Source organism: Tamandua tetradactyla, chromosome 13 (assembly GCF_023851605.1).
Source record: "Tamandua tetradactyla isolate mTamTet1 chromosome 13, mTamTet1.pri, whole genome shotgun sequence".
Classification (NCBI taxonomy): domain Eukaryota; kingdom Metazoa; phylum Chordata; class Mammalia; order Pilosa; family Myrmecophagidae; genus Tamandua; species Tamandua tetradactyla.
Window position 1 is genome coordinate 85,169,415 of NC_135339.1, and position 125,367 is coordinate 85,294,781.

At 42.9% G+C, this 125,367-nt stretch overlaps 2 protein-coding genes and 1 long non-coding RNA gene across 7 annotated transcripts; all 3 read left to right on the forward strand.

The window, feature by feature from the left end:
• The first annotated feature begins 13,919 nt into the window (after positions 1–13,919).
• DMBT1 (deleted in malignant brain tumors 1) lies at positions 13,920–62,312 on the forward strand. 3 transcript variants are annotated; one of them, XM_077126303.1, is made up of 18 exons: positions 13,920–14,029; positions 21,277–21,333; positions 27,715–27,744; positions 32,258–32,581; positions 33,530–33,559; positions 34,426–34,467; positions 35,127–35,450; positions 40,009–40,162; positions 40,474–40,676; positions 41,090–41,410; positions 42,050–42,070; positions 43,172–43,198; positions 43,496–43,646; positions 45,209–45,417; positions 46,103–46,287; positions 50,821–51,209; positions 51,345–51,616; positions 61,649–62,312. In XM_077126303.1, exons 1-18 carry the CDS (start codon positions 13,969–13,971, stop codon positions 61,684–61,686), a joined length of 2,838 nt encoding a protein of 945 aa, XP_076982418.1. In that variant the 5' UTR covers positions 13,920–13,968; the 3' UTR covers positions 61,687–62,312. The 3 variants fall into 3 exon arrangements, with proteins under 3 accessions (XP_076982418.1, XP_076982417.1, XP_076982419.1); XM_077126302.1 differs by lacking the exon at positions 61,649–62,312 and adding an exon at positions 56,340–57,068; XM_077126304.1 differs by lacking the exons at positions 41,090–41,410; positions 61,649–62,312 and adding an exon at positions 56,340–57,066.
• A 9,773-nt stretch (positions 62,313–72,085) lies between these two features.
• Positions 72,086–75,352, forward strand: LOC143654399 (uncharacterized). The gene is made up of 3 exons (XR_013161794.1): positions 72,086–72,187; positions 74,914–74,943; positions 75,223–75,352. It is a non-coding gene; the product is annotated as an uncharacterized LOC143654399 (long non-coding RNA).
• A 2,234-nt stretch (positions 75,353–77,586) lies between these two features.
• Positions 77,587–98,089, forward strand: SPADH (spermadhesin family member). 3 transcript variants are annotated; one of them, XM_077126307.1, is made up of 11 exons: positions 77,587–77,768; positions 78,932–78,973; positions 80,264–80,399; positions 82,314–82,501; positions 85,497–85,526; positions 86,564–86,699; positions 94,023–94,210; positions 95,688–95,714; positions 96,711–96,755; positions 96,871–96,897; positions 97,802–98,089. In XM_077126307.1, exons 1-11 carry the CDS (start codon positions 77,675–77,677, stop codon positions 97,807–97,809), a joined length of 921 nt encoding a protein of 306 aa, XP_076982422.1. In that variant the 5' UTR covers positions 77,587–77,674; the 3' UTR covers positions 97,810–98,089. The 3 variants fall into 3 exon arrangements, with proteins under 3 accessions (XP_076982422.1, XP_076982424.1, XP_076982423.1); XM_077126309.1 differs by lacking the exon at positions 77,587–77,768 and adding an exon at positions 78,334–78,415 and having other exon boundaries at positions 96,871–96,912; XM_077126308.1 differs by lacking the exon at positions 77,587–77,768 and adding an exon at positions 78,350–78,520 and having other exon boundaries at positions 96,871–96,912.
• Positions 98,090–125,367: the final 27,278 nt, after the last annotated feature.

Below are 125,367 nucleotides of genomic sequence, written 5' to 3' on the forward strand. Positions count from 1 at the left end.
CTGCCATGGTCACTGTTCCACAAAGAGAGCTTAGATAAGCTGCCCCTTGTACGCCTGTCTCAGGGTTTCCGGCATGCACTGGGGGTGGGTGAGTATTCACTATAGACAGTTCACTCAGTCGTTCTTCCAGAATACAGTGACCTCCTGATGGCACCTGCACAGCTCATAAGCTGAGTAAGTGATGGCACCCCTTCCCCCGTCTCTGGCCTCTCCTCTCCGTACCTTCCCATCACAAGCATCCCCTGGCAGATGGTGTGGGTGCAAAGGAGATGCTGAGGATGTAGGTTTTGCCCTTGGCTTGATGATCAGCTCTTTGCCATGGCCTAAAGCAGTTTCTGCCCCAGAGAGCCCTTCCCAGAGGCTGGGTGATGGTGTGGGAGGCAGGAGAGGTTCTTGAAGGTGAGCATGTTGCTTGACCTTTCTGAAGTTCTGTATCTTCATCTACAAGATGGGGGAAAGGAGAGGAAGGATTGGATTGAAGTGCTCACTGTGGTCCTGCCTAGCCCCAGGATTCTGTGATTTAAAGGGCCAGTTTCCAAGTGAGAAGCAAAGGGGTATTGATAACTTGCATGAAAAGCTCACATCCTCTGTAAGGTTAAGACTGGATGGGTTGGCTTTTCAGTAATTAGGCCAACCAATTTGCCACTTTCATTTCCATTTTCTCATCAAAAGTGGAAAGAAAAGTTTAAATCTTTCTTTGAGTACCCTGAAGCTTAAGAAACCAGATTTAAGTCCCCCCCCAATAACTAAGAAATGATTTTTCAATATACAAAAAGAGTCCCAAAGGACTCCTTTAAATGGTGAGTTTCCGTAGTTCTCGTAAAATATATGTGTCTAGTCACACCATGATACACATGAAGTACCAGGAGCAATTCTGCTGTGTAAAGAAGAATGTGATTAAGAAATTTTCTGATGCTGGTTCGTGACTCACAAATCCTTTGGGAATAGGTGGGATCCTCTTTATCCTGGGAGGCCACTCATTTTATTATGCTGCAACTTAGTTAGAAATTGCATTTGCTATTTAGAAAGTTGCTAGTATAACTGATGCACCAAATAAATAAATGTGGTATAATCAAAGCACTTAAAAATTTAGTCAGTATGGCACAGAAAACAGTGCCCGAGTTTTCTTCCTGGAGCAAGAAGAAAGTTTGGACAGGTCCTTTATCAGTAAGAAAGGTCTGCCTGCCTGGGGATCAGTTTGAGAATCACCCATCATTAAAAGAGACACTCTGGCCTGGGCAGGGCACAGGTTTTGCAGGACCTGCTCTTCCAAGCTCCAGGGATGAGCAGAAAGTGGAGGGCCAGGACCCAACAGGGAGTCAGCCACCCCAGGGGGAAATGGCAGAGAATCCACACGTGACAGCCTTGGACTCGGGGAGGGTCCCTGGAGGGGACAATGACAGATATTGGCCTTCTCATCCTTGGGGAATAAGGGGCTTGGAGCAAGACTAGATTGAATTAATCAATATGGAATTTTCTTCCATCTGAACATTATGGCAATTCATCATTAAGTGTGATAAAGACACAGTGCATTATCCTTCTTAAAAACATTTATTTGGAAGGCATATCGGGCAACAAATACAGAGTGAAAGATATTTTATCTTGATATAGTTTGCCTTATTTAAAGAAGGGAAGCTTTGTATCTTTTAAAAATTGGACTTTTTATTCTATTATCAAATGAAAAACAACCCATAAATTAAATTTTGATCACTTGTGGCAGCAAGTTGTTGATGAGATCATTTTGAGTCTAAGCACTTATGGTAACCCATGACTCAAGTTAACTCACTCTGGCTGCTATTCTGTCAATATATTGGAATTTTAAAAAGTGGTTTGTGGCCAAACACTCACAAGCTCTGGGGATGTATTCCCAGACACATCAAGGATTCACAGCATCTGTGGAGGTGTGGGTGAAGCCCTGAACTGCTCTGTGATGACAGAACCCTTGAATCCAGGGAGTTCTGGCTTCTGCAGAGCCAACAATAGATACTTAGCCTGCACAGCCTGCTGTTAGTACTGCTAGTGATTTCATTCTTAGCTTTTAAATAAAAATATTTACATTAAAATTAAAAAATAATCCAGGAATTTATATTTGCAAAAAAAAAAATGATACATAGGGTAGGTGAAATTTTGAACTTATAAATATCTAGGCACTGTCAAGAATCATCTCAAAAATCTCCAGCTAGTATTGTTCTCTTATCTGTTCCCCATATCCAAGCATATAAAGGTCTTTGATTTAACCTGCCTTTTTTTTTCATTGTTAAAAAGTCTTCTGAGATCTCTAGTACATGTCCTAGCACCAGCTCTGATTCAGAGGTCTTGAAGTGGCAGAGTGGTTTCAGATGCATCAGTGACTTTTCTCCCAAACTGGTTTGTAAATTCCTTCAGGGAGGGATTGTTTTGTTCTTCCTAGTAGCTTTCCTGATCCCTGGCACACTGTGTTGGGTATAGCAGGTGCTCAATAAATTTGTGGGTAACCCCATCTACCCCAGGGCAGACATAGTCATTTCTTGTCCTACCTTTCTATATATAAAATCCAGCTCTCACCACTCTCCTCAAAAACCTGCCAGGGCTCCCCATTTCCCACTGAATTAAATACAGGCCCATGGGGAGATAGTTAAGACTGCCACCTGTCTTTCCTAGGGCTGCTGAAACAAAGCCACAAACGAGGCAGCCGACAAGAACAAAAACGTCTTGTCTCCCAGCTCTGGAGACAAATCCAGGTGTCAGGAGGGCCCTGCTCTCTCTGAAACCTGTAGACAGGCCTGTTCCCGAGCCCTCTCCTCCTTCTGGTGGTGACTGGCTATGCTTGGCTGATGGCAACATCAGTCCACTCTCTGCCTCCATCTTCCATGGCCGTCTTTCTTCTCTCTGTCTGATTCTCTCCTCACATGGCGTTCTCCCCACTTCTGTGTCCAGTTCTCCATTTCTTTTAAAGATACCAATAATAGTGGATCAGGACCCACCCTAATCCCGTCTGACCTCTCCAAAGTTCTTATTTCTAAATAGGGTCAGAGTCATAGGACTGGGGGTAGGGGTGGAACACAGCCCAACACATGACACAACCCAGACTTCCTTTTTGCAATTCCCAACTGTGTCTGATACTATACCAGTGGGAATTCCCTTCTGGGCTTGCAGCTGGGTGAGCACGCTCTGAGTCTGTATTTTTCCATTTCCACACCTGACCGTGAATTAAAATCATCTGGGAAGCTTAAAAAGAAAAAAATCACCAGGCCCAATACCAAACCAAAAACTCAGTGCTTCAGAACCTGGGATGCAGTCTCCAGCATCTGCATCGTGAACAGGTACCCTTGACCTTGCTTGATGTGCCAGCTCAGCACGACTCCAGGGGCCTCTGAATTTGGAATCAGTCCCAAGCCACCCTGTCAGCACTGTGGAAAACTGAAATGGAAATTTAATACGCTCCCAGCTCTGTGAGCTGCTGCTGTTCACTTAAGACAGCCTCCAGGAAGGCTCTCTCTGTCCCCAAGGAGGGCCTCCCAACCTTTGGGCCTCGGGGCAATGAAGCTAACTGATTCCCTATTCAACCAGGAAGCCAGTTGTGAAAAATCTGGCCTCTCTTTACTACTGCCTATCTTATCTCCACTTTCGTAGTTAACTTACACTTGCTACTGGAAGAGGTGGTGCTTTATTGAGGAACTGCACAGTGATAAACCATTAGAAACCTGTCAGGAGGTAGCAGGTGAAATGGGAAAACCTTTGACTCGGGGGATGGCAGACAGGGTCTCAGACTCTGGAGGTTTGGGGAAGATGCATAATTTTCTCTTTAGAAATAAGGGACACGGATTAGGTGATCTCTAAATTCTCTTCCTGTATTAGGAAGTAACATCAGAAAATAATCCTTTCTAATTCATTCATTTTGTTGATACTAATGTGCATTTTTTTGCTCCATTTTCAATGTTTCTGAAATTAGCAACTGTCTTACAATTGGCTTGTACTTTCAATGAGCCATTTCTCCCTTCTTTTCTTAAAGTGGTTATTAATCCAGTGGTGAGTCCTGTATGTATCGTCCATGTCCAATAATCAAGGACATTCAATAAATTTTGGGGAAGACAGAGTATTTCCCTCTGTCTTCCCCAAAAGTGCTTAGCTTTTCCCCTTTTTCCTTGCTTTCTGAAAAAACTACACTCCCAAGAGATTTCTTAACCCAGGTGATACTTGAAAGTGTTACCCAGGGCTGCTGGTGATGAGGAGGAGAAAGAGAAGAGAGGAGATGGGACCAAGAGTGAGGGCCTTCCTGTGTGTGATTGTGAGCTCTGCTGGCGTAGAAAACGGAAAGGCTCCAGGAGTTCTGGTGCTAGCAAAGAGGAGAGGATACAAGATTTTAATATCATCAAAGTTGAAGCTCCTGTTGGCTGTGAATTGAAAGGCAGCAGCTGCCTGGCCCTCAGCTGCACAGGTCACACAGCATTCCATGTGCTGTGCAGAGAAGAGGAACTGCTCTGCTGGAGCTAAGGTTGTGGGGGAGGCGCAGGACCAGAGCTAACCCTCTCCCAACCTTTTCATCACTTTCCATGGGGGCTTCAGGGATGAGGGACTGCAGCTTGAAAGCCACCATGCTTTGTCTGGGGACCCTTCTATGGGGTTACATGGGAGACATCTTTTCAAGCCTCAGGAACAGGGAAAGTAATGTTTCTAAGAATAACAGATGGGTTAACTCTCAGGAACACTGATCTTGTTTCCTTCTTTGCTTTGGCTGCTAGGAAGCCTAGAGCCACAATTTCAGTTAACCTCTAGCAGCTAAAAGTTAATGAAAAACCTTATGGTGTTTCTTAATGCTGTGTTCTAGCTTTACCCTGAGTTCATTTTCCTAGGCTACCATTATTTCCCCCTTTAGGTAGTCCTGCTCTCTGCTTCTTTCTTTGCTATCACGTTGTATGTGGTTTTGCAAATTGCATCGACTTGTTTTGGAACAAGGTAGGGTACAAACAAACAATGAGCAAAACATCACATCCAATTAGGGAATCTCAGCCAAGAAGATCAGTGAAGTATCAGGATGCATATAGGATTTGAGTCAGGCTGTCCTGGGTTTACATCCAGACTCCTCCTTCCTCTCCCCATTTATTAACCATGATCTTGGGGTAATCACTTCACCTCTGCGAGCCTCAGTTTTCTTCATCTGTAAAATGGGGATATCAATGATTATACTGCTATGAACTGAGTCTCACTTGAGAAGTGGGTATGGAATGTTGCTGTAAATTATAGGTGCCTACAGTGTGATTGCTTTGCCGTGCACCCCAGGTGCTGTTTGGAATGTTGCTGGATGTGCAGTGCTGGGGGATGTGCAAGGGGAGCGGAAGTTGTGGTCCCTGCCCTGGCAAGAAGGACCCAAGATGATGGTGCATAAAATGAGGGCCCAGCCCGCACCGCATGTGCCCTAGATGAAAAGCGAGGCTAAATGGAGCAGACTCCACATGTGGGCCAGCGGCCGGCAGACAGGAGGGAAGACCTCACAGCCGGGCGGCAAGAGGAGCTAGCCAGCTCTCCCAGCATCTGTGTGGCAGCCACGGAGATGAGAAAATAAATCTGAATAAGTCTCTTACGGTTGGGCAAGAAAGGGTTAAGCCCTCCGGAGGCCCCAGCACTGTGGGCAGGAGGAAGGGGCCAGTGGCTGGCTCTATGCCCAGTTCTGAGGGCCAAACCCCTCTGCAGGGCCCCAGCAGCCAAGGTCTCGGGAGTGACTCTGGACGTGGTTGGTGGAAGGCATGGCCGCCCCAACCTTGGATGAGGGCGGCTCCTTCCCCGCCTTGGCCCCCTCCTGGCTTGGCTCCAGCTCGCTGCTGGGCTGGACACCCCGGTGGGGACCTCTCAGTGATTGAAGCCACCAGCCAGGCATGCTGTAAGGCGATGGGAAAAAGCACATGTGCACACCAAGTACACACGCACTGGCTCTCTACCTGGGCCACGTGTAGCAACCAGGAAGAAGGAAATTTGAACCAAGCACTTCTCACTCAAGGAAGAGGCTTTGCGGAGCGATTTCCTTCCCCACTGGTCACACATAAGAGCCCCTTTCTGCTGATGTGCTCTGTAGCATTGTGTGACACGAGTGGCACTTTTGTTCTCTTTCTTTCTGGTTTGACTGACTGTTGGCTGCTTGTCATTACCCTGTGCGCGTTTCAAACTCTCCCTTTGTTCTGATTTCCTTGAGTTTGTAGTATTTGTTGCAAATCTCAACACCACTTGTCAAGCTGCAACATAAGCTGGCTTGGTCGCTGCCGATGCCCGGATCAGTGGGTTTGAACCTTCACATTAAACTCGATGTGAGCCAGCGTTTCAGAGCTGGGGTAGGGGGGGGTGACTGTGGCGCTGCTTCCAGGTCCCCAGGGCCACACCTCCAGCCTGAGTTCCTTCAGGGACAGGGTGGGTAACAGATGATGAGTCCTTGTTAAAAAAAAAAGTGTCTTTTGTCCTTCCCAACTTGGCCCACTTTTGTGGCAGTTCAGAGCTGCTACTTCCATGCTCAAAGGCGTAATGAGCGAACGTGCAGAGGCAGTATCTCTAAGATTATCAGGCAGGGGACTTGCCACCCCTTCCCCCCACCCCCACCCCGAGTTCCTGCAAAGGTCTTGGGCTCCCCTCAAGTCTTCCCTCCAATTCCAGCGCACAGTGAAGGGAGAAGATCTGCAGCTCTGGGCCCAGCAGACTGGGCTCGCATCCAGACTCCCCACTTGCTACCAGGGGGCTGTGTGTCTAGGTGACCCAGCTCTCCTGAGGCCCTGCCTGGGTCCTGCCATCCTCCCCAGCCTCAGCCACATCCCATGATGGCTTTCCTCTCTGCTCTGCCTTCCTTTTCCGCTCTGGCTTTCAAGGCCCACACTTCTTGAAGGTGGGAAAGGGAGGCAGGGCAGCTCTCCAGGCGCACGGGTAGCAGGCACAGACACTGCCCCTGGCAGGGAGTGTGTGTGGCCAAGGAAAGGAAGGAAGGCCAGCCTGGGCAGAGCTCAGATAGCCAGGGGACGGGGGGCAGGCCCACGTGTGGGGCGGGGTGATAACCGTGCCAGAGCACCCCAACCAGGATCCACGGCTGTCCCGGTGATCATTACACTGGAGGGAAATGAGGACCAGGACTGCCTCAGGCAGACTGGCCTTGGGGTCCCCTTACCCTATGGGGGCTCTGCAAAGGAGCTGGGTCTTTCTGCCAAGCACACTGGATTGGCGCCTGAAGGGTTTAAGCAGGAGAACAGAGGGATCCGTTTTGTGTTTTAAAAGATGGCTCTAGCTGCTACATGGTTAGAAGATTGGAGGGGGCAGAGGGGCTGCAGGGGCCAGAGCTGGGCCGGGGGTTGTGCAGGAGAGAGGTCACCCTCCACCCTGATCCCCGTTCCCAGGGCTTGCCCCCTTCAGCCCTTCACTGTCACTGCCTCTCAGACGCTGATTGTAGCAGAGGCAGTAAAATGAAGATCTACTGGCCTGTGACAAGATGAACAAACAAGCCCCCTTCTTGTGAATTCTTCGGGAATTGTGTCATTCCTGAGTTTTATCGTTTTAGCGGTTCATTAGTTCATAAAATGATAGTGATGAAAATTGGGCTGTAAAAAGCTACTTTACTTAGCCGATAAAAGATGGCAATCTTGTGTTGGTCTCAGAAATAAAATTGATTTGAAAACGTGTGGGTCCGTGAAGTCAACATGTTTGGAGACAGTCTATGCCGTGCCAGGAAGATGCTCCTTTGCCCCCTGTACGTGTCCTTCCTTCTGGGCTCCCTGTCTCAGTGGCGGCACTTCAGTTGATGGCCAGTGACTCAAACCAGAGATCTGAAGGTGGTTCTGGGCTTCATCTCTTTTGCCCTCACTCCCCTGATGACCCTTCGTTTCCCACGTTACTGTTTCCAGCTTCGGTTACTGTCATCTCTGAAATCTCCGCCCCCCACCCCCCGACCCCCCACTGCCTCTGCTTGGTTCTTGGGCTGGAGGAGCCACGTCTTGCTGACCTTTGTGTCCTGGATGTTCAGCGTGTCTGGCAGGCGCACGCTGGTCATCCCAGGCTTGTGCCCACCCGTACTCACATGCAGGGGTTGTTTGAATAGATTGCTGGGCCCCACCCCCAGCCTGAGAATTTGAAGGTCTATCAAGTGCCCAGGCTTTGCTGATGCTGGTGGTCCAGGGCCCCCACTTTGAGGACTTGTGGTTTAGTGGATGAACCTAAGCTGGGGCCTGAGGTGTGGTCTGACCCACGCGGCGGGGAGTGGGCAGTCCCTGCTCAGGACCTTGTGGGGCAGTAAGACGCTCTTTGGGTCCTTTGCTTTGGGTGGTGGCCTTACTGAACTGGTCTCCCATTGCGCTCCCAGTCAGTTCTAACCTGCAGTTGTTTCTGCAACATGCCTCAGTGAAACCCCATCGCCCCCATCATCCAGGGCATGTGCAGTGGGTCTGTTTTGGGCATGGTTAGTCATGCTTGGTTTGCCCAGTTGTTTCAGTCTTTCTGGATTGTCCTGCAACCTGGTGGTCTCTGGCTTCCTGTTCATCTGGCCCTCCATGTGCCTTCCAGTCTTGGGAAAAGGTGTCGAAGGAGTGGGCATGAAGGATGCCCTACGACCCTCCATTGGAGACACCCCCTGGGTAGATATTGACCCTTCAACAGCCCCCTTCGGACCATCAGACTTCTGCTAAAGGAACAGAGCCCTAATCGCAGTTTAGCAAAGAGACCAGCAAATGCCACCTCTTTGAAGCAACTTGAAATGAACATGCATAATTGTGAAATGAACCAAATTAAAGTTCAAGCTCATCCATGCTCTGGCTTAGAGGTGGCCTGTTTAAGAGACCTCACCCACCCCCTTGCCTCTTACATACCAGGGGTCACTTGGGAGGGCAGTCACAAGGACAAGAATTTAGAGGTGCCCAGAAGAGTTCATTAATCAGAAACTTCGCAAGAAAGGGCAAATGACAGGCAACATTATCTCAAAAACAGTTTCTTTTGGAGACCATCCAGTTTCCTTGTTCTCACTTTTTCCTCCCCAAACAAACTTAGTGTATAATTTGGTCTCTTGAGCAGACTAATTCTGGAGCCAAAGTATACTCCTATTGTAAATGAATGAATTGGCCTCCTGGCTCACCAGTTAGTGTCTGATGAGTATAATTAGTGTAAATGGATATCGCAGAACCTGAGCACCCTGGAGGTGAGTTGAACCTCAAAAGTTGATGGAACTCCACCATGCTGCCACCCTGTGATTCAGCCACCAACCCCCTCCCTGCCAGCCCCTCCCACCCCCTGCCCTCCCCCATGCTTCTTCACTTTGTCTTTGAAACTTCACTTGCTGAGTTTACCTGCTCAATCACAATAACCCCCTTTGAGCAGGAGCAGACTGGGCTTTACCACCCTTATGTACCTTAATGTTGTAAAATAATATTTGTAAATAAAGAGTTGTAATAAATGTGTATTTATTTGCATAAATTTGTAAATACAGAGTTGTATACTAACTTCTGGAGGACAGGTGATTGTTGGTGAAGGAGAAATGACACCACTTCTTCTCAGGGAGCAGGAGGCTCTTGGGTGACTGTGGCTGGAGGAAAAAAAAAGAAAATGAGAGAAGCAGAGCACTAGAAATTCACAGCTTCAATCTTTGTTCTGAGCCACCTCTGAATTGGAGACTCTAGATCTACTGTGCCTTTGACGAATATTGTCCCTCCATTCTTTGCGAGATAGGCTACTTGGTGTCTTTCATAGCACATATGTAAAAAAATAAATCACTCATTCTGATGATCTCCGACCCAGTTTTCTTTCTCTACTCATTCATTTCAGTGTTTCTAGATAGCAAGTTCTCCGTTGGTGGAGGGTTCTCAAATCTGAGGCCTACAGTTTGAATGGAAACATAGTTTGAGGGAAAAAGGAAGGCTTTGGAGTCTAGGCTTCAGAGTTTGTCTTCAGTTTAAGCCCTGGTTCTGCCACTTTCCAGCTGTGTGACTCTGAGTGAGTAACTTACCTCTCTGGGCCCCAGAGCCTGCACCCTGAGGTGGTTAACGTAAGGTTTAAACCACTCTATCCCAAGTAGCTCTTCCCACCACAGGTGCTCTCAGGTCTGTCAATGTGCTCATTTTTTTCGTGATTCCGATCACAATCTGCATTGCTGCTCCCTACTTTCTTATTTCTTATGTATTGCCGGTGTCCTCACTAGTTAGAGATTCTGCATCTTGATTATGCCTGTTTAGCCCTGGGATCTAGAGCAGGGTCTGGCATGCCACAGCTGCTCAGCACTTAATTGCCAAATGAATGGATGAAGGGACAGCATGACAATTAGCATGGGGTCGGTACCCAGGGGCTGTAAAACTCACTTAACCATCTCTGGAAAGGCATCTTAGTCCTTTTCTTTCCCATCTGCTTATACCCATTCATTCAATTCAGTCTGCAAGTATTTCTTGAGCATCTACTATGTGCCAAGGTTGTTCTAAGTTTGGGAATTCATCAGTGTACAATACAGACAAGCATCCCTGCCTGGTAGAGCTTACATTCTAGTGGTAGGGGCAGGCAAAAGGAGGAAGAAGTAAAATCTGAGGGAAGGGGCCAGGGCTTGCTGGGAGGGTAGATTGCAGAATCTTTGTAGTTGGAGGGGATGATGTATTAGAAAAAAAATCTGCAGGAGGGGAGGGAGCAAATACATAGCTATCTGGAGAAAGCAGGAGCAGCAAGTGCAAATGTCCTACAGCCCCAGTATCAGAGGAGAGAGTGAGGGGGAAAAGAAGCTATGGTGGAGGGGGGAAGCATTATGCCAGGCCTTGTAAGCCACAACGAGACCTTCACTGTTACTCTGAAGAGACCACAAGGATGGACTTAGGTTTTCCAAAGCTTGCTAACAGAGGGCCACGTTCGCTGCTGGGAAGTTTGTGCGGCTGGATTGCGTTCGGCGAGCACCAGCCCTTCTGCTCACCATCCCGGGATGCTTCTGACGATAGTGCTGTCCCGGACGCTGGCCCAGCTCTCTCAGCCTTAGTGTCCCCAGGTGGAGGCTGCATGTGGGACACCCTGGAAAGCCTGGGCAGGGGGTCCGCTCTTTGCTACCCGCTGTCCGCAGCCCATGCCTAGTGACACTGAGATGAAGGAGGAGCAGCAGGAAGTGGTGAGACAGACTGGTCCTCCACACTCGGCAGGGTCGGGTGGGTGGGGGGTCCCTGAGAACCTGGCTGGGAGGACCTGAGGGCAAAGCCAGTGACATTGTTGGCATCATAGTCACAGTGCCTGAAGGGTACTTACACTAGTAATGACGGCTAACATTCACGGTGAGCTTGGCTTGTTCAATGAGGGTAAGAGAGATCTGGGGGTTGAACTGACACCTGAAGTAGGAGCCGTGGCCAGTCTGACTCTTGGGCCCCCACGGCGACCACCTGCAGGTGCATCCGTTCCCCGCCCCTTCTCACACGACCCCAAGCCCACCTCTGCCTCCGTTCCAGGTCCCTTATCTGTCCCACATCCAAAACACAGGCAAAGAGGGACCCCAGGCTTGCCTGCTGGGCCTCGGCCTCCCTCCAGCTTCTCAGGGAAGGAGGCTGCGTTTATCTGCTTGTGGAGCCAACCCAGTGGCCCCTGGTAAAGGGGCTCAGGCACGAGGTAGAGGGCAAATGCCTGCCCAGGAGCTCAGCACTGGGATAGGCCTGGAAGGAAGGACTCATCTCCATCTGGCCCTTCCACCTCTGCCCACAGGTGCCCTGAAGAAGGAGAGCAAATGAGGGTATTAAGAAAGATGCTGAAGGTAGAAAGGAGGAATCGCTGGTCAAGTGGACAGGGAGCTTTGTCCCTTTATCCCCTTATTCCCCCAGATCTCTTCTACTGGTCTGCTTTTTATTTTGGAGCTTCCCCATGAATTTCGGTTTAGGAAAGGATTCTGCTGCTTAAAAAAAAGTAAGAGCCTTGCGTGATCCCTATAAGGAACTCTTCCCTTGGAAGGTAAGCGCCTTGACATGGGGATTCCAGGGTTTGGTCCGACATTCTGGCATTTGCTAGAACAGGTTGGACAGTCACTGGGATCCTATTTGCCTGGGGAAGGTCCTTGAAAAATGGGGCCTGCAGATGGGCTTTGCATGAACATTGCCCATTTCCCCACCTGGGGATCCCACCCTGCGCTGGCTCTGATATGACAGCTAGGCTTCTTCCACTTCCTCCTTCCCCGTCTCCTGAATAAAAAGCTCACAAGCCTTTTTTGTCTTAAGATCTTTATGGCTCACCACCCTGGGGAACGAACAGGGTAACCAAAACAATGAACATGGAGAAGTTGTGCAGTTTGAAAAATCTCACGTAATTCTCGAGAAGGCTGTTCCTGGTCCGAACCGAGGTATTGGTGGCACATACTCCGAGGTGCCATGACAGGGTGCCACCCTGGTCCGGCGCTCGCACAGGTCTGCCCACTCTTGGCTGACTCCTGCCTGATACATCAAGCTTCAATCTAGGGGTCACTGTCCCTGAGAACCCACCTCCACCGTCTGGTTTAGACTTCTTCTGTGTGTTCCATAGGACCTATATTAAAACTTACTGCCCATGTCACCATGCAGGCCTGTCTCTAAGACTAGGCAGTCTGCTTCTGCAGGGGAAGGGTACTTTCTACCCTCCTCTCCTTCTTCCATATTTAAGATGCTTGCCACCACTTCTCGCTGCTATGCTCAAGGCAGACATTACTAATCTATCACGGCACTCATTTTGATGACCTTGGTGTGGGTTCATGATCATGGTTAACCCAGCACTCCAGGAACCATAGAATCATAATTTCATGAGAGGAATCCCATATGGCCTTCTGGTCTTAGGGAATTCCCTAGTAGATAGGTCTGCCTGTTCTCTTTTTCCCCTTAATATTTATCAGTTGTTAGCCTGACAGTAGGAGAGGGGAAGACAATGACCTTAGCATCTGAAATGTGTCTGCCCTTTCAAAGGGAGAAGAGAAACGTGGGAACAATAGGATAAAAAGAAATCAAAGCTTCAGTGTCACTTTCATCTAGGTGAAGCCAAACGCAGAGGTCCAGCCCTAAATCCTGATTGGTGGCTGACACAAGGCCTGGGCTCTCACTTTCCTTCTAGAATGAATCACCAAGAGACCACAGATTAACAGTGCATGACAAGGGTGCTAAGGTGCCATCTGAAAGGTTCGGGGTCTCCACTGAGAGGCAGGAAGCTGCTCATCCAGGGCAGGATTGACAGTGGGGGGCTTATCAGAATCTGGTGATGAAGACGGAAGTCCCAGGGGACAGAGTGATACCCAATAACAAGTGCAAGGAGAGGGACTATGGGTGAGGATGAAGGGGTGGGGGGTGCTCAGTTTTGTGTGTTTGCGAAATGTTACACAATGGGAATGCCATGATCGAGAAATCAGAGCCGTGTGAAATGGGTAGAAGTGGTTCTGTTTGGATTCTCGTGTTTCTCAGTTGCCGTGTTGTGGGATTAGTGGGAGATCCAAAAGACAGAGGCCAAAACTAGTATCAACCCACGGTCTCCGTGGAATAGCCTTCCCACCTCTACTCTCCACTCGCGCCGGTCTGCATTGATGCCATCGCTGTCCCCCCAGGTCAAGGTGAAGTGCACGGGGCGAACAAGAGAATGCCCTGCCAGGACCAATCATCCCAAAGAGATGCCTTTTCCCTTTGGCACTGTCTTCTATTTGTCCAACAGCCCACATCCTGCTGTGCCCAGACCTTGGGGCAGACGTCCCACAGGTTATTTCAGATTGCCCAAGCTTAAAATCCAATCCGTGTGCAGCCACCACTTGCCAGTCTTCGAGGTTTACCCAGAAGGAAGTTGGAAATTGTATCACTAATGTCAGTGCCTTTGCAGTCGGGGAGTTGCCAGGTCTTTTGTACGACAAACACACCTATGTTGTTCCCACAGATTAACCACTGCCTTTGCAGAGTTTCTCACTTCCTTTTATTGATTTATTGCAGCAATAGAAATTTATTACCCCACAGGACACACCTCCTTTAGGCTGAAAACCTATAAATGTCAAGGTATTGTCATCCCAAATGACAAGAACCCAGCAAAATGGGGACCTTCCTGTTCATCCTTGAAATATGTCTTTTATGGAGTCCGGTTCTACCTGCAGGTATTATGTCTAACTTTAATATGCATTGACTTCATGCCTTGCAAACCCAAATCATGGTGAACTCTACTTATTTGTTCCTTGGTTCTAGATTTTTTCATCTTAAAGAGAGTTTTGTGTCAAGGGGAGGCAGTTCTTTGCTGATAATTGTAACTGTTTGCAAGTATTTAGAAGAAATGGCTCTACTTTGTTTTTTTCAGGCTGAGAAATACAAATGATTGCAATCAGAACAAGCCAATCATTATGTCAATATCTTCAGTAAGTTGTTAACATAATGATATGATTCATCGGACTTAGAAAATCTCTGTGGTTAAGGAAAATGTATTTATATTATTAAGAGGCCCTGAAATGTTGCCACACTTGGTTAACACAGTTTGTGAACTGTGAAGAAGAGCAGGAGAGCCTGCCCTGGGGAGGGTGGTTATTTGATTTCTCTGCAGGTGCATCTGGCTAAAATTTACTGAGCACAATCAGAGCAAGTCACTGGGCACAGGCAAGATAATTAAGATTCCAGGTTATATCTGTCCCCCGCTGCCTTAGACAAATGGCTTGAAGCTCAGAAGCTCAGCCATACCTCTCTGTTCTTTGAGCGTTAAGTGATAACTCAAGGGAGCCTTAGTCAAATCAGTGTGGCCACTGAGTGTTCCCATCGTTTTGCTGAGACACGAATTGAACAGATGGTCAGTCAGCTGGTTGCAACCCCCCCTTCTTCTTTCCTTCTTTTTTTCCATTTTTCCCCTACCTTTCTTCCTCCTTTGGTGCCACCTTTTGCTAGGTTTCAAGGGATAGGTGAACATTTCCTCCTTACCAGATGCTTCCAGAACTCTCACACCCCTCTGCCCGCTGCCCTGGCTCTGTTTCCCGCACATAAAGGTTCAATTTATGAAAAGCACCCCCTCAAGCCAAGCCCCTCAAGGTCCTGGGGATGGAGAATGACCCTGTGCCGGGCCAGGGGTAGTGTGTGTGTGACTGTGTTTGTGACCTCCACCTTCCCTTCTTGTCGGAAGGACTGGGGGCCTAGCAGGGGAAATGGTGTCAACCCATCAAAAGTAACTGGGAATGGAAGGTGATGACCTCAGCTCCAGCTTTTACCTACATCAGTACAAAGTCAGCCCCCGAGACTTTCTCTGGCTCTGAAAGGTGACGTGGGAATCAGGTCAGCCCCTAAAGAGCAGGAGTGAATTGCCCTGTGCCTTTGGATGCCTGGTTCTTGGAATGAAGGAAATGTGTAGGTATGTACATACATGTGCAGAGACACGCTCATACATGCACGTGTTTGCCTGCATTTATATTTGAGATGTGGGAATTAACTCTCCACGCAGCTGCTCACTCTGTACCAGGTACTCTGCCAGACGACTTATATTCTCTTACTTCAATCTGCTAACAACTCCAAAGGTAGGTACTATTACCTCCTCATTTCAGATGAGAAAGTGGTGGCTCACCAAGGTTATATGGCTTGGCCAAGGTCAGCAGCTGGTGAGTGGTAGGGCCAGGATTTGAACCTGGGTCCCTGTGATGTAGAGGTCCCAGCCTTCCCCACAATGTAGCTTTCAGTGGAAGATTCCCTCGGCTGTATCCGATGAGTGCTCAGGTGTCTGAGTCCAAGGGGAAGGAGCAAGGTCCGTGGGCATTCAGGAAGCAGTTTAGGTTGGTGGACACCCGCTGGTTTGGCTCAGTTCCTGAAGTCCAGGGAGTCACTGCAAGCTGGGAGAACCGCGCAGATAATCTCACATCTAGTCTCTGTGCAAATGCTTGAGGGAAGTTAGGGGTCCCATTTGCACTGGGTGGGACCCGGGTACCCAGTGTTGGTCTTAGCAATGTCCTCAGCTCTACAACTCACCAGCTGCAGGGGTTGAGGGTAGGGAGAAGGTGACGGCCTCAGTTTACTTATCTGTAACATGGACATTATATTCCAACCTAATGGGCTCAAGTACAAATGATACAATCCATGTAAAGGACTCGGGATTTTTATCAAAGCTTAACTTCCTGAATGCCATGTGGTATCTTGGATTGGATCCTGGAAAAGACGCAGGAAAAACTGGTGAAATTACAAAAATCTTGAAATGTACCAATGTTGGTTTGTCGGTGAACGGAATGTACCCCGGTATATATGGAAACTCTCTGTGCTATCTTTGCAACTTTCCCATAAATCTAAATTGATAGATTTAAATTTTTTTCTTTCATCCTTAACTTCCCTTGTTCTATTTCTTTATAGTTAATGGTTTTACAAAGTGACAAAGTAATAATTACTTGTAGCCTGATTGTTAACCCTTGTACTCATTGTACTATTCACAGTTTAACAGGGAGTTTGGCAACGATTGCTAAGGAAAAAAATATCGAATGAAGAGACCTTTAGGCATTGTGAGATATTTTTAACGTGGGTGGTATTGGATCAGGGTGGGAGTGAGGGCTCCTAGAACCACTCACACAAAGCCACACGGATGGTCGAATGACTCACGCAGTTCTCCTTTCTTTCACTTGACTTAATGCATGAACACTCCACCGGGTATTATGTAACCCAGACAGGCCTAGCTGCCGAATGTTCCGGAATGAGGAGAAAGTCCAGGGCCTTGCCTGGGACCTGAGTCCCAGCAGCAGTGATGTAGAGATTTTGTCCACCATGGTGTCCCCTCTTGGGCCATCTGCCCCAGCCTCGGTTTCTTCACTCCCAGCTTGGCAACATCAGCCTGCTTTTTAGTTCCTACAGGTTCCCTGCTCTTTTCCACCCTGTGATTTTTGGATTCTCCCTGCTTCCCAGGATGCTCACAGCTCATTGTCTTGTAATACAAAGCAACAGGCACTTCGCTGTCCACGGTGATGTCACTTTGCTGGCCCCTCCACCTCTCTCCTTTTTTCTCTTCTCCCCCAGCCTTCACCTGTCTAAATCCATGGCACTGTTTCTTGTTTCCAAATCCATGGGCACTGTCCCATGCAGGAATCACTTTCCTAACATACATGCCCAACACACACATGCACACACACAGACACACACAGATGCACACATACAGACACAGAGAAACACACTCACATAAACAGGCACAAACACACAGAGCTACACACTCACACACACACACAGTGTGTCAGTCTATGGTAACCACTTATATTCTCCATCAGAATCTTGTTCAGCACTTACCTCTTGTACTAAAATGATCTCTGCATGTTCCTAGGGGCCCTGCTATGCTGTAAGTTCCTGGAGGGCAGGGACCATGTCTTAGTACCGTGTGGCCCCTTGTACCCTCAAGAATCTAACAGGGCTTGGCTCACGGGGAACCTAAAGGAGAAGACAGAAAGATTCAGGTGCCAGACTCTGCAAAGGCAGGGAAGGGTGTGGCTGTGAGCTATCCCAGACTTTATGCCATTGTGCCAGGTTCTCAGCAGTCTATTTCTTTATGAGTATTTTAAGGGGGAGCGAAAACACTACCTAAAGGAGTAATATTGAACACATCCTCACCAGGACATGGTAGGACTATGTTAGAACACTTCGTTTCTTTGATACTTAAGATGGAACCTCACAGTTTGAACTTGCATTTTGGGAGGTAGCAGCGTAGAATCATAGAGCACACCTGTTCTGTGGTCACATTCTGAGTTCAGATGTTATTTGTACTACTTCTTAGCTGTGTGGACTTTGGCAAGTTACTTCACCTCTCTAAGCCTGACTTCTTATCTGTAAAATAGACGTGCACAAGAATTCTGCCACCCAGGATTTTGTGAGATAACACATGGAGAGCATTTAGTTCAATGCCTGGCTTTGGTAGTTGCTTCAAAAAATGTTGGTTCCTCTTTTCCTTCTTCTCACTTCACCCCTTTCCCTCCTCTTCCTCTTTCTCCTCCTATTCCTCCTTATCTAGCTTCCTTAGCTTCTCTGTCTTCAAGTTCTTGTTCAAACTCTGCTCTTTTCCTTCCCCATCTATGGCTTCCCCATCCGAAAGAATCTGTCTACTACATAAGCTGCCATGCCATCTCCCACCTTTGGCATCACGTGACAACTCATAATGCATAGTTAGTGTAGAAAATGTAGGAACTAGAGAAAAATATAGAGAAAGTTTAGAACCACCCAACATCCTATTATCTGAGATGGCCATTGTTAAAACATGGTGTATTTCTTTCAAGTTGTAAGTGTATGTAAGTGATATCAGTTAATACAAAGCTTTTCTATAATTTATCATTCTATCCATTTTAACATGCCATTCAAAGTTTTTGAACATTGAGATTGTTTCAGGCTGTTTGGATAGTGAATAATTTTGTGAATCTTGGCCCATTCATCTTTGTCTGCATTGCAGAAATTATTATTTCCTTCAGCTGCATTCTTAGAAGTGGAATTACTGAGTCAAAGGGGTTGATAATTTTTAAGGTTCTTAAAACATTGATAAATTATTTTCCAGAAAAGTACCAATTCTTACTCTTACAAGCAAAAAATAGAAGTGGCAATTTTCCATACCTTTACCAGTACTGGATATTGGTGTTCAAAAATATTGGCTGAATAGGATGAAAAACAGTGTGCAGTTGTTTTAACTTGCATTTCTTTGCCTACAGTGAGAATGAACTTTTTCAAGCCACTTGTATTTCTTTTCTATGAATTGTCTTTATTTATTTTGTCCAATTTTTATGGGAGTTAGTGTCTTCCTCACTGACTCTTTATATATTTATATTTTGTCCATTATATTGATGACAAACATTTCCCCAGTTTGTTGCTTGCTTTCTAATTTTGATTTTTTTTGTTTCACAATATTTTTTATTTTTATGTAATTAAATCTATTGTTTACCTTTGGAACTGCTATTGATTTTAAGTCTAGAAAAGTCTTACACAAATCAGATAAAAATTTAATTGGCTTCTTATTTTTGTGGGTTTTTTGAACTTTAATTCTTTGGTTCAGAAAATTATTTTGCTTTCTGGTGTGAAATAAAAATCTGTTTCAATTTTTTCTGCCTTTTAATTTTCTTGTTTTGCTGATATTTTTAATATTTTAGAGCTAAGAACAAGTTTTTGAATGCCAACTACATGGCAGACACTGTACTAAGCAGTTAGTATATTTTTTTCTGCTTCTGTCATCACAATAACTCTATGAAGCAGTCGGAGTAACACACTTTCACAGATGAGGAAACAAACTGTGTGAGGATAAATGACTTATTAGAGATTAAAGAACAAATGAACAGCAGAGCAATAATTTGAAGCCAAGTTCATAGGTTGGGCAAACTCCCCAAGCCTCCACCCTCGCCCCAAACCCTGCTCCATCAGCACTCTTTCTTTTTCAATAACTGATTAGTGATTTTTAGCTTATTCATTTTTCCTGATGAATGTTAAAATCATTTTGTTAAGATCCAACCAACCAAGTATACAAACCAACACCTTTTGATGGGAATCAAACCTGCGAATTACTTTAGAAATGATTAACATTTCTATATTTAGTCTCTCCATCTAGAAACCGGGTCTATCTCTTCATTTGCCGAGGGGCAGTGAAGAAGCTTTGCATAGAATTGTGTAAGCTGGTCCCACAAGGTTGTTTTGAAGGAGCCGCTTTTTGCCTTGTGCCCATTTGAACCCACATCTTCACCTCTGCCTGGCTCCCTTCTCTTTGTCCTTCCTGATGAAGCTCTGGGAAATCTCATGTGGTCCTCTACTGGACACCTGGACACCCCTCAAATGAAAGTTTTTAATGCATTGTGCTCTGAATGCTGACTGGCATGGCCCACCTACTAAAGCAAATTTCCAAAGAGCGGTGAAGGCATCCTGTAATCTCGGCATTCCCCTTCCCTGGTGGTGCCTAGCACCAGCAGTTCCTTCTAGCACCCAGAATTGATTGTTGAATGAATTGCTGCTTCCTGCTCGGTTGAAACTACTGCTACATTTCTTTTGCATAGGCTGTGGAAAAGTGGTTTTCAAATTTCAGTGTGCAGCAAAATTATCTGGAGTATTTGTTGAAACATACATTGTCGGGTAGCAACTCCAAAATTCCTGATTCAGTAAGTCTGGAGTGAGGCCTAAGAATTGGCGTTTTTAATACTTTCCTAGGCGCCAGCTGCTACTGTTGATCCAGAGAGACTGCGTTGACAGCCGATCTAGAATAACTCTTTTCTCATGTGACCAGGGTTAGTGGTTGGTTACTCAAAAAAGTTATTTATAAATGCGGGATCATAAAATATGATCTGTACACACCTTGAGGGCTTTATTTAAACTTAAAACATAAATATATAAATAAACATATAATTATAAATATACACAAATGCATTTTAATTCACCAATCTCCTTAGGCCTTTTTGGTTAGTAGAGATCCTCTGTAGTTCTGCAATATTTTTCTTGCATAAACTGAACCCATTATGCATCACCCACAATTTCTCATTTTAAGGTTTCTCCAAACTTTGGAGCACACAATTAAAGACATTTACAAAGCAATATGAGTGCAGAATTTCTCTTATAGTTTTACATATCTTTATCTACTTTTTGCCATTATCTTTCTTGCTCAATTTCTTTTTGGTAACTTTGCTCAGTCTTTCCAAAGCAGTCAGCCTTATCTTCATAGAAAGACACCTTTCTTTTTGTACCCATATTAATCAATTTACTTAATATTAAATTAAACAGGGCACACTTAGTTTACAGTAGCAGCTGGCATAAACAGGCTTGAGATTCACATCAGACTCCAGATGGCCGCACACTCCACTGGTTGATTGAAAGTTGCTAGGTGTGCTAGAAAGTACCTGACCAGCCCTGAATACTCAGTAGGTTTTACAGATAAGACGCAGGGCCTCAAATGATTTGGCTAGGCAGTCAATTAAGAGAGCTTCTTGTCTGCTATCACTTCAGGAATGCCTTTCACTCAGAGTCTACTGAGTTCACAAATAAAAGCACAAGCTGCCCAGTTAAACTTGAATCTCAGATTTAAAAAGTGTTTTTAGTATAAGTATGACCCATGTAGTATCTGAGATCTATTTACATTAAAGAAGTATTCCATGTTTATTTGAAATTAAAATTTAACTGGGTACCCTATATTTTATCTGACAATCCTAATTTCATCCCATTTTCTCTTGACATATGTCTATTTCTCCTTTCAATCCTAGTTTTCTGGACTTCTCCTGCCCTTTTCCCAAAACTTTTCCTAGTGAATCGCATCTTCAGAGGGTCTCTTCCCCCAGGCTGCCCTACTGGGTGCCCGGTGGGGGGTAAGGCCAGGCACCCAGGCAGCAGAGACACGACGGGACAGCGGGATCCACCGAGGCTCTCTGGATATATCATTTATTTTTCTCTTCTTTTCTAGGAGTTACAAGATTTGATGAACTACTGACTGTCTCTACCTCAGCCAACACTGCAGATGGTAATTGCTTCAACTCAGTATCCCTTCAGCTTGTTACTGTCCTGTGTGTGTTTGCGTGTGCCTGTTTGTGTAGAAGTGCAGATTGTGAATTGGGTCAATAGTTTAAATGTTAAAAAAAAAAATCAGCCAGGAGACAGAATAGTGAAATGGTTAAAAGCCAGCGTTGACCATAACCTGCCGCTGCACCCACTAGCCTGATGATTTTGGTAACCGCCGGGAGCCTCTGCCGCCCCGGCCTTTCCAGTAGGGTTGTGGATTAGCTAAGATAATGCATGGAAAGCTCTTGAATATGATCCGAGGTTCCTCGAGTTAAGAAGTGTTCAAATCACCTGCCATGCTTAAGCTTTAAAAAATGACATATTTGGATATGAGGATGGGAGAAGAGCTGCCGCAAGTGTGGACTTTTCCAGGGCAGAGTTGCGGACAGTATAGACGCTCGTTCGAGCTCTCCTGTAGACACCTGGAATATTGTCCCAGCTTTCCCAAAGTGGAGGCTGTGTGCAGCTCTCCCCATCCCAGTGCTGGGCACACATTGGGCACTTTAGCCATGGAGGGACAGTATACGCTCTTCATAATTTAAGTGACAGGATGCAAGTTTGGCCAAGTTCCATGGAAGAGGCAGGAAAGCATGGCCTGTTAACTTCAAATGCTAACACACGAGGAGGAGCCTGGGTTTCACTGTCATGCTTTCTCTGGTCCCTGCTCACAGCGAAGGGCCCTGGGATGTTGATCCCCAGGAGAGACAGATCAGTGAAATCCCTGTGTCCCGCTAGGTTTGGCCCTGAAGCTGGTGAATGGAGGGGACCGGTGTCAGGGCCGGGTGGAGGTCCTGTACCGAGGCTCCTGGGGCACCGTGTGTGATGACAGCTGGGACATCAATGATGCCAACGTGGTCTGCGGGCAGCTGGGCTGTGGCTGGGCCAAATCTGCCCCAGGAAGCGCCTGGTTTGGTCAGGGCTCAGGACAGATTGTTTTGGATGATGTGTACTGCTCGGGACACGAGTCCTACCTGTGGAGCTTTTCCCACAACGGCTGGCTCTCCCACAACTGTGGACACGGGAAGACGCAGGTGTCATCTGCTCAGAGGGGATGGAGGGAGGTAACGCAGGTTATTTAGCACAGGGCACAAGGTAATGACTGTAAATAAACACCTCTACCTCTCTAAACCTCAGTTTCTCCATCAGGAAAATGGAAATAATAGCTGTTCTTTGGGCAAGTTATTTTACCTCTAAGTTCCTCAGTTTACTTCTCTAAAGAATAAGAAAAAAATCCCTCTACCGTTATGGGTTGCCAAGAAAACCAAAGGAGATAATACATGTGGTAGTAATTCCACAAATCATTGTCATTGTCATAATTTTTATTACTATAGTAGCTAGCTTTTTTTAAATAGTAACTAACTTTTATTGCATGCTGATTATGTGCCAGTCACTCTGATAAACAGTTTATCTACATTTTCTCATTTAATTCTTCTTCTGACCTCATGAGGATTAGTAAGTCTCATAAATGATCATCTCTGTCATTTTATGGGGAAGTAAAGACATTTTCATCTCCCACAGTCTCTATGAACATAAAATCACCTGACTCATTGGTGACTAAGTAATTGCTACTCTATGCTTTTAGCACTTTCATTCAGTCAGTTAAGCATTGGTAAATTAAGTCAAAGCCCTCAGCCTCAACTCCACATGCCCATAAATATGGACTGAAAAGGTTAGATTTTCTCAATGAAATAAGAAAAGCAATGGGTCCATATTTTTGCAGAAGTTCAATTTGTTATTCAACAGTGATGAAATATTCATTTCTATTTTGATAGAATCAAGCTATTTCTGGCACAGGAGCTTTATGCAGAAACAAATGCATAATATATAAATTATAAAGAGAATTTCATTGAATTTAGTTTGAGATAGTGAGAGCTTTTTCTTTATCCCCCATCCCCTGGGGCTAGTTTAGCATTGTGTCTTGGACATATTAGAAACTTAAGAAGTCTTTATTAAGTGGAATGAAATTTCAAAAACAGATAACTGATTTGTTGGAGATGTTGATCCTACACCGTTGGCACCTTTCCATGTCAGAGTCAACTGCGTCGGTTCAAAGATGGGTTTCTTGGATCCCTGTGGGTGAAACATACACATGTCTGATTTTACTTTTACTCCTTTGCGGTTTCCGAATCAGATTTTCTCACAACACCAAGTACGTTCTTTGCTTTGAAAATAATATCTTGTATTGGTTTATAATTTATTTTTGAGCCTCACAAGTTATTTATATACTAAATTCTTAGTGTCTCTGAATTTTAATGAATGGTAGGAGGGCTTCATGATAATGTGATTTGTGTCCCATCTAGAAATACAAAGGCAGCAGAGTTTTCTCTTCAGTTACATAAATGGACCAGGTTATGTTATACAATTATGATCTTCTTTAATTTTATTTTGCCTTTTGCCTACAACTTTATTGCATATCAGAACCAACTAGGGTATTTGTTTAAATGCAGGTCCTTGAATCCACCTACCTTCCCTTCCAGAAACGCTGATTTGTAGAGGCTGGAGTGAGGTTCAGGACTTTGCATTTTTACTGAATTACAGAAAAAATGGTCTGCAGAGGACACTGAGAAACATGCCGCGTGGCACTGAACTGAATTAGACTTTGGTGTTTGCGATGCAATTATGGAAACATTACATTGCTAAGAGTTTCCAGAGAAAGAAAGTGGCAGGAGATATAAATATGTATATATAGTACTACCTATTTTTGCTTAATGCTAAGTGGGTTTATGTTTTTAAAACTTTTCCAAATGTTTTTGGCCATATCATGAGTCTGACATATCCATAGTAAAGGGTTTTCTGCAGCAGATTGCTTCTGTGAGCTTTTACAAGTCTCTCAAAATGTTCTCAACATCCTTGCCACCCCATTTGGTGAGAGCAAGTCCTACCAGGACCATCTGAGCAGGGAGAGACATGTAAAGGTCTTGGCTCTCTCTGTTTTATTTTCAAAGGAACATGTTTCCTGCCTTCAGGAGCTTATGACCTAATGGAATGATAAACATTAACCAATTGATCATACAGGTACAAGGTACAATGACAACTGTGGTAAGTGCTGGAAGGAGAGGTACGGGGCAAGAACAATTGATCAAGCCAACAGGGAGAGCAACCCTGAGCCAGTCACGGCTAAGCTGAGATCTAGAGCAGACGTAGGTGTTTGTCAGGCAGAGCAGGAAGGAGCGGCAATGTTCTTTTACTCACAGGTGTCTGCTGCCAGGGACTTGAAAGGAACAGAGGGAGTCTTAGTTTGGCTGTAGCCATCCCCACCTCGACCCCCACAGGCACATACTCTGCTCCTTCCCACTTAGCCTGCCTAATGGGGTGTCTGGTCAGTGCTAATAGGATAGTTCTTTATGGTAGGCTATCTCGAGATCCCATTTCCAAAACTTTCTCCTTAACATGGTTTTTGAAGTTCTGAGAAGAAAGACTTTTGATCAATGAAGTTTGAGAAGTGCTGTCTGCCATTGTTGGGCAAACTGTTTGTCTTTTGGGGGCAAATGGGTGAAGAACAAGTGTGTACAGCTGCACTCAGTGTCCATTCTCACTAGCTTTCTAGAAGCAGTACATGATGGTGGCTAAAGGCATGGACAGTGGAGTTGGAGTCTTTGTGTCCTTGGCTTATTTTATAATGTCTGTGCTTCAGTGCTTTTGTTGTAAGTGGGGATGACATTGTTGGGGGAGGATTGAATATGACACTTTCTGAAATTCGTATGGCATTGTGAGTCTTTAATAAATTTGCTTAAGTTCCCCTTCCAGAGTGTTCTCCCAGTCCCCATATTCCTACGTCTCCTTTGGCTTCTCTCCCAGTATAACTGGGGAGGCCCACCCAGGAGACATGGGTAGCCTTGATGATACTTTGCTTGTTTTTGTACTCAAGCTCCTCTTCAATTTCTCCCCTCCCTCCCATTAGAGCAAGAAATAGACAAAATGTACAGTTCCCAGTTTTGTGAGATTTGGGGTCAGATTGGAGGCCAGATGGAAAGGTACCAGCTCCCTTGGAAATTGCTGAGGTCTTTGGGTGGTATCTCAAGAGAGCTCTATGTGAGTCATTCTGATGACTTAACTATCTTAGTTACTAAACCCCAATGTAGAGACCAGCATGTCTCCATTTCCTGGAAAAAACAAAACAAAACAAAAACAAGTGGAAGCTTCCTTCTCCAGATGGTTTATCACCCTGCCCAAAATGGTACCTGGCATCATTTACAGCTAAGTAGTTGATTGTTGGAAGAATACAAGTCAGTCAAAAAAATCTATGAAAAGGGTGTAATCAGAACAGCAAGCAACAACTTCAATGCTTTGTTCAGTGCTACGGTCAAGATGCTGATGCTGAGTTTCTGAATTTGATGTAGACCCTGGCAGTGGAAATCATGTGGTGTCATCTGGATTGTGTTTAAATGCTATAGTGTTGAATAAGCAGGCTTTCTCTCTCCTGTCTGTCAGCTTGTTCTTGAGTGTGGGATCAGGGATGGTATGTTAGAAATGAGGTAGAGATGTTCTGGTGTAGACATTTCCTATGTTGGCTGTCCTGGTTGAAAGAATCCTTTGGCTGCCTACTTCTATGGCAAATTGTTTCTTCATTTTCAGGGATGTGTAGCCACCCTGCCTTGCTGATCTTCTTTCCTGCCCGGCTACAATATCAAGCAGGGTGGTTAGAAAAGTCCACTGTGGACTCTACACTCAAGGAGTTGAGACTAGAGTTGCAGTTTCCTGACATACCTAGAAGTCTCCTCACCAGCCTGTTGATTATGTTTGAGAAATTCAAATCTCTGAACCCTGACCACTGCTCCTGGCGAGAGGTGCAGTTAAAAAGAACCAGAGAAGTTTATCAAATGCCTTAACCCTCCATATACCAGAAAAGGAAGGAAAAAGAGATAGGTGAAACAATTTTATTAGACATTTTAACAAAAAGGTAAATATAGCAAACCTCTTTTTGTCAAGTAAATTTTGTTATATAAGCCTCATAAAAGATGAAAGAGTGCCATCACATGTCCTTTTAGTGAAATGAGATGGTTCGGGTTCTTGAATGACTAAGTGGATAAAAGCACCATATTTTCTTTTTGTCCTTAGACTTACATTACTGCCTATTTGATTCATCTAAACATCATTATGTGAAGACTTTTAGTTTGAAATTTCAATTGTACAGTGAAATTTGCCATTACAGTTAGAGTCTGTAGGGCTGCTCTCTGTCTCATTGCTTTCTTCTGATTCATCTAACAATTGTGAAACATCTTCCTTTGTCAGTTTTTCTCTTTGTCATAATGGCGGAAAGTTCCAAATTCCAAATTCTTAACTGCATTCAATGAAAGCTAAAAGCTGACTATAAAGACAGGGTCTTTATGTGTTTTCTTAGAATACATATATACCTCTTGAAAGAAGGTATCCTTTGGGTACTGCAGTAAGAAAACTGAAGGATGATGAATTATCTCATTCTTTCATCTTCCTCCTAGGCAATTTTACCATTGTTCCCTTTTCTTGTTATTTAAGTCTTTTCTAGAATAGTTAGTAATTGATGAGTAATGATGAGATAATTCCCCAATGGTGAAACAGGAAAACTGAGGTCTCTAAAGAGCCCATAAATTATCTTGGATTTGTAAAAGGAGCCATTGAATCCATATGATGGCTGTAAGATAGAGTGAGTTTTTTTCTTTTTTTAATGAATAGATAGATGCTGTCTTTCTTCTTTGGATGAATACTAGAAATACATAACATTTATAAAATGTCAACCCTCATAAATAGCTAGGTTTCTCAAAAAAGAAAACTCAGAAAGTAAAATTGAGCCCACTGGACTCTGACGGTATACTGAGGTGAAGTGAGAATGGAGAGTTTTTGTCTGGTTTCACTGATGATAAAGATCCAGTGTTCTCTAGATTTTCATTTGCTATAAGGTAGACTGTAAATTTCTCAGGATATGGATGGGAAGGAACATTATTTGACACCAAAGTAGTTGCTAATTAGGTGCACCCCTAGTGACTGTTCTCAGTGCTGATTCTTCTCAAATTTGGAGGATGAATTCAGCTGTCAGCCAGAACCTCTGACAACTAGTTTAAACTTCTTTTTGAGCCTAAAATTCTATCCTGTGACTATAGATTGTAACACCAAGGGGCCTGTGAGAGACATGTGCTTTAGCCCATCTAAAATAATTGAACACCCAATATCCAACACACTTGCTTTAATCTACAATGACAAAGACCCAGATACTTTTAGCAAGAATGATGGAGGCACACAAACCCAAGATTCAACCATACCGCCCCCTGACATGAGTATAAGATGAAGCTTAAGTCAATTGCTGTGCCTGTGGATCATTTATAAACAATGGAACCTATTTTCTAAGTTGAATTTTATTTGTTTCTAGGTCGCTGGATCCCACAGACTACATACTATGGTGAGACCTTCTGTTCTTTACTCATTTTCCCCAATTTTTGGTCATTAGCTGTGCCAGCCAGTAAGAGCGGCCTTGACCCCAGTGAAACGCCTGTCTTTTAGAACACAGGGATGGAGAGGGGTCAAGAGATGTGGGTGACGAGACCTTGGCATGTCCCAGGAATGCATCCAGCCAATCGCATCTGTCATTCTCCATCCTTCTTCTCTGTGTCTCAGCCATTCATTGGGTAAACTTTTCTACAGCTTGATGTTGAGGGAGAGACTACCACAGAAAAAGTCAGTTTCTCTTTTTCTACCAGTAATAACAGCCATCTTGAAATTATCCAACATTTACCAAGTACTTGTGATGTGCCCTGACACACATTATTTCTGTACACTAAAGACATTAATCTATAAAAGACATTTGGAATATATTCTGTCTGGCACATAATAAGTGCTCAACTAAGGCACATAATCAGTGCTATTGGTATGAAATCTTCCTAATGACACTGAGGTAAGTATTAACATCCCCATTTTGGAGATGAGAAGACCGAGGCACAGTTAGATAAATTGTCAGCAATTCTATGACTGAAGTCACAAGGTTTGTAGGTGGCAAGGCAGAGATTTGACTCCAGGATGGATTCCTCCAGGGCCTGTGTTCTTTCTGCCTTGCCCTAGTCTTTGACTTTTGCTGAATTTACCTATCTGCCCCCATTCTCCAGAGTGAGAGGGTGTGGATCTTTGCACCTAAATTTGGTATGTCAAGGCCATTTATGTGCGTACTTAGGACAACTGGCCCTGCCATTGAGCCCCTGTCCTGAGAGTCTTAGATGGGCCTGGGAAGGTATAAGGGGCGGTTTTCTGATTGACACCCAGCAAGGGCCAGACTGAAGCAGGGGGACTGAGAACTCTTCTGGCGAGACCATTTGCAGGAATGACCAGGAGGGGGCAGCAAGGAGAGCTGAGCAGTACCTTGGGAGAATCCTAGAAATGGTGCCTATTGGCTTTTCTTCTCTCTGCCCTTGACTGACATTCCTCCCCATCCCCAACAAGAACAACCTCACCTCCTACCCTATTCCAACTTGCATGTCACTCCCTGACCACAGCGTTCCCATAACCTTTGATGAACTACTGTAAAGCCACGGCCAGCGTTCTGCTCACACTGCCGGGAGGGTGGGCTGGATTCCTGCTGCCTGTTTTTCTTGCATGATCTCACTGGCAGAATGACCGAGCACTGCCATATCAGGCAGGAACATGGCACCCTCTGACCCCCAGCTGTGGTCACCTCCAAGGTGAGACTCAGGCCTGCTAAACCCCTCACAGGAGATGAGGCTTGAAAAGAGGGTTGAGGCCAGCTCGTAGGGTAATGCCACCTTAGAATTGATCCTGATGGGGTCTAGAGTATGTTGAGGTGTTCTGAGCAGTGACGTGACAGGAACACATCTGCACTTTATAAAGATAAATCTTGGAGGCATTAGATGGGAACAGATGAATCCTCTTAGCACAGGGCACAGGGTAAGCACCCCAGGAAAGCTTGTTGGAGCAATTGATGTAGGCGGACTAGAGAAAGGAGGGGTGGAGTTAGTGAGATCAACTGGGAGGCACCTGGGGCAGTCCAGGTTAGAGATGAAGGTCTGAGCTAGCACAATGCCATGGGAATAAAAGGAAAGAACAACCTTGGTGATAGACTAGATATAAGGGAGGAGGAGGAGGAGGAATCAGATATGATGCCCAAATTTCCAGTGCAGCTGTAGTGGAGCACGGTGAAGCCATTGATTGAAAAGGAGGACAGAGCATGTGCTGAGGTTGGGATGGTGGTGATGGGGTGCCCAGTAAGCCATTACAAGTTTCAGTCTAGAGGTCAGGGCTGGACTTTCAGGGTAGAATCTGGGCTGGAAAGATGTATTGAGGGGTCTTCCTTTATGTAGAAAGCTCTGAGAGCACATGAGGTCCTCCAGGGGGAAAAGATAGGGTGAGAAGAGGGCCAGACAACACTAGAAGGACATCAGTATTTAAGGTCCTGCAAGGAGAAGAATTGGCAAAGGAGATGGAGGCTGTCTTAGTTTGCCAGAGCTGCTGTTACAAAATACTCCAGACTGGTTGGCTTAAACAAGAGAATTTTACTATCTCTGAAGTGTGTAGTGTTCTGGTGGTGACTTGCTGTCAATCTATAGGTCAATCTCTGCCTCCATTTCCTCTTCTGAGTCCATTCCTTGGCTTATCAGGAGTCATATTGGATGAAGGTCACCCTCATTCAGCTTGGCTTCACTTTAATTAATAACACCCTCAAAGACCCTATTTACCTATGACTTTGCAGTCACAGGACCAGGGTTGGGACTTGGACCTGTCTTTGTGGGGGATATAATTTAATCCCTAACAGAGGCAGAGGTGGCAGAGGAAGGAGAACATGGGTCATGAGAGCCAAGTGGGGAGAGATGGAGTTGAGCACTTCCTACTTGTGTCCATAGCCGGTTTGTGCCTGAGACTGGTGGACAGAGGGAGCAGAGGCCAGGGCTGGGTGGAGGTCCTGGGGCAAGGCCCCTGAGGCATGGTGTGTGACAACAGCCAGGACATCCAGGACACAGATGTCGTCTGGCGACCACTCGGCTGTGGCCATTTGGTGTCAGCCCCAGGAGGAGTCCACTCTGGTCAGGGCTTGGGGAATATTCTCTTGGGTGCCCCCCTCCCCCACCCCCACTGGATGGTTCAGACATGAACGTGGCCACAGGGAAGATTCTGGAGTCTTGTGCTCAGGTAATGCAGATGCCATCTGGCGCTGTGTCGTGTACAACTCAGAGCAGGGCAGGATGGAGGTAGGAGGTGCTCCTGTGTCATGCATGCCATGGTTGTTTGGGTAGTGCTTTTCAGTTTACCTGCTTTACTGTAAGTCATGTCTTATTTGATGTTGTAAGTATTCCTGTCCCTATTTTACAGATAATTGAGGCTCAGGGAGGTGAAGTAATTGGATTAGGGCCAAAAAGCTAGTAAGTGGGGGAGGCAAGCTTCAGTCTCAGCCTTGTCCCCATAAGAGACATCGTAACCATCCAGGGCCAGGCTGACCAAATGTCTGCCTAAGTGGCAGGACCTCCCCACTGAAGGGCAGGGGAGCAGTTTTCTAGAGGTTCCCCACTGAGGCTGATACTGGCTTTAAATCCTTAAAGGAGGAACAAGTGCAAATTGAGCTCCAAGCTAACCCTAGAGCCCCAGACATATGTCAGAGCTCATCTAAGGACATCATGTTTCTCTTTAGCATGGCAAACCTATGGGACCCCGGCTGAGGGCATCAGGGCTTTTCTCAGAGAAGGATGATGTGAATGGTTTCTAGGTGCCTCCAGACAGCAAACTGGGAGGTGCAGGCTCTACCACCTGAAACTCTAGAAGATTGGATTTAGGCAGAGGGGACACTGCCTCCTTTTACTATGTAAAACTGTTAGTTTCAATGTCTGTGAAAGCCTTGCCCAGTTAGAGCGTCTGTTCTAGTTTGCTAGCTGCCATAATGCAATACACCAGAGATGGATTGGCTTTTAATAAAAGGGGATTTATTTAGTTAAAAATGTATAGTTCTTCAGAGGAAAGGCAGCTAACTTTCAACTGAGGTTCTTTCTTAATGCGGGAAGGCACAGGGCGATCTCTGATGGCCTTTTTTCCAGGCCTCTGGGTTCCAACAACTTTCCCTGGGGTGATTCCTTTCCTCATCTCCAAAGGCCTGGGCTGAGCTGTGAGTACTGAGAGGAGGTATGCTGAGCTGCTTGAACTGTGCTATGTTGAGCTCTCTCATTTAAACACCAGCCAAACCAATTAAATCAAACATCATTCATTGCAGCAGGCATGCCTCCTAGCCGATTGCAGATGTAATCAGCAACAGATGAGGCTCACATGCCATTGACTCTTGTCAATAGAACTAGGTAACTTCACCTGGCCAAGTTGATACCTGAACCTAACTATCGCAGCATGACTCAGGGACCCTTTGCCCAATGGGAAGCATACAGAATCCCCTATATGGCTTGAGACCTAGGAAAATAAAAGAGAAATTGTAAGAATTCGAGAATTCGAGAGTTTTGCCACGCAAAGGAGGACTCCAAGAGACATTCTCTCATGCAACATGCAAGGGGTTTATTTTCCACACATGTGTGGGGCTCACTGAACACACAGGAACAGAGAGGCCCCCGTCTGAGTTTGCAAAAGCCTTTTAAGGGGTAAGATGAGGGGGGGTGGGGGTTGAGCATGGGTCACAGGTGCTGTTTTGCAAAAAAGCAGATAAGAACAGTTTTATAATAAGCATTTCTTAACAGTTTTACAACAAGTAATCTTGGCGCCAGGATTGTTTATCTTCAGCCTGATGGGGCCCATAATTCTTTTCTTTATAATTCTTAACTCACACCAAATGCATAGTCGTGAATATAAAATGACACAAATGCTTTTGCTGGATATTTCAGAAGCTAAAATATATGTAAATAGCTAAATTAAGCAGGAAAAATTAGCTACTGTTAAGCTTTATAAAATTCCCTTTTACAAAATGTTTGTGTTTCCTCTAGAGACAGACGGGAGTTTGGCCCTGCGGCTGGTGAATGGAGGGGACCGGTGCCAGGGCCGGGTGGAGGTCCTGTACCGAGGCTCCTGGGGCACCGTGTGTGATGACAGCTGGGACATCAATGACGCCAACGTGGTCTGCAGACAGCTGGGCTGTGGCTGGGCTGTATCTGCCCCAGGAAGTGCCCGGTTTGGTCAGGGCTCAGGACAGATCGTCCTGGATGATGTGCGCTGCTCGGGATATGAGTCCTACCTGTGGAGCTGCCCCCACAACGGCTGGCTCTCCCACAACTGTGGACACCAGGAGGACACAGGTGTCATCTGCTCAGGTGGGCCTCCTTGATCTCTGGGCCCTTATGGGGTTGAACGCTGCACAGAATAATCACATTTTCCCTCCAGGTCCCCTTCCCAAAGACTGTCCAGAGTTTCTGGTGATTCCAGAGTTTCCCCAGGAATCACTGGCTGCTCAAGTCTGTGTCGGTCCCCATAACGGGAGAAACAGGATGATCAGTTGTGTTCTCCAATCTACAAAGCAGAACCCCAAGATTGCTGTGTAGGTGATTCTGCCACCATTGCTCTGACACAGGGCAGATCGTCCTTCAGGTCAGACACAATGGCCTTTCTATTATCCTTAGAAGCATCTGCTCAGCTCCACCCTCATTTTACCTCATGCTTCCCTCTCTCAGCCAGTGCTTGTTGATGTGGAAGGTAAATGTACCTCACCTCACCTGGTGAGTGCATTCTATTGGTCTACACAGACGTTGACTAACAGGCTCAGATTCAAATGTGACTCGTTATTGATGAGGTGGTGTAGGGAAGGGGATAGGGATGTAGGCAATTGCAGGTAGTCAACAACAGAATGCAAAAATGCCATCATGGGGCCTGGAGAGTAATCCCCTAGAAAATCTCTAGGAAGCCATGAAAAACTCAGAATTATCCCACTGGAGTATGGGACTGTTGGTGTGTTCATAGACAAAATTCTGAGGACCGGTCTTTCCTCCTCCCAAGGGTGCTTGTGCAATGGCATTTGTGGCCTGTTCCAAACTTCCCATAGTTCTGGAAATAAATACCTCAAGCACAGGGAGGCAGACACGGGCAGTTGGATGGAGGGTGGGGAAACTGTGATGCCTGTGGGTTTATCATGGGCACTGGCAGTGTCCATTCACAGAGTATATGACAAGTATCAGCTCCAGGGGCAAAGTTGCTGTTTCTTCAACTTTGATTCCAATGTGGGCACATTTGGTCAATGGCTCTGACTCTGCTTCTCTTCCTCACAGATGTTCTAACGCAGTCCACACTCAGCCCAGGTGAGTCCCTGCATCCCTGCTGAGGTTATCTCTTCACCTCAAGTTCCTGAAAATCCACCCTTACTCTATGGAACCCCTATCTCTTCTTTGCAGTAACTTCTAGAGTATATTATCCCCCTGACTCCCACCATTTGTAATTGAGAAATGAGCCTTGAGTCTCCATTAGACTTCACCAGCCTCTTGTCTTCCTGTCAACCTTTTTTTGTTTTCATCACATACTATTGATTTTGACCACATGGATAACTTCCTGAAGGTTGTGAGGAATGACCTCCAATTCAGTGGTCTTTAGTTCACTCACAATCAGTGCTGGCATGTCCAATGTGGCCCCGACATGCCCTGGCCCTGACACCCAGTGGCCCTGTATGGAAGGAAGACCTATGGTGCCGATTCCCTCTGTCCCTCCCTCTCTGCTTCATTTTGACACCAGCGAGGCCAGATAAATACCCTAAGGGGAGGTCTCAGGGCCCAGCAGAGGCAGGGATGATTAGTGTTTCTGTGGTCCCAGGACCCAGGGACTCTGGTGCTTCCCCAGCAAACCCTCTGCCTCCAGAACATTTTATCTCCAAGTGTGACATTCGGAGTCTTTCCCGGTGGGATCATGGCTCAGTGGTTAGAAGTATTCCAGGTTTCTAACTGAGAAGGAAGCACCCAGATAGAGAATGGAGAAAGCATCTCATATTCAGCAGCATCTTTGATCCATGACTAGTGAATCAAGCAGGACACTTGACAGCACCCCCAGGTCACAAGTGACAGCATTTATATGTGGAACATGCTTTCGTGACTTTTGCATGGTACAAGGGGTATTTATTCCTGGCCTTCCTCCCCCGAGCTCTAACTCTGGTCTATCTCTTCATTGCCTCTTACAGACCCATGGCCTGTGACAACCACAACTGAACCAACAACAACAGGTAATACCTCTATCCTGTGTTTTATATCCTCTCATTACCGGGATGCACTTCGGTTTGAAATGGGAGGGGGTAGCTAAGGATGGGGTCTTCTTTGTCTATTTTACTGTGTCTTGGATCTGAGATGCCAGGTGCTAAATCAGATCTAAGGTATAGCCAGATCATCTACCTCAGTGAGATCCTTTTCCAATTAGTTAAGAAAGTCCTACTCTATGTGCTCAGTTCAAGCTCTGGTGGCATTGAAAAGTGCCTATAACTGCCCATATCTGGGCCAAGAACTTCCCATCTTCTTTCCCTTGACTGGAAGAAGTCAGAGCCTTCAAGGTGCCAGCAAACTTGTGAAGTTGGGGAAGATATGTGCCTGTCGCCTGTCACTGTGGAAGTTTGCGTTGTGTGTTCTGGAGTGGGGTGGGTATGTACTTCCTGGTTATGGCCACTGAGGACCATGGGTGCATTCATTGTAAACTGTGTATCCTAAGTCCAGGGCTGGCCTATGTCTCACTGCTCCTATCCTTATGATAAAGACCCTGGAGGCCATAGAGGGTGTAGAGGCGCCTTCCTGACAAGCATTTTGGCCATTAGAAAGGCCTCTGAGACTCCACCATGCCCAAGGTTTTTGATGTCAAGATAGTCATGGATGAGGCCTTCTTGTGCCCCCTTAGGAACTCATTCCGGTTTGGCCCTGCGGCTGGTGAATGGAGGGAACCGGTGCCAGGGCCGGGTGGAGGTCCTGTACCGAGGCTCCTGGGGCACTGTGTGTGATGACGACTGGGACACCAACGATGCCAACGTGGTCTGCGGGCAGCTGGGCTGTGGCTGGGCCACTTCTGCCACAGGAAGCGCCCGGTTTGGTCAGGGCTCAGGACAGATTGTTCTGGACAACGTGCGCTGCTCGGGAAACGAGTCCTACCTGTGGAGCTGCCCCCACAATGGCTGGCTCTCTCACAACTGTGGACACCAGGAGGACGCAGGTGTCATCTGCACAGGTGGGCCTCCTTGATCACTGGGACCTGGGGCGGGGGGGGGGGGGGCGGGGCTGAAAACTCACATTTCCCTGCAGGGCCCCTACTCAGAGTCTGTCCAGACTGTGCAGTGCCTCCAGAGTTTCCCCAGGGGTCACTGGCTGCTCAGGTCCACACAGTCCCCACAGTGAGCGAAACAGTTGTGTCCTCTAGTCTGCAAAACAGAGCCCCAAGACTGCTCTGGAGGTGACTCTGCCACCATTGTTCTGACACAGGGCAGACCATCCTCAGCCAGAGACAATGGCATTTTTATTCTGGTAGCAGCATCTACTCTGCTCCACTCCCAGTGTACTTGGTGCTTCCTTCTCTCAGACAGCCCCTGGGGATGTGGAAGGTAAATGCATCCCAGTTCCCCTGGTCAGTGCATTCTATTGGTCCTCCCAGAAGCTGTGTCTGAGGTTCAGATTCATGTGTGAATGTTTTATTGGTGAGGTGCAGTGAGCAGCGGGAAGGACTGTGTTCAGGATACAGACAGTGTCATGGAGGTGCAGATGGTGTGCTAATGGGTCAGCATGGGCCTGGAGGGTACTCCCTTGAGAAATCCTAGGAGGCCACGCAAAGTCCCAGAATCATCCTCCTGGAGTTTGGGGGTGTTGGTGTGTTCATAGACTAGCTGCTGAGAAGTGGTGTTTCCTCCCCCTAAGTGATGCCTGGGCTATGGCATTTATGACTTCTTTCAATTTTCAGTACTTCTGGAAATAAACACCCCAAATACAGGGATACAGACATGGGCAGTTGGATGGAGGGTGGAGAATCTCTAATGCCTGTGGGTTTATGATGGGCACTGGAAGTGTCCATTTACAGGATACATGACAAGTATTAGCTCAAGGCAGAAAGATGCTGTGCTTTATCACCTTTGATGCCAACTGGGGCACATCTGGTCAATGAGTGTGACTCTCCTTCTCTTCCTTACAGCTGCTCTGTCTCAGTCCACACTCAACCCAGGTGAATGCCGTGTTCTGGCTCAGGATGTCTCTTTACTTCATGCCCACCTCAGAATCCTCCCCCGTCATGGGATCCCCTTCTCTTTGTTGCCATAACATACGGAGTATATTATGACCCTCCTTCCCCTAATTACAATTGAGGCATTGAGCCTTAAATCAGCATTAGAATTCACAAGTCTCCTATCAAACCATTTTGGTTTTCATTAAAAGCTATTAATTTTGACCATGTAGCTAGCATGCTGAAGTTGTGAAAAATGCAACCAATTTAATTGTCTCCTTTTATAGTCAGGGTTGGCATTCCCTGCATGGACCTGACACCCAGACATTGACACCCAGTGTTCTTGCATAGAAGGCATGCCTGTGGTGCCAATTCCATCTGTCCTTACCTCTGTTCTTGACATCAGTGAGGCCACATCTGCATCCAGAGTCGATGAGTGGAAGCTGAGGCAGGGGCAGGGGATCATTTCTGTGGACCCAGGACCCAGAAACTCTGATGCTTCCCTAGTCAATGCCCTGCTCACAGAACATTCTCCCTGCAAGTGTGATAATTGAGGCCTTACACAGGGGTACAGGACACCATGGATGGACATGTTTCAGACTTTCTAGATGAGAAGGAAACAGCTAGCTGAGAGAGTGGAGAGACTGTTCTGATAGTCAGCATTGTCCTTAACCCATAGATAAGTGAGCTGAGCAGGAGACTTGACCCCACAGCCAGGTAGAAGGTGACAGAATACAGATGTGGCATCAGTTTCCATGATAGTTGCCTTGTCCAGGGGATGTTTTATTCTTGGCCTCTTCCCCTGAGCTCTAACTCTGGCCTATATGTTTGTTGCCTCTTACAGACATATGGCCCATCACATCCACACCTGCACCAACAACGACAATATTTCTATCCTGTCCTTGTGCATCCTGTCCTTCCTAGGATACAGGATAGATTTGAAATGAGGGAAGTGGTGGCTAACGGTGGGGCTCCTTCTTTATGTCTTTCCCAGTATTTTTAGCAGGGCCCAAGTTAGAATCTCCCAAAATCCAGATGCTAAGTCAAGTCTAAGGTATGGGTTGATGACCCATCTCATGGCATCTTGTTCCAGATGTTCAAAAAGGTCCTCATCCAGGTAAGGGTATTGTCTTTGAAAAGCTAGGTACTAAGTGTGATCTAAGGTACAGGCTGGTGCCGTGTTGCAATGAGATCTTGTTGTGAATGCTCAAGAAGGTCTATTCCAGGTACTCAGTTCAAGCCCTGGTGGCCTTACCATACCTGCTCAGGTCCTTAAGCATTGGCTGCAGAGAGGGAAGTGTTGGTATAAAGTGCCTGTAACTGCATGTGCCTAGGCCAAGAACTGCTGGTCTTCCTGCATTCTTACAGAACACAGCCAGAACCTTCCAGGTGTCAAGGGGCTCCTGAACTCAGGGAAGGCATGTCTCTGTTGTCTGTCACTGTGGGAGTCTACACTGTGTGTGCTGGAGGGGGGGGTGGGAAGCTACCTTTCTGGTCATGTCCTCTGAGGGCCATGGGTGCTTTCTTTATAGCCTGAGCATCTTGAATCCAGGGCTTGCCTACTCCTACTGATCCTATCACTATGACAGAGACCCTGTGGTTATGTCAGGCATTTCTTGATAGGTGAATTAGGTCATTAGGAAGGCCTCCAAGTCTCTACCATGTCTAATGTGGTTGATGTCGAGATAGACATGGGCAAGGTATTCTTATGCCCCTTTTAGAAATTATTCTGGGTTGTCCCTGTGGCTGGTGAATGGAGGGGACTGGTGTCAGGGCCGGGTGGAGGTCCTGTACCGAGGCTCCTGGGGCACCGTGTGTGATGACAGCTGGGACATCAATGATGCCAACATGGTCTGCAGGCAGCTGGGCTATGGCTGGGCCACATCTGCCCCAGGAAGCACCCGATTTGGTCAGGGCTCAGGACAGATTGTGTTGGAAATGTGCGCTGCTCAGGACATGAGTCCTACCTGTGAAGCTGCCCCCACAATGGCTGGCTCTCCCATAACTGTGGACACCAGGAGGATGCAGGTGTCATCTGCTCAGGTTGGCTTCACAGACTTTGGACCTCTATTTTAGTGTGTGGTGTTCTCCAAGGAAGGGCTGTAAAGCACTGAGCATCTGTGGATAACAGGAGGTCTCCCTGATTCCTCCAAAGGGAAATGTCAGTATCTCAGACCCTGGCATCTTATGGGTGGGCCTCATTCCTCAGATAGGCCATGGAGCACCCAGGGGTTTAATCTACTTTAAGATGGCCAAAGTGAATTCCCCTAACACTTTTTTTGGCCAGTCCAAACCCCTGGGGTTTGTGTTTAATATCCGACTCTCCTGGGAGGCTCCTAGGAAGCATGTCGAAGTGGTATGAACAGGTCAGGCCTCAGCTTTTCTCTCACTCGAGGTCCTGAGCAGCTTGTTCCAACACATCCTGAACACTGAGAATGTGATGCATTTCTTTGACATAGTGATACATGCTACAACGTGAATGAATTTGGAAACTATTATGCTAAGTAAAAGAAGCCAGATACAAAGGGACATATATTGTACTGTTGCATTTACGTGAAACGTCCAGAATAGGCAAATCCGTAGAACAGAAAGTAGATTAGTGGTTGCCTGGGTGATGGTTGAAGGGAAAAGGGCTGTGACTGCTGAAGGGTGTGGGGTTTCTTTATGGGGTAATGAAATGTTCTAAAATTGATTTTGGTGTGGCTGCCTAACATTGAATAGTAGACTTGAGATAAATAATAAAATGAGAGTTGTGAACTAAAAAAGCAGAAACAATGTTTTAATGTATATCAACACCAAGTGTATAAATGTTTTTAAATGGTCTATAAGAATAGATCAACCAACAAAAAGTTTGAACACCTAGTATTTATCTCTCTCCAATGAATACAAAATAGCCAATATTTTTGAGTATTTATTTTGTGCCAGACACTGTTCTAAGGCTTTACATGTAATATCCCATTTAAGACCTGTAAGAATCTAATAAGGCAGATGCTATTTCTATCCTCATTTTTTCAGATGAGGAAACTGAGGCAGAAAAGTTAAATCACTAGCTCAAGACCACAGAGCTAGTAAAGGCTGGGCCAAGCTATAAACCCAGGCCTTCCCTTGGCAGATCCTGCTGTTGGTCCCACTTTGCGACAAGTGGCAGAATCCTGGGCTCCCAGGAGAGAGTAGGAAAAAGGTTACATTAAAGACCTGCCACTTCCCTCAACCAAGATTAATCTCCACGTCCCTCTCAGTGGTTGATTGAACCATGACAACACTCACTCTGTGGCTTTCTTGGCATTCTTACCCCAGGTGACACATGCTCCCTCTGAGCCTACTGTCACTTGCTTCTAGAGAATCACTGTTCTAGGCCAGATGGTGGAAGCAGAGAGCTGTCCACCAAGGGCCCTGAGGTTTGTCAGCTTAGAACCAAGCCTGAGAACCAAACCTTGTTTATAGGAAACCTTAAACTGTGTCATAAGGTGTGGTGGGTACATCTCAGAGGAATCCTACCCTAGAGAAGATTGTCTGTCTCAATGCATTGATGGCTACCCTGGAAATCACACTGTGGTGTCCCCCCACCCCTCTTTTGTAGGACCCTCTCCAAATTGTAGTCAATTCTTGTTCAATGCCAGTGGGACGTTTTCCAGTCCATCCTACCCTGGATACTACCCCAACAATGCAAACTGTGTCTGGGAAATAGAAGTGAATTCTGGTTCTCGCATAAACCTGGGCTTCAGTGATCTGCAGTAAGTAACACCCAGGCCATCTGATGAAGGGTGAGTCCTAAGCAGCAAGTTCAGTGATTCAGGTCTTGGCCTGGTCCTGGGGTCTTTTCACTCTCATGTTTCATAGATCAGATTGGGAGTTGCTTTGATCCCTTTCATGATGCATCAGGCACTAGTGGGAAATCCTTGGATTTGATCAAAATGAAGCATTAGAGGAAAAATGTAGATACAATGGCATCACACTTAAGCTCCAAACTATCTATAAAATATAGGAGTAACAGAAATTCCAACACTGACATGATAATTGTTATTATACATTTTTTTCCATATAGGTTGGAGTCGAACCGTAATTGCAGTTTTGATTATATTGAAATCTTTGATGGATCACTGAATAGTGGTAACTTGCTGGGGAAAATTTGTGGAAATACCAAGAAAATATTCACATCTTCTTACAATCGAATGACTGTTCAATTTCGAAGTGACGCCAGTTTCCAAAACACTGGCTTTTCTGCCTGGTATAACTCCTTTCCAAGTGGTAAGTGCAAACCAGACTGGACCAGTGAGGTTCATAGATGTATATAGCCCTCTCCTAATTTGCATCATGGTACTTCCATGAAATTAAAGAATGACATAAATGATGCATTGTCCATTCTCAGCAAACAGCTAACTGTAGTGACCCTCTGCAGAGGATGGCTGGGAGCTATGGGCATTAGGAGATACACCCTGGCCTTGGGTTTGCCACCAGCATGCTGGGGGAATTTGGATTAGCTAACTCTCCTTGCTGGGTCAACACCTTTCCAAGTTCTGGGATGTCTAGAGCTTTATCATGGAGAGGTCCAGTGTCTCTGACCCAATGGAAGCGCATTGCCATTAGGTAGCATTGGGGATTGGTAAAGGCCATGGATTATTTGGTCTTTGAGACTCATTTGGGACATGCATGTCTTTCAGATGCCAGCTTGAGATTGGTCAATTCAAACTCTTCCTATGGCAGATGTGCAGGGCGTGTGGAAATTTACCACAGAGGAAGCTGGGGGACAGTTTGTGATGATTCGTGGGATATTCAGGATGCCCAGGTGGTCTGCAATCAATTGCAGTGTGGCAGTGCGCTGTCAGCCCTGGGAAATGCCTACTTTGGCCCCGGTGCTGGCCCCATCATATTGGACAACGTGAACTGCTCAGGGACGGAATCTACCCTCTGGCAGTGCCAGAACCAAGGCTGGTTCTCCCATAACTGTAACCACCATGAAGACGCTGGTGTCATCTGCTCAAGTATGATGTACTTTCACATGAGCCTCATGTCCCTTCCCACTTGATACAGAACAAAAGTTTAGAACCGTGGCTGATGGTATCTGTGGCTAAAGCCTGGAGTTGGGGGTGGGCAGGAGCTTGCTGGCCTGTCCCCCTTGACATGCCTTCTCTGGAAGACCGTCTACAGGGCCACTTTATCTTTGACCAGTTTCTGCACCCCGGGGGACTATCGTGCTGGACACATAGCTGGTGTCCAGTGTGTGTTCTTACTCTTATCTTGCTCGATGACCTTGAACGGTGATTTAACCTAAGTTTGTTTCCTCATTTATGAATTGGGGGTGATAATGAACTCACTTCCAATTGATTTGGGAGGATTCAATGGGTAATGAGTGCAGTTAGAACAGTTTCAGGCAAATAGAAAGGGATGGTGGTTGCTCTGAACTCAGCTGGGAGGCTGGTGATCCCTGAATAATGATGGAGGTGGGGGGGGGGTGGGAAACCCACTTAGGCTCTCTCTTGACAACAATACTCATTGGTCCGGGGGCTGCCCTCACTGATGGGGTCATATGACCAGTCACATCGGTGTGTCTCTGCCCTCATTCAGGACTCTCTTCCCTGCCATTCTTTGTTGACCCATGCTTTTCTCTCTCTCTTTTTTAGGAAGCTACATAACAACACCTCGTAAGTACCCATAATTTCCATTGGACTTCTGGGCTGTTCTGCTCTCTCCCTAGAGCATTCCAGGCATGCCATGCCACCCCTGGCCAGTTGCATCCCTAGCAGCTGATATCTGAACCCAAGTAAGACTGGGCACCTCCTACTGGGATGGTTCAGTCCCTTTGACCTTTAGTGGCTGGGCCAGCCCAAGGATGTGATCTCTGGTCAGCCCTGGGAAGAAAGAGGCCTGCCACTGCATAGACCCTGCCTGTCCTTGTGGGCACCAGACTCCTGACCTGGTAACTAACTAGGTAACCGACTAGTTCCTGACTCATGGCCAAACTGCGTGTGTGGCAGCCATGACTCCTGACTGCCTGCTCCTGACCCTCCCCTAGCATTCCTCCTTGCTACCTTTCCACGCCAGGTCCTCCTCCTCCTCCTTATCACCTCCTGACTTCCTGCAGCAGCTGTGGTTGCTAGTCTGCACCATCGTCTCCATTCTCTAGGTTTGCAGCTTGTGTCCTCCTTACGCAGTGCAATGCCTGTCCTCGCCTCAGCACCCTTCCAGTTATTCCTCAGGGCTCCTGGGGAAGGGTCCTGTTCCTCAGCACTGTCTGGAGGGGCTCTCCTAATTCCACTCCCTTTGTCTGTTCAGTTCCATCTACTCCCCCTCTTGCCTTCTGTGCTCCATCCTCACTGAGGTCTTCAAACATGTAAGTGCGCTCAGATTTTGGTCCTTTTGCATGCACTCTTCCCTCCACCTGGAACATCCCATTGTACCTCTTTGCCTGACTGTCCCTCACCCCCGACCCTCTTCTCAACCCACACTGGGTTCAGAGCAAACTTCTGAGTTTCCGTGATCCCCAGGCTTTCCTCCACCCCAGCCTCATCCTATTGCACCAGGATTAGCTCTTTTCTGTCTTCTCCTCCAAACTGAGAGCTCCCTGAAATCAAGGCATGTATTCAACTCATCTCTATATACCAAAGATCGGCAGAGTGCCTGGCACAAAGCCAGCAAGTGCTCCATAATCGTGTCAAATTGATGACAGAAAATTGATCATTATTTTTTGTTCTTTTTGGTTTTTTTTCGTTTTTCTGATCATTATTTTTTATATTTGTCAACAGCTCCTGTTCACACCACTCACTTAGCAGGTGAGTCCTGAGCTCCTTGACACGTCTGTGGGAGGGGTCCCTGAGAATCCTCTTTCTGTTTCCTTCAATGACAATGACACTGTGGAGGGACAATAAGAATGAGGAGGAGATGGCTCCCCCGAGGATAGGCTCCTTGGAAAATTGTCCCACCGACCCTGGGAAAGACCGTCCAAGGCCCAGGTCCAGGAACCTCAGGTTCCCATGGGGGTGGCCTCCCGGGAATTGCTAAAAGACTTCCCCCAGCTGACTGTGCCGTCTGCTCTGGGACACATCGGCATTTCCATTTTGTTCTGACAGTAAATTATTCCTGCGGAGGCTTCCTTTCCCACCCATCAGGGAGCTTTTCCAGCCCATTCTATCCTGGGAACTATCCGAACTACGCCAAGTGTGTCTGGGACATTGAAGTCCAAAACAACTACCGTGTGACCATTATCTTCAGAGATGTCCAGTAAGTTTATGGGTGCAAAGCAGAAAATATCTTGGACATTCCAGACATTTTGAAATGCAATCAATAGTACTTAGAATTTTAGGAGAGATGTTTGCCCAGTTGGCATATTTCTTATTATGGATTCAGATTTTAACCTAGCACAGAGGCAGCTTATATGAGTGAGGTGGGAACAAGGGCTCTGGTCTCCAGTCCCAGCTCTATCACTAGTTTGCTGTGACCTCTGGAAGTCACTCAAATTCTCTGGGCCTTGGTCAAAAGAAGTAAAAAATGCCCGCTTTCCTCACCTCACCAGGTTACTGTGAGTATCACAAGATAAGTGTAGGTGAAAATACTTGGAAAACATTACCTGATGGGAGGGTGTGTTCTAGTTTTAGGAGTAATAGTAGCACAAATACTCCTACTAACAGCCATACCAGTATTGTTAAACCCTTTTCTCACCACTTCCTCCTTTCTTTAGTTGAGTTCCCTGGAAACCAGGCCCCTAGGGTAGAGAAATTGCTGCTGCAGAGGTTGGGTTATCAGTTCCTTATCCAATTAAAAAGTGGTAATCATTATTTTAAGCAGTGGAGACACCACCCAAAGTACATTAATGTGTGATGTATCCAGTGAAGAGGGTGGCCAAGCTGTTTACGAAGAGACTCCGGAATTTTCTAGCATCCAAACTGAAGCTCCAGAATTTTCTAGTGCCCAGGAAAAGGGGGTGCCATTGTTTCCTCTCTTTAGCAGCCATGGCTGAATAAAATGGTCTTTTCTCTTGATTTCTGGTGGCAGTACGCTTGGGAGTCTCTGACTTGGATATTCATATGGAATTTCACAAGATACAATATTATTTTAATCTCTTTATCATTTTGATTCATTTTGGATTTAGGGGACTGCATTATGGAATGCATCCAGTGGAAAAAGTTGACCACACCTGGTTCTTTAGATAGCATCTTACTAGCAACAGCTACCACTCTTCATGGCCCCTTCACCACCTACTTATAAAGCACCATCCAGACCTTATTTCATTTGGTCCTCCCAACAGCCCTTTTTAGTATGCATGGATGGGCTTATTTCACTTTTTTATTTTTTATTATTATTTTTTTAACATGGGCAGGCACTGGGAATCGAACCTGGGTCTCCGGCATGGCAGACGAGAACTCTGCCTGCTGAGCCACTGTGTAAATAAGTTCACTTCTGTAAATTTCACTTCTGTAAATAAGAAACATGAGCTTCAGAAAAGTTAGGTGAATTAAGCAATATTTGCTTAATTAATAACGTTCAATAATTGAGTCATTATTTATTTCTATCACTATGGACTCATGGATATTTATTTGATTTTATGGGGAACTGGGGACTTTGGATGAATATAAAGCGATTTAAGTTTCATGTGTGACCCTCAAAGGTAGGACTAAGACCTGGGTGGGAGGTCCAAGAAGCTGAAACTCTGCTCAACTTTAAGATGTTCCGTATCTTTAGTTATTAATTAACCAGAGTTGCCAGCAAAGAAGTGACTGAGATCTGACCCCTGCATCAAATCCTGATTAAACGTGAAGCCAAAACTATATGCTCTATCTCTGCAGGCTTGAAGGTGGCTGCAACTATGATTATATTGAAGTCTTCGATGGCCCTTACCATAGCTCCCCCCTCATTGCTCGGGTTTGTGATGGGGCACGGAGTTCCTTTACCTCGTCGTCAAACTTCATGTCTATTCGCTTTGTCAGTGACGGCAGCGTCACAAGGAGAGGGTTCCAGGCTGAGTACTACTCCATTCCTTCCAATGACAGCACCAGTAAGTCCCCCTTACAATTTCACAAGAATGCTCAGCTGGTCCTGGTGGACATCCCCAAGAGCTTCCTGCTACCTTAACTGCTTTGTGGTTGTAAAGTAAGAAATTAGAGTAGCCTTGTCAGGTCACTAAGACTTGATCTGGCACTAACAGGGGCCAGGAGCAGTGGGTCTTGGGACTCTCCTATTCTCTGTGGTTGGTTGCCCAGAGTCAATGTCCAGAACTGGTGGTGTTTTGGCCTAACTGTGGTCTGCAGAGACTGACTAGACGGTAAAAAAAAGATGATGCTTTCAGCACGTAGTGAGACGTAAGTACCAACGACAGAAGTGACCACCTAGCTTGAGAACTTATGACCCTCCCAGGGTATGGAACACTGTAGCCATATTCTAAAAATCTGAAACTCAATACATTTGGCTGCTCCAGAGACTTGAACTGTCCTAGGTCGGTCGCTTTTGAAGTCCTTGCCCATTGTTAGCTGTACCCACATTTCTGTAGGGGTGCTGGATGACCGGAGCCATTGGGGGAAGTGTGTGGTTGTGATGAGGTAGATACTGCTGGGTACATCCCAGTAATGACTATATTAGCTCGCCATCTTGATCTGCGATCATATAAATATAGGAAGAATGCCTAGTAGACTTGTGGGCTCTGAAGGTGCTAACTGAGTGCATTGTCTGCCCTCACCCATCAGAGCTGCTATGTCTGCCAAATTCTATGCAAGCTAGCGTGAGCAGGAGCTATCTCCAAGCCCTGGGCTATGCTGCCGGGGATCTCATCATCCCTAACTGGAGCGGGAACTACCAGTGTCGACCCCAGATAACACCGAGCCAGGTGATATTCACGATTCCATATTCAGGCTGTGGCACCATCAAGCAGGTAAGCATTTGCTTCTCACCCTATTTCTAGTTGAGCAAAGTTTCTTATTGTGATACATACCAGGTTTCTTGAATTTGAGGGAACCAGAAGATAAAATTCCTGTATAATCAGAATGATGAATGCAAAGTCAGCTGTAAATCTGTTCTTTGGTGCCGCAGCATCAAAGCTGTGGCCACTTCCAAACAAGAGGAAGGAAGAGCCATCTGCCCAGATCTAGAGGAAGGAATCTCAGCTGGCAGTGTTTCTCCAGCACTACGCAGCAGGGAGGGTGCCTGGAAGGCTGCGATCATAATAGCAGCTTCCAGAGGGAGCTTTAGGTTTTGTAGGGCCTGAAGCTTAGACAATATGGAATGGGTTTGAGTGATGTGGGATGGGGAGATGTTAATTAAAAGAATGCACATATCTTACTTTGATAAGTTTTTCAAAAATATATGCATTTGGATGCATTGCTAGGCCTTGTAGAGGTCCTGAAGCTTGAGCTTCATTAGTTTCACATTGAATTTTCCTCTGCAGCTACCATTTATTGAATTGTCACCATCTAGGGTGACCACCTGTCTTGGCTTGCCAGGGATTTGGAAAATTTTAGCATCAAAAAACTGCATCCAAGGAAACACCTCAGTCCTGGACAAACTGGGATAGCTGGTCACCCTATATGTGCCAGATGCTGGGATTAGCCTGTGCCATACTCCCCCATTCCCTAACATACTTACTGTCATTGCCATTCCCAGTTTCAAATAGGGGTAGCTGAGGCTTAGAGGGATTGAGCAACCTGCCAAGGTCATTCAGCCAGGAGGTGGTAGGGCTGACTTCAGAACCCGAGCATCTCAGAAACATTACGCTAAGTGCAAGAAGGCAGACACAAAGGAGTCCATAGCATATGATTCCTTTCATATAGATTTAGAAGTGGAGACCACGTCTATAATGATGGAAAGCAGGTCAGTGCCTACCTGCTGCCGTATTGGAAGAGACTGATGGCAAAGGGGCACAAAACAGCTGTTTGGTTGTTGGTTGATGGAAATGTCTGTATCTTATTGTGCTGATAATTACATTTGTCACACCTCATCGAACTGTTCACTTATGATGGCTGAATTTAATTCTATAACAATTTATTAAAGATTCACCATCTCAAGTTCTGAAGTTTTGTCTGACATCTAAACAATCATTTAAGCTTTTATGAGAGGGCAGAAATAGATAAAATATTTTTATTTGACTTATGCTTGTCATAAGTACATAGGGTGAAATGTTCAATAGATACAATGCATGGGGCACATACATATGCAGAGGAACTAAGTGTGCTGGGGTTGTATTCATTCACCAATGCTGGGGTTGTATTCATTCACCAAAGTTATATGGAGCATCTACCTCCACCTCATGCCAGACAGACTGCTAGATGCTAAGATGATACTGTTCGTTATGTGATAAAGGCATTCCAGCTCCTTGGACACACAAGAAACAGTGAGAGAGGAAGGCACACTCATTTACCCATCCAGATTGGCCTCTTGGCCACAGGTGCCTGTGCCATCACTTGGGTCACCCATCTCCCCTTCCTTGGACCTGCCATACACCAGAACTCCTTCCAAGATTCATATAGAGGGTCAAATAGACTTACTTGCAAAGAAGATGCCTTAGGGTTGCCAGGATAAATTACCACAAACTGGATACTTAAGTCATCAGAAATTTGTAGAAGTTCAAAATCAAGGTGTCATCACTGTTGGTTCCTTCCAGATGCTCTGAGGGATAAACCATGCTATTCCCTCCCTACCTGAGCCTCCAGTTTCCAATGGCTGTTGGCAATCCTTGATGTTTCTTGGCTTGTAGTTGCCTCTTTCCAACTTCTGCCTCCATCTTCATGTCTGAGGGTCTTAAATCTGTCTCTTGCTCATATAAGGCCACCTGTCATAGGATTTAGAGCCCACCTAAATCCTGAATGATCTCATCTTAAGATCATGGTTTGATTACATCTGCTACACATCCCTCATTTAGAGCCAAAGACCATATAATAGGAATGCTATAGCTGATACATATGTCAGGCACTGTCCAAGAATTTTATAGGACTATTTAAATTCTCAACTTTTATTTCCATTTTATCATGAGGAAACTGAGGTTTAGGGAAATGAAGCCACTCATCCAAAGCCACATTGTCAAGAAATTGTGGAGCCAGGATTCAAAGGAGTGTGCAATCTCTAGTGGGATTTTCCACAACTCCTCCAAGCTGCCCGGTTAGCAGATGGTTGACAAATGTTTGCTGATGTGGCTGAATCTATGATGTTTCTCCACCACATGAGAGGGTCCCCAAAGCAAGAAGACCCCAATCTCTATGGAAATACCAGCGTTTACTTCCTTTTCACTGAGCAGACTTAATCTAAAATTAGAACTGCTTCTTGTGGATCAAAAAATAAATCTGCACTCAATGTTCATTAGAGTGGATTTGGAATTTAGCTTGGCCACAAAATCATAGACGAATGTAGATTCTGTGAAGAATTTCATGTTAACGTACAGAGCTAAATTGAAAACATTTCAATTTGACTTTGAAGGAGTAAAAAATTCATGTGGTTTATTGTGACATTGGGCTTAAATACAAAACCAAAATTTTTAAAGAAAATATGTTATTTCTATGAGTAGATGGAGAGAATAGAGCCATTCGTGATTCATTTCTGAACAACCCACTGATGTTCCTTCATACCCATTAGAAGCTCCCAAAGCAACCAGCCAACCTTGTTTCTTCTAACTTGACTGGTTGTGGGACTCCCAACCAGGCTCCACAGCACTCTGATGCCCCCTGCAGGCCAGCCTGGCCCTGTCTCAGGGACTGTAGAGACCTCATGATGCCCTCTGGAGGCAGAAAAGGGAAACCAAGTGACCAGAGAGACAAGAAGGAAAGTGTCCACTTTAAGTTCTTGTTAAGCTTTTCTCTTTTCAAACTTTTTTTTTTTCTGGAAGGGCATATTCAGCGTAGAGTTCTGAAATTGTAGTGAGGAAGTGAAAATATCTGCAGTATATTCAATTCTGAAGAATACTTAGATTTAAAATATTTAATGCTGGCTTTAAAAGAGAACTTCTAGTGTACACGGGTAGTTCAGTGATTAGAACGTTTGCCTTCTGTGTGGGAGACCCAGCTTCGATTCCTGGACCGTGTACTCCCCCCTCCCCAACCAACTAAATAAATAAAAAAAAACTTCTGTACATTCCTAACGGGGCAGGAATGGAGTTTTGCACCTGACGGTATGCTTAAAGTGACAACTTTTTTTTCTGGAAAAGTAAAGTTGCCTTACATATTAAAACCTCTATTTAGTCTACTATGATGCTATTTCTGTGCTTATTCTTGCAAAATCACCCATGGCCTGCTGTGACTAGTACCTGCTTGGGAGATGTTTGCTTCGGACCATCATAGCATTTGAGAGGGGAAGAATCTCCAATTCTAACCCCTGAGCTCCCAGCCTGGTACATATTGGCCTTGCTTGTGCTCACTCAGTTTGCTTTCTTGACCTTACTTGGAGGCCAGGCCATCTTAACCATTGAACTTCTAGGAAGCCTCATTCACCACTTGGTCAGTCAGACAGATTCTTCCCAGCCCTGACCGGCACATATGAAAGTACTTTTGCTGGCTGTCAGCAAAAGCTGACAGGCCCATGCACCTTTCATTCATTCTACACACATGTATTGATGCTACTGCTTCCAGACCCTATGGAAAGCCCTGAGAAAAGAGAGATGTTCAGACATCATTGTTTCCTTGAGATGCTCACCACGTGTAAAGTTCTCATCCCAGGAGAGGTCCCTCATAAGAGTTGGTTGGACACATCCAATGCATGAGAGATTGACATTTTTATGAATTTGCTGCTTAGTGGAAGGCAATAAGGTAGGACATTGTCTGGGGTTCAGGGAGGTAAAAAAGCAAGGTGTGATAAGAAAGCTCTAGCGTTACCATGGCCCACCCAGTTGTCCAGAGAAGCCTCTGGGAAGTCCCGACTCTAGAGGGCGGAGACATATCACAGTGGTTGCTAATCTCGGCTGCTTCCAGCTCTGCAGCTTCAGGTGCCAAACTGCAATAGCCAACAATCACTCAGAGTCCTATTAAAGCTGATCCCACAAATTTCCTCCTCATAAGTATGGGACTGCCTCTCCCAGCCTCCCAAAGTGCCCTCAGCAACAATGCGAATGACAAAGAAGAAGCAAGAAAGGCCCGAGCCATGGGGTCCAAACTCAACTTAGCTCTACAGCCAAAGGGCCATCCATACCCACACATCTTGCCACAAGGAGCTCAAAGGGGGCACCAATAATTGACCTACGCTGTGGTCTGCCACTTTTTTGCAGAAGAGGTGGAAGTGTGAAACGAGGGAAGTCTCCCTGGTTAAGCTGGCATCCAGCCCAGTAATGGTAGCCATGGTAGTAGGCATATGCCATGTTTGTGTGGTTTGGGGAGGGATTTGGAAGTCTTGTAGAGTCACTTCCCTCTTGTTTTAACCAAAATCAGCAATGGAATCCCCTTAGCAGGTGACATTTGCCTGACTTTGCTCTCCTGCCTGCTCCTCCTAGGTGGACAATGATACCATCAACTATTCCAATTTCCTCAAAGCATCTGTTTCAAATAGCATCATCAAAAGGAAGAAGGACGTCCGCATCCACGTCAGCTGCAGAATGCTCAGGGACACTTGGGTTGAGACCATGTACATTGCTAATGACACCATTGAGGTCAAGGAAGTCCAGTATGGCAGTTTTGATGTGAACATTTCCTTTTATACATCCTCTTCATTCTTATATCCTGTGACCAGAACCCCATACTATGTGGACTTGAACCAGAATTTGTACCTTCAGGCTGAAATCTTCCATTCAGATGCCTCCTTGACCTTGTTTGTGGATACCTGTGTGGCATCACCATATTCCAATGACTTTACATCTTTGACTTATGACCTAATTCGAAGTGGGTAAGGAATGTCTTTATGGGATGAACTTAAACCCATATCTGATAACTCAAACATAACTAGACCTAAAGTTTGAGAGTCATGGAAAAGAATCTGGTCCATTGGTGAAGCTAACTGGTTGCTTTTCTCCTCTTCCAGGTGTGTGAAAGACAACACCTACCGATCCTACCACCAGCCATCACCCCATGTGGCCCGCTTCGCATTCAATTCCTTCCACTTCCTGAATCGTTTCCCCTCAGTATACCTGCAGTGTAAGATGGTGGTGTGCCGAGCCTATGACTACTCTTCCCGGTGCTACAGGGGCTGTGTGACACGATCTAAGAGGGACACGGGCTCTTACCAGGAGAAGGTGGACCTTGTTCTGGGACCTGTCCAGTTGCAGGCTCCCCACGAAGAGAAGAGGAGCCTTGGTATGTGACAGACTTCCAACTCCACTGCCCACCTGGGGCCAGGGACATGGGATTTTCCCTCTAGTTTCATACTCCAATTTGAATTGGGGCTCAGTACACTGTGCTAGATTCGACCATCTGGAGTTAAATGAGACATGGTCCTTATCTTCACTCGAGGGGCTCATGGTCTAAGGGGACCATGTGGGGGTACAGTCAAGAGAATTCTGAGCTAGGAGAGAGAAGGGCCCCATGCCCTTATCCTCTGTGTTCTGAATTTCTAGACTTCATACTCCTCATCTGTAAAGCAAAAATATTAAAACTCCTAGGACTGTTGAGTGGGTTACATAAAAGAATTTTAAACCAGCTAGCCTCATCCAAGTCATTGAATGCTCAATGGATGGCAGTTTTTATTACTATCAATTATGTCACTGATATTAACAACATTAATGAAAATATTTTAACTTAATATGATAATATCAGCAAACTATAAAGCCAAGGGTATTGATGTTGGAGTGTTGGTAGAGCTGTGGAAATACATACATGATCACTGCATTCTGACTGCTCTCAGGGTATGACTTTAGACAAGCTGTTTGCTTTTTCCTCATCTGTAGATGGCAGATCATAATTCTTACCGTGCCACTTTGTTGTACCTATGAATGATGTAGACACTGAAGAAGTCTACAGTGATTTCCAGGAAATCTAGCCCAGATAAGTGCCAAGCCAATAGATCTGGTGGCAGTGGTGGTGAAGTGTAGTGTGATGAGGGGTGTGATGATGGTGTGTTAGTTTGCTAGCTGCCAGAATGTGATATACCAAAACCTGAATGGCTTTTGAAAAGGGGAATTTAGGGTCCATTGGTGGTTCAGTTGTAGAATGCTCCCCTGCCAGGCTGAAGACTTGGGTTTGATTCTCAGACGATGCATTCAAAAAAAAAAAAAAAAAGAAGTTGGGGGAATTTAATAAATTACAAGTTTACAGTTCTAAGGAAGTGAAAGTGTCCAAATTAAGTATCAACAAGAGGCTACCTTTACTTAAGAAATGCCAGTAGGTCAGGAGCACCTCTGTCAGCTGGGTAGTTAGGTAGCTGGCATCTGCTGGTCCCTTGCTCCTGGACTCCATTGCTTTCAACCTCTGCTCTGTGGGGGTTTCTCACTTTACTTCTCCAGGACTGGCTTTCACCTCTTGGCTTCCCTTGGCCCCCTCCATTTACTGGCTTGCTCAACATCTCATAGCCACATCTGCTGGGCTCCAAGCATCTCCACACATCTGTGACTCTGTTTGCCATGTGGTTGTGTCTGTGTCAGCTCTGCTGTGAAGTTTCTGTCAGCTCTACAGCTTCTGTTATTTCCTTCAGCTCTATTATTTCTGACTCCAAAATGTTTCCTCTTTTAAAAGATTCTAGTAAACTAATCAAGACCTACCTGGAATGGGTTGAATCACATCTTCCTCTTATCAAAAGGTCACACTCAGAATTGGGTGTGCCACATCTCCGTGGAGATAATCTAATAAAAGGCTTCCAACCTAAGTATTGAATCAGGACTAAAAGAAGCGGTTGCTCCCACAAGATTGGATCAAGATTAAAACATGGCTTTTCTGGGGTACATAATATTTTCAAACTAGCATAAGTGGTGTGAAGAGTGGTGTGATGATGGTGAGTGGTGTGATAATGGTGAGTGGCATGATGGTGAGTGGTGTGAAGAGTGGTGTGATAATGGCAAGTAGTGTGAAGAGTGGTATGATGATGGTGAATGGTGTGAAGAGTGGTGTGGGAATGACAAATGGTGTGAAGAGTGGTACGGTGACAGTGAGTGGTGTGAAGAGTGGTGTGATGATGGTGAGTGCTGTGATGATGGTGTGTGGTGTGATGAGTGCTGTGAAGAGTGATGTCATGAGTGGTGTCATGAGTGAGCATGAGGATGGAGTTGTTACCAGCCTTCCCCTCATTTCCAGGGTTACTCCTTGGAGCATCCCTGACAGTGCCCTTCATCAAGCCCCCTACTCAGCCAGCCCCCATGGCCAGCTGATTCTAACCTTTCATCTCACAATGTTCACAAATGAACATTCATTTGATGCATTCTTATCAAAGCCTATTACATGCCGGGGGACAAATACATAAACAGAGAGAGATAAAAATCCCTTCCCCTGTGGAGCTACATTCCAGTGGGAGTGATGCAATTAAGAAGTAAGTGACATACATGGTATCAGATGGGGGTCGTATCTCTGGAGAGTTCATCAGAAAAGGGTGAGGGGAGTGGTGTGGGCAGATGGAGATAGTCTTCGCTTCTCTTTTCTCCTCTATTCCCAGCACCGTTGCAGTAGCTCAGGCCCAGGGAATGCTTGCCTGGGACTCTTGCAATAATTTCCCAAATGCCCCAAGTTCCCATTATCTGACACCTCAGACCAGGTTTATCCTCTCAAAGCCCAGCTCTGATTGCCTGCTAAAAAAATCTTCTGGCTTCCCTTGGCTGACATGTGAGCTTTCTCTAAGCCTTTCTCTCATCTGCTTCTCATGGCCGTTTGGGATCTGGCCTCTGCTTTCCTTCCAGAATTTCTCTCTTCCACTCCTTTTTTCCATAACCAGGCAAAAAGTTATGACTTTTTCCCCGCCAGCCCTGAGTGCTCCTGGCACAGTGGCTTGGGGTGTGCTGTTTCCTCTCCACAAATATCCCCTTCTCACTGGCAGTCACTCATGTCCCAATGCTGCACTGCCTCCTCCTTCTGGAAGCCTCCTTGATGCCCCCAACAGGATGACCCCTTCTCTTTTGAAACCTTCTGTTCTCTGCTCGGTGTCAGTTATTTGTGTGTATGGACATGGTCCTGCCTGGAGGCATGCCTGATGAAAATATTCAGAGTATCACAGGCCACAGGAGACAGGCTTTATTTCCCCCATTCTTATCAAAAACAAACAAGCCCTGTAATTTTATAGTCCTAAACAAATAGAGCCACAATTTGTGGTTCATCAATTTTCAGAGTAGATTTCATACCTTTGGACAGATCTATCACATTTCTCACAGTTTTCTGGAAAGTTGAGGGGAAAGTTGAGCAGAGATCCTGAGCTTAGGCCCACGGTGCTGCCTTTTGGTTTCCGGTTCCAGCCTGGGGATCACTGAGGGAGGGGCCTGTCCCAGTTTGCCAGAGCTGCTCTAATAAATAACACAGACAAGTTGTCTTAAAGAACAGGAATCCATTGTCTCACGGTGTTGGAGGCTAGACATGCAAAACCAAGGGAGCAGCAGGACCAAGCTTCCTCTGAAGTCTGGGGAGTTCTGCTGACAGTTTGTCCACACCCAATCTCTACCTCTGTCATGTGGCCATCTGTCTCCTCCGTCCCCTCCTCACTCTACTTAAATTTCTTTTGCTTATAAGGACTTCAGTTGTGTTGGGTTAAGGTCCACCGTTGTTCCATTTGGCTTCATCATAGACAATAGCATCTTCACAGATCCTATTTACAAAATAGTTCACATCCACAGGACTCGGGGTTAGGACTTGAACATGTCTTTGTGGGGATATGATACCATCAATAATGGAGCCTCTGTCTTTTTCTCCTCTCCCTCTGGGTCTTGGCATCAAGGCATGAATACAGTGGCACTTGGTAAATATTGATGAATGTGTCTGAAGGGTGCCAGGACTAGGAGACAGAAGGTCGGAATGAGTCTACAACCGAATTCTTCCCCTTGAAGAGGTTACATCTGCTGGGTCTCCAATGGGAAGGAGGGCTTTAAAGGTTTCTCCATTGTGCCCTGAGCCTTCCTTGCCCTTCTAACATGAGGCTGGGCAAGAAGTGGCTGCCCTAACCCACACCCGAGTGCTGCTGGGCCCCCAGTTCAGGGGGTAGAGCCAATAGCTGCCCCTAAATCAGGCAAACTGGAGGAGACAGAAGTCAATATCAGTTCTGTCACTGACTCACTATGACCTAGGACAAGTCCCCTCTTTTCTCTGAGTCTCAGTTTCCCAATCTATAGAATAATGCGTATGTCCAGTTATTTGGGAAGACCCTTTCATCTTGGAGATGCTCTGGCTCTGACAGCTTGCACAATCACCCACAAAGGAGTTACCAGGGGTGCTGGCCATGCCAGGAAACAGTCATTGTGGATGTGGCTAAGTGAGATCAGACAACTGTTCCTTTTTGGTTGCTTAAATCCCCATAGCAAGCCTCTGAGTATCTACGCTGACTGCCCCAGCGTCAAGTCTCTGTGGCCACCAGCCATTTCTGGAGAGGTTGGTTGATTTTTTTGCGTCCAATTACAAGTCTGAAGGACAATAAAAACCTGAGAAAGGGTCCAAGGGAATATCTCATGGTTCAGCTCAATATGATTTTAGAAATTCAGGCTGGATTCAGGCCCTTTATTCACCCTACAAGTGACACACAACAGCCAGTTATTGGATCATGGAGTTTTGGAGCAGGAAAGAACCTCAGAAGTCATTTATTCCAGTGTTTTCTGGTGCAGGTAGAGAACTAAGGCTCAAGGGTCAAGGGTCCAAATCAGTGGCTGAGATGAATAGTTAAACTCAGAGCAATCTGGTGTAAGTGTAAATTTTGTCTAGTTATTCACTTTGGAGGGGTCAGGCCTGGATCCTGAGGGCCAGAGAAGTGGCACCCATGCCATCCCTAGTCACGGAGATGCCTCTTGAGAGCCAGTAGGATGGCACTGGGCAGCCCATGCCCATCTTGTCTCCGCCTTCCTTGTCCTCTCGGCTCAGGTCCCATCCCAACTCTATTTTCGTGGTCTCCTCTCCTTCCCAGACCTTTCGGTGGGCGATGTGGAGGAGCAGGCTGGCTCCCAGGAGACCTACCACACTGCCACCCTCTCCGCTGGGGTCTTCCTGGTTGTGGTCCTGCTTGTGGCTGCCTTCATGCTGGGAAGGAGGACACGTGCTGCCAGTGGCCGGCCGCTGAGCTCTGGGATGTGAAGCCAGGAGGAACCTGCTCCAGTGCCCAGACATCAATCTCTGCCTGCTCAGATGCCTAGGTGATGGAGAAAGAAATGAGGGCACAGAACTTGGCACCCAGCAGGATCAAGCTCTGTTTAACTTGGTGCAGGCACAGGGTGGGGGTGAAGAAAGGTGAGGGTCAGGTTTTCCAAGACCCACAGTCCTTATCCTGGGGCAGAATGTCCAAGATAAGCAGGTGTCAGCATCTCAAATCCTAACATGCAACTGTGAGTCAAACCCTATTAGCAGCAGAGCTTTCTAGATGGAATTTCTAATCTGATTTTTTATAAACAAACTTCTTAGGTCTGTAGTGTACATCTTAGCCTTTCTTTATGATAGGGAAAGCTGAATAAAGAAGCTTTTTCAAAGCAAGTGGCGGTTTGGTCAATATATGGCTCACCTATACACTGGATAGATTCAAGTTAAGCAGATAGGTAGGGTGCCTATCGGAAGGAAAGGTAAGAGGCAGGGGAGGTAGGAGGCAGGGGCTTTGCCCTGTGGCTTCTGGAGCCTTACGGGGACTAGATAAAGGATCATCCTTACATCTTTGGCATGTTTTGTTCCTGCCCAAAGTAGGCTATGCCAGAAGAAAGTGCGAGAAAGAGAAGAATGCTGATTGCATGGGCTTGCAATTTAGGATTAATACTTGCCTCCATTCATCCAGAAATCTGTCTTCTAGTTTTTGATATCATTTACAAAATTGTGGGCTATTGGGGTGGCGGGGAGCTCCTGGAAAGGGAGCAAACTCACAGGGTCCCTAGGATCTCTGGTGCATCTGACCAGGTGGCCAGGAGTCCTATTTGCATAAGGTCTCCAGGGAGAAATGGAATGAGAGGTGCCCCCAGGAGCTCACTCAGAAGGAGTAGAGGGATGGGGATGAGTATGAGGAGGCAGTGAATTTGTCAGCACATAGGAGAGAATTCAGACCCTGGAGCCCTGGGTCAGGCTCAGTAGGAATGGACAGTTGCGTACTGCCCTGGCAAGGCTAATGCTAAGCTTACCCTCTGCCCTAGGAGGGGACTAGTAGGATGATATGTGGATAGAGCAGAGTGAGGCTCCAGCAGGGCAGCAGCAGTAGGAAACATCCTAGGATGAGGGTATAGAGAATGCCCAGGGACAGGCAACCAAAGCGCTGGCTCCAACTAGGGCTGACAAAGAGTGACCCCCAGCAACTGCTGCAGGAAGAAACCTTCAGCCTCCATGGAATGGGGGTTGAGCCCCTGAGCCCTGCCAGTAGAGAGAGGGAGGATCTGGGGTCTGTTCTCCCTGGCTGGGGTGGTCAAGGCAAGCCATGAGGGTTACCTAACATAGTGAGTCTGCCTGAAAAGCAATGACAATGCGATGAAATGTAAGCACTGGAACGAAGACTGGAGGTTTCAGAGCAAATTCAAGAAAACCAACAATCTGGAGCAGGCACCGGGGATTTGAAATAGATGTCAAAGGAAAACAAAACAGTGAGTTGGGTATCTAAGAACTGCAAAAAGGATCAGAGTCTGGGAACCTAACAAGTGATCCAGCTCCATTCATTCATTCATTCATTCATTCATTCATTCATTCAGGTGCCTGCTCCAAGTCAAACCCTGTACTTGGTCTGGCAGAGGCAGAAAGAAATCACAATTGTCTCAATCTTTATAAAGGGGAAAGGCACACACGCTGGACTCCTCCTGAAATCTCTTCTGTTGGGAATACCATCCTCCCCCCCTGAAACCCCAAACATCCCTGAGGACTGTCATTGCCACATTCACTCTTGACTGTGGGGTCGTGGCAGTCCCAAGGCCAGGGTCATGGTCGGTGCCCCATGACTGTGTATGTTCAATGAACAGATGTGGCCGTGACTCTCTGGGAACAAATCTCTCTTGGTCAGAGCTGGGGTTCTGCAGTAGATAGCTGGGCCAGGTGAGAGAGGCTGTGTGGGGTAGGGGTGGGCTGTGCATCTCAGGAAGAGAGTATGCCAGGAGGGTGCAGAGGACATGAGGTAGCAGGGGCAGCGTGGAGCTGCATGGAGCTGAGACCCACTGTCTACACCAGGCCCAGGTCAGGGGGGAGTTCGCACCAGGCTGCTGTGATTCCCAGAAGCTGACCTAGTGGTTCAGGGCAGGGGTGCTTAACCCTGCTGCACCTAAGAACGCCCTGGGTGCATTTAAACCTTCTAATGCCAGGTTGCATCCCAGACCAATTAGAGCAGAATCTCTGGGGGTAGGGCCTGGACATAGGTAATTCACAATTTCCAGGTGATTCCAATGTTCAGCCAGGGTTAAGAACCACTGCTTTCTGGTTCCTTCTATCCCTCTGAAAGAGACCATATGGGCCTGAGTGTACAGAGCAGAGGGGGCTACTGGGCCCAATGAAGGAGGGAAGGATTCCAGGGCACAAGGGCTGAGCAGGCTTACTGTGAGCAGTCCCCCCAAAATCCCACTTTCTTCTTTGAAGAGTTACTCAATCCAAGTTGCAAAAGACCATCTGTCTGCTAATGTGCATTGCCTCCACCTCTGTTAGTAGTGAGATTGTGTCTGGAGAAAAGGAGGATTAAGTATCTCTTAGAAGCTGAGCACTGAGCCAGTGTCTCCCGTTAGGATTGGTGGGGACCTGTTGACACCTATTGCAAAGGGAAGGCCATAGGGCCACTAAAATCTCTGTCCCCACCTCCTCTGGTCACTGGATTGTAAAGTACATTACCCCAGCATTCTGGCAGCAGGACTGACTCGTCTGTTTGCCTGGGACTTTGCTGGTTTCATCAATGAAAGTTGTTCTGGAAAGCCCTTCAAACCAGGATGGCTGGTCACCCTAGACTCTGGAGACCAAGGGACAAGGGAGAAGGGTCACAGGGTCCTATAACAACCACCAAACAAGCAGATTGGATGGAAACTGAGGCCAACAGTAGGGTCAAATCTTCAACACCCAAAGGTGGTTTCTGACCTGCCTTCATTACCCAAGACGGGACATTTGGATTCTGCCCTGGGCTCAAGTTGGTATTTGGGTCATTTCATTGATTTAGGCCCACAGGGGCAGAGACCCAGATGGGTGACAAGATTACAGTTCATTCAGGAGTGGATTGAGGCCCTAGTTACAAAAGTACACGACATTAGTGTGTATGTGTGTCCATATGTTGTGTGTGCTCATGTATGTGTGTGTGTATGTTTGACATGAATTAGAAAATATCTTCAAACACTATTTGGGGAACTGGGTCAGGATCACGTACTGTCCACTCTCCACAGTGTCTGCAGTCATGACCTCTCAGGAGAAATGGGAAAGGGAGAGTTTCTGATGGGCAAAGGGCACAGTGGGCTGGAGATGGATGACCTGGGAAGTCCATTCAAAGGCAAGGAAGGCAAGGCTATTTCCTGGTCTAACTCCTCTGTGAAGGGTCAATCTAGCTCAAAGAGGAAAGAAGGCATTTGGTGGTTATCTCCCCATTTCAGGAGGAGGGGGTACAAGCAACCACTCTTTTGTAGCATTTTGTGGGCATTGAAGATGGAATTAGGCACCTAATTCCATCATTATAGTGAGGATGGTCATTAGACCCTCATTATAATGAGGTCATACTGGATGGAGTAAGGTGGGCCCTAGCTCCAATAGGACTGGAGTCCTTCTAAACAGGGAAGAGGAGACACAGACAGGCCAGGTGATAACAGAGGTGGAGATTTTGTTATGCTGCAAACCAAGGAATGACAAGGATTGCTGGTCACTGCCAGGAGCCAGGAGGGTGCCTGGAACAGACTCTTCCCTTTGGACTTCAGAGGGAACACGGCCCTGCTGAAACCTTGGTTTCAGACTTCCAGCTTCCAGGACTGTGAGAGAATAAATTTCTGTTGTTTGTGGTACTTCGTTGTGGCGGCACCAGGACACAAAGACCATGGAGCAGTGAGCTCCAGCTATGAAGACCCGTCTGATGTGCAACACACAGCAATTACAGGCAAGATATGAAGAGCAAAAGCAAAAATCTCATACCTGGGTTCAAATAGAAGATCAATGTTTCCAAGGTCCAAAAATGTGGAGGAAACACACAACGGTGAGTGGGAGCTGAAGCTTGGAGGCCTCAGGGAGAGCTGGGAGCTCATGGATTTCCCAGTGCCACCGAGAAGTGGTCGGAAGCCGGCTAACCAGTCAGGACTGTCCACCTACCCACCCTCCTCCAATATCGCTAAGGAGGCTGATAAAATCCTTTTTCAGACCATCGTACCATCATTGTGGAAGGCAGACTGCAGGCGCAGCCCAGGCACCCTGAATTGCTGATAGATCTGCCATCCCCCAGGATTGCTGTGGGGCTGTTCAGTTCTGGGCTACAGGCTCAGGAAAGAGCCAAGTGGAGGCCACTGTAAAACCACTAAGACCAGGAGAGGGGCGGTGGGGCTTGGAGGTCAGGGGATGGGGGGGGAAAGGGGTGGGGAGGGGAGGGGAGTAGAGAGATGCAGGAAGAAGAATCGCAAAAAAAAACCCCACTGAAAATGACTCTGTAAAACATAATTCCAAAAACAGTGACTTAAATTCAAAGAATGATGGCAAATATATATACATTGATATATATATATATATATATATATATATATATATATATATGTATATGTATATATATATACATATATATATATGTATATCAATGATTGGAACAGAAATTCACCCAAGATAAAAATTTTTTTTCTACTGAGGTGAAATTCACATTACATAAAATTGACCATTTTGAGGGGAACAATTAGTACATTCCCAGTACTGTGCAAACACCATTTCTATCTAGTTTCAAAACATTTTCAATATCTTACATAAAAATCCCTTACCCATCAAGCTATCATCTTCCATTCTCCTCTTCCTCCAGCCCCTGGCAACCAGCAATCTGCACCTATGGATTTACCTATTATTCCAGATTAATTTTGAAGAACATTCTGCAAAGACTTTAATAAAAATGTTGAGGATGATTAAAAGTATAATTGAAGGCATAATTGTTTTTTTAAAACTTATTTTGAAATAATTTCAAGCTTTCAGAAAAGTTGCAAGAACACCATAAAGGATTCTCATATTCCCCTAAAGCAGATTCTCTCTGTTAACATCTCATTGCTTTGCCCATTGCCCTCTTTCAATCTTTATCAGTTCCCATTTTCATTTGTCTTTTTTTCTGAACTATTTTAGAGCAAGCTACAGACATGACTCCCATCATCCCTGAGTAAACCAGCATGAAGCTTTTCCAAAGACACTTGCCTTCCTTATCACCAAATGAAAACATCACCTCTTGGCAAGGATGCCACCCTACCATCTGGTCGAAAGACCAAACTCAGACTGTGCCACCTGTCCCCAGGATGTGGCTTTCATTTGCAATCCAAGATTCAACTCATAAATACGTGTTGCATTTAGTTATCATGTGTCTACTGTATCTTCCCATCGGAAAGATTCTTCTATTTCTCCTTGACTTTCTTGTCCTCGACAGTGTTACAAAGCACAGACCTTACCGTCTTCACGATGCTCCTGGATCTGGGACCATCTAATGCTTCCTTATGACACTTAGGCCGTGGCTTTAGGTGGGAATATCACAGAAATGATGCTCCGTATCACATGAGGGGGCCCGGGTGTGGGGCCATTCCCAGTGAAAGTTCACCCTGATTGACTTCTCATGGCAAAACCACCCTCTTTCCCTTTGTAACATTCTGTGGAAAGATATTTTGAAATTTAAAAAATTTATTTTTTATTTTTTTATTTTACATGGGCAGGCACTGGGAATCGAACCCGGGTCCTCTGGCATGGCAGGCAAGCATTCTTGCCTGCTGAGCCACCATGGCCCGCCCATATTTTGAGATTTTAATCTCCACTGACCAGCCTTACCCTATGTTGACAACTCCCACTTTAATCAACCACCACAAATGTGGTTGCCATATGATAATTTTCTATTTCTATTATTCCTTCTTTATTTATTAATTGGCCTTCTATTAGAAGGAAGAGATTCTCCTTGTGTCATTTTGGAACTGTTGTGTACCCCAGAAAAGTCATATTCTTTAATCTTGATTCAATATTGTAGAGTGGGATCTTTTTTATTAAGCTGTTTCCATGGAGATGCATCTCCACCTATTCAAGGTGGGGTTGTTTACTGGAGTTTTTTAAAGGGAACCATTTTGGATAAAGCTTCAGAGCCAACATGAGACTTAGACGTTTAGAGATGCAGAAAGAAAATGCCCCCAGAAAGGCCATTTGAGACAAAAAGCCAGGAGAGAAAACCAGCAGAAGCTGCCATGTGCCTTTTCAGCTGACAGGGAAGTCCCAAACGTCGTTAACCCTTTCTTGAGTCAAGGTATCTTTATCTGGATGCCTTAGTTTGGACATTTTTATGGCTTTACAACTGTAAACTTGTAACTTAATAAATCCCCTTCATAAAAGACAACCCAGTTCTAGTATATTGCATTCTGGCAGCTTTGACAAACTAAAACACCCCTTTTCTGTGATTTTGTGTTTCTTTAAATTATTAATTAATGTATTTACATTGGTATGTACTCATAGAGTCTTATTTTACTCAATGGGTTGTAATTCATTACAATTATTATTTATTTTGATGTTCAATTTGCCTCATATTTGGCCAGTGGGAATTCCTTCAAGGTGACTCTTATGTCCTTTTGACATATTCCATCATTCTTTCTGACATTCCATACTTTCTGGTACAAGGAGTTAATCCAGATTCAACTTGTACTTATCCTGCCTCAACCCTGGAATCAGCTGTTTCTCCAAGGGGCCCTGGTTTTTTTCAGTGGGGTATAGAATTTAGAAACCAAGAATTGGTGCTTCTTTTGCTTATTGTTACTGGGGTATCATTGCTTCTAGACCTTCTTAGTGGGTAGACCTGGGAAATATATGTGTTTATATATTAATCTGCACACACATACACCCACAACTATAACTATTTCTCTATCTATGCATGTGTATTTAACAATATGAGAGCATATTATACTTCAATTCCAATCTAATACATTTTGGTTTTCTCTATCCTTACCCTCATCCCATATTTTAAAATACTTTTGATGAGTAATCTGGCTCTTATTAGTCTCAATGTCCTTACTTATCTGATTAGTCAATTTATTTATTTGATCGTGACCAATCTCCCATCCAAGCCATTTTTTTTTCTTTCTATCACCATACTCTCCAGCCCAAGTAATACCATAGTCTCAAGAACCAGTTGGTACACCATCTTGAAGCCTTCACTCAGTAACCTGTATCCTTGCATGATGAAGGACGCATTGCTGATATACCTCCCTGTGGCACCTGTATTCTACTCCTGGGGCAGACCCACCTCTGACTCCTTCACACTAGGAAGGAAAGAGAAGGACTGGGTAATGGAGAGGAAGGGAGGAAGAAGGAAAGGGGAGATCTCTAAGTATTATTTAAAAAACATTTATAATACATTGGTAGTAGAAATCAATAAGAACAGACGAATATATAAAAGAACCAATTAGAAATGTTGGAAATAAGAGGTATAGTCATTGAAATAAAAAGTGGAATAGATGGGGTACACTCTAGGTCATACATGGTTCAGGGCCATGTTAATAATTTGCAAAATACTGGGGAAACTTTGCAGCACCAAAGGACAAAGAAATGTTTTTAAAATGGAAGTGACATGGAGGATAGATTGAGAGACTCCACAACTTATCTAACAGAAACTCTCAAAAAAAGAGACTGGAATAGCACACAAGAAATGTTCAATGAGTTAATGGTCAAGAACATTCCAGAATAGATGGAAGTCATGAGTCTTTATATTGAAGGTATTGAAGGTGCCCTTTGAGTAGGGTAGATTAGGATAAATAAAACTAAATCAACTGGATGAATTACATTACATCTTAAAAGCTAGCAGAGTAAAATTGTAGATTATACATATAACAATGGTAGTCATACAGAGAGTAAAAGTCTCTTTAACTAAACAACAATCAAGTAACACCTTTAAATGCAAAGAACAAACCAGGATTGTTAGAACTTGAAATCCAAGTAGAAGGAGACAATGAAGGACAAATTAGGTTTACCATCCTCAGATCCTCACTGAAAGAGTTCTTGAAAAACAGGATTGTTAAAAAAAAATTAAAGAGGGAAAGACAGAGACAATAAAAGAAATGAGTGTGACTACAAAAATTAAGAAAATATTTTAACTTTAGTCAAGCACTGACTTAAAAAATGACTTTAATATCCCCTTTAAGGGATAAAATTTAAAACTCTAATTTTGTTAGCAAGATGCACATTACTCAATAGGTAGCTAATGCATACTAATTTTATTGCATTTCAAAAGATGATAGAAATGTAGAAAAACTGCAGATTCTGTTAGAAAAAGCTATAATTATGTTTGTAACCACACAAAAAAGTAGAAATTCTTCTAAGGCCACAGAAGAAAATAAAGTGAAACAACGAACTATTATGTGAAGAGAAAGGATGAGGAAGGAAAAAAGTTAAGGAAAAGCAAAGTGACAAGAAATATAAGTGCAGAAATAAGTCAAAATATGAACATAATCATAATAAATATAATTGCAGAAATGAGTCAAAATATGAACATAATCATAATAAATATTCACTCATTAAAATATGGATTTTGGGAGAATAAATAGGCATAAGCCCTCTGAAAAACTGTTTGGTGGTATAGTCTAAAGCTGAAATAGTGGGTGAGAATTACCTGGACTAGTTGTTGCAGACAGTGGTCAGAATTATATATTTATACATGATCTGGCATTGTCCATTTGTATATTCAATTTGTGGTGGATTGAATCATATCTCCCACAAAGACATGTTCAAATCCTAACCCCTGACCCTGTGGCGAGGATTCATTTGTAAGCAGGCTCTTCAAAGATTCTACTTAAATGAGACCGAATTGTATCAGTTTGGGCCTTAATCCAATATACCTGAGGTTGTCTTAAGTTGAGAAAATTCAGATGCAGTCAGTCAAAAGAAACCTGGGAGGAGACACAAGGAGATAGATGTCCACATAAAAGGGGATTGCCAAAAAAAAAAAAATCACCAGAATGCTACAGACATTGGAAAAAGCAGGACAGTGCTGACACTTGGCTTTGAACTTCTAGCTTACAAAACTGTGAGACAGCAAGTTCCAGTTTTTTAAGTCAACCCATTGTATGGTACTTGTCTTAGTAGCCCTAGGATTCAAAGACCCAGACAAACACAATTAAATTAGAAATACAAAAGATACTAAAATTAATAGTGAAGTTTAAAATAATTCCAAATAATTCATTAGAGTAGAAGAAATTATAATAGAAATTATTAATTTTTAGAAAATAATATGATTAACAGACTACCTATCAAATTTTGTGAGACGCCGTTATAGTGGCATCGAGGGGGTAAAAATGTAGCCTAAAAATACATTTATGTAAAAAACAAAAAAGATTTTAAATCTAGGTTTTAGTTAAATCTCAAGAACAATAATAGAGAAGATCAACAAAACCAAAATCTGCTCAATTTTTTTTAAGCTAGTGAAAGACACAAATCTCTAACAAAAGTTATGAGGGAAATAAAAAAGGGACTAGGTATATGGACTGTGTATTATTAACAAAAAATTATACCTGCAGAAGATATTTTTAAAATAATGTGAATGCATAAACAGCTTTTTACTAATCAACCTGAAAACAGAAAATAGTATAGATTTCTAGATAATATAATTTACCGTAGTTGACCGAAGAAGAAATGAAAATATTAACAAACCAATAATCATTTAAATAATTGAATAATTAATCCAAAATCTTCTACTCCAAACGTTACTAGGTCTAGTTTTACAAGGAAGTGTAACTAAGCCTTCCAGAATCCTTATCTTATTCAAAATATCTTAAAAGAAAGGAAAAGGCTACCCAACTCATTTTACAAGTTTAGAATAATCTATCACATAATCTGGTATGAGTAATGGGCAAGGAAAGTATGTAAAAGGAAGTGTAGGCAATAAAATTTATGAACATATACACAAACATATATAAAATAAAATAGAATTTTAGGAAATTGAATTAAGTAGTGTAAAGAATATTCATACATCAATATAGGATTTATCTCAACCAAGCAAGGATAATTCAAAATCAGAAAATCTCTTAATGTAATTCCAAATATTAACAGGAAAAAATCCAATAAAATTCATATTAACACCTCAGTGGATACAGAAAAAAAAATTTTTAAGTTCAATAGCTTGTAATGATATGAACGAAAACTTCTTAGAAACTAGTAATCAAAGATAATGCCCTTAATCTTACGCAGCACAACTAAAAAACCTACAGGAAATATGTCACTTAACCTCGAGGCTACAGAAACTTATACTGAAAATAAAAGATTATCTACAGTCAAACAATAAGAACGAATATTAAGATTAAGATGGCTGGATAAATGTGGGAAAATAAATAATACTTCTCATGATGATAATCAATTTGGTATAGCAGGCATTTATGGACACAATTTATAGAACAGGAGTGAAGAACATTCAGAAAATCTGATTGAAAAAGAAGTACAAATGTTAATAGTTTAAAAAACACAAAAATGTCAGTTCTCTCAATAAATTTATAACTGTGATTCAGTTCCAATACAAATCTCGGCGAGTTCTTAGAATTTAACAAGATAATCCAAAATTCATATGGAGCAAAGGGCCAAGAATAACCATGATAAATTTGAAAAGGAGCAAAAAATTACCCATACAAGAATGGGACTGCCCCAACAGCTACTAAGGATGCAATAAAGCTGTTATAACAGGATAATGTATTATCTCTTATCATGAGAAGAGATAAATAAACCAGTGGCACAGGGACAATTGGCTACCCATGTGGAATTCAATGAAATGTATACCTTACCCCATTCATAAGTAATCAATAACAATGTAAATGTCCACCAATAGGAAAATGGACAAATGAATTTTAGATTATTCCTGCAATAGAATACTTGCTAGCAGTTAAATTGAATGAGCTAAACCCATTCCTATCAACATGGATTAATATAAAAAAACATAATATTGAACAAAGAAAAAACAATTTTCAGCATGATATCATCACATAAATTTTAAAACCTGTGACATAACACTGTGTAATAAATAAATATATAGTTAACTCATGGAAACCTGCATAGGAATAACAAAAACTGAATTTGTAACATTAGGCAACTCCCGGGACGGGTATGAGGGGACCTTTGCTTGAATCTGCAATATTTTATTTCTAGTTTTAAATGGTTCTGAAGAAAGTATGTCATGATGTGAACACTTGATAAATCTGCATGCTGGGAATTGGGGTGTTGCTTTATACTCTATTCCCATCTGGAAGTCTTAATATTTCACACACCCATAATAAATTTTTTAAAGGCTCATTTGTGAATTTTTTTTTAAACAAATAAATTGTCTAACTGGAACGTGGGCTTGAGTTGGGTAAACTTGGAAAACTGTAATAAGAGTTTTGAGCTCCACAGTTTTGTTGCACAGACAGCTAGGTTGTAAGGGGCAATGTGAAAAACAGTTTTAAGATTCTACTATTCTTTCAGCTATAGAGAAGCAGTTCTTATTTCCCAAGTTTATAATGTTTGGTTTTTGAAAATTATGACCCTGTACTCATTACGATGAAAGTATAATTAGGTAACGTTTCTTCACCCTGCATTACAAGCACTTGAATATGCACCTTGGTTTCAAAGGGGAATGATTTATAACTCTTTAAAGGAAATAGCTCTACTCTTTAAACGGGTGGTAGGTTTAACATGAACATTTTCCCTTAAAGCAAGGAAAAATAACTTACACCCTCTGTTATGGATTGAATTCCTTCCCCCCCCCCCAATATATTCAAGTCCTAACCCCCAGTCCTGTGAATGTGACTTTATTTAGAAATTGGGTATTTGAAGATGTGATTAGATAAAATGAGCTCAAACTGGATTGGGGTGGGTCCTAACCCAAGATAACTGCCATACTTATAAGAAGGAGAGAAAGACACACAGGTAAGGCAGACAGGCAGCCATGTCTCCACGGAGGCAGAGATTGAGGAGTGGCAGCTGCAAGCCAAGAAATGTCAAGGCTTGCCAGCAAAGCACCAGAAGCTCAAAAGAGACAAGGAAAGACTCACCCCATAGGTTTCAGAGGGTGCATGCCCCAGTCAATACCTTGATTTTTGGACTTTGAGTCTCCAAAACTGTGAAGGATAAATTTCTGATGTTTTAAACCACCAAGTTTCTGGTACTTCGTTAAGGGATCCCTAGGAAATGAAGACACTCTCCATTCCAGAAATGGCTGAGACAATCCCGATGTGGGGGATGAGTTGAATTGTGAAAAGCTATGATTGAAAAGAATTTCAGGGCTGGCTTAAAATCTAAAAACTATACTCTTCTCCAATTGGTTAATAAGTAATAAACAGTGAGACTTTTGGGCATGGAGTGAACCATCAATGATGCATTGGGGTATTTTTGAAGATTTAAAATCTCCTGTGCTTAATCTTTTTGGTGGAAATTACCAGAGAACAAAAATAAGAAAACAAAAGATGAGACAGGTGCATCCAGAAAACCAGAGCATAATTTAATGCGTATAAGAATTTGGCTGTTTTCATTGAAACTGACATCTTTTGAGCTTTCTAAGTCTGTTTCATTTGAAAATTTCTAGGTGTGTACCAAAGATGGCATTTGGTTATTTGCTGCAACGTGAATGTGAAATTGCAGCTATATTCAGCAATGGGAGGGTTGTGGATTCCAGGGCCCTTTTTTAGTTTCCTATGATTACAGAGTTAAGATTTTATAAGTTACAGCCCAAGGGCAGGGAGTGGGGTAAGTAAGGGACCATTGAGGAGAGTATCTGGATAAGAAAAGGAAAGGGGAATTCTTAAAGGAAGAAGTATTGTAAGGAACTAGTAGTATTAGGAGTTTGCTTAACCACTAAAAGAGAACCTGAAACAGGAAAAAACTTTCTAACTCTGCTTCTTCATTCATCAGCCAGTGAAGCTTTGCGTGTTTAGATGGCTCATGCTGTTTTTCTCTGTTCTAATTGAGTTAGAATGTCCATTCACATTGCGAACCCATAGAACTCTCTGTAAATGAAGATAAGGGCAGAAAAGGACAAGGAAGTCTCCTAAAGTAAGCAGGAAACACATGAGCAAGGCAAAGCAAATTGGCTGAAATATAAGAACTGGTATTTCACAGAAGTAATACAGTTGAACTAGGAAAATAAAGCCAATTCCATTGGAAATCAGAGAAATGCAAATGTAAAAAAAAAAATAAGTTATTGGGGTTGCAAGAGTAGTTTAGTGGTAGAATTCTCACCTGCCATGTGGGAAACCCGGGTTCTATTCCCAGTCCATGCACTTCCCCCAAAACACAAACAACCAAAGCAAACAAACAAAAATTCAACAAATGGTGCTGCAATAATGGGATACTCACACGGAAAAATGTCGTGTGACCCTGCCATACAGCATACAAAAAAAAAAAGAGGTAGTATTTCTAGCATATTTGATCAGCAAAACATTTTCAAAGATTCATAAAATCAAGTGTTGGTGTAAATAAGTTGTGTGTAAAATGGAATGGTTGTAAATTGGCAATACATCTTGGTTGGCCTTTTGGCTGTTAGTAGTAATAACAGATGTTTACTCTTTGACTCACCAATTTCTCTTCTAGAAATCACCCTAAGGCAGGGTTTCACAACCTCAGTACTACTGGCATTTTTGGCTATTTGATTTTCTGAAGGGGATGCTGGAAACTGCTCTACGCATTGTAGGATGTTTAGCATCCGTGACCTCTGCCTCATAGATGCCAGTAATACACCCAGCGCACACGTACACACACCACAAAATGTGGCAACCCAAAATTTCTTCTGACATTGTCAAATGTCCTTGGGTGGAGGTTGGTTTCAAAAATTATTCTCTAAGCAAGTAACAGGGGGAACAAAGAAATTGGGTAGATGGAAATACTAGTGTTCAATGAGAGGGAGAGGCAAGGGGTATGGTATGTATGAGGTTTTTTTTTTTAAGTGATGCAAATGTTCAAAAAAATGATCATGGTGATGAATACACAACTATGTGATGATATTGTGAGCCACTGATTGTAAACCATGTATGGAATGTTTGCATGTTAAGAATATTTATATGCTTGCATATTGTTTTATCAATAAAGTATTTTTGAAACATCACCCTGATTGAGAACTTTTCACTTAAAGAAATAGTGTCACAGAAGTTGGGGGAAACAAATGTTCATGTTAGGATGTTCAAGGTCCAATATATATATATATTCTATAACATGTAATATATATTATGGATATATTCTATGTCTATAACATATTTTATATAAAATATAAATTTTATGACAGTTTAAGATATAATTCAACCATTCAAAGTGCACAATTCAGTGTTTTTTTAGCATATTCACAAAGTTGTGCGACCATTACGTCAATTTAGAATATTTTCATTCCCCCAAAAGGAAACCCAAACCCATTGCCAGTCACTCTCTATTTCCCTCCAACCTCCACTCAGGCACTAAGCAACCACTAGTCTACTCTTCCTCTATATAGCTTTGCCTATACTGGACTACACATATAAATGTGATCAAACATGTGACCTTTAATGACTTGCTTCTTTCACTTAGCATAATGTTTTCCAGGTTCACCGAATTGTAGCATGCATCAGTACACGTTCCTTTTAAGGCTGAACAACACTCCACTCATTGAATGGATGCATGGATATACCACATTTAGCTTAACCAGTCACCACTTGATGGGTATTTGAGTGATTTACACTTTTTGGGTTTTAGGAATCATAGTGTTATGAGCATTCCTGTACAAGTTTTTGTGTAGACGTAACTTTTCATTTCTCTTAGGTTTGTACCTAGGAGAAGAACTGCTTGGTTATATGGTATCCCTAAGTTTAACTTTTGAGGATTAAACATATACTGCCAGACTGTTTGCCAAGCAGCTTGGCCTGTGTTCTTCTACTGTAATATCACCCCAGGACCAAGCAGTGGGTCTTGACATTAGAAATACATAATAAATGCTAGCCTGGGTGTACACATCACCCTCTGATTATAGCCATGACACTTTGATTTGTCTCTGCAGGGGCTGTAAGTTACCACTCATGCCTTGAGCAGACCCTGGGTCTGTCTATGTGCCCTTGCCCTTGTGTGAAAAAAGCTTTTAGATCAGAGTGAGCTGAGAAAGACCAGGAAGTCAGGAGATGGGGCCTTGTTCTGGTTCTGCCACTGAAGTCCTGTGATCTGGGCAAGTCTCCAGGCCTCTCTGGGTCTCTTCTCTGCCTGTCCAACCACACGTGGCCTGTCTCCTCGCCCAGGTGTTGTGAGGCTTTGAGAGATAAGAATGGCAAAAGTGATACAAGTTATGACGAGGCCAGAAGCGCTTCCCGAACAAGAGGCAGCGTCAGCCTGTAGCCAACATGTTAATTTTCCTCCAGGGCCAGAGAAAGGGCAAGAAGAGAAAGAATCTGGCCATTATTTCTCAATCTAGGTGACAAAGGACCTGGAAATTGCTAGAAAAGTGCTAATTGGCACAGCTGGCCATGCTTTCCTCTATGACAACAAAATTGATCTTGCTGCACACTCAGTTCTGCCTGTGGGCCTGTCAGCTCCAGAAGGAGGAGGAGATCAGATTTCAGGAGCTGTCTCTATATAGCCCGAGCCACCTGGCCGGTGCTCGCGGCTGAGGCGGAAGGCCCGTCCTGCTCGGAATGACGGCATTTAGCACCTTGGCTTGGTCTTTGCTGCTTGGAGCAGGTAATGATGGTTCATGAGCCCTTTCTCCTGGGCCTCTCTTTGCTTTTCTCAATTTGGAAGACTTTATTCGGGCAATAAAGTCTTAAAGGCAACAAATAAATAAAAAAAAAAATTATTTACTTGTTTGCCGACAAAGCTCCATAGTTGACAGGCTGCCTGATGTTCTTCTCCAAGCAAAATGTCTGGCTTCATCATCCTGAGTACTGGACAAAGGGCAACCAATGGGAGTGCTCATGCCAGCGGGCTGATGTCATCTGGATGGAGATTTTCTGGGCTTTGTGTCCTTCGTCTTGACATGTGTTCTGTGGGCCTCCTTGCTTTCTGCCTCCCTTCCCTTCTCTTCTCCCTCCTGTTTTTTGCAAACTTATACCGAGGCTGCAAGGAGCAGGGGTGCAGCCCAGGCAGGGCTCATCCTTGCTTTGAAAGCATTCCCAGGGGTGTTCATGCAGAAGGGTGCTAGGTGGGAAACAGAGTTTGGAATGAGTTGGAGCCAACATTCTGGGGTACTGGGGAAGCCCCTCAGGAGGTGGGTGGGCTCTGCCTCTGACAATGGACTGTGACACTGTAGCAGCAGCAGCAGAAAGTATAGGAGCAGTAAGGAACAGGAACTCCCCCTCAGGAGCTTGGGAAGTCCGGGGAAGGGGAAGCCACTTGGTGGCTCAGGGCTGGGCCTGGGGAAAGGCATTAATGTACCAGGGCAAACCAACTCTAATTCTGGAATACTGGCAAAAAATAAATGGTAGCATTTCTTCAGGGAAAGGGCTCAATCCATCTTCCTCATTCGCTCTCTTGTTCTGTCCCTCCTCTCTCTGCCCTGGTCTTTGCCAGCTCCTTAAATCATCCTTTCCTCACTCTGTTCTGCTCTCTCTTGCTGCCACCCAGTTGTTTCTAGCCTTGTGCATTCTCCTCCACTGCTCAGCTTTGCCCACTGTGAGCCTCCTCCTCCCAGGGGTTACTCCCTCTCAGCAAGATGCTCTCCTCTCCTGCCAGGATCTCTGCAAGGCACCAGGTGCACCCCTGGTTGCTCCTCTCCTCAAAGGTTATCAGTTCAGCTTCGGATGCCCATCTCCAGACCCTGCACAGATAAGAGCTTATTGCTTCTTTCCATATCAGTGCTATCAGTGGAGTCTTGAAGCTGCAGGCTGGGGGGGGAACCTTGGCTGGAACAAATAATATGTTTGACATTAGCTTTCTTGTTCTTGTAGAAGTGAGTAGACAAAAGTCAGCCTGGTAAAGGAGAAGCAAGTGCCCAGGGCTTGCAGCAGGATGTCAGTAAACGGCTGGGTGACTTTGGCTAAGTCAGTCAAACTCTCTGAACCTGAGTTCTAGAACAATGAGGAACCCACAGGAGTGAATAAACCTTGAAACACTGCCAAAAGTTTAAAACCTTAGGCAAATGTTAGGGGTGGTAGTCATTAAACCACTCTGAGGTGGGTGTTCATCTAGACCGTTGGCTGGTTTAGTTGGATAACTGTTGAGGAGCAGCTTATTGTCTAATCTTCAAGGTCACATCTCAGAGTCTATCTCACAGAAGCTCTCAAAGGTGCAGCTGGATTGAGGGATCCCCTTTTACAAGGGTCCTTTGCACAGAGCTCACAGGGAGTTATGGGGACTTAATATGATTCTGCACTGGAGGCTATGCCCTGCAGAGTGATTTTTATCTCCCAAAGCTCAGTTGATGGAATCCCTGAGGTGGGGTCTTTTCCCTTTGTACTCCCAAAAGACTGGTTCCACCTCAGAGAACTGTTTAGAAGGGACCCTGGCTGAGTTTTCTGGCTGGAATAGACCTTAGAATATTATTTTCATCTTTTGCTTGTTGAATAAAGAAATACTATCTAATTTGGGAAATGAAGAAAAAGTGCTGAAATGTCGGCACACACAGGCGATCCCTGAGATGGCCCTGTGCCAGGGACGGTGTGGGAATTATCTCCCGTAATCCCATGGGCAGGGGCTATGATCATCCCCATTGTATAGATGAGTGGACTAAGGCTTAGAGGAAATTACTTGACCGAGGCCCCACAGCTTCTGCGGGCCGACAGGATGCTCACCCCAGGCTGTCAGGCTCCGTGGCTCAACCTGAACCCCACAGTGTCCTCATGAGGATGAGCCGCAGAGCCAGGTCAGCCAGGGGACACCGGTTGTTTCTAGTCAGTTCCCTTGGGTCCCTGAAAGGGTGAAACTTTCCTAAATGCAAGTAGTTGATTTCTTCTTGCTTGAAAATCATATTCATCAGTTTACTCCAACATCAAATTGATTATTCATCTCACAGAATTTGCAGCTGGAAATGTTCAGGTCAGGGTTAGAGTGACCAAGTTGCCTGGTTTGCTGAGGACTGAGGGTTTCCTGGGCCAAGAGGCTTTCAGAGCTGAGCCAGGGGAAGTCCCAGGAACCCAAGACAAGTTGATGACTCTGGTAGGAGCTGACTTTTCTTCCTGTGCCTCCAGAGTGGGGGCATCGGCTTTAATTGATGGGAATTAGAGAAAAGAGGAAGACAGCTGACGAGTCTTCTCGTGATGACTGTGATGTTGTCTCTAGGTCCTTCCTTTGCTTGGTCCAGGAGGGCTCCAGGGAATGAGAAGAGTGACACATCTCTACTCTATGCTCAGGTGCCGTCTCTCTGAATTCCAGTTCCTGTTATTAATGTGGAGCTCGTTTCCCACTATTGTGCCTTGACCAATCAATAACTTCCAGCTTTTCATTTTTTTTCTTTCTTGGTGTCTTTTCAGAGGTAATCCTTTCAACGACATGGAGAGAAGGTAAATATTATGGCTGTATCATGGCATGTTTCCGTCTCCTCACAGAGAGAATATGCTTTTTGGTGGAGTCCAAATGACTCATTTGGAAACTTATACTTCAGGGGCATATTCTTGGCCAAGACTTGATGCAGTTCTGTCCTTCACAATCTGTTTTAACCCTTAAAAATCCCCAAATCCCCAAATCAACCTCTCAGGGTTCCTCTCCCCATAAACCCCTCATCCCCATCCTAACAGATCTGGGACTGCCCTAGAGCCCCTTATGTCCTCTTCTGGTTGTAGGGTCTAGTGAATGTGGAGGCCTCCTCACAGATTCTTCAGGCAGGTTCATCAACAATCTTGGACCTGAAGCTGTCTGTGTCTGGACCATCCAAGTGAAGCCACAAAAGAAGGTTTATCTACTGTTTCCTTTCCTCAAGTGAGTAGTCAGAATTTGAGTTTTATTTGTTGATGTTGTCATTTTCTATGATAAAGTTCATCTTGGCTTCTTTCATTTTATCTGCTACCCAGCCTCCAGATCTATTTAAAATGCCATCTGACTCTACTTTTATTCTCTGATGACAACTCTTCTGGATTAAGTTTAATCTCCTTTGTATGATTTTGCAAAATCTTTCATGTTCTGTGTCCTGCATCTCTCTTTCCTTGTAATTACCTCTACCATCAGGCCACCCATTTTTGTGCTCTTGTCATAACAGACTGAGTTGTCTGGATGCAGGGGACAGATTAGCATCTCCATGTCTTTCTCTTCTACTTGGAATGGTTTCTTTCTATCCCTTTCAGACTCTTCTGCCCTCTGCTTAGGGACCTCTATTCATATTTCATGATTCGCTTGAGGAACAAGTTCCTACACAAGGTTTTCATGACTCTCTCTATAGGTGCAACACACAGCTTTCTCCCTTGCATTCCAACCATTACCTCATGCAGATATCTTATGGGGTTTAAGGCCTACAACTGCACTTGGTTATTTCTTCATTTTTCTCTATTAGCATATGAGTTTTATATCTGGGGTTCAAGATAACTGTTTTAAGTGGATGAATGAAGAAATGAATGAGTGAAATAAGAAATGAATGAAGGCAACAGTAACACTAAAAAAAGCATTTCCGATGCAGCAGTGGCTCACAGCCTTTTATATATCCCTGGGCAGTCTTCCCAGATTTTTTTTTTTTTTTTTTTGCAACAGACAAAATTCACTTTAATCAAGAAATTCTGATATTTAATCAGAAAATATGATCACCTGGTATGGAAAATATTAAAAATACTATCCATCTCATCTATACTCTTTATTTATCCAGACTGTATAAAATCAGAAATAAATTTGATAACAAATTCACAAAGCTCTGTGGATGTGTATACTTCCTTCCAATAACAGTATTCATGAAGGGGAGAAGAGACAGAGATACTATAAAACAATGGAAAAAGGAAGAAATTTATGCTTGGGGTTGGAACACAGCCAGGTTTTTATATACTTTATACTTTCCAACACAGAAATTATTAGTTTACAATATGTCTAAAATCTCTCAGTCTAACATAGCACTTCCTTCAAAGATCAGAAGAGCTCAAGTTTGAAATATTATCAATTTTTCAATAATTAAGGGGTTCATATCCAGAAAAACCCTCAAATTTTCTCAACATTATTCCCCAATACTAAATAACATCAATAATATGTTAGTTCATAAAATTAAGTTATGGCTTTAAAAAAAAATTAGTTCAGGGCTCTATTTATTCAATGCTACTTTCTTATTTAAAGGTTTTGCAAGTGTCATCTTTTATATTAGATCTTCTTAGGTCAATCTTTATCTATTTGCTTTTTAATTTCTTCCAACATTTTTATTCCTTTATTACTACTGTCTTATACTATGCCCTGGTACACGTATAATGTAACAAGAATATAAACTCTTTGAAGTTAAGAATTATGCCTTCCATAGTTATGAGAATACTTACTAACAAAAATGTTCTGATTGACATTCACAAAGCCACTACTAATTCGAATTCTTCCACATACTGAAGTAATAAATAGCAATGTAATTTAAAACCAGATCCTTTGAAATTCAGGTGATCAAGGTTATAAAAAACCTCATTTATGTTTCTTACTAGGCATAACTGATTTCTTAAACAGGATATATTGGAAGCATCAGCATATTCTCATCTTATTATATTATGTAAATGTTATTATTACCAGATACATTGCTCAGTTCATGCAACCTGTCTAGTTAGGCTCTTTTTTTTTTTTACTTCTTAGCATTTATTTACCACTTGTGCAAAACTTGTCTTCCCAGATTTTAACATGGGTGTCTTATGTTTATTAATTACAAATCCAAGTCACACTCCCCATAACGGTGGATTAGACAGATGTTATAATCTCTCCCCAATGTCCAGATCTGCTGTAGGATCCCCACTCGGTTTCACAGGTGCTTTTTAGGATGAAGGACACTTTAGAGAAGCTGATCGAAATAGGGCTTGTTCCATGTACTCATGCTCCAGAGATTCTGAAAAAGGAAGTCTGGCCCAGAACTATGAATTCACTTCTTAAGAGTAGAGTGGGGCAATTTGTTTCCCATCCATTCATTGGTGGAGGGAGGCAGCATGGCGGAGCAGGCTGATTACAAACTCTGATGCCTGCCTTTACCTCTGTCTGTATAGTCTCAAATGTGGAAGTGAGCAGGTGGAAGTCCTGGATGGACCTGAGGCCTCTGAATCCCTTGGGAATGTTTGTCAAGGCAGGTCTCTCATCTACATGTCATCTGCCAACATCCTGACCATCAAGTACTCAAGAAATTCCAGCCACCTGCCCACTTTCTTTGATGCATATTACAGTGATGAGGCAAAAGGTAGGTGGGGCGGGAGGTTCGTTCTGATGCCTCCTCCATCACCACCCCCAAGACTGGCTATGTGGTATTATGGGAATCTGGTTGTTGGTTTGGCTATTGAAAAAAGGTGGAGACAACATTCTGTTGGAACACCACTTGGTGAGCAGAGTCAGTGAGGCCCAGTGACCCTCTGCAGAAACATATTTAGGTTACAATATTTTATAGATAGGTGCTGTTCAAGCATTTCTACATTCCCAGGACTTGGGGTTGGGTGATCCCTACAGAAAAGTTATATTCTGAATTGTACTTTTAATGCAGATGATAGGGCATATATGCCTTGAAAATACAATTTTTCTCTTTTATTGACCTGAGATTAAACACTTTGGTATTTAGTAATATATGTGTACATGATGTGTAGTATACGTGTATGAACATACTATATATAAAATATATATATGTTTTAATGTATGATGATTATTATAGAAAGTGATTATAGACTCGTTGCCTAGGAATACATGTTCATTTAACTCCTTGTGACACAATAATAGGTACAGTACACCATCGTTATCCCTAAGATGCTTATAATTCTATATGAACTCCAAACCAACACACGTATAATCACAAGACCACATAAGAAGCAATGGCTCCAGGGCAAATATTATCAGGTGGTGGGTAGCAGACACTGTGAGATATTGGAGTCTTTACTCATCCCATGAAAAGAACAGGAAAATCTTTACTGGGAGATGGTGCTCAAGCCAGGCCTCCCATTTTGGGTAGGTTTGTAGACAGTAGGGCAGAAAGTAAGGGTTAGGTGCCATGGCAGCAAGGGAGCAGAGTCAAGAAAGGTGGTAAGTTTAGGAACAAAGAGAATACAGAGAAAGGTGGGTCCTCCTTATTCCTGTAGAGTTGTTGGAAGAAAGAAGGAAGCACTGGGTTTGGTTTTGAGCAGGACCTTCAGGATGAGCCTTTGAATGCATGTTAGCCACACTGCTGCTTTGGGATTGGTTCCCTCTTCCTTCGGGATGGGAGAGATTTGTCTGAGGGGGGCTTGGTTCATTATGTGATTCTGGATGGGCCCATCCCTTTGAATTTATTCAATGTCTCTGTATATTTATGTTCATTTTCCATTCTCGTTCCTTGACTTATCAGTAACTTCCCTCATTTTGTTTTGTTTATCTGTCTAGGTCCCTTTTCAACATCAAACGTTTCAACTATAAGGAGAAAAGGTACATGTTGCCAATATTATTGCTGCCCCTGATCCTTGGCCTTGGTTTTTCTGTCACATGGCAATGAACATGGCAGTGTCCTCTGATTTATCTTCAGTTCCCTTGACTTTCAGCTTCTGGGTGCCCCCTATGTCTTCTTTTTCTATGTCCCGTCTCCTCGGCTTATAATGACTCCGGTCATATTGGATTAAGGCCTACTCTCATTCACTTTGGGCATGCCTTAACAAATGACAACTTCAAAGTTCCTATTTACAAGTGGTTAAACCACAGGACCAGGGATCGACACCTGAACATAACTTTTGTGGGGAACATGATTAAATCCCAAAAACCCCAAAAGGGTTTTTCACACTTTTGGAAACTGAGGCATGGCTGAAATTGGTCATGAATTCTCATTATCTTATTGGTCACACCTAGTTTGGGTCAGAAGAACTGGTTTCTTTGCTATTTCTCTAGCCTGCACTATGAAAAGATCTTCAAGGAAGCACAAATGTGATGTTTGTGCTGAATTCCTGCCTACCAATCTGGCACTTGGTTCATGGTAAAGAATGCTTTGGTAAGGGGTTGTTTTAATTTTCTTGGATACTCAAGCAAATACCATGTGATGGGTTGGTTTAAACAATGGGAATTGATTAACTCATGATTTTGAGTCTGGGAAAAATTCCAAACCAAGACATCATCAAGGCGATGCTTTATTCTCAAACGTACCCTTTCTGGAGCTATCTGCTGGTGATCTATGGTCCTGGGTTCTTCTGAAATTTGGCAATGCACACGGCAGTCTATTCTGGCCTGTCCCTTCTCTTTGGGAATTCATTGACCTTCAGTTTCTTGCTTCTTATGTCTTTTTCTCTATCTCTCTGAATTTCAGTCTGCCTATGCAGGATTACAGTAATAAGATTAAGACCTATCCTGATCGTGTTAGGTTACACCTTAACCAAAGTAATCTCATCAATTACAAATGGGCTCACACCACAGGAATGGATTATGTTTAAGAACATATATTTTTTGTGGAGTATGTAGCTCTAAACCACCGCAGGGGGTTTTATATTTCTTCTATTTCCCACTGTCACAAATAAATTGTAGTGGGTATGGGTCCTATAAAAAGCTTGAACAGAGTAAAACAATGACTCCACCTTCTTTCCTGGGTCTCAGATTTGGGTCATTGATGTTGTGTTTTGTTTGGGAAAAGCCCAAAATAGGAGGGTGACAATGATGCAGGCCCTAGCATCGGGAAAACTCGTCACGGGCTGAAGATGCTCTGGAGCATTTCACATGGTCATCTTCTGGTTTTAGCATCTCCTGGATGTGGCGGCCTCCTCACAGATGTTGCAAACAGATTCTTAAACTATAATGGGTCCAGAAGTCTCTGCATCTGGGCTATCCTGATGAAGCCAAACCAGCAAGTGGTTCTAGCATTCCCTAGCCTCTCGTGAGTACCCAGGTTGAGTTTGGTTTGCTGATATTCCCACAGTTTTCTAGGAAAGAGTCCATCTTGGCCTCTTTCAGTTTATTCTCCACAAAAATATAAGACATCTAAAATACCTTCCAACTTACTTTTCTCTGCCTCCTGAATAGCCTTCTATGTTTCCTTGCTTTTCAATTGAAATTTAGTCCCCTTAGTATGGTTTTGCAAAATCCTTCAGGTTCTGGCTCCTGGACCTCTCCTCCCTTCTAATACTTCTCCCTGGAGGTCCCCTCCTCTGTGCCTGAGCCACAACAGACTGAGTGTACAGGACACACCACACCCTTTATCACCATCCTGATGCCTTAATTCACACTCCACTCTACCCCTTCCACACATTTCCGCTCTGTGTGTGGGGAGTGTTATTAATATATTTCATGCCTTAGCTCTTGGCTAACTTCTCAATATCATCTTCTTCACTCTCTTCCCAGGTGGAGGAGATCTCTCCCTCATGCCACAATCTTTACCTGATTCATATCTCTACATGTTTAAGGCATACAGTTGTACTTATTCTTTTACTTTGTTTGTCTCTGCTAGAATGGAAGCTCTACCTGTGGGTTTCAAGAATATTTGTTGAAAGCATGAATGAATGAGAGAATGAAAGAAAGAATAAATGAGAAAAGAAAGAATGAAAGCTTGTAGTGATCATGGCCATAGGAGGCATTTCCAGTGTAGCAGTAACTTATCCCAGGGCAGTCTTCAAAAATTTTACATGGAAATTCCATTTCCATCAATTCCAGAGCAAAGCCAAATAGACGTAATGGTGGATGAGAGGGATGATACAATCTTAGTGACTCAAGGCCCCTCCTCCTTCTGTACCTCCTGCAGGGTTGCCTCCTCTCCCACTAAGTTATCCAGGTGCTATTTGAAATGAAGGACGCCTGGGAGAGGCTGCTCACAGTAGGGCTTAGTGGATCAGGATTCTGAAAAAGGATGTGTGGCCAACAAACTCGTGATTGGGAAAACCAGGAGAGGGGACTGAAGAGAAGTCAAAGGAATACAAGAGACAGGAATATTCTGTGTCACCTTTTCCTTAGGAATCAGAGGGCTGGACTCTTTTGAAAATCTTTGTCCTTTTCATAGTTTTGCTCGTATCTGACTGTCTTTGACACCTAGGGAGGAACTGAAGCTGAGCCAAGAACCAAACCACTAGAAGGCACCAGTGTTTGTGCCCAGGTGTGATGTTCTCCTATGTGCCTCTCTCTTGAGAAAGCATGAGAGGCATCTGCATCTAAGAAAGGATTTCTATGGGGATTTCATGGTTTTAAAATTAGAGGGGCCTTGCAGGAGAGGAGAGAGAGATAGTGGAGAATTCTCTGTGGGAGTGAGATAATCACACAGGCATCTTGTCTACATTAGGTAGAGAGGGACTACACTCTTCCCTCTGTCCCAGTTAGGGAGGACAGTTGAGCTGCTTGGGCTGAGCTTCTGCACTTCCTGCCCCATCTTCCAGAAAGTGGAGGGGGCAGAAGCCAAGGAATTGTATCCACACACCAATATGGGGTTCTCACCTAGACATAGAGACTGAGGACCAGGGAAGCATGCCTGCTGCATTGGTTCTGTTTTGGTGCCTATTGGCCCCAAAACACAGCTGATTCCTTAGACTAATTTCCTGTCCCAGAATCCCAGAGCTATAGGCAGGGCTTCTCCAGAGACCTGAAAGTTTCCTGCAGCTCAGGTGGAGACAAAGTCATCCAGGAAGCTGGTATGGATCCTGGGGTGATTGTCCCTTGTTCAGAAGAACAGATAGACATTTCTGGCCTTTCACTACTCATGAACTGAGTTGGTGCTACTGGGTTTCCAATCCTTGGTGGAGGGGGCTACCTAAAGTAGGGGGAATGACTTTAAAAGCTTGAACTTCCTTTATCTCTGCCCAAACAGCCTCACCTGTGTAAATGAGTGGATAGAAGTCTTTGATGGACCTCTGGGATCTAATACTTTTGGGAAAATTTGTCAAGGCTTCTCTCTTGTCTTTCGGTCTACATTCAACATCATGACCGTCAAGTACACAAGAAATTCCACCAACCCATCCAGTTTCTTTAGTGCATATTATTATGGTGATCCAACAGGTAAGTGGGGGATGGGGTTCCTTCTGATGCTTTCCTCAACACCCAAGACAGGCCATGTGGTATGATGGGAACGTGGTGTTGGTGTGAGTTTGAGATAAGACTCAGCCAACCTTCTGCTGGACCACCAGGTGGTAAGGAGAGACAGTGATGCTTTTACTGATAGATACTTTTCCAAAATTTCTACATGCCTATGACTTTGGTGTTGGGTAAACCCTCTATGAAAACTATTTTCTGGATTATAACTTACAGCATTACTGATTCTGATGATGGGAACTTTACACTTCATAGAGCATTAACTTTTCTTTTTATTAATCTTATAAGCCTTTCACATTTAGTGAATTTATGTGCAATCTATAAACTATACATTATTTTAGAATGTACATAGTTTATAGTATTCATGTACAATCTATAGAAATATAAATACATAACTATACATATATAACGTAAAATTTACATTTGAAATGCAGTTATAGCCTGGTAACCTAGGAGTGCATGTTGATTTAACTCATTGTAACATACTGAAAGTTACAAATCACCATCTTTATCCCTAAGAGGCTTATAATTCAGTTGGTCCATGTCTTTGTTTGCCTTTGCTACTCTCAAAAATACTACAAACTAGTGTAGGATAAACAATAGCAACTTATTGTATCATGTTTTTGAAGGCTGGAATGCTTGTTTCCTCCTAGGGGTGCACGCTGGTTCTGACTTGCCACACTTCTTGGGGTTCCTTGACTTGTATCTCTGCTTCTCGTCTTTGTTCTTCTGAGTTCTTGCTAATTTCTAGCTTCATACTCCTCCCTGTAGCTTTCTTTTAATAAGGCCTTTTCATAAGATTAAGTCCCACTCTGGCTCAGTTTGTCACAATTGAACTAGAAATAACATTCTTAAAAGGTCCCATTTGTAATAGGTTCACACCCACAGGGCTCAGGATTAAGATTAAGAACATGTCTAATGCAATCTAAATTAGGGTACATAATTCAATCTACCATACCCCCCTAAACCAACCCACACAAAAAAGTCCATCAGCAACCTACCAAGCAACAGCTCCCTGACAATTTCAACAGGCAATGAGTTTCAGCTGCAAACACTGGGAGCTACTGGAAGGATTACTCATAAGGAATGCTTCATGGTGGTGGGGGGTAGGGGAGGGGCTGCTCAAGATGGCTTCCACCTGTGTGGAGGTTTGTAGCCATCAGGGCAGAATGTTCCTAGCAGGAGGTGCTGTGTGAACAAAGGAAGAGAGTCAACAAAGTGTGGTGAGTTTAGGACAAAGAGTAATACAGGGAAAAGTGCTTGTTTCCATAGTCCCTGGAGAGGTTTTGGATGAGATAAGCTCTTACTGGGGTTGGTTTGGAGGAGGACAACAGGAATGAGTGTTTGACGCTCCTCAGAAACACTGCTGGGTCAGGTCTCTCTTCCTTCATGGTGGATGAGGATGATCTGGGGAAAAGGTGGACTGGGTTGACTGACTTGGTTCTGGATGGGGCCACGCGTGGGTCCAGGAAACGTGCCAGGCTCTAAAGAGGTTCACATTCCTTCCTGGATGCTGTGAAGAGTTGGACAGAACACCGAGTCAGTGACACTTCCTGAGTGACCTTTGACAGAGTCGGCCTCATGTCCAGGAAGAAAAGGGCACCTGCTTTCTGTAATCCACACATAAAGCAAGAATCCCTTTCCTTGCATTTAAGTACTGCCAGAACATTTATCTTTAAGCTTAAATGATCACCTAACATGTTGACACACTTTTGAAGAAAAAAACAAATCGTAGTGCTAATTTATCCAAGTAAGCCATGTATTCTTGCTCTGGTTACAGGACACAGTAAGAATGAGGCCTTGATGTTCCCACAGAACACCCAGGATCAAATAATATGATTTTATGAACTAAGCTCTTGCTTCTGGTTAGCATGCATATAGATTTTGATTAGAAAGAGTGCATCAAACTAAGCCAAAAAGGGAGACTATTAAATATAACATGAGTTCTGTTCTTGATTCTGCTACTAATTTGGCATGTGGCATTAGGGAAATCCTTTCACCTTTATGGAGTGTGGCTTCCTAATTTATAAATTGGGAATAGAAACAAAGTAACAATTGAATAGATTATGAACCATAATAATAGTTAACACTTATCACATCTAGGTATTCCATAAAAGCTTTAGTCAGGTTATCTAATTTCATCTTGAGAAAAACTCTATGTATTGGTTATTATCCTCCATTGATATATGAAGAATCTGTGATTTTGAGAACATAAACTTGTCCCAAACCACACAGCTACCAAGTGCTGACAGGAACTCAAATCCAGGGCCATCTGGTTCCAAATCTCTGCTCCTACCTACTACATTATATCATGAGAAAATAAACCTGAGGACTTGGTCAACTGCATGATGCCACATGTTTGCATTCATGCCTCTTGGGTCACATCACCTAACTTGGATTCCTGAAATGGTGAAACATCCCTAAGTAAAGACAGTTGAATTCTCTTACCTTGAACATTTAATTTCATTGGTTACTCCAACATCAAATTGATCTTTAATCTCATTGCAAAATTTAGAAGAAATTTTCAGGTCAATTTTGGGGTGACCAACTGACCTGGTTTTGCTAGGACTGAGGGGTTTCCTGAGACATGGGACATTGATGTTAAAGTGGGGAAAGTCCAGGCTACAGCAAGACAAGTTGGCCACCATGGTCAGAACTGTCTTTTCTACCTATGCTTGAACATGGAACTCTAATGGAATGGAATTTAAAAATTAAAAAAAAAGGAGAAAGCAGCTGAATGAGCTAGTCCTCAATGCTGAGCATGATATCTTCTTTCCTTCCTTCCCTTTGTATGGTCTAGGAGGTCTTCAAGGGCTAGGAATGATGCATCTCCTCTCAATGTGCAGTCAATATCCTTTTATTCAAGCTTCTCCTGAACAGTAGTGATAATTTTCTATTGTGTTTCCCTGATATAGCAGGAACTTCCAGTTTTTCGTTTGTTTTATGTCTTGGTGTTTTTCAGAGGTAATCCGTCCACCTGTAAAGACAAGAGGTAAATATGGCCACTATTATTGTACATTTCCCTCTTCTCTTACAGAGAATATATGGGTTTTGCTAGGAGTCCAAATGGCTCACTGGGATATGGTCTTGACAAAGGGAAGTGGCATCTGTAGCTGGCCATCTGCTTTAACCCTTAATATCCCTAAATCCCTGACCAGGTTGAGCCTCTCAAGGCTTCCCTTCCTGTAAATCTCCACCACCTCAACTCCTATATAGCACCAGGCAGCCTCCTCAGCCCGCACAACTCTATATGTTAGGAGTGGGACAATGTGCTGCCTTTCCAAAGAGCAGATGCCAAACAAGAACCTTCTCTAAAGGTCTGGAGTCTTAAAAGTCAAGATGCTTCATTATGTTCAGGAATAGGAAAGGAGAGCATTAAAGAGAAAATCTGCAGCATAAACAATAAAATTTAGAGGGATGGAGCATGTCCTCAGGATGCACATGGCTTATTCATTTATTTATTTACCTGGTACTCATGAGGTTCCAGGTATGAGCCAAACCCTTTACAACATGAACATATTGGGAGCTGCCAATTTTATCCTTATATTATACATTGGAAATTGAGGCATCACTGAGCATAATCAAAGACCCCCTTTTGCAGGTGCTTAAAATAAGCTGTATTCTCATTTGTCTTATGGGTTAGACCTAGCTTGGGGCAGGAGAATTGGCTTATCTGCTATTTCTCTGTCCTGCTCTAGGAAGAGATCTTCATTCTCTGTCCTGCACTGGGATGAGATCTCTGCTCATCGATCTGGCAATGTGGTTGATCATAAAAAATGTTTTGGTGGGGAGGTGTTAAACTTCTATTTCCCAGTAGTTGAAACAAATTGCACCTGATACGAGTATGGGTTACTTAAAAAGCTGTGAGACGAGTAAAGCAAAGCATCCCACTATGTTTCTGGGGTCATCAACCTTGTGTCTAGTAGGATGTTAGGAAATTTAATGAGGATGAGTGTCCTAAGATTGGGAAGCCCCTTCTGGAATGAAGCTGCCTTGGAACCCCTCAATGTTCTCTTCTTCTGGTTGCAGGACCTGATGAATGTGGGGGCCTCCCCAAAGAACATTCGGGCAGCCTCGCCCTTTCTCTCAGGTCCAGAGCTGTCTGTGTCTGGGCCTTGCAAGTGAAGCGATCTCAGAATGTTCTTCTGGCATTTCCTGCCCACAAGTAAGTGCTCTTGTTTTGAGATTTATTTGCCTCTATGGTTCACATTTTCTAGGAAGTAGTTCATCTTGGCCTCTTCTGGTTTATCCTCCACCTAACCACTAGGGCCATCTGAAACACATTCTGACCCTCCCTTTTTTAAAAAAAATTAGGATGAAATTCACATAACTAAAGCCTACCATATTAAAGTGAAAATTAAGTGGCATTTAGTGCATTCCCATGTCATGCAATCACCACCTCCCTTTAATCTAAAAGATTTTCATCAGAAAAGCATCCTGTAACCATTAAGTAATCAGTGCCCATTACCTCTCCCTCCATCTTCTAACAACCACCAATCTGCTTTCTATTACTATAGATTTGCCTATTTTCTGTATCTTACTTATGCCTTTTATATAAAAGGTATAATATAATATATAACTTTTAAGTCATGGAATCTGTGATGAAAATCAATTGGCATTAAATAATTGGGTTTGTTACTGGACTCTCTATTTCATTCCATTGGTCTGTATGTTTATCCTTATGCCAGGACCACTGCTTTGATTACTGTGGTTTTGTAATAACTTCTGAAATGCCTTGAATCTCTATATCACATTAAGTCTGGCTTCTTTCACTTAAGATAATGTTTTTGATGTTTATCCAAGTTGTTGAAGGTATCAGCATTTCATTCCTTTTAAAGCCTACATAATATTCCATTGTATGGATATATCATAGCTTGTTTATCCATTCTTCCATTGGTGGAAATTTGCTTTGTTTCCACCTCGTGGCTATTGTGAATAATGCTGTATACATTAGCTGCTGTGAATACATTATGTGAATGAATACTGCTTCGAGTATCTGTTTATAATTCTTTGGGGTATATTCTTAGGAGTGGAATTGTTAGATCATATGGTAACCTCATATTTGACTTTTTGAGGAATCAAACTGTTTTCCACAGTGCTACACGATTTTACATTTCCAACAACAACATAGGAAGGTTCCTATTTCTCCATATTTTCAACAAAATTTATTATTTTCAGTTTTTGAAAAATTTAAACATCATGGTGGGTGTAATGTGTTCTTGGCCATTTGTATATATTTCTGGAAGGATTTATCCAAGTACTTTTTCCATTTTTAATTGGGTTGTTTGTCATTTTGTTGTTGAGTTGTAAGAGTTATTTATATCTTCTAGATATTAAACCCCTACCAAATATATGATTTACAACTACTTTCTCCCATTTTTAAAATTATTTTTCAATTTTCTTTATTATGTCTTTTGATGTACAGAAGCTTTTCATTTTATGAAGTCTAAGACTAGTCTAAGAGACTATTATTTTCCCATCAATGGCTTTGGAATCCATGATGAAAATCAATTGGCATAAAATAATTGGATTTATTACTGGACTCTCTGTTTCATTCCATTGGTCTATATGTAATCCTTATGCCAGCACCACTGTTTTGATTACTGTGGTTTGGTAATAAGCCTTGAAATGGGTTAGTATGAGTCCTCCCACTTTGTTTTTCTTTTCAACATTATTTTGGTTGCTCATGGCCCCTTGTAATTTCACATGAATTCAACTTTCCTATTTCTAACAAAAAAGCCATTGAAATTTTTTTTCTTCAGTGGGGCAGGCACTAGGAAATGAACCTGACCATTGGAATTTTTATAGGAATTGCCTTGAATCTCTAGATTACATTAAGGAGTATTACTATCTTACCAGTATTATGTCTTCCAATCTACGAGTGTTGGATGTATTTCCATTTATTTCTTTCAGCAATGACTTTTAGTTTCAATGGACAAGGCTTTCACCTCCTTGGGTACATTTATTTCTAGGTATTTTATTCTTTGGGTGCTATTATTAGTGCAATTGCTTTCTTAATTTACTTGTTGGAATGTTCATTGCCTGTGTATAAAAGCACAACAGAATTTGTGCATGTTGACATGTATGCTGCAACTTTGCAAATCAATTAGCTATAGGCATACTTCATTTTATTGCACTTCATAGATAATATACTTTTTACAAATTGGAGATTTGTGCAATCCTGTGTTGAGCAAGGCTATTGGCACCATTTTTTCCAACAGCAGGTGCCCATTTAATGTCTCTGTTACATTTTAGTTAAGGTATGTTCAGTGTTGTCTTAGACCCTAATGCTATTGCACATTTACTAGGCTACAGTACAGTATAAATATAACTTTCATTTGCTGGAAAACAAAAAACTTTATGTGGCATCTTTTATTGTAGTATTAGCTTCATTGGGGTGGTCTGGAATATATCTGAGGTGTGCCTGGATAGTAACGAAACAATTTTTTATATGGATTCTTTGGGATTTTCTTTATATAAAAACTAGAGATAGTTTTACTTATTCCTTTCCAATTTGGGTGTCCTTTATTTCTTTATCTTGTTTAATCGCCCTGGAGAGTACATAGAGAACAGTGCTGAATAGCTGGAGTGAAAGCAGGCATCCTTTTCATTTTCTAGATCTTAGTAGAATTGTTTTCAGTATTTCCCCATTGAATGTGATATTAGCTGTGGTTTTTCACAAATTCTTTGTTATTATTGAAGAAGTTCCCTTTTATTAACAAGTTTCTTTGTTATCATGAAAGGGTGTGGCACTTTGTTGGATGCTTTTTATCAACCATTGAGAAGGTCATCTGTTTTTTTCTTCTATTAATGTGGTGTATTACACTGATGGATTTTCTTATATAGAAACTCCCTGGAAGTTCCATTATAAATCCTTTGTTGTCTAATCTATAATCCTTTCAATGTGCTGTTGGATTCAATTTGCTGGTATTTTTGTGAGAGTATTTATTTCTTTATTCATTGGGATGTTGGTCTATAGTTTTCTTGTGGTTTCTTTGTTGGGCTTTGATATCAGGTTAATGTTGACCTTATAGAATGTGTTAGAAAGATGTTCCTTCTCTTTAAATTAATGGAAAAGTTAGAGCAGAATTGGTACTAATTCTTTTTTTAAATGTTTGGCAAAATTAACCAAATTAGGCCACCTGGTCCCAGTATTCTCTTTGTTAGGAGATTTTTGATTACTGATTCATTCTCCTTGTTATAAGTCTGTTGAGATTTTCTACTGCTTTTTGTGGAAGTTTTGGTAATTTGTGTGTTTCTAAGAATTTGGCATTTAATCTGCATTATCTGATTTAATAGTGAAAAAATTTTCATTGGCAAAATATTGGCGAATACTTGTATTCTCTTAAAATATATATCATTCTCTTATAATCCTTTCAATTTCTATATAGTCAGTAATAACACCTCTACTTCACTTCTGATTCTAGTTATGTCTTTTCTCTGTTTTTCTTAGTCCAACTAAGAAAATTTTGTTAATCTTTTCATAAAACCATCTTTTTTGGTTTTATTGATTTTCCATATTTTCTATTCTCTATCTCATCTACCTCTGCTCTAATCTTTATTATCTTCTTCCTTTTGCAGTTTTTGGGTTTAGTTTACTCTTCTTTTTTTAATTCCCTAACAGAGTAGAGCTAGATTGTTGATTTGAGATATTACTTCTTTTTCAGTATGGGTATTAATAGGTTTAAATTTCTCTGAACGTGCCTTTCATTGCATCCCATAAATTTTGGGATGATGTGTTTTTGCTTTCATTAGTCTCAAAGTATTTTCTAATTTCCGATGTGATTTCCTCTTTGAACCATTGGTTAATGGTGTGTTGATCAATTTCCACATATTTGCAAATTCAATTTTTCTTCTGTTATTGACTTCTAGCTTCATTTTTTCATGACCAAGAAGATATTTCATTTGATTTCAACTTCTTTAAATGTGTTGAGAATTCCTTTATGAACTAACATATAGTTTATCCTGGAGAATGTTCCATATGTACTTGATTTTAATGTGTATTCAAATGTGTTTGGGTATCCTGCTTTGTGTAGATCTGTTAAATCTAGTTTTTAATGTTGTTCAAGTCCTCTGTTTCCATATTTATATTCTTTCTAGATGTTGTATTCATTATTGAAAATGAGGTATTGAAATCTCCAACTATTATTATTGTAGAACTGTCTATTGCTCTGTTGAATTCTGTGAATGCTTTTGCTTCATATATTTTAGGGCTCTGTTGTGCATATGCTTATAATGGTTTTATCTTCTTGATGAAAGTGCGCTTTTATCAATATACAATGTCTTTCTTTCCCTCTCACAACAATTTTTTTCTTAAAATCTCTTTTGTCTAATTTTAGTGTAGTCACCTGAGCTCTCTTTTGTTACTATTTGCATGGAATGTCTTGTTTTCATCCTTTTACTTTCAACCTATTGTGTCATTGTGTCTAAAGTGAGTCTCTTTAAAGTAGTGTATATGTTGCTCATTGTTATTTTATTCATTTTGCCAATATTTGTCTTTTAATTGGTGAATTCATTCCATTTACATTTAAAATGATTACTAATAATGAAGTATTTATTTCTGATATTTTGTTTTTGTTTTCTATATGTCTTAAATCTTTTGTTCCTCAGTTCTACCCATAATGCCTTTTCTGTGTTTGACTGTTTTTTCCAGGTAATTTTTAAAATTACCTTTTCATTTACTTTTCTGAACATTTTTAAAGTTATTTTCTTAGTGATTACCATAGGTCTTCCAGACAACACCCAAAACTTGTAACAGTCCAGTTTGAATTGATGCCAACTTAAGTTTCAATAGCATACGTTAACTGTGTTTCTACTAGCTCCAACCCCTTATGTTGTTATTGTCACAAATGCACCATCATACATAGCATAAATCCATTCACATAGATCCATATTATTTTAAGCATTTGTATTCTAAATAATTTAGGCTAAAAATAGATGAGAGATTTGATTCACGGTGCCTGCCCATGCAAAAAAACCAAAAAAATAGACTAGTTAATGGCCCCCCCAATACAATAATACCAACTTTTCTACTTACCTATTTTGTTCCTTACCAGTGATCTTTATTTCGTCAAATGGCTTCAAGTTACCTTCTGTTGTCCTTTTCTTTCATCCTGAAGGACTCCCTATAAGCATTTCTTGTACGGCAAGTCTACTAACAATGAACTCTCTTAGGTTTTGTTTATTGGGGAATGTCTTAATTTCTCCTTCACTTTTAAAGAGTAATTTTACCAGTTACAGAAATCTCGGTTGGCGGTTTTCTTTTTTCTTCCAGGAATGTAAATATGTCAGCCCACTGCTTTCTCACTTCCAGGATTTCTGATGAAAATCTACTTGTTAATCTTACTGACGATCATTTGTTTGTGAAGCATTGCTTCTCTGTTCAGCTCTTCAGATTTTATCTTTGTCTTTATCTTTCAACAAGATTTTGATTTTAGTGTGTCTCAATCTCTTTAAGTTTATCCTATCTGGAGTTTGTTGAGCTTCTTGTATATCTAGATTTATATCTTTCACCGAATGCAGGTAATTTCCAGCCATTACTGGTTTGAATCCTTTTCTACCCCCTTTTCTCTCTCTTTCCTTCTAGGACCCTCATAATGTATATGTTAATACACTTGATTGTGTCTCTCAGATCTTTAGTTTGCAAACTTCTGGAATGCAATATACCAGAAATGGAATGGCTTTAAAAAAGGGAATTTATTAAGTTGCAAGTTTACAATTGTAAGCCATGAAAATTTCCAAACTAAGGCAAGGCTATAAAAATGTCCAAACTAAGGCATCCAGGATAAAGTATCTTGGCTCAAGTAGGCTAATAATGTTCAGGGACTCTCTCTCTGGCTTTCTTTCCGGTCTTCTTCAGCAACTTCCCCAGGGGCATTTTCTTTCTGCACCTCCAAAGGTCTCTGGCTGTGTGGGCTCTGTTGGCTCTTTCCAAGTGGTTCCCTCTCAAAGGGCTTCAGGAAGCAACCCCTCCTTGACTGGGTGGAGACACATCTCTATGGAAACCATCTAATCAAAAGTTACAGCTCTCAATTGGGTGGGTCACATCTCCATGGAAATAATAAAAAAGATCCCACCCAGCAATATTAAATGAAGATTAAAGGACATGGCTTTTTCTGGGGTACATGACAATTTCAAACAGATCCCTTAGGCTCTGTTAATTTTTCTTTATTCTGTTGTCTTTCTGCTTTTCAGACCTGGAAATTTTAATTGTCCTATCTTCAACTTCACAGATTTTTTTTTTTTCTCTCTGCTCAAATCTGCAGAACTCAAGTGAATTTTTCATTCCAGCTATTCTAATTTTCTACTTCAGAATTTCTATTTGACTCCTTTTCATATTTTCTGTTTTTAATTACTATTCCTTACCATTTGTGCTTTGTTTTTCTCATTACTTCTACATCTATAGTTTCCTAAGCTCATTAAGCATATTTAAGAGGTTAATTTGAAGTCTTTGTCTGGCAAGTACATTTTCTTAGCTTCCTTAAGGATGGTTTCTATTTCTTTCTTTATTTGATGCACCATACTTTCATGATTTTTGGTATCTTTTATAATTTTTGTTGCAAGCTGGACATTTTGAATATTGTAATGTGGTAACCTTGGAAATCAGATTCTTCCCTCTCCCCAGGGATTGCTATTGTTATCTGTTGAGGGCTGCAGCTTCCATTTGTTTAGTGACTTTTCCATAATGTTTTTGCAAAGACTACATTCTTTTGTCATGTGTGGTTATTGAAGTCTGTTTCTTTATATCTGAGGTCAACCAGTTACTAAACAAATATTTGATTAAATACCAGTCACTTTTTTTTTTCAAATAGTCCTCTGAGTGGTGCAAGCATTCAAGACTCCAGAGTTCTGAAATAGTTAATTTTGACACTTTTTGCAAACTCAATAGTTGTTTTAGTCAAGGGATTGATTTATGGAGCTTCTGACTCCAGCTTCTACTGATGTTACTCTCACAACTCACTTTTCCACTCCCTTCTGATAACCCTTCAATGGCTTCATGCCTTATAAATAAACTTTAATCTCCCTCATATAGCTTTGAAAAATCTTCCATGATGTGACTCCTGGGTTTCTCCTACTTCCTAATCACTTCTTTTCTCTGTGCCTGGACCATAACAACTTTGTTTTCTATACACAGCATACCATTTAGTAGCTTCCTGCCTTTACCTGTGCTATTCCTTCTGCCTGGAGAGCATCCTTCTATCAATTCTCAATTTATCTGCCCTCTGTTTAAAAACCTACACTTTCATTTCATGATTCATCTGAAGCACTAACTCCACCATAAAGTCTTCTTGCCTAGCTTTCCAGGTGGAAAGGGTCTCTCTTTCCTTTGTGCCCCTTCCTTAAACCCATGAAAATCTCTATGTAAAATTATAACCAAGGAGCAGAGCTGGCGTAATCTGGTTTCCACACTTGGATAGAGTGAGGTGGGCTGCTGGAGGGATGGTGTTTTCAAAAGCTGATGCTTGCTTTAAACTCTGCTCCCAAACAGCCACTCATGTGCAAGAGGGCAGATGGAAGACCTAAATGGACCTCAGGGATCATTTTCCCTTGGGAAATTTTGTCAAGGCATCTCTCTCCTCTTCCAATGGCCTTCCTATACCATGAGCAACAATTACTCCAGAAATTCTGTCCAACATCCCACTTTATTTGATGCATACCATTATGGTGATTCTAAAGGTAAGTGGAATAAGGGGCTCCCTTTGATGCTTACCTCCCACCTACCCAAGTCTTGCTGTATGGTATGATGGACATGTGGTTCTTGGTGACTGTTGAAATAAGGTTGTGTCAGCATTCTTCTGTACCGCAATTTGGTGGAAGAGAGTCAGTGTGACCTAGTAGTCCTCTTCAGAAACACACATAGGCCCTTTCATTTTATGGATTGTCCTGTCCCAACATTTCTACATACCCAAATCTTTGGTGTGTGCAGACTTGATATGAAAACTATTTTCTGAATTATAACTTTCATTGAGATGGTGAGCACATATCCGTTAAGATATAAAATCTTTTCTCTTCATTGATCTTATTGTAAGTCTTTGGCACAATTAGTGCATTTATACATCAGTCATGGTATACTTAGTGTGCACTATATAGCGTGTGTGTGTGTGTGTATATATATATATATATATAATGCTATAAAAAAGATGCTCATGAAATGTGGCTATAGACTATGGCCTTAGGTTAACATTTTCATTCAAGTTTTCATAATACAGTGAAAATTACCATGCATAGTCCTTATGCCTAAGACTTAAAATACATTTGTGGCCCTAAGCCAAATCACATAAGATGTCAAAAAGCAATATATGAAGCAATGGTAGGCAGTGCAAAGATGGCTTAGTGGCAGAATTCTCACCTGCCATGCCGGAGACCTGCGCTCAATTCCTGGTGCTTGCCCATGTAAAAAAAAAAAACGTGGCTCCAGGCAATATCCTCACTTAGTGGTGAAAGCTGAAGACATTGTGAGATACTGGAGGGGTTACCTGCCTGTTGAAGTGAACAAGGAATGTTTCCCTGGGAGATGGCTCAAGCCAAGCCTTACTGTGTGGATACATTTGGAATGTCCAGGACAGAATTTTATGTTCAGGAAGAACATTAGAGAAAAGTTGGAAGCAACGAAGTGTGAGGAGTTTAGGAACAAAGAGAATAAGGAAAAAGGTACTTCTACTATCCCTCAGAATTTCTGGAAGGAGACTCTCACTCTGGGGGTGGTTTGGAGCAGGACTGATGAATAGAGTGTTTGCACCATTTTAGGAAAACTGCTAGATTGTCTTACTCTTCTTTCATGATTGGCAAGGGTGGTCTGGGTGCAAAAGGGGGATTGGCTCATTAACTTGATTCCTATGGGCACATCTGTGGTTCCAGGAAACCTGCCAGACCTCAAGGGGTTTCACATTCCTTGCTGAATGTTGTAATGAGATGGGTAGGATACCAAGTCAGGGACCTTTCCTGGACTGACCTCTAATAGAGGCAGCCTCCGTGCACAAGAAAGAAAGGCTGTTTTCTATATTCAGCATATTAAGGAAAAAACACTTCCTTGCCATTACATTATGCCCAGATATTTTTCTTGAAGCTTGAGGATTACTTGAAGCTCCTTGACACATTTTTGAATTCTAAACAAATCCTAGTATTAACCTTTCTATGTTTTCTTACTTTTCAGTTACCTCTCCTGCTCCAGCGTTTGCAAGTAAGACATGTCCTTTTGCTCTGGTGAACAACACACAGTAAGGATGGGACCTAGTGCGTGTAGTTCCAGGGACTTTGACATTCTCAGAGAATACCTGAGATCATATAATATGATATTTCTGAGTCCTAGCTCATGGCTAGCATACTTTTGGTATTTGATTAGAAAGAGTTCAGTAACAGGCCAAAAAGAAAGTGGAGAAGTAGCAAACAAACAAAAATAGGCTACTACTTTAATATGTAACTCTAGTTAAGTCTTCTCACTTTTTTTCAGCTCCGTGGTAGTTTTATTATCTCCACTTGACAGATGAGGAAACTGAGGATGAGAGAGACTAATTTTTCCCATTGTGGCCCAGGTTCAAAGGCAGAACCATCAGTTTCCTCAGCTGTGCTTTTGACTGTCCTGTACCTGATATGCTGAGGATAAGCCACAGGGCCAGGTTGAGTCATGTGATGAATTATGCTCATATTGAGTTTCCTTAAATCTCAGGAATTTGGGTTCCTGACATGGTGAGACTTCCTTAAATAAAGATGGTTGAACATTTTATTTAATCAGTTTGACCAGCATCAACTTTAGTCATTGATCTCAGAGAATTTACAAGAAACAGTATTTGAGCAGGGCCTTTATGGTGAAAAGATTTAGACATGTTGAGAGGGCAGGTAGGGGCAGCCTAACTTGAGACAAGATATAGATCACTCAATTATCTAGGAATTCAATGTGCTAAAAAAAGAAAATGAAAACATTCAGGCCAGAGTTTGAATGTCCTGGTTTGCCTAGGACTGAAGTTTCCCTGGTAGGTGGGACATTTGGGGCCCAAAGTGGGAAAGTCCTAGGACAAGACATTTATCCTGGTAGGAGTTTGCTTTTCCTCCTGTGCCCCCAGAGTGTGCACGTTGCACTTTAATTGCATGGAATTGGAGAAGAAGAGACAGCGTTGAATGCTTTAGGTAGGAAAGATAGAGTGACATCTCTTTCCTGCCCTTTCTCTGTGTGATTCAGGACTGCTCCAAGCAATAAAGAGTGGGAAGCAGTATCGTTTTTCTGGTCAGTAACCATCCCTTTGTGTTCAACTCTCCCTTAATGGAGAGGTTGATTTTCCATTCTTGTTCTTTGACTCATTAGTAATGTCCTGCTTTTTATTTTATATTTTTGTGTCTAGGTGACATTTCAGGAGCAATTATTTCAGGTATAAAGAGAAAAGGTAAAAGTGGCCAATATTATTATATATTTCCTCCTTTCCCTCTCCTCTCCCCATGAATATATGCTGTTTGGTTTGATTCCATATCACACACCAAGAAGCTCATGTACCTGGGACACTTTATTGACAAAAGGAGTAGTATTTCTATACGTGCCCATCTGCTCCTGCCCTTAACAGGCCCTAAATCAACCACTTAGGTCAGTTCCCTAAGGGCTCCTTTCCCTGTACACTCCCCTCCCCTCAATTCAACTCTTCTAAAGCACCAGTTTCCTCAGCTCTCAGGCTTCCATAGCTCACGAGGTTGGACTATGCACTGCCTTTCCAAAGAGCAGATGCCAAAAGAGGACTTGAGCCTCCTGTAAATATCTGGAGACTTGAGAGCTGAAGTGCTTTGTGATGCTCAGGGACAGGAAATGAGCATTAAAGGAAGAGAGAATGCAGGAAGGAAGCATGTCCTCAGGAGACAAGCTGCTTATTTGTTTGTTTATTTACCGGGTGCTCATGAGTTTCCAGGTAAGAGCCAAGCACTTTACAAACATGAACTTATTTAGTCCTACACACCCCCCGAAGAATGTTTATTATTATCCTTACAATGTTGAACTTTACCCAAGTCCTTAGATCCTGGAAAACATGGAAGATTAGAGAAATCTCATTCTTTGGGACCATGAAATGGCTCACTGGAAAGAACCACTAATTCCCATCTGACTTAGATAAGGCTCACAGATAAAAACTTCTTGTATAAAAACTAAGTCCAGACACAGACCCACCAGTTTCCCATTCTTTGACTCATAAATAATTAGCTGAAATATGTGTCCTCAGTGATCCATCAGAATAAAATGATTGTTAAATCGACTTGACGGGCGTGTAATTAAACTGCTTTTTTCCCTAACAGGACCCTGAACTTTGACTCACCACTAAGGTTAAACAAACATTGGAATTCAGAACAACCCTTGTTGGATGATCCCTTAGAAATTCAGCTGACCTCCAAGAAGGATATTTCGTGGTCAACTTTGATTGACGTGCCATTTGCTCATCCCATCCCCCACACCCAGTTCTTGTAGTCTTGTTTACTCCTCCCAGTAAAAGAATAGTCCTTTCCTCTGAACTTTGAGAAGCTTGCCAGTCTCTTGGAGGGAACCTTTTACTTACTGTTATAATCTTTCAAATAAAACTTTATTTACTTGTGGAGGGATTTGTGGTGGTGGTTGTTGTTTTGATTAGACATGAAATTCTCATTTACAATTGAAGAAACTGAAGTGTGACTGAGATTTATTGTGGAATACCTTCTGGCAAGGTTTGAAAATAATATAGATTCCCATTTGTCATATAGCTTAGTCCAATCTAAGGACAGGAGAAGAGTCTTTTTTTGGCTATTTCTCTGCCCGGCACTAGGAAAAGACCTTCAGGGAGGCACAAATTGGATGTTTGCACTGGCATTTGCTCATCCAGGGGAAGCCAGTACCAATAGTCCATCTGGCATTTCCTGTCCATAACATAACTGTGTGAGATTCATCATATCGTTGTGTGTCGATGTTCATTATAAATGGGATGAAGAAAGAGGGAGAGAGAGAAATAAAGCCAAAGAGGCAAGAAGCTGAAAACAATGAAACTTGGAAGAGAAGGGAAAGACAAACAAACACCACCATGTGCCTTGTCATGTGAAATAGGAGTCCTGGATCCCTGGTCATGGGACTACAGGAATAAAGCATTGTCTTGATGATGGATTGATTTGGACATTTTCACAGCCTCAAAACTGTAAGCCTGTAAGCTAACAAATTCCTATTGTTAAAAACCAACATATTTTATGGTATCTACTTTGAGCAGCTTAGCAAACTATCTATGACTTAACCACCACCTGTTCTTCAAGCTCTCTGAGCCCCTGAAGGCAATCATATGCATCACTCAAGAACTTTGACTAAATCACTGAATCATCTTTACAGTGCTCAAAGAATCACCAAGTCAACGGATAATGTCACTCATAAACTTATTACAGTGGTGAGTAAAAACTACAAGAGACACCAAATGCTCTTCATCCTGACAGCACCGCCTTTGACATAATATTGGAATGGAGAGGGCAACCTGGCTCAGGGGACAGAAATAAGTGACGGCTGCCCCTTCATTCCTCAGACCCGACTGATGTGTTCTCCATAACCCAACATATTTGAGAGGTCGGTCAGGAAACAAGTCATTGCCGCTGTTGCCCACACACCACTAAAATGAATGACTGGTCTTGGAATCCATTTGGTTGGCTGCTCTCTGGACCTAGAAATTGGGTTTATCATCTGCTGCAACTACTATTATTCATTTCCCTTTTTCTTTTTAGAAGAATTCCCCTCATTAAATACCTGATTGCTCATACTACCCAACAAGGGCCCTCTACTGCCAAGTCTCAGTATACAGTTCAACTAGTCTCTCAACAACAGGAACCTGCTGAGGTGAACTTCAGACTAGTGTTCTGAAGTTGCTAATTGGGAAACCTGGTTCCCCTCGGACAGAAAGGAGTACAGACTGATATAGTCTTAACGTTCTCCTTAGTTTGAGTAAACTTTAAGCAGGCTTCTTCCTGCCTTATCTCCAAAGCCTTATACTCTGCCCCCCAGCACCTAAGCAAGCAGTGTCTTATCTTCCTCTCCTTCCCCAACCCTTAAGTATCCAGGTGCACCTAATCACAGTGAAAGAAAGCCTCTGAGCCAAATGGCCCTAAATCACAAGCTCAGTAAATCACTCACCTGTCACATTGGTTAACTCCCTGAACATCCTCCATTACTTTTCCAGTAGTCCACCCAGTCCCTAAAAACCCTGCCACCCTCAACGCAATGAGTTCAGACTTAGTCCTGGTCTTTCCTCCCATTACTAACCCTTTGAATAAAATCATCCTTTCCTATCTTTGGGGGTGACTGACAGCACACTTATTCTACTCAGGGCCATTCTGGGAGCTGGCTGTAGGGACCAAGGCACATTGATATGTGTGGGGTGGAAAGGGGCATCTGGATAAAAAAAATGGATGTTTGGAGGGAAAGTCTCCTAGTGAGGAAACAAAATCCCCATCAGTCCCTTGGGCTCTTGCAAACTAAAAGTAAGGGTGTTGGAAAGGTGGGCGCTTGGAAAGTTCTGATGTTGTAGAACACAGTCATAGGAACGAGGTCAAAAAAATTAATAGGGGCTTATGGAAAGGTAACAGAAAGATCTACAGTGGAACTTCCTGTGAGGGAGGAAAAGAAAACACGGGTTTGGCTGGGACCACTCAGAGGCCAGGCGTGACTTTTGGGAAAACCACCTGAGAGAAGGAAATCCTCTAGGGCTGGTGTAAATCTCTGTCTTTGTGACTGCAAATACCTAAGATGTCGATCCCTGGATGTCCAGCAGAGGCCTGGGCTTTCTTTTCCTCCCCAGACAGCTACTGCCAGGCCTGGATGATGCTGGCTGGAGGAGCAGCTGGGTGCGGCAGCTTGGATCAAACAGCAGGGCCTTGGACCAGGATATAAGGCAGAGCAGCACACCCACCCCACAGGTTCCAACATCTGCTCCATCTGGACATTTAGGTCCAATTGTGGAGAGGATTTGTCCTCTGCACTGCCCATGGGCAGGTGATATGGTGAGTGAGGGGGAATGGTAAAGGGTATCTGGGTAAAAAGAAGAAATTCTAATACAATGGGCAATTGGGAGGAAGCGTTGAATTTTAAAATGAGTAATAGGGAGGAGGCTTAACCACTAAAATAGACTTCATATTAAATTCTGAGAGGGGAGAAAACATTGTAATTTAACTTCCTCATCCATTCAACATCCAGAAACTTTGAGTGATTAGATGGCTTATCATGCTTTTCTCTCTTTCAGAGTTAGAATGCCCCGTCATATTGAGAACCCATTAGAAGTCTCTGTAAATAGAGATATGGGTTGGAAAGTACAGAAAGTCTTCTGTAATCTGTAAGAAAAAGATGAAAATTCAACAGGAGATAGGCCAAAAGATAGGAAAATATATTTTGCAACAGCTCTGTAGTTGGAGTTGAAACACGTGAAAAATGCCAACCCTACTGCAAATAGGAGGAATGCCAATGTAAAGCAGTGAGGTATTATTTTTAGCATATTTCATCAGCAAAACATTTGCAAAGATTTTATGAAATCCAGTGGTGGTAAGATTTCATGAGAATGGATACTTTTGTGTAAATTGGTCATACTCCCTGGTAGACAATTTGGCTGAAATATGTGTTAATATGTATTAAAATATAAAAGATGCTTACTCTTGACTCACCAATGTCACTTCTAGAAATCACCCTAGAGTGGTCCCCCTCACTGCAGCACTACTGACATTTTAGGCCAGATGACTCTCTGTTGAGGGAAGGGGCATTGGAGGATGTTTAGCAGCATCTCTGGCCTCTATCCCATGTTCCCAAGTTATGACAACCAAAAACATCTCCAGACATTTACAAATGTTCCGGGGGTGGGGATTGGGAACAAAATCACCCTAGTTGAAAACTGCATCTCTAAGAAATAGTTTCACAGAAGTCAGGGATGTGTTTTCCAGAAAGTTCAGTGACCCGAGTGGCACTGGTGAGCATAAGCAACAGCAAGGGGAGAAAGGAAGGGAACCCATGTGGGCCAGTTACTAGAGAAACACAGACAAAGTGGTTGAGTGATCTGAAAGTACTTATAGCTACATGGGCTGTGTTGTATTTATTTATTTATTGAGTTTTAGAACATTTATTAGAATTTTTTACTTGTTACCAGCCCAAGCAAAAGGCATTACATACCAATTGTGTAGATTATTTCTTTTCATCTTGGTCTTCATTGACCCATAAATCAATCACTTCTCTGTCCTGTACTATAATATTAAGAGAGGGGTGCTGCTGTGGTGTGATCACATCAGTATGTGAAGGACTCAAAAGAATATATGGGGCGACATGTAAAATGCAGGTAAACCAAGAGACTGTGGGAAAATGTGTAGCTTTTATAAAACCATCACCCCCTAATCCAATACCCTTTATTGAGCTAACCTGACATTTAGATTCTGTACTCTTGTCAGAATATGCAACCAGTTTTCTCTTAATCTCAGTGATGTCATCTTTGGCAAGCAATACACTTTAAAGAAATACGACACTCCAACAGAAAGATTGATAATATGGTTGCCAAAGGGAGAAGGCACCAATTCCGAAAGTATAAGCACCAGGTACAGTGGTATGGGCCAAATCTCTTGGAGTTGGTGGTGGTGGGCAGGGGGTGGCAATCATCTTGTGATGACAGTGCTGAAAGATGAAGGCCAAAAGCCTGAAGTCCACATTCCCTTCAAGCTATGGTGTCCAAGGACAGTTGCTGCAAATGGGCTTTCTGTTACTAGGCAAGGGAAAAGGGAGAGATTTAAGCTAACCAAATTTATAAACCATAATTGTATCCTAAGTTTAGGAAAGTGTAAGTTCCATCAGGATGCTTGGCACAATGAAGGTTCTAATGTAGTCCGCCCATGTGTTGTGACTTTCAAAGAAGCGTGATATCACTTAGGTGGTTGCCTCAGAGAAGAACATGAGAAACTTTCTAGAAGGTCAAGAGGGTCACAGTTACTCTGAAAATTACATTATGCATGAAATAGAAATTGCAGGCCATGCAGGAAGAGAGTCGTGCCTTCCTACTCGAGTCCCTGTTCTGAAGCTGTTGATCTGGAGGAGATGCCCAGGGCTCCGACTGGGGAGGCGATTCTCAGAGTTCCAGGTGGTGTGCATCTATTTATTTTTCTATATGTTTTGATAACTCAATAATAGCATTAGCATTCATTAGCGTTTTGAAGTAATTATATTGAAGTATAATTCACAAACCATATGATTAACCCATTGGAAGTGTACTTTCAGTGCGTGTTAGTACATCCAGAGTTGTGCAACCACCATCACAATCAAGTTTAGAACATTTCATCATCTCCTCCCCAAAACCGTATTCATTAGCAGTCGTTCTCCATTTCTCCCACCACAAATCTACTCTATATCTATATATTTGCTTGTTCTAGACACGTCACAAAAATGGAAACAAACAATATGTGGCCTTTTATGACTTGTATGTGATTGGTTTCTTTTACTTAGTACAATGTTGACCAGGTTCATCCACATGCATTAGTATGTCATTCCTTTTTATGGGCAAATAATATTCCATTGCAGGGAATAACACATATTGCTTTTCCATTCATCAGTTGACAAGCATCTGGGTTGTTTCCATTTTTTGGCTATTATGAATCATGCTACTGTGAATACACCTGTATGTGCTTTTGTACGGACATGTTTTCATTTCCCCTGTGTATATACCTTGAGAGGAACTACTTGGTGATATGGTAACCCTGTGTTTAACCTTTCGCAGCGGGCAGACTGTTTTCCATGCAGCTTGTGCTGTGTTCTTTTAGCTATGACAGTACCCTATAATGAGCCTTGTGGGTCTCTTGGTTATTGCAAATGTATAATAAATACAAGCCCAGGGGTACAGGTCATCTTCTCGGTTTGCCCAAACACGCTTTGATCTGCCCTTACAGGTGCTGATGTTACCGACTCACGCCTTGAGCAGACTGAGAGCCTGTTTATGTGTCTTTACCCTTGAGTGACAAAGGCTGTTTGATCAGAATAGAATCTGAGATCAACCAGAGTCAGGACATTGAGTCGTCCTACTTCTGCCCCTGATGGATATGAGTTTGAGCATGTCTCTGGCTGCTCTTGGTGTCAACTGCCTTTCCAGGGACACCTGGTCTGCCTCCATGCCCAGGTATTCTGAGGCTTACACAATGTAACAGAGGTGGAAGTGCTACAAGTAAGCATAAGACAGCAGGGGCCAACTTCTCATTCTTTTCCCAGGACCACAGAAAGTGGCAAGGAAAGGGGGAAACTGACCACTGGCCATTGTTTCTCAATCTAGGTGGGCAAGGACTTGGAACTTGACTCAGAAAGAAGAGTAATTGGCAACTGAGGCCCCAGCTGTACATGCTTTCTTTTTTCACAACCAAATAGAGCTTTTTAAAATAACTTTTTAACTTTAGTGACATATATAGAATTTAAAACTTCCCATTTTAAGCACTTTCAAATGTACAGTTCAGTAGTATTAATTAAAATCTTAATATCGTGCTACCATCACTTACATGCAACACCCCAATTTTGTCATCACATCAAACAGAAACTGTACCTGGTAAGTAATAATTCCCTTTTCCTTCCTGCCCTGCCCCCCATCCATTGGCCCTGACTAACCCACAATCTACTCTCTCTCTTTGATTAGAAAGAGCTTATACTAAGGATTACAATTAAGTGAGATCATACAATATTTGCTTTCTTATGTCTGGCTTATTTCACTCAATATGATATTTTCAAGATTCATACACATGGTAACATGCATTAGAACTTTATTCATTGTTTATGACTGACTAATATTTCATTGTGTGTGTATACCATATACTTTAGTTGCTTCTACCTTTTGGCTATTGTAAATAATGCTGCTATAAGCATTGGGGTACAAATATACGTTCAAGTCCCAGCTTTCAACTCTTTTGAGTATATACCTACAAATGGGATTGCTGGGTCATATGGTATTTCAAATTCCCATGGAACCACTGACTGAATTCCACAGTGAAGGTTCCGTTTACATATACATTCTATTTACAATGTATAGTTTTCCTAAATTTTTGCATTCTCATCACTTATTATTTTCCGATTTTATTTTATTTTATTTTTACTAATAGCTATTCAAGTGGGTGTGAAGTGCTATGTGATTGTAGTTTTGATTGCATTTCTTGGAAGACCAATGACATTGTGCATTTTTTCATGTGCTTATTGGTCATTTCCATGCCTTCTTAAAAGAAATGTCAATCAGGTCTTTTGCCCATTTTTTATTGGATTGTCTCTTTTGTTGTCAAGTTGTGCCAGTTCTTTACATATTCTGGATATTAAGCTCTTATTAGATACATTGCTGGCAATTATTTCCTCCCATTCTATAAGTTGATTTTGACTTTTCTGATACTGCCGTTTTATGTACAGAAGCTTTTGCTTTTGATGAAGTCTTCTTCAGCTATTTGCCCTTTTGTTGCCTGTGATCTTGGTGAACCAACATGATCTTGCAGCACCCTTTGCTATGTCCTGTGGGACTGCCGGCTCCAAGAGAAGAGGAGATCAGATTTCAGGAGTTGCCTCCATGTAGCCCAAGCTACCTGGCTAAAGCTCACTCCTGAGGCTGGAGCCAGGGCTGCTCAGGATGAGGGTACCCAGCACCTTGGCTTGGACTTTGCTGCTTGGAACAGGTAACCCATGACTCACAGGCCCTGTCTCCTGGGCCTCTCTCTGCTTTCCTGTTCAATTGGGCGACGACTCAGTTTGCTTGTTGCCGACAAAGAAGCTCCATGGTTGACAGGCTGCCTGATGTTCTTCTCCAAGCACAGTGTCTGGCTTCGTTGACCCTAAGTGCTGTAGGAAGAGGGACAAGGGTAGTGCTCAAGACAGCAGGCTCCTGTCATCCTGATGAACATTTTCTGGGCTTTGTGTCCCCTGTTTTGACATGTGTCCTTGGGCCTCCTTGCCTCCTTCCTCCCATCCCTTCTACACTCCCTCCTTCTTTCTGCAAACTTATACTGAGACTACTGGGGAACTACTTGGGGCTCGTCCTTGCTTTGGAAGCATTCCCAGGGATGTTCCTGCAGGAGGGTGCTAGGTGGGAAATGGGCTTGGATGAGTTGGAGCCACCATCATGGGATACCTGGGGAAGCCCCTCAGGAGGTGGTGGGCTCTGCATCTGACAATGGGCTGTAGCAGGAGCAGCAGCAGCAGCAAATACATGAGCAGTCAGGAACCTAGGGGTGCCTGGGAAGGGAGAGCCACATGGTGGCTCAGGGTTGGGCCTGAGAAAAGACATTAATGCACCAGAGTAGAATAACTCTGCTTCTGGAATGCTGGCAAAAAATAAAATAAAATAAAATAAACGGTAGCATCTCTTCATGGAAAGGGCTTATTTCATCTCCTCATTTTCACTTTCACTCTGACCCTTCTCTCTCCCCAGTTCCTCATTTCATATTTTTCATACTCCTTTATGCTCTCTTTTGCCACCACCCAACATAGCCTTGGGCATTTCTCCTCTATTGCTCAGCTTTGTGGTGGCAGGTGCCTCCCCCTCTCAGCAGGGCACTCTCCTCTCCTGCCAGGACCCGTGCAAGGCATCAGGTGCACCCTACTTGCTCCTCTCTCTAAAGATTATCAGTCCAACTTCAGAAACCCATCCCCAGGCTCTGCACAGACAAGAGCTTATTGCTTCTTTCCAAATCAGTGCTATCAGCAGGATCTTAGAGCCACTGGTATGGGAAACCTTGCCTGGAGCTACTAATATGTACGATATTTCCTTTAATGATACTGTGAGGATGAACAGGCAAAAGTCAACTTGGTGAAGAGGGAGCAAGTGCCCCGCGCTTGCAGTCAGAAGCCAGTAAGTAGCTGGGTGACCTTGGTCAAGTCACTCAACCTCTCTGAGCCTTGGCTCTAGGACAATGATGGACACACAGGAACTAATGAACCTTGAAACACCACTGAAAGTTTAAAACCTTAGACAAATGTAAAGGGTGGTAGTTATTAAAGCTGAAGTGTCCCCTAAGGTGGGTGTTTATCTAGAGACGGATAGGTGGTTTAGTTGGATTACTGTGAGGAGAAGCGTGTTGTCCAAGCTTCAAGGTTGCATCTCAGAATTTATCTTACAGGAGCTCTCAAGGCTACAGCTGGATTGAGGGGTCCTCTTTTACAAGGGTCCTTTCCAGAGAGGTCACAGGACGTTATGGGGACTTAATATGATTCTGCACTGGAGGCTGTGCCCCGCAGCCATGATTTTTATCTCCCAAACCTCAGTTGATGGAATCCCTGAGGTGGGGTCTTTTTTTTTTTTGTACCCCCAAAAGACTGGTTCGGCTTGAGGGACTGGGAAACACAGCTAAGAAGGGATCCTGGTAAGGTTTCTGGCTGGAGTTGATCCTAGAGCATTAATTTCATCTGTTACTTGTTGAATAAAGAAACACTATCTAATTTGGGAAATGAAGAGAAAGTGCTGAAATGTCAGCACACACAGGTGACCTTTGAGGACAGCATCCCTGAGACAACTCTGTGCCATGGGCTGTGTGGGAATTATCCCCCATAATCCCACAGGCAGGGACTATGATCATCCCCATTGTAGAGATGAGTGAACTGAAGCTTAGAGGAAATTACTTGTCCGAGGCCCCACAGCTTCTGTGGGCTGACAGGACACTCACCCCAGGCCGTCAGGTTCCATGGCTGAGCCTGAACCCACAGTGTCTTCATAAGGATGAGCCACAGAGCCAGGTCAGCCAGGGGACACCAGTTATTTCCAGTCAGTTTCCTTGGATTCCAGTACCTACTTGGGTCCCTGAAAGGGTGAAACTTTCCTAAACGCAAGTGGTTGATTTCTTCTTGCTTGAAAATTGCATTATCAGTTTACTCCAACATCAAATTGATTATTCATCTCAGAGACTTTGCAGCTGGAAATGTTCAAGTCAGGTTAGAGTGACCACCTTGCCCGGTTTGCTGAGGACTGAGCGTTTCCTGGGCCAAGAGGCTTTCAGAGCTGAGCCAGGGAAAGTCCCAGGAACCCAAGACAAATTGGTGACTCTGGTAGGAGCTGACTTTTCTTCCTGTGTCCCCAGAGTGGGCACATTGTTTTAATTGAAGGGAATTGGAGAAAAGGGGAAGACAGCTGACGAGTCTTCTTGTGATGACTGTGATGTCATCTCTAGGTCCTTCCTTTGTTTGGTCCAGGAGGGCTCCAGGGAAGGAGATAGGGTTGCATCTCCTTTCTAATTTCAGGTGCCGTCCCTATGAAATCCAATTCCTCATGACATAGTAGAGTTCATTTTCAACTTTTGTGCCTTGACCAATCAATAACTTCCAGCTTTTCATTACTTTCTCTCTTGATGTCTTTTCAGAGGCAATCCTTTCAACTACATGGAGAAAAGGTAAATACTATGGCCATGTTATGGCACCTTTCCCTCTCCTCATAGAGGTTATGCTCTATGGTTAGAGTCCTAATGGTTCACTTGGGAGCTCATTTATCAGGGACATTTTCTTGGCCAAGATGTGAAGCATTTCTGTCCTTCACAATCTGCTTTAACCCTTTAAAATCCCCAACACACAAATTGACTTCTCAAGGTTCCTCTCTCCAGAAATCCTTCATCCCCGCCCTAACAGACCTTGGATTATTCCAGAGCCCCTCAGGTCCTCCTCTTCTGCTTGTAGGGACTGGTGAATGTGGGGGCCTCCTCACAAAAGCTTTCAGGCAGGTTCATCAATACTCTTGAGCCCAAAGCTGTCTGTGCCTGGACCATCCAGGTGAAGCCATTAAAGAATGTTAATCTACTGTTTCCTTTCCTTAATAAGTGCTCAGTTTTTGAATTTTGTTTGCTGATGTTGTCATTTTCTATGGTGGATCCATCTTGGCGTATTTCAGTTTATCTGCTCCCCACCCACCAGAGATATTTAAAGCACCATCTGACTCCACTTTCACTGCCTGATGAAAACCCTTCTGGATTAACTTTTATCTCTTTTGCATGGCTTTGTGAAATCATTCTTGCTCTGTCTCCTGGATCTCTCCTCCCTTGAAATCACCTCTCCACTTACCATTCTGTGCTCGAGCCAGAACAGGCTGGGTTTTCTGGACACACCAGTTTATTTAGCCGCTCCATATTTTTGCTTACCTACCTTTTTTTTTGGCCTAAAAAACATCCTTCCACCCCTTCTAGACTCTTCTGCTCTCTGCTTCTTTTCATATTTCATGATTCAACTCAGGACAAACTCCAACATGAGGTTTTCCTGACTCCCTCCACGGGTGGAATAGACCTGTTTCTTCTTTGTGTCTCTATCAGGCAAATCTCTCTGTGGGCTTTAAGGCATACAATTGCACTTGCTTATTTCTTCATTTTTCTCTCCTAGAATGTGAGCTCTATATCTAGGGCTCAAGAGAATTTTCTTGAATGAATGAACAAATGAAGAAATGAATGAATGAAATAAGAAATGAATGGATGCATTGATAAAGCCAAAGAAGGCATTCCCAATGCAGCAAGAACTCACAGCCTTTTACATCCCTGGGCAGTTTCCCTAGATTTTAACATCAGAGCCTCATTTTTCTCAATTTCAAATCCAAGCCACACTGTCCATAATGGTGGATGAGACAGATGTTGTAATCTCTCCCCAGCTTCCAGAACTGCTGCAAGGTCTGGACCTCCACTAGGCTAAATAACTGCTTTTTGGAATGTAGGAGATCTTAGTGGAGTTGATCAAAATATGGCTTATTCCATTTACCTAATTGTTCTAGTTTGCTAGCTGCTGGAATGCAATATACCAGAAACGGAATGGCCTTTAAAAGGGGGAATTTAATAAGTTGCTAGTTTACAGTTCTAAAGCCGAGAAAATGTCCCAATTACAACAAGTCTATAGAAATGTCCAATCAAAGGCATCCAGGGAAAGATACCTTGGTTCAAGAAGGCCAATGAAGTTCACGGTTTCTCTCTCAAGTGAGAAGGCACATGGCGAACACAGTCAGGGCTTCTCTCTTGGCTGGAAGGGCACATGGTGAATACGGCGTCATCTCTTAGCTTTGTCTCCTGACTTCCTGTTTCATGAAGCTCCCTGGGAGGTGTTTTCCTTCTTCATCTCCAAAGGTTGCTGGCTCGTGGACTCTGCATCTCATGGCTACATCGTTCTGCTCTTTCTGAATCTCTCATTCTCCAATTTGTTTCCTCTTTTATAGGACTCCAATAAACCAATCAAACTCCACCCAAATGGGTGGAGACATGTCATCACCTAATCCCATTTAACAACCACTCTTGACTAAATCACGTCATCCAGGGAGATGATCCGATCACAGTTGCAAACATACATATTGAGCAGAGACCATCATTCTACCCTTATGAAATGGGATTTTGACCAAAACATGACTTTTGTCTAGGGGGTGTACTTCCTTTCAACCCAGCACACTAATCCTTGCTCCAGTGATTCTGAAAAAGGTATTCTGGCCCAGAACTTTGAATTCGCTTCTTGTGAGGGCTGCTGGAATAATCCATTCTCTATTCATTCATTGGTGCAGGGAGGCGGCATGGCAAAGTGGGCTGATTTCAGACTCTGATGCCTGCCTTTAACCTCTGCCCATATAGTCTCAAATGTGGAAGTGAGCAGGTGGAAGTGCTGGATGGACCTGAGGACTCTAAATCCCTTGGGAATGTTTGTCAAGGCAGGTCTCTCATCTAAATGTCATCTGCCAGCATCCTGACCATCAAGTACTCAAGAAATTCCAGCCACCTGCCCAACTTTCTTTGATGCATATTACAATGATGATCCAAAAGGTAAATGTGGGGAGAGGTTTGCTCTCCTCCACCTCCCCAGGGTTGGTTATGTGGTAAGATGGGTATATTGTTGTTGGTTTGACTGTTGAAATAAGGTAGAGTCACTGCTGGACCACCACTTGGTGAGCAGTCAGTGAGGCCCAGTGACCCTCTATACAAACATATTTAGGTTACAGCTGTCCAAGTATTTCTAATCCCTGGGTTGTTGGGCCTGGGTAGACAACACAGGAAAGCTATTTTTGAAATTGACCTCTGAGAATATATATATTTCTCTTTTATTGATTTGAAGATAAGCATTTTGGCATTTAATAGTCTGCATATACATTATGTATCGTATACATGTATGGATACACTAAATGTATAGATATATACATGTGCATGTATATTATTAAAAAGATACTCAAGGACTGATGTTATAAGCTTTTAACATAGGAGTGCATGTTCATTTAAACCTTCTGACACAATGAAACATACAATACAAATCTTTATCCATAAAAGGCTCCCTATTCTGTATGGACCCCAAACCAATGTAGGTAATGTCAAACAGTCACATAAGAAGCTATGGTTCCAGGACAACAAATGCCATCAGGGAATGTGGCAGCTGTAGACACTAAGAGTTATTGGAGGATTTACTCATCCCGTGGAGACAACAGGGAACATATCATGGGAGATGGTATGCAAGGCAGGCCTTCATGTGTGGGAAGTTTTTAGAGACCAAAGCTGAAAGTTATGAGGATTAGGTGGGAGCAGAGTCAAGAAAGGTGGTAAATTTAGAAACAAAGAGAATACAGAAAGAAGGGAGCACTGGGTTTGGTTTGGTGCCAGACCTTCAGAATGAGCCTTTGAATGTACTTTATGTACACTGCTAGACTGGAATTGACTCCCTTTTCCTTCAAAATGGGAGAGAACTGTCTGAGATCTATCCTAGACTGGGGGGCGGGGCTTATTTCATTGTCCTGATTCTGGATGGGCCCCTCCGTTTGAACTCAGTCCCAGTGCATATTAGTGGCATTCATTTTTGCATTCTTGTTCCTTCATGCATCAGTAACTTCCTACTTTTGTTTTTATTTTTTATTTTGTTTGTTTGTCTAGGTCTCTTTCCAAGGCCAGATGTTTCAACTCTAAGGAGAAAAGGTACATGTTACCAATAATATTGCACCTTTCCCTTTCCCCCTTACAGAGAATATATCCTTTTTTGTGTGTGTCCAGAACTTGAAGCATCGTTTAGCAAAGGGAACTGGTATCTGCAGTTAACCTTCTGCTTCAGCCCTTGACCATCCTTAGATCTCTGATCAGGTCAAACTCACCAGTCTTTGTCTCCCTGTACATTCACCACTGCCCCCCTACAACTCCTCTACAGCACCAGGCAGCCTCTTTGTTCCTCACATCTTGAGTCTCATGAGTCAGGGAGAATGCAGTGCCTTTCCACAGCGCACTGCCAGACGAGGAGTTGAGCCTCCTCCAAATGTCTGCAGTTATGAAACTTTTAGGTGCTTCCCATTGTTCAGCAGTAGGAAATGAGAGCAATATACACAGAGAGAATCACAGCAGCTGGGTGGATAAGGGTCAGAAAGAGGGAGAGTGTGCTCAGAGGCAGACGGCTTGTTCATTGTTTTATTGAATTCAGGTAAGGGCCAAGAATTTTATAAACATGAGCTCTTCTGATCCTATAATACTCCTGTTTTAGTTTCCCAGCTGCTAAAACAAATACCATACAATGGGTTGGATTAAACAATGGAAATGTATTGGCTCGCAGATTTAAGGTTAGAAGTCTAAAATCAGGCATCAGCAAGGCTATGCTTTCATACCAGGCAGTGGAATTCTGGGACTGGCTGCCCATGATCCTTGGTTCCTGGTTGTCTGTCATACAGTAATGCACACGGTAGCGTCTTCTCCTTTATCTTCGATTTCTCTTGACTTCCCGCTTCTGGCTGCTTGTTGTGACTTCTCTTTCTCTGTTCCATTTCCTTTGCTTATAAGGACTTCAGCCATGGATGAAGGCCCACCCTCCTTCACTTTGGGCATGCCTTAACAAATACCAACTTCAAAAGGTTGAACTCAAAAAAAAAAAAAGAAAAAAAAAACGGTTTTGCAAAATCCTTCTGGTTCTGGCTCCTGGATCTTTCCTCCCTTCTAATACTTCTCCCCTGAGGTCCCCTTCTCTATGCTTGAACAACAGACTGAGTTTATAGGACACACCATGCCCTTTATCATCAGCCTGATCCCTTATTCACACGCCACCCTACCCCTTCCACACATTTCTGCTCTCTTCTTGGGAATCTCTATTCATGTTTCATAAATTAGCTCTGGGCTAACTTTGCCATAAAATCTTCCCGACTCTCTCCTCAGGTAGAGGAGACTTCCCCTTCGTGCCATAATCTTTACCCCATCTATATCTCTACATGGAGTTTACGGCATACAGTTGCACTTATTCCTTTACTTTGTCTCTACTAGAATGGGAGCTCTACCTCTGGGTTTCAAGGATATTTGTTGAAAGCATGAATGAATGAGAGAATGAAAGAAAGAATAAATGAATGAAAGAACACCTGCAGTCATCATGGTCACAGGAGGAGGCATTTCCAATGCACAAGTAATGTAATATCCTAGGGAAGTCTTCAGAATTTCATATGGAAATTTTCTTTCCATCAAATCCAGAACAAATCCAAACAGCACACAATGGTGGATGAGCCAAACATTGACCTATGCTATTCAGGACACTTCCCTGCTCCAAATCTGCTACAGGGCTGTCCCCTTCTCCCCATGAAGTTACCCAGGTGCTGTTTGAATGAGGGACTCCTAAGAGAGGCTGCACAAAGTAGGACTTAATGTGTCAGGATTCTACAGCCCAGGTAGAGGCAAAGTGATCCAGGGAGCTTGTAGGTATAGTGGGCTGACTGTCCCCTGTTCAGAAGAACAGATAGATATTTCTGGCATTTCATAACTAATGAGAGGATTTAGTGCAACCGAGTTTCCACTCCTTCGTAGAGGGAAACTGCCTACAGGAGAGATAAGAATTTTTAAAGCTTGAGCTTCCTTTACCTCTGCCAAAACAGCCTCAACTGTGTAAATGAGTGGATTGAAGTCTTTGATGGACCTCTGAAACCCAAAGCTTTTGGGAAAATGTATCAAGGCAACCATTTTGTCTTTTGGTCTATATTGAACAGTTTAACCATCAAATATACAAGAAGGTCCAGCCACCGGCCCAGTTTTTTTGATGCCTATTACTATGGTGATCCAACAAGTAGGTGGGGGAGGGGTTGCTTCTGATGCTTTCTTTCCAACTCAACCCTTCCCATGTGGTATGATGGGAACATGGTTATTGGTGTGACTACTGAAACAAGACTGAGCCAACATTCTGCTAGAGACCATGTGGTGAGGAGAGTCAGTGTGGCCCAGGGACCCTCTGCAGAAAGACATACAGCTCTCATCATTCTATAGGTAAGTCCTGCTCCATCATTTCTACATACCCATGTCTTTGGGGTTGAATAGATTTGATATGAAATCTATTTCTGAATTGTACCTTTTATTCCATGATAAGGCATCTATACCTCAGACAATATAATCTGTCCTCTTTATTAATGTTATTATAAGCCCTTATAATAGTAGCTATGAGTAGTGTATTTATTTATAATTATGTAGTACATAAATTTATAATATACATAATGTTTACTATACATGTTCTTTATATAAAAATATAGGTATGTAAGTATAAATATTTAGTCTAAAAATTTACTCAAGGCATGCAATTATAGCCTGATGACCTAGGTGTGCATGTTCAATTCACCACTAAGTGTGCTGAATTTGAGAATCAAATAGAACTCAGAAAAAGTTGCTTCCTCCATGGTCCTAATGAGTTTTTGGATGAGAAAGCTCACACTGAGTTGGTTTGGAGCAGGACTCCTGGATTCAGTGTTAGAACACACTTCAGATACACTGCTGGATTGGCTCCCTCTTTCTTTTCGTTGGGCAAGATCTGTCTGGGGGTAGGGTTGGACTTGCTTCATTATCCTGGTCCAGGTGGGCTGGGGCACAGTCTCACCTGCATACTCTCAAGAGATGGGTAGAATCCAGTCAGAACCCTTCCCGTTGACCTCTTACACAGTTCTTCCATGTACACAAGGGAAAGGGCAGCTGGTGCCTAAAAGTCACACATTGAGTGAGAAGCTCTTTACTCTCACATCTGACAGCATGCTTGTCTTGCAGATTGAAAGATCATCTAAACTCGTTGAAACGTTTTGAAAAAGAAAAACAAATCCTAGTACTAACTTTCTGGATCTTCCAACTTTTTAGACCCCCCCCACGCCTGCTCCAGTTTTTCTAGGTGGCCACAATGGTAAGGATATTTTTTAGTATTTGCAGTTCCCAGACCTATGTATCTTCCCAGAGAACACCTCAGATTGAATAATGTGAGTTTATCAGACAAGTCTTGGCTTTTGTTTGGCATGCTTATGGCCTTTGGTTAGAAGAGTCCTTTCACACCAGGCCAAAGAAGGAAGAGAAATGTAAAAAGAACAAGAGTTGTAGTCTCAATTCTGACTCAAATTTGCCATGTGATCTAGGCAATTCCTTTCATCTCTTTTGATGTTAGTTTCCTCATGTATAAATTGGAGATGGAAACATGTTAACTACAAAATAGGTAATAAACAATAGTTAGCATTAACATTAAACACACACCATGTTTCAGGTTTTCCTTTAGGAATTTCATGCAGGTTATCCAAATTCTTGATAGGAAATTCTTTGTGGTTGGTATTATTATTATTTTGCCTGAGGCTTAACTTGTCCAAGGCCACAGATTCTGAGTATTCCAAGTAGCTCACCTGGGGCTTTTGAATTTCAAATTTGTACTCCTACCTGCTACCTTTTATCTTGAGGTAAACCACAGTACCAGGCCAAGCAACCATAGGATGGCATGTGTTTGTATTCAATTCCCTTAGATCCCTAGTACCTAATTTGGGTTCCAGAAATGGTGCAGAAATTTTCCTCACTTGAAAATATAATCCACTGATTTACTCCAACATCAAATTGATTATTGATCTTATTATCGACTTAATACAAGAAATGTTCTGGCCAGAGTTAGAGTGACCTACTATCTTAGTTTGCCCTAGACTGAGAGTTTTCCTGATAACTTCTGGGACTTTCAGTGCTAAATCCAGGTAAACCCAGGATGCCATAGAGAATTTGATGACCCAGGTCAGCTTGGAATATTTTTCTTGTGTCTTCAGAGTGTGAACACTGAACACTGAGTAGAATTAGAGCAAAGGAGAAAGCAGCTGAAAGAGCTAGTCTGAATGCTGAATGTGAAATCGTCTTTCTGTCTTTCCCTTTGCATGGTCTAAGGGGCCTCCAAGTGAGAAGAAGACTCATTCATCTCCTCTCCATGCTCAGGCAGCATCTCTTTGTACTCAAAACCCTCCATGTATATAACTACCCACCCACCCATCCCACTCTACCTCCTCTACAGCACAAGCAACCTCCTCGATCCTCCCAGCTCCACATCTCATGAGGCAGGGAAAACATGCTACCTTGCAAAAGAGCTGGTGCCAAATGAGGAGAAAAGCATCCCCCAAAAGTCTAGAGTTTTGAGAGCTGAGGTGCTTCATGATTTTCAGGAAAAGGAAATGAGAGCATTAAAGGAGGAAAGAATCACTGCATACAGGTTGGCGGGATTATGAGCACGTCTTCACAATGCAGGCTGCTCATTGATTTATTTACTTCCCTGGTGTTCACGAGGTGCCAGGTGAGAGCCAAGTGCTTTACAAACATGAACACGTGTGTAAGTTCAATTATTATCCTTATAATGTTGAGCTTTACGCATATCCTGTGATCTTGGAGAACATGGAAGGTTGAAGAAACCCCTGCCTTTTGTTTTCTAGGATAAGGCTGCAAGGAGCCATCCACTCCCATGTGACTTAAATAAGACTCACAGAGGCCTCCTTTGTTTTCCTAAGACAAGGCTAAAGACCCATCAATTTCCCATTCTTTGGCCCATAAATGATTAGCCAAACTTCATCCCCACTGATCCGTCAGAACAAAATCCTTTTAACTGACTTGATCAACGTGTAATTAAGTTGCTTTCCTCCCTTACAGGAGTCTGAAAGTTGACCCACCATTAAGGTTAAACAAGCATTGGAACCCAGACAACCCCTGCTCGATGCCCCCTGGAAAATCAGCTGACCTCGAGGAAAGACATTTTCTGGTCAACTCTGGTCACATCACCTGCTCATACCATCCCCCACAGCCAGTTCTTATAGTTTTGTTTCCTCCTCCCAGTAAAAGAATATTCCTTTTCCGTGAATTTGAGATGCTTGCCCGTTTCCTGTTTAGACCCTTCTAGTTTACTGTTATAATTTTTCAAATAAAGCCTTTCTTTACCTATGAAGGGATTTTTTGGGGGTGGGGGGGATATCTTCATTTTACAATTGAGGACACTGACATATGACTGAGATTTATCATGGAATACCTTCTGGCAGCATTTGAAAATAAGATCAATTCACATCTGTTATATAGGTTAGTCCTATCTAAGGACTGAGGAAGAAGTTTCTTTGTTTTTTGTTCTGTTTTTTTTCTGCTATTTCTCTGGCAGGCACTGGGAAATGACTTCAGGGAAGCACAAATGAAATGTTTCCACTGGCTTTCTGCTCCCCTATCTGAAATGTGGTTGATGAGAAAGAATGTTATGCTGAGAAGTCTTGAACTTCTTCTATTTCCCACTGTCCAAATGCAAACAGTATTACAAGAATGAGTATGGATCCCCTAGAAAGCTTTGAAAATGAGTAAAAATAGCCCACCTCTTTGAGGGTCATCAGATTTGGGTTATCCATGTCACATTTTGTTTGGGAACACCAGGATCAATGCTGCAGGTTCTAGGAATGGGAAAGCCCCTTTGGGGGACACTCCTTGGAGCCTTTCAGCATTCTCTGGATGAGAGTGTTTTTGACACCTTGACAGAGTTTTGTTGTGCTAAAAGGTATAAGGGTGTTGGCTGGTTGAGTCCAGATATGCTGGAGACAGGATGAACTGAAGGCTTCAAATTTGCAGCTTAAGCACTGTATGTAAGATGTAAACGTTTCTCTGTGTGCTCTGAAAGAAAATCTTATTTCCTGCGGCCACAGACTTGAGATTTCTAAAACCAGAATCAGAGTCACATTTTGAAAGTGGCAGAGTTACATTGTAAACTAAATTCTCAACTCTGCAGGGTGCCTGCCATTACTGTGAGGGCATTGATTGGAAAGAAATGGGATCTTGAAAATTGGAATGGGGACATATGGGTTGATAATGATGGTAGGAGGGATATCGTAACCCTAGATTTTGCTGAGTCTTTGCTAGATAAAACTTAAATAATCTGCCCTAAGGGAACAGCCTGCCAATCTCCAGCTTGTTTTGAAGAATCAGCTTCCCAATCTCCAGTCTGCCCTGAGGAATCTGCCATCCACCCTCTACTTTAAGAGATTAACTCTACAGTGCCTGAAAAACTTGTGACCATCTTTCCTGAGGAAACAACCTTCACTCTTCTGTCTGGAGAGATTAATCCTGTTTTATCAGATGGCACTGCAAAGGAATCCCCCGAGGTAATTGGCTTGAAAGATATTTCTAATTCTTTTCATGACCTACCCTCACCACCTCTCTTTTCTTCAAGACCTATAATTAGACTAAAGTCTCAACAGACCCTGAAAGATGAGGTACAAAATGTGACCCGTGAGGAGGAACACTATACTGCAAAAGAATGGTATGAGTTTTCCAATTTACATAAGCAGAAATAAGGGGAATATATATGGGAATGGATATTAAGGTTGTAGGATAATTGTTGAAGGAATATAAAGGAAGGCTACGCTGAATTTATTGATATGGGCCCACTAAGCAGAGATTATGGATTCAGTGTTGTACTTGAGAGATCAGTTTGTTTGGGTCATTGGAACATGGCTCTAAAGGTGGCTGACATTACCTGAGGTCAAAATACCAGAGCTTCCCCAGTATAATATACATGAAGGGATCCAAAGGCTTAGAGAGAATGGAATGTTGGAGTGGACTTGTCAAGGAAGACCTGATCAAACACCCAGGAATGTCCAGAGGACACACCTTTCACCAGGACTGTGAAAAATGAAATTGTGAGACTGATTTCATCACCTTTGAAGAAGAATAAATTTCTGTGAGGAATAAATTGGAGAGACCGACTCCATCACCTCTGATCGCCCTTCTCTGTAGGTCAGATTCTACTGTGCGAACTGCTGACACTGAGCTGGAATCCTTAAACACAATGGGGATGAATGGATCCCAAGTTGATAGAAGCTAGGTGACAGCACTTAATTGCCAAAGACAAGGTGGACATGGCTATCATAATGGACAGTAGACAAAGCAGCAGTTAAAATAACCTGATTTGTAAGGACTTATGGCATAGGCTAGTAGATTATGAGGTACCTAGAAGTAAAATAGATGGGCAGTCTACTAAATTTCTACTTAATCTGTATAAGCAGAAGAGTTCTAGGTCAAATGAACAAAGGTCTAACTTGAATTACTTGAATCACAAAAACAGAGAATTATGTCTCCTTAATCAATTCCCAGACTTGAAACAGTTTACAGACCCAGAACCCCTTGAATGAAAGGAAGGCCAGGTCCCTTTCGGGAAGGACCCTGTTATACTGCACAAAATTTACTGTTAATCATCCACTCAGCCTTCTCTGGAGACTTCCTGCCTTTTACCAGAGTAACTGTGCACTGGGGAAAAGGAAATGATCAGATGTTTGGGGGATTATTAGACATTGACTCAAGTGACATTGATTTCAACAGACTCAAACAGCATCACTCTGTTCCAACAGTCAGAGTAGAGGCTTATGGAGGTCAGGTGATTGATGGAGTCTTAGCTCAGGTCCACCTCACAGTGTGTCCAGGGTGTTGCCAGACACATTCTGTGGTTACTTCTCCAGTTCTTGAATGCATAATTGGAATAGACATACCAACTGGCAGAACCCCCCCCCCCCATTGGTTCCCTGACTCTTGGAGTGAAGGGAAGGCCTTTATGATAGGAAAGACCAAGTGGAAGCCACTAGAACTATGCTATCTAGCAAAACAGTACATCATAAGCAAATAGATTTCTCAAGGAATTTCAGAAATTAGTGCCACCATCAAGGACTTCAGGAATGCAGAGGTGGTGATTCCCAACACATCCCCCTTTAACTCTCCTATTTTGCCTATGCAGAAAAAAAGATGAGTCTTGGAGGATGACAGTGGATTATTGTAAACTTAACCAGATGGTGATTCCAATTGCAGCTGCTGTTCAGGATGCAGTATCATTACTTGAGCAAATCAACACATTCTCTGGTACTTGGCATGCAGTTATTGATCTGGAAAATGTTTTTTTCTAAATAGCTGTCAGTAAAAACCATCAGAGACAGCTTGCTTTCAGCTGGCATACCTTGACTGTATTGCCTCAGGGGTATATCAATTCTCTAGCCCTATGCCACAATCTTGTCCACAGGGAGACTTTGATTATTTCTGCCTCCCATAAGACACTGTACTGGTCCATTATATTGATGATATGTTGATTGGACGTAATGAGCATGAAGTAGCAACTACTCTAGACTTATTGGTAAGGCATTTGCATGTCAGAGAATGAGAGATAAATCCAACAAAATAGAGTCCTTCCACTGAAGTGAAATTTCTAGGTGTCTTGTGGTGTGGGGAATGTCAAGATACCCCTTCTAAGGCAGAGGATAAAAATGGTGGAATGGCCTTTTTAAACATTTTTTTTGTGTGTGAAATATAACATATGTATAAAGAAAACAAATAAAAAGCAATAATTTTCAAAGTACACTTCAATAAGTAGTTACAGAACAGATTTCTGTTATCATTCCACTATTTCAGGTTTTTCCTTCTAGCTGCTCCAAAACACTGGAGGCTAGAAAAAATTTCAAAATAGTGATTTAGCAATCATACTCATTTGTTAAATCCTTTTTTCTCTGTTATAATTCCTCCTTCTCCTTTGATCCTTCTTCCAATCTATACGGATCTTTAGAAAATGCCTGTTCTGACTTCTTCATGTTGAGAAGGGGTGTTGACACTAAATGACAGGGGAGTGCAATTAGTTAATAATCTTGAAGAGGCTGTCACTCTGGGTTTCAGGATTTTTCTGGCCTAGGAACCCTCTGGAAATTATACACTCCAGGATGGCAAACAAAGCTGCATGAAATTTTTATATAGTCACAGTTCAAACTCTAGATATTCCTGAGTTAACAGGAGTGATGTTGGTTAGGGTTTAGCAAACCCAATGAGCACCATTGAACTGAAGCTTGCATAAAAGTAACCTCCACAAAAGTCTCTGGACTCTATCTGATTTCTTTTAGCCACTGATGTCTTCTATTATTATACTTCATTTCCCCTTTCGGTTAAGAAGGCATTGTCAATCTCACAGTGCCAAGGCCCGTCTCATCCCTCATCGTCTCATGTCTCACGTTGTCAAGAAAACATTCACCCCTAAATATCAAGCGGAAGGTAATGATGTTTCTTGCAGAGTTGGGCTTAGAGAGAAAGACAGGCCACATGTGAGCAACAAAATAGGTTTCCTGGAAGCAACTCTTAGGCTTCTCTATAGATAGTCTTAGCTTCTTCACTACAGAAATAAGTTCCATAAGGGCAAGCCTCAAAATGAAGGGCGTGGCCTATTTTCTTAGGAGTCCCTAATGGTTGAGAGAGTACCCCAAATACTTTTTAATTATCAGCCCACCATAGTCTGGGATGTATCCAGCTATTACATTAAGTTATACAGAATTACAAGGCCTTGTTCCTGTTCTGGACTACAGGATTTTGGGCTGTTTATAAGATCTATCCAGACAGGTTGATTTAGATTTTGTGTTACAGAAAATTTAAGTTATAGATACAATAAACCACTCTGCCTTTGGTCTCATACAATAGGTGAACATCTAGAGAACATACACTATCATCTTTTACCCTTATTTTGGTTTACCTTAGTCCCAGCCAGATTGGCCAGATTGGCTTCTTTATCTCTAACTGAGGTCTGAACTCTTTTTCAGCTATTTTAACTGTTATGGTATTTAGTTATGCTAACTTTTAGGGCTGCAGCACTCCTTCTCAGGGTCTTAGGTGTCACAGAGTTACTTCAAGTTCCAGGGAAAAAACAGCTGATACACATATAGCTCAAAGACTCAGAATCTAGAAATACACTAACAAATTTAGACTAAGTATGGCTTCTATAAAGGCTTACAATCTAGGCTCCAATTTTCTTATAAGTATTTTCTGAAAGAGACCTTAGCATATTTGTTCTTTTGTTTCTGTCATATTTTGCACAACACATTATCCCGAGGTCTTATTCAGTTTTTCGCATGCCTCTCAACATCCTTCCCTTTCATAGCTGCACCATATTCCATCATACAAATGTACCACAGTTCGCCATTCTGCTACTCAGTCATTGGACCCTTCAGCTCCCTCCATATATTGGGCATCATGGATAATGTCCAAAATAAACAAACAGTGTCTTCCAGTAACCTTACTGGGCTGTACAATCATCAGCACTCCCCAATTTAGACAATTTTCATTGGTCCATAGAGACAAGGAACCAATAAACAAAGCCTCCCCAAATATCAAATCAAAACTACTCCTTATTGCTTTTCCTTTCTCCCCAATTAGTTGTCCCTGGTAATGCTGTGGTGCTGTTGATATCTTCTAGTTAACTATTAACTATAATTGGCTATAGCATGTATATTAGTATGTTAAAGCTGCTGGTATGCAATATACTGGAAATGGAATGGCCTTTATAAAGGGAATTTATTATGTTACAACTTTACAGATCTAAGGCCATGAAAATGTCCAAATTAAGGCATCAACAAGATTTATTTTCACTCGAGAAAGGCTGATGCTGCTGGAACACCTCTGTTAGCTGGAAAGGCATGTGGCTGGCCTATGCTGGTCTTTTTTTTCTAGTTCTGTTGCTTCCAGATTCTGATGCTAGTGGTTTCCTTTCCAAGCATCTGTGGGCATTCACTTAGCTCCTCCAGGACACAAGTCTGGGTTCTGGCTTACTTAGTATCTCATGGGAAGTTCACGGTGACATCTGCTGGGCTTTACCCACGTTTAGGCATCTGCTATCTCTGTCAGCACTCCAAGCATCTCCAAACATCTGTGTCTCTGCCAGCTCTGAAGCAACTGTTCTCCATGTGTCTGCATCTGAGGTTTCTTCAAAATATTTCCTCTTTTAAAGAACTCCAGTAAACTAATCAATACCTACCTTGACAGAGTGGAGTCGCATCTCCATCTAACCAATGGCTATCATACCCACAATTGGGCATGTCACAGCTTCATGGAGATAATCTAATCAAAAGGATTTCCATCCTATAATATTGAATCAAGATTAAAGATCATGGCTTTTCTGGGGTACACAACACTTTCAAACTAGCATAGCATGCCTGTTTAGTTTTTTCCCATACCCCTTTAATATTGACTCTTTGCCTAATATCAAAACTTTGAAATATGTCATGTGAGAACTTATTTATAGTTGTAGGTTTAATCATTGGGATACTTGGCAGCATACATTCCCTTTCAATCATATTCACTTTCAATATGGAAATGTTACTTATACCCCATTAATTAATTATCATCACTTCTATCCATTCCTTTGCATTTAGGTTCAACCTCATTGGGTAACCTTTCCCCCACTTCTAGCTTCTGTGTACCTCTAGGTCTGCTATGTCCTACAATGTAACCTCTGAGATTACCTTTACCAGAGTCCTAATAGCAAATCATACAGTAGCTGTCCTTTTGGTTCTAACTTATTTCACTCAGCATTTTGTCCTCAAAATTTACCCACATTGTCATATGCTTTGAGGCCTCATTCATCTTACTGCTGCATAATATTCCATCATATGTATATACCACATTTTGTTTATCTGCTCATCTGGATTGTTTCCATCTTTTGGCAATTGTGAAAAGTGCTACTATGAACATCAGGGTGCTGTTCTCGTTTGCTAGCTGCCAGAATGTAATATACCGGAAACAGAATGGCTTTTGATAGGGGAATTTAATAAGTTGCTAGTTTATATTTCTAAGGCTGAGAAAATGTCCAATTAAAATAAGTCTACAGAAATGTCCAATCAAAGGCATCCAGGGAAAGATACCTTGGTTCAAGAAGGCTGATGATATTCAGGGTTTCTCTCTCATCTGGAAAGGCACATGGTGAACACAGTCACAGTTTCTCTTTAGGCTGGAAGGGCACATAGTAAGCAAGGCATCACCTGCTACTTTCTCTCCTGGCTTCCTGTTTCATGAAGCTCCCCGAGAGGTGTTTTCCTTCTTCATCTCCAAAGGTTACTGGCTTGTGGGCTCTCTGTTCTCATGGGTATGTCGTTCTTCTCTGCTCACTATGAATCTCCCATTCTCCAAAATGTTTCCTGTTTTATAGGACTCAAATAAACCAATCAAGACCCACCCAAATGGGTGAAGACATGTCGTAACCTAATCCAGTTTAACAAGCACTCTAGACTAAATCACATCATCCAGAGAGGTGATCTGATTACAGTTTCAAGCATACAGTATTGAATAGGGATTATTTTACCTTTATGAAATGGGATTTTAATTAAAATATGACTTTTCTAGGGGGCATATATCCTTTTAAACCAGCACAGGTGCAAATGTCTGTTTGCGTCACTGCTTTCAACTTTTCTCCATATATATCAAGTATTGGTATTGCCAGGTCATAAGGCAACTCAATATTTAATTTTCTGAAGACTTTCCAAACTATCTTGCATTGTGGATGCACCATTATACATTCCCACCAACAGTGAATAAGTGTTCCAATTTCTCCACAACCTTTCCAACATTTGTTGTTTCTGGTTTGTTTAATAGCAGCCATTCTTATAGGTGTGAGGTGATATCTCATTGTCATCTTAATTTGCAGTTCCCTTATAGCTAATGAAAATGATCATCTCTTCTTGGGCTTTTTAGCCATTTGTATTTGCTCTTTGGAGAAGTGTCTATTGATAATCTCTGCCAATTTTATAGTTGAGCTGTTTGTTATTTTGTTGTTGAGCTGTATAATTTCTTTATGTATACCGGATATCAAGCCTTTATCTAATGCGTAGATTCTAAGATTTTCTCCCATTGAGTTGGCTGCCTCTTTTCCTTTGTTGACAAAGTCCTTTGAGGCACAGAAAAGCTCTTGATATTCAAGAATTTACAATTACCCATTTTTTTCTTTTGCTGCTTGTGCTATAGTGTAAAGTTTAAGAAGCTACTTCTTATTTCAATTCCTCATCCTCATCAATGGATAGAACATCTAGAAAGTGGGTAAATAATGAAACAGATTTCGAATAATGCAATAGATGGACTAGACTTAACACACATTTACAGAACATTATACCCTATAACAGCAGGATACACATTTTCTCAAATGCTCGTGGATCATTCTCAAGGGTAGACCCATATGCTGGGTCACAAAGAATAAATAAATTTTAAAAGTCTCAAAAAATTTTAAAAGACTGAAATTATACAAAACACTTTCTTGGATCATAATGAAATGAAGTTGGAAAGCAAAAACAGACAGAGGGTCAGAAAATTCACAAATATATGTAGGCTAAACAACCAGTGGGTCGAAGAAGAAATTACAAGAGAAATCAGTAAATATCTTGAGGCAAATGAAAATGAAAACACAGCAACTAAAAATTTATGGGATGCAGCAAAGGCAGTGCTGAGAGGGAAATTTATTGCCTTAAATGCCTATATTAAAAAAGAAGAAAGAGCAAAAATCAAGGGCTTAACTGTTCACTTGGAAGAACTAGAGAAAGAACAGCAAGCTATAACCAAAGTAACCAAAAGGAAAGAAATTACAAAGACTAGAAAAGAAATAAATGAAATTGAGATGATGCAAACCATTTAGAAAATCAACAAAACCAGAAGTTGGTTCTTAGAGAAAATCAATAAAATTGATGGACCCTTAGCTAGGCTGACAAAATAAAAAGAGAGGATGCAAATAAATAAAATCACAAACAGAAGTGGGAACATAACCACTGACACTGCAGAAATAAAGGAGGTAATAAGAGGATACTATGAGCAACTTTACGCTAATAAAATAGACAACATAGATGAAAAGGACAACTTCTTAAAAAAGGCATGAACAACCAACA

Coding starts and splice junctions, on each gene's coding strand:
- DMBT1 (XM_077126302.1), top strand. CDS start 13,969: ATGGGGACCTTCCTGTTCATCCTTGAAATATGTCTTTTATGGAGTCCG. Junction 40,677..41,089: donor GTATAACTCCTTTCCAAGTG/GTAAGTGCAAAC, acceptor CATGTCTTTCAG/ATGCCAGCTTGAGATTGGTC. Junction 41,411..42,049: donor CGCTGGTGTCATCTGCTCAA/GTATGATGTACT, acceptor TCTCTTTTTTAG/GAAGCTACATAACAACACCT.
- SPADH (XM_077126307.1), top strand. CDS start 77,675: ATGTCATCTGCCAACATCCTGACCATCAAGTACTCAAGAAATTCCAGC. Junction 78,974..80,263: donor TTCAACTATAAGGAGAAAAG/GTACATGTTGCC, acceptor TTCTGGTTTTAG/CATCTCCTGGATGTGGCGGC. Junction 82,502..85,496: donor TTATTATGGTGATCCAACAG/GTAAGTGGGGGA, acceptor GGTGTTTTTCAG/AGGTAATCCGTCCACCTGTA.